At 40.0% G+C, this 144,179-nt stretch overlaps 1 protein-coding gene across 1 annotated transcript; it reads right to left on the bottom strand.

The window, feature by feature from the left end:
- Nucleotides 1-28,965: 28,965 nt before the first annotated feature.
- Nucleotides 28,966-135,675, bottom strand: LOC131037945 (uncharacterized). The gene is made up of 4 exons (XM_059211519.1): nucleotides 135,289-135,675; nucleotides 110,113-110,240; nucleotides 43,516-43,628; nucleotides 28,966-29,121 (listed from the first exon to the last, which is right to left on the bottom strand). Exons 1-4 carry the CDS (start codon nucleotides 135,600-135,602, stop codon nucleotides 28,966-28,968), a joined length of 711 nt encoding a protein of 236 aa, XP_059067502.1. The 5' UTR covers nucleotides 135,603-135,675.
- Between the last annotated feature and the right edge of the window lie 8,504 nt (nucleotides 135,676-144,179).

Raw genomic sequence — 144,179 nt, 5'->3', positions numbered from 1 at the left:
CAGTTATGAAGGTGTCCACAGAACCCTACTATTTGAGTTGTGTTAGCTCTCTAAACTTCACCTCCGGAATCCTTGGTATCAAATCTTTCTATCAACTTGTTGGTGAATTCAGCATAGGTATGGATCAAGTTGTGACCAAGGGTGATCAACCCATGGTACCACCATTCATGAGCAGCTCCATCTAGGTGCAAGGTGGCAAACTTGATGGCCTCTTCTTCGAGCATGGGTCTCAAGGACAAGTAGTTGTCCAACTTCTGCACCCAAGCTCTAGCCGTGCTCACACTGCTTCCATCGAAGTGTGCTAGAGTGACCTTCCCAAGGGCTTGTTGGAAACCTCTGGGAGTGGAGTAACGATTATCATATCTCCCTTCCCTTCTCTTCTTTTGATTCATGTATTGGTCAAGAGACATAGCATTTCAAATCTCTTGGGGAAATGCTGCATACTCCACAAAGCTGGCCCGAATCTCCTCAGCCACAGGAACTTCCACTTCAGGAGGCGGTGTTTCCCTTGGAAGGAAAACAGGTTGCAATGGTCTAGTCACCGATCCAACAGGCATTCCATTTCCATGGCTGCCATTGTTGCTGCCATTCCCATTACCACCGGAGTTGTTGGAAGTACTGCCATTATTACCACTCATATTCTAATTTGGATCATGATTATGCCCTCCTCCAACATTCTGCCTAAAGGTGGCTATCATTTGGGACATCATGTCCATCATTGTGTCAAATTTCTTTTCTATTTTCTCTACAGACATAGCTGTTTCATTGTGTCCAAAAAATCTTTCCCCCATTGAATCTGCTGAGTCTACTGAATCAACTTCCTTATCTCTGTTTCTCAAGACTTCTAAAAAAGTCTCTTCACAAGGCACTGTAGGGATATGATATTGCTGGCGTTTTTGTTCTCTATTGTAGTAGCGGACGTCTCTGTCACTCATGGAGAACTCTGTTTACCCTGACTTCACAGGTTGGCAGGAAAAACCAGCTCTGATACCACTGTAAAATTCCCTCTTAGTTTTTTTGAATTTTTCCACGATTACATTCAACACAACAATTGTTATGGTTAGGAAATGAAAACCAAATGCTGCTGAAAGGTAACCCTTCCACTTTTTGATCACCAAGAGCCCAATGTGGAAAGGTGAGAGCATACAGTGACAAGGGGTTCGTTAGCTTTCTAATCCGCTGGAAATTACAATGCAATTACAAAACTGGGTGGCAAGCCAGCCCCTTCCACTTTTCAGCGGGATGAAGAACATAAACTTGGCGGTAAACCAGCCAAGGCAACAAAGCATAATAGAACCAAATCACTCTACCGCTTATGCAGCGAGAGGACTGTTAAATGAAACTATCACTCAACTGCATATCTCAACAGGAGGACTTTTAAATGAAACTATCACTCAACCGCATATCTCAGCAGGAGGACAATATCACTCAACCACTTGCTCAGTGGGAGGAAAAAACTGAATTACAAACATACAGGCGGCTAAGCCATCCTCTTCCACTTGTTCAGCGGGTAATACAACATAGAATGAATTGGTCAGTACTACTGAAGCAATTTTTACAATGATAGAAATGTGAAAGGAGATAGAGTGAAGCACATATCTTATAAATTCCCTAACACATTCTGACCAATAATACTACTTGCTGTTCTGAAATCAAATACAAGGAAAATGCAGAACCAGCCATCTCGAAACCCACTAAATTGCTTGTAACTCACTCAAAACACCACAGAATCATGCCAAATCAGAGGCAAATGAAGCGTATGACATAAGTAAACAAAACAATACCTCGAAACTGCAAATGAAGAGCACCAACAGAAAGGCACGCATCCCAATGCAATTCTGGAAATGGCATTTTTGCTGAAAAGTTCGATGTGCAACTAAAAATTGGAGAGTTCTCCAAATGCCACGCCAATATAGGAGATTTATCGTCTCTCCGGTACGCTTCCAACGAGCCCTCACCTAGAATGATGCACTCAACACACAGGCAGCTACGAGTGAAATACACTTTCAGCCGACACACACCAGCAATACCAAAAAACCAGCAGCACACTCAAATCTTCGCCAACACACCCAAAATATCACCAAGAAGCTCACAACTATGCACCACAGCTAGGAGTGATGTCTCACACTCAAAACCGGAAGGAAGGGTCTAGGAGGTATTCACCCTCGAAGAATGTCTGGAGTCATTCCGACAGCATAACAATATATTTTCTCTGGATGCCAAATGAGGAGCCCAACTTCTGTTTATATAGCTTTTCCCATCTAAAATTCAAATGAAACTGCCTCCCAATTTCGCCTCATTCCAATTGCATTTCATTTCATGGTGGACCCAAAGAGGCGCCCACTTTCCCAAGTCAAAATCACGCCAAGGAGAGGGGACACGATTTTTTTTGTCATTATAAATTCTTTAAAATATAAAGAATGAAGTCTCCCTTTAATTCTCTAAATAAATCGCCTAGACATGATTTAGGAAAAATATTATATTTTGCACAATTTCGCATAATATCAATAAGTGATAAAATAATTAAATAATAACCTTAGGATAAGGAATAATATTTAATTAAATTGCTTATAGTTCCAGTACTGATTATTAACGGAATCCAAATGAGGCTAAACAATGAGGATCACTGAACTGTGCTGGGACAGGACCAAATCCAGGACTGCCAAAAATAGAATACCCCAAACTGCTACTTACTAAAAATAGTAAGTCATGAAATAATGCTCCAAAAATCGTTATCTTCGCAACTAGAGAAAAAGCTTGGCGAGCTTAGCAACTCTGTACCATCCTGACAACCAAACCCTAACTTACTAAAAATAGTAAGTTCACCTTCCACCCTTGACAAGTCTGGTCGGAACTCCAAGGAACATGGGAACCCTTAATTCATCTTTCCACATAGCCTACGGGTCTCCGGAATAGGCCAGTGGACCACTAAATGCGACATCACAAGGAAGGGGACATTACATGGATCTAGCAATTAATCAGGTATCATGCCCACTATGCATTTAATAGCTCATCTCCTAAAATAGCACACCCACTATCCCTCTCTCTAGTGGCAAATGCAATTAATCGGGTCATGACGGTTTGGAGACATTTGATTGGCCAAAGAAGGTGATGAGGTGCCACCTCAGTATGTTGGGCGCCATGTGGGCCTGGTGACTCATCACGAGGAATATTCCATTTTGACTGATTGTGATGGAGTATATTCACAAATTTCATCATTTTGATCAACTCTTCTAAAATTCTCCTTCCTTGATCATTTTCTTCCTTCCATGTACTTGCTTGAGAATTCACCTTCTTGGCATATCTTTCCTTGTTGACAACCGTCATTCCTTGAGTCTTTTCCTTTTAACTTTTGATTTTGGATTTCCGAAGGAAATTCTTCGTTTTACATTTGCACTCAAACTTTAATCTTTGAGGTCTTGAACCTTGAATGCCTTGAATTGGATGTTTGTAGTTTGAATGTCCTCCTCAATGTTTGGAAATAGAATTCTTCCACCTTGTTCTTTCCTAATTGGGATCCTGGGTTTCCGGAGGAAACTCAAGATAGTTGTAAATTCTTCTCATTTGTACTTGCTTGAATCTTAAGGTCTTTGAATTGGCGTTCTCTGGAATTGGAATTCCTTTATGCTTTTCAAACTTCCTTGTAATGATGCCCTTGAACTAGGGAGATGAATCTTTGATGCCCCCTTTTCCTCCTTTGACTTGCCAAATGCGATATCAAAGACATTACCTTAAGCATTAAATTCCATGCCTCATGTCATTTCTCCACCTTGGGCACATATGAGACAAGTGAAAGGAATATTCAATGCCTTAGCCAAATTTCCATGTCTTGAGTACTTGAGTGCATCCTAGAAGGATAGGAGGAAATTTTTCATACTTAGCCAAATTTTGTTCATTCCATGACTTCATGAAGCTAGGTGCACTTGAAGCTTGGAGAAGGAATTTCTCGATGGTCAAATTTTTGAGTTTCCATGCCTTGAGAATGCTTGGGTGCACTTGGAGGGGGAAGAAGGAAGTTTCCCATAGTCAATGTTTTGCCATTTCCAAGACTTGGGCGCCTTCGGAGTCTAGAGGAGGAAATTTCCAATACTTAGCCTTTTTTCACATTTTCCAAGACTCTTGGCATGCTTGGGCACATTTTGGACCTAGAGAAGGATTTTTGGAAAATTCCTCTTCTCCTTGGAATTTGTGCCTAAGGAGGTCTTCTTGGCGCATTGAAGTGGCAGAGAAGGATTTTTGGATTTTTTGAAAATTCCTCATAGAAGGATTATTGGATCTTTGGAAAATTCCTCGAAGGATTTTTGGGAAATTTCTCAAAGAAGGACTTTTGGATGTTCAGAAAATTCCTCCTCGTCATGTGATTTGCGCCCAAGGAGAGAGTTTTGTCATGCTTTGTCTTTCCAAGGAGGATTTCCAGATAGTCAGAATTTGATCACCTACTTTCTCATTTGCTTTTCCGGATTTAAAACTGGATGCTTTGGATCATTCTGCAGTCAGTGCTTCAACTGTTGCCAAGGATAGACCTTTCAAAAATAGAATTACTAAAAATAGTAAGTTCTTCTCAACACAAAATTAGGGCAAACAGGGACATAGTGAAACTTACTAAAAATAGACATTGTTAAAAATAGTGTCCAAACTCAAAATTAGGCCAATCGAGGACATAGTGAAACTTAATAAAAATAGTAAGTTCTCAAAAAACGCTCAAATTTCACTGGTAGCTTCCTTGAAAGATTTTCTTCTCAATACTTAGCTCAAATTTCATTATGCCCTAGATTACTTCTTTTCTTTTCAAAGTTTGAAGGATAAAAACCCTAAAAATAGATAATGCTTGCTTCCAAACTTAGCACAAAATCATCAACACTGAATTCCTTGATTTGGAGCGCATTTTCACCCTTGGGGAGGAATTTTTTCCAGACTATGCCAAATTTTGGCTGTGTCTCATTCATATCTTCATATCAGTTCTCAGGGTTATCTTGGCACTTAGCCAAACATCCATCATTCCATTCCTTTTCCTTTGCATTCTTTTTGTCATCATTGCAATCTCTTCCTTGGATGATGATATCATCAACTCAACAATGTCCTCTTCACAGCATCCAAAGTCTTGCTCCCCGCAATGTCACTGAAATGGACAAGGAAACGTTGTGAAGTACAAGTATCAATCAAGTTCATAGTTAGCAAAATGCAAAGTTTGAAGGATAAAGAAATAAGCACAATACATTTCTCAATACATCAAAACCTTAATTCTCGACTTGATGACAATATTAAGACTGTATCTTGTCTAGGTTGACCTTACAAAACCTTACAATTCATTCCTTAGGGTCGAGAGATGGCACAGATTGCAAAAGACTTGGTTTATTCAACAAAAAGAGGGGGGGCCCATTTGCAATGGGGCGATGTGTGAAAACGTCACAACACTACCCACACCCGTCCATATCATGCCCGATACTCTCACATACAACCTTCTTCTAGGTAGACCTTGGCTTCATGCTATGCAAGCAGTCCCTTCTACTCTTCCTCGCAATCTAAAGATCATTTATGAAAGCCACACATATACCTTGGAGGGTGATATAAAATTACAAAGTTAATCGCAAATGGAATCTCAATCTCCTTCAATTTCTTCAATTATTTCTCCAATACAAACAAATGCACCATCTACTAAAGGTACTCCTCCACCTAACGAGATACTCTTAGAGGGTGATTGGGGGTCATTAGACTTTACACCCTCCTTTATTGGAGAATATAAAGTCCCTAAATTCAAGACTGAAATCGCGAAGGAGCCTAGTGTGTCATTAGTTCAAGCTTCTTCTAAATCCCTTCCAACTTATTCTAACACATGTCTTAATGTTGATTGGGGCTCTTTAACCTTCAATCCAATTAAATCTAAGAGTGATCCCTCTCCTCCTCACATTTCAACACCCATGCTTGATTTGGAAAAACATCATGGAGTTGGTATCAAAATCCTTTCTAAACATAAATACAATGGACATTGTTTAGGATGTGTGCAACAAAGTTTTAAGGCTCAAGAGAAATCTACATCACACTTTTGGGGCTCTTTAACCTTCAATCCAATTAAATCTAAGAGTGATCCCTCTCCTCCTCACATTTCAACACCCATGCTTGATTTGGAAAAACATCATGGAGTTGGTATCAAAATCCTTTCTAAACATAAATACAATGGACATTGTTTAGGATGTGTGCAACAAAGTTTTAAGGCTCAAGAGAAATCTACATCACACTTTTGGGGCTCTTTAACCTTCAATCCAATTAAATCTAAGAGTGATCCCTCTCCTCCTCACATTTCAACACCCATGCTTGATTTGGAAAAACATTATGGAGTTGGTATCAAAATCCTTTCTAAACATAAATACAATGGACATTGTTTAGGATGTGTGCAACAAAGTTTTAAGGCTCACGAGAAATCTACATCACACTTTTCCAAAGAGAATTTAGGTTTCCAACCTCCTTTGTCGACATCCCCTCCCCCATTCTCTAAAACATCTATGTCTTCCACTTCCAACTTTTCATCAAAACAAGAGAGCATTTTGTTCAATCTTCTTCAAGCCAAGTTGATTACCCTTCTTTGGCCCAAACGAAGGAGAAAACGTAGACGAGATCTTGAGAATTCTTCTTTTTGTGTGTATTACCAACTCCATGGCCATTCCACTAATGAATGTCAAGCTTTGGAGACTAAAACTCAACGATGCATTGATACCAATATTATTCGAATGACAAGTGACAATGAATGGCATCTTTGTCATCACCATTCTAAATAACATTCATGACCTATTATGTTGCTCCTCACTATGTGACATTGGTAGCTTACCTTTTGGGGGCTCATTGTCATTCATTGTGGTACAGTTTTAGGTGAAATCATACTTGGGTAGCAATGTAATATCTTGTTTATTCTTGTCTTTGCACTGGGGGGCAAGAATAGTTTTCAATCATTTCTCCTTCATAAGGATCCACTTTCCCTTTGTTGAGTTGCATCTTTATAACTTGATATCCTTTCTTGCATAGAATGTCCTTCATGCGAAATCTCTCCTTGCTTGGACATATGTGTTCCTTAATTAGGACCTCTTCTTTGATTGAAACAATGTCTTTTATGAATAATCTCTCCTTAGTGATAGAAAGTGTGCAATCCTTCACTAAGAATCCACTTTTTTCTAGCAATAGGGAAGGTGTGTATTCTTGTTCTCCTCTCTCTCTCGTAATTTCAAAGATGTCATCTTTGTTAAAGATCAAAGATAATTTCAAAGGTAGATATCTTTAGGCAAAGATCTCTTCCTCTTAGATAGTCATGTATTCTTAAAAGGATCCCTTTACACTTGTTGCAAGATACCTCTTTTACAACTATCTATTCCTTGCTTGAAGAAACAAATCTTGTACAAGGATCTTTCTTCCTAGCTTGGAACATGTGTATGTTTGATAAGGCTATCTCCTCGGTGGTGAAGGTGTGTATCTTTAGTGTGTTCTCTTTCTACCTTAAGATATCAACATAGGGTTATGTCAACATCTTAAGGGGGGGCATATGTGTGGCCTCCTTGTTGCTTATGTTGGTGTTACTACAGCACCCCTTTTGCAATTGAGTTTCAGATTTCCTTACAAACAATGAGCTTTGTTTGGTAATCCTTCTTGTGTTTTTGGTTGCCTTTACAAACAAAAGGTTTTGTTTGGTGATCTTTGCATGTTGTAGATTATTTAGCAAGATAAGGTTTTGCTTTGTAATCTTTCTTTGTGCCAACATGACTCATAGTAAGCAAATCCTTACTAGACCAAGAAGTCATGTCTCTTCTCTTTCTCTCTCCTCATATGACTCATAGTAAGTGGCTCCTTACTAGATCTAGAAGACATTTTTTCTCCCCTCAATTGGTGTATGTCCTTGTTCTTTCTAGAAGTCCATTGGTGCTCTTGCAATAACATACCGAGAATGATATTATTGGTTGAGAAATTATGACGTCGAGGTCTCTTCAACTAGTTGACTTGGAACCTTTTGTTTTAGTACTTACATTGTTTGCTCTATGTATATTTGAAGGTTATTTGCATGGATTGATAGGATCTTGTACTTGGGAACCTAATCATCCCTCAAAATTACTGTTACCACATCCCTAACTTGTCTTTCTCTTAGATGCTCTATCTATTCGCTCCTTTATTGTATGAGCGTAAGTCGATAGTCCGCTAAAGCAAGGCCTAAATGTATTGTCATAAATTGTAATCCTTTAATTAATGTGTCCAATTTCACACTCTCCTAACACTCATTTTAATTTTCCCATTCCACTATGTATTATAGGACCTTTTATTGCATTAAATTAATATTTAATTCAATATTATGAGTCCTCTTTCACTTCAATACATCAACACTTTCCTATTTGGGCCATTATTTTAAGTCTGCCCTTTATCTTATTTCATTTTAAGCTAACATGGGCCCTATGTCATTTTAAAGTTCAATGCACCTTTTTCCCCACTTAAATGTCTTTTTTCATATAAATTACAAATTTGGTATTAGGGTCCTATTCTCTCGCAGACCTAGAAATTGGCCTATTTTGTCTGGACACTAGCAACTGGCGAATAGTGTCTGATGCTTTTTGGTCGAAATTTCGGTAGGTTAAATATGTCAATCTTGGCATTTCTAGATCAATACTCAATGCAAAAAAAATGATTATTTTAAAGTCGTCCAAAAAGTGAATTTACCTTGAGAACCCTATATAAGACTTCACTCCTATTTCATTTGATCATCTCATTATTATCTCATTCTATCCTTTCAAGAGCAATTATTATGATTGAAGAGCAAATCTAAGTCTAAAGAGTGGCACACTACAGCAAATCAACTTCTATTATGTTTTCATAACAAATTTATGATGATTTATCATGTTATTGCATCAACACATGGCGAACTTATCCTAAGAGAATTGCATCATCAATTGAAGGTATAATCATTTCAATTAAGCATTTCCATTCAAGCATTTCATTTCAGATTTCTATTTCCTATTCATCATTGTTGTAGGCTTAAGTCCAACCTAAGGTTTGACTGAGGCAAACCCCTATATAGTCGAACACCATTTTTCTCTCTTTTTGTGCAGATTTAGGCTCGAAAATAAATTTCAAGTTCAGATAGAGTACATAGGAGCACAATGCAGATAGAGATAGGAACAGTGAGACAAAATTCAACAGAAAAGAGGACTAGGGCGCCTAGTGCCATAGTCTAGGGTGGTTTGACCTAGAATTTGACCAAACAGAAGATTGGAAGCTCCTAAATTCAGTTTGACCCCTATTTTGCACTTACATATCCATCAAGACTATGGCTCCTGGCCCCATAGTCCACCCATTTTGACATCAGATTTTTGTGACAGCTTCCTCTTTGCATCCCCTTTCCAAATCTAAGTTTATTCTCTGATTATTAGTTCTACATTTGTCTATTTATGTTGTTTATTATAAATTTTGCACCTTTTAGCCTAGTTCTTGCATTCAACTTATCCAATCAATCAAATCAACAAAAGAGAACATTCAAAACCATATGTGCCCAGCTCTCCCAAAGGTTCGTAGTTGGGCATATTAATTGCTCTCCAATATAATTGATGGGATTGGGTTGTGTTGATGTGTTTTTTGGGCACATACAAACACAAAATAAAATACCTAAAGTTATCTTATCCTCTCTTAAATAAAATCTCTCAAATGCTGAAGATTAGCTTAAGGATCACTTCAGAAGACTCCAAGGTTCATGAATGTAGGATCACTACGTGTGGATAAGCTTTGTTGGTCGTTATGATTACTGTTTCATCAAGGGGCATTTTTGGTTACGAAAGATTTCATGAAATACTTTGCGAATGATATGCGGTGAAGTTCTTTCCTAGCACTACTGAATGATTGTCAAAAAATGGCAAAAGATAAGGGTTTAGAGAAGTTCTAAATTATACTAAGAATGAATGGATGGAGAATGACACAAGTGAAACTCTACTAGTCTTAGTTTCGCCATACACTAACAACTCCACTAGAACTAGTACAATCTTCTAAGGATGTTTGGAGATTTTCAAATCATTACTAATCATACACACCATTAATTGAATGCATATCAATGATTGAGCAATAATCGAACTTAAGCAATTTCAAAGGTTTCAGTTGACCACACAAGGCTCACTCAAAATCAGCAAGAGGCTAGTGGTATGGATAATGAGTTTTGCAATACATCATGTGCAACATTCCATCATTCAACCTAAACACTTAAACTAATATCAAAGATTGACTTGAGAAGATAAAGAACCACGCAATAGGCTTCAAAGATTGAATAAAAACACCATAACTTCAATGCTTTATTAATCCAATGGCCAAACAACAACAATTCTTCAAGTCCTTCTCTTATCACTCTTGACTTATAATCAAAATATCTATTCTAGCACTATTATTACTCTCTCTTCTATCCTCTATTATTATTCTATTAATCTTTACAAATGAAATGAGTGGAGTTTATATAGGACTCCCAAATACAATGAAGGGTCGAGATCAAATGGAGATCAAAGGCCAAGATTTTGCCACCTAAACCCTAATTAGGGTTTGATACAAATGAAACCCGATCTAGATAAACATCATCATGAAACAACCAACAAGAAAATAGCATATGCTAACACAAAAACCGAGGAAGCATCCTCCAATAGGAAAACGAAATGCCAAGTGGGATCATAACAAAATGTTTTCTAGAATTTGGTTCCCTTTCTCACGTTCCTTTTTGGCATATTCGATGAATCTGATCACCATATCATCTATCTCTGTCAACGGGATCTCAAGCAGGGACTTCAGCTGCTCCTCCATATGCATGGCCTCGTCGAAAGCTTTGACGATGGCATCCTCCCATTCAGGTTCGAGTTCTTGACTTTTGCTTGCTAAAACCACGAACTCAAGCATATTATTCACTCGTTCCTTGGTGATCATTCCATCAACTCCATGGAAGATAGCTCTTATTCTTTCCTCCAACTCGTTAGCCTCTATAACTGCTTCGGGATCAATCTTTCTTCCCAAAACAATCTGTGCTACTCCACTATCTTATCATGGATTCGGTGCATATCATCTTGAACTTGACTACATCCGTTTCCAATCTCCTCAAAAATGATCTTCTTCGTTCGAAGTAAGCTACTCCATCGTAGAAGGCTAGGTGTAGTTCCCTCTCTTCTTATCTTCTCTCTTGATAGGACTTCCCTCGGTGTTTTCCTTATTACTTGAAGTACTACAATGATGACATCTCTAGCATGAGCAAATACTTCGGAGGCTTCTATGAGGACATGAGTTCTCCCAAGGACTTTTATGACTTTATCAAGTGTCTGCATTATGTCCTTCATGAATTTGCTAACTCTAATATATGAATCCTCTATCCATGCATCCATCAACTATGCGGAGTTCCTCATCTTCTCCATATGATCAACTAACTCAGTGGGAGCAAGGGAAGAAGTGTAGTTGCTGGACTCTAATGTCTCAATGGTTGTTGATATTGTTGAGCATAGTTCCTCCAAGCACTTATCTCCTTTTCTAATCTTCTATTCTTTTCTACTTTAGCTCTCAACATGTCATTAACTGCTTTCAATGAATTGGTTGCATCACCTATAGCTTGCTCAAAGGTGAGTGGACCTAAATCAATAGTCTCCATATCATACTCATCAGCTGTGATCTCACCTTCATACTTCTCAACCCTCGGAGTAGCTATTTGTAACTTCCTTGATCCCGAATCATCTCTAATCACTTTTGACATCTTCGTAGCTTTCCTCTTCTTCGTGACTTCTCGAGTTTGTCTTAGAAGACTCACTATATCATATGTTTGCTCTTCCTCAACTACTATTACCTCTTGAGCTAGTCTTTCTTTTAGCCACTATGCAATAGAAAATCTTCCTTCTTGAATTTGTGCTTCCTCGTGCATTTTCTCATCTCTAGGTGGTGAGGTAGTCCCATCATTCTCCTCTTCTTCACCTCTTTCGATCACTTGAATGAGATGAGTGAGGTCTTCTTGTTCTTGCGATGCTTTTTCTTTGCCTTTATCATTGTGGACTATAGATTCCGTTGATTCATTAGCTCCTTGACTCAACTCTTTTTCTTTCCTTTGTTCTTCTTGTCTAGAGTAAGGATGACTCTTACTTGATTTATGCTTCTTCCTTGAGGGTTCCTTTTCTCCACGATCCTCTTTTCTCTTCGATCCCCTTGAATGAGATGGTTGAGCTGCGCTCCCGCTTTCACTTACATCATCTTCATCTTCTGCTCTTTCTTCTAAGTGGAATGTTGGTGTTATATTCTGCTCTTTCAACTTCTGGTGTTGTATATCTATCCATATACGAGTGTATTCCAAAACTGGTTTCATTACTTCCTTCAAGTCATCAACTTCCATATCTACCCATTTGAATTTGATCTCTTTATTTTCTTTGGCATAGGCTGCTTGGAGATATTTGCCACTATCTTGAACTTGATCGGCAACATGAAACAACTTGAATTTCCGGATGAAATCAAGAGGTAGCTTGGAATATATCTTCTTCTTCACTTCCACGTCATTTTGAACGTTCATCCAATAATCCTCAAGATGCCACTGGTGTCCATGCTTTCTTCCCAGAACTTCTTTCACATTACCATATGGATCAAAGCAATCTCTAGTTGTGAATGGCTTGAGTGAATGTAATGCTAACTCTTTCTCGACATCTTCCGTTGCATGAGTGGATGGGCATACTTCAATGGAATCTCCAAGTATGTTAGGAAAAGAGACACCAACTCCATGTTTATGCCTATATGCCTTGATATACGCCAATAACTGTCTCACCACCTCGAGTAGCACCACTCTATTCGTTGGGCAGCGAGGCAACATGTAGGGAGGAACAGGAGATCCTTGAACTTTGATATATGTGAACTTCGGGAACTGGATGAACCACGCACCATGTTGTTCTATCAATGCCTGTGCTTCTAGAGAGAGTCTTTGTTGCAAGCCACCTCGAAGTATCCTCGTGATATGCATTGTAAAAGAATCATTCACTCTCTTGTAGTGTTGTTTTAGTGGATGCTTAAGCTGCAGGTAACAATCATACACCTTAATCTCTTCGAGTCTTCTTCCAACTACGCCCATGTATATCAATCCTGAATATTCATAATTTCTTGCTATGGAGTATATGACGTAGGAGCTCATATAGAACATTCTGGTGCGCATTAGCATCTTTAACTGTTAATCAGTGTTGTTGATTTTAAAAATCAGAGCGAACTTTAATGCATTGATCAACAGTTAAGGAGGATAATGCGCACCAGAACGTTATATATGAGCTCCTACATCATATACTCCATAGCAAGAAATTATGAATATCCAGGATTGATGTACACGGGCACAGTTGGAAGAAGACCCGGAGAGATTAAGGTGTATGATTGTTACCCGCAGCTTAAACATCCACCAAAACAACACTACAGGAGAGTGAATGATGCTTTCACTATGCATATCACGAGGACACTTCGAGGCGGCTTGCAGCAAAAACTCCCTCTAGAAGCACAAGCATTGATAGAACAACATGGTGCGTGATTCATTCAGTTTCCGAAGTTCACATATATCAGAGTTCAAGGATCTCTTGTTCCTCCCTACATGTTGTCGTGCTACCCAACTAATAGAGTGGTGCTACTTGTTGATGTGTATTTTGTACACGACCAAACACAGAATAAAATACCTAAAGGTACCTTATCCTCTCTTGATTAAAGTCTCTGAATGCTGAAGATGTCGCGAAAAGGATCAATCGGGATGACTTCAAGGTTCTTTGTTGTAGGATCTCTACGTGTGGATAAGCACCAGTGGTCGTTGTATATGCTGTTTCTTCAAGGGGCCTTACGTACTTTCTGAGAAAGCTTGTCCGTGTTACTCTCTTTCCAAATGCAGGAACAGGATTCTCCTAACACTAACAGATTTTCAAAAATGTCAAAAGATAAGGGTTTTAAAGAAGGAATGCCTGAACTGATCCTAAGAATGACTCAATGAAGACTAAATTTGATGAGATTCTACCAATTTCAGTTTCGCCAAGAAATTACAACTTTACTGGAATTGATGCGATCTTCTAAGGGGATTCAATAATTTTTCAAATCATCAAGGATATAGATACTATCATAGAGATACATATCAATACTTCCAAGAATGATTGAATTCTTAATCAATCTCAAGGTTTCCAGTTGACTACACAAGGCGTCCCTACAATCAGTAAGAAGCTAGTGGTTTGGAATATGAATCTTATCAAAGATCAAGCACAACACTTCGTCTTTCAAACTTAAAAATCTAAATGCTATTTCGACTGAGAGTGTTTCAAGAAGATAAACAATCATGAAGATAACCACAAGTATTACAATAAAACACCATAACTTCAATATTTAATTGATCTCATAGCCAAATGGACAACAATTGTTCAAAATCCTTTCTTCACTACTCAATCTTGCTACAACAATAACTTTCCAACTTTCTTCCCTTTAAGCTCTCTCTCTTCTCTAACTTTTCTCTCTAACTTTTGAAATGAAATGAGTGAGGGTATATATAGCATCCTCAAATACAATGAATGGCCCGGATCAAAAGAAGATCAACGGCTGAGATTTTGACACCTAAACCCTAATTAGGGTTTGTTACAAAAAAGTCCCCATTTAGATAAACATCACTAATCCATAGCCAATAAAGAATTGGCACAAAAACCAAGGAGACATAGACCAATAGGAATTAAGCTGCCACATCATCCTATAACAACTTTTTGTCTAGAATGTTGTTCCCTTTCCTATGCTCTTTCTTAACATATTCAATTAATCTGGACACAATTCCCTCAATCTCAGCAATGGGAATCTCAAGAAGATTCTTCATTCGTTCTTCCAAGTGAAGGACTTGATCAAAAGCAGTGAGAAGAGTTGTCTCCCATCTAGGTTCAAGTTCTTTGGTCTTCTCAATCAAGAACATAGTAGTGTACATCTGATCTCGTTGCTTATCTATGATGATGTTCTCCTCTTTGCAAAAGATGACCTTGATTCTATCCTCCAACTCTTGGATGTCCACATCTGTCTCGATCTCGATCCGCCTGTCAAGAATGGTACATGACACCACAAACACCTTATCTTGAATTGGATGAATGATACCTTCAACTCGACTGCATCTGGTGTTGATGTCTTCAAAAAGGACCTCTTTCATCTGGAGCAGAGCTGACCACTGTAGGAGGTTATGGGTTCCTCCATCCATTATCTTTTCTTGTGCCAGAATCCGTCTTGGTGTTTGTCTTATCACTTGTAAGACAGGAATGATAACATCTCTAGTGTGAGCGAATGCAGCTACAGTTATCATTAGATTATGGATAATCTCAAGGACCTGGATAGCTCGATGAACTGTCTTCATCATTCTTGTTGTAAATTCAACGGCTACTGTGTGGGATTTATCAATCCAAGAACTTATAAGTTGAACCAAGCTCTTCACCCTTTCTGCGTCACCTACTGATTCAAGAGGGAGTGCTTGTAAAGGAGATACTGCTGGATCCTGACGTCTCAAGGGTTGATTAAGGTGACTAAAATAGTTCCTCCAAGCACTGACCTCCCTTTCAAGCTTTTTATTCTTTTCCATTTCTTCTTTAAGTTTGTCTTTAAGTGCTTCAAATGAATCAGTTGCTTCTTCCATTGCTTGCTCAGAGGTAAGTGGACTAAGCTCAAATGTTTCTAAGTCATACTCTTCTGCAAGAATCTCATCCTCATATTTGTCCACCACTCGTGTAGCTACCTGCACTTTCCTGGATCCTGTCTCATCTCTCATTACCTTAGACATCTTTGTGGCCTTCTTCTTCTCCATTACTTCATGAGAATTTCCTATAAGGCTTTCCAAGTCAAACACATCTTCTTCCTCTTCAACCACAACTACCTTTGTCAGTCTTTCTTTCAGCCAATCGGGAATGGCAGATCTTGTTTCCCTCACTTGTATTTCTTTAGGTAGTGGCCTATCTTCCCAGAAAGGAGATGTTGCTTCATCATCATTCTTTTCTTCGTGTTGCTCATTAGCATCAACTTGGGGAGATTGACTTGATGAATGCTGAGGTGTCTGTCCTTTCTCTTGTTTATCATTTTGTACCATGGATTCCATAGACTCATCAACTTCATATACTATCTGCCTCTGATCTTCCCCTTGACTCGCCTCCTTTTCATGCCTAGAAGATGTGCTTGGTGGGTGATCAGGGTTTGTTTTCTGCTTCTTCTTGGAAGGTTCTTTCTTTTCAGGTCCTTCTTTCCTCTTTGAGCCTTTGGAATGAGAAGTATTCTCACTCACACTTGCTTCTCCTTCTTCTAGTCTTGCCTCCAAAGTAAATGTCATTGATACATTCTACTCCTTCAACTTTTGATGTTGTACATCCACCCATCTGCGAGTGCAGGATAAAACGGGAGCCATCAAAGCTCTCAAGTCTAAAACCTCGGGCTCATTCCAATCTATCTTCACTTCTTTGTCCTCTTTCTCATAGGACGATTGGAGGTATCTACCATTATCCTGGGCTTGATCGGCTACTCTATAAACTTTGTATTTCTTGATGAGATCTAAGGGTAGCCTGGAATGCATCTTTCTTTTAACCTCTAAATCACCTGGGAGATTCATCCAAAAGTCCTCCACCTGAAACTCATGCTTGTACTTCCTACCGACTGTCTCCTCCATATAACCATGAGGATCAAAACTCTCTCGCGAGGCAAAGGATGTGAATGAGTAAAAAGATAATTCCTTCTCTGCATCTTCCGCGGCTTGAGTATTAGGACACACCTCAACTGAGTTCCCTAGTATGATGGCACGGGAATCCCATTTCCATGCTTGTGTCTGGATGCCTTTGCATAAGCTGCCAACTGTCTAGTCACCTCAAGGAGTACTATCCTGTCTGTTGGATATCTTGGCAACATGTAAGGAGGTGAAGGACACCCATGAACTCTGATGTATGTGAATTTTTGAAACTGGATGAACCATGCGCCATACTTCTTCACAAGCTCTTGTGCATCCAGAGACAATCGATTGTGAATTCCTCCTTGCAATATCCTGGTAATGTTCATCGTGAAGGTGTCATTGACTAACTTGTAGTCACTTCTAGGCGGATGATGGAGATGAACATAAGAATCACAAACTCTTATCTCTCCAGGTCCTCTTCCAATCACTCCTCTGTGAGGTAGCCCTGCATATTCGAAACTCCTGATCAAGGCATATATAACATATGAGCTCATGTGGAATGATTTGGTGGGTCTTAGCCTTCTCAACTGTACGTCCAGACAATTGCTAATGATTCTGGCCCAATGAAGCATTCCTTTTCCTTGAACTATCACTTGTATGAAGAAGAACATCCACTTTTCGAAGAAGAAGGCTTGAGAAGCACCCGTAACTCGATTGAGCAAAGTTATCAAGTCTCTGTATTCCTCCTGGAAGTCAATCCTATGTGGTGTATTGGGAATCTTGTTTAGGCGAGGCCGACTTTTGAGCAACCAATTCTTATTGATGAAGTTCAAACAAGACTCAGGATCATCTTCATAGATCGACCTTGCTCCTTCTAAGCTTTTGTAAATCATGTCTTTATGGTTCGGAAGATGAAGAGCTTCGCTTATAGCTTCCTCTGAAAGGTAGGCTAAGATGTTCCCGTCTTTAGTTACGATCGTCCTTGATTGTGAGTCATAGTGGCGGGCACACTCGATCATCAACTCATAACACTTGACTGCGGGAGGGAAACCTGCCGCCTTGATGATGCCACTCTCGATTATCCTCCTTGCAACAGGTGATGGCTTGCCAATATAGGGGACCTCTCGAAACTTCTTCACATTAAAGTTTCCTAAGTTGGTGTCTCCGACATTATTCCACTTGGACACGATCCTGGTCTCCAATTCGTCGCTCCTCTAATCTTCCTTGATGAGAGCCTGCCGACTAGTAGATCCTCCGGCCTTGGGGGTCGTCATTTGATGCCTACACAAAAATTTAAAATTAGTCTTTAAGTATCATACCTTAAAGCATAGAACTTAAGACCTTGCAAGGGAATAGTTCAAAACATTAATTTGAAAATGACATGATAACTCAAGAATTATGAATTTTCAAATTATGAATGAAAATCAGATTGCACAAGACTTAGATTTTCAAAGGATTGCTATGAAATCAAAATAAGTCTTGAATAGAAACTTCAAAAGGATTCTTCATACCTTCTCCTTGAATGCTTAATTATGAACCTTGGAAAATGGAAGAAAGAAGATCAGATTTTGCTGGACAAAAAATTGAATTTCTGGCCTTCTTTTGGATGAACTACACCTCAATTAGCCTTCAAAAGAACTTCGCCTTCACTAGCCTCCAAAGGCTTAGCAAATTCTGGAATTTAGCTTCCAATTTAGTAAGAAATTCACCTCCAATCTGCTAGATTTCGCTCCTCTAATGTGCTCCTCAAATTCGCATAAGAAGGAATGAATGAATGATTTCAATTTTGAAACAATACTCCTTCCTTATATAGGGCGCTCACCCTAATTCTTGTTGAGGCCGACTTGACAAAAAGGAAATAAAATGAAATAAAACCCCCCTTTTGAAGGATGGCCTACTTGGCAAATAAAGGCAAAATAACAAATATTGAGCGCTCAACTTAATTTTTTCATTTTTGAATTAATTTCAAAGCTTTAAGGGTGGATTTTTACATTTATTTTAAGGCTTGAAAATTAATCAATTCAATTACAAAGGCCTCAAATTATGCGAACTTAATTTAACCTCCCCAAATGTCTTAATTTTAGCAAATTTGGTGAAAATTTGGGAATATAGAGGTTTGATTGAGGCTTAATGGAGCTTCCTTTCTCCTTAGGCTTTGAAATATTCAATAGTGATGAAGGTCTAGGTTCACTTCAAGACCTGTTTGAAACCATCTAGGCTTGTTCACTTGATCGAATTGAAATTTTCTCAACCTACATTTTTGCAAATTTCCATGACTTTGTCTTCACAATTTTGCAATTTGCCTTAGACTTAATCAATCAAGGTTGAATGATAGGTTTTTTGATGATTTCGCCCTGGACCCTCTGGAAGGGTCAGGAACGATTTTTCAATTTAAGACTTGAATACCTCATTCCCTTCACTCCAAAATCTCCCGGAAGGCAAGCTTATGTTTGTTTTGGCCTAATCAAGGTCTTGCATTTCAACTTTTTATCATTTCTCATGAGTTATTAGGTGAAAATGTAAATTTCGCCCTGGACCCTCTGGAAGGGTCAGGAGCGATTTTTACATTTTAGGCCAAAATTCAGTTTAGTTTGATCATTAAACTCCTCCAAGGCAATCTCCAGAGTTCACTTATCTCCATCACTGGTTTAGCTCATCAATGTTTTGAAGGAAATGTCACCTTTTGGGAATTTCACTCTGGACCCTTTGGAAGGTTAGGAGCGAAATTCACCATTTGGCTCAATTCCTTCACTTTTTGATAATTTCTTGCAACCTCAATTCACTCCCAGGGGTAATTCTTTCCATGCTTGACCTTATCCCATACTTGGCTTAGCAAAATTTGATAGCAAAAGGTGATTTTGAGGAAATTCGCTCTGGACCCTCTGGAAGAGTCAGGAGCGATTTTTACAATCTTGACCAAAAATCTTCATTTTTTCACCTTAAAACTTCTTTGCTTAGTGGGATTTCATCTTTTATTGCCCTAGGAACAAGGTTTTCATGTCCAAGAAAGGTTAAAAATGGTTTACAAGGAATTTCGCTCTGGACCCTTTAGAAGGGTCAGGAGCGAAATTGCCTTTCTTGGCTAAAATCTCCATTCCTCAATGTCATCAAACACTTCTCAAAGCAAGATCATGTCCATTCCTCTTTTCAACATGCTTTGGGCATCACAATTTGGTCAAGTAGGGAAGGAAATGAGGTCTAGGAGGATTTTCGCTTTGGACCCTTTGGAAGGGTCAAGAGCAAATTCCTCAATTTAGGCTCAATTCAATCATCATTTCAAGTTGATTTCACCTCTCAAGAAAAAGACACTACTCCTCTTTCATCTATGCCAAGCTTGACTAGATTTTTGCAAGAAAAATAGAAGGATTTGAAAATTTTCACCCTGGACCCTCTGGAAGGGTCAAGAGTGAAATTACCCTTCTTGGCCAAAATTCTTCATTTCTCAATGCTTCCAAATCTTCAAAGGTATTAAATATCGTCCAATCTTCATTCCAAGAGACCCTGCACATCAGAACTTAGCCAAAGTTAGGAAGAAATAAGCTTTGAGAAGATTTTCGCTCTGGACCCTCTAGAAGGGTCAGGAGCGAAATCTCCATTCCAGGCCAAATTGCTCATCTTTCATCAAACTTGATCAAACCTACTCCTTTTCTTCACTGACTCTGCTCAACCGACTCAGACAGGGAAACAAGCAGGACTCTGACAAGAAAACCCTCAATCTAGACCTATCCTGACCTGAGACCTATTCTCCCTGCTCCTTGATCTAACCAACTTGACTCTCCTGAAAGGCATGCTTCATTCTTGCAATCTTGAGGCTTCGGGCAGACGACTAACAACCTCCTAAACCAGACTAGACTTAGCTTGAAAGAAACCCTAAAACGAGCTTCCAAGGTTTAGCCCTAATCTAGCCAGCCCAGGCAAACCACTCACTCACTCAAAACCCTATAAGCAAAAAGAAAAACAAGCAAAGAGAAAACAAAACCTAAGGCAAAAAGAGGGGGTCCCCATTCTAATGGGGCGATGTGTGAAATGGTCACAACACTACTCGAGGTGGTGAGATAGTTATTGGCGTATATCAAAGCATATAGGCATAAACATGGAGTTGGTGTCTCTTTTCCTATCATACTTGGAGATTCCATTGAAGTATGCCCATCCACTCATGCAGCGGAAGATGTTGAGAAAGAGTTAGCATTACATTCACTCAAGCCATTCACAACTAGAGATTGCTTCGATCCATATGGTAACGTGAAATAAGTTCCGGGAAGAAAGCATGGACACCGGTGGCATCTTTAGGATTATTGGATGAATGTTCAAAATGATGTGGAAGTGAAAAAGAAGATGTATTCCAGGCTACCTCTTGGTTTCATCCGGAAATGCAAGTCGTTTCATGTTGCCGATCAAGTTCAAGATAGTGGCAAATATCTCCAAGCAGCCTATGCCAAAGAAGATAAAGAGATCAAATTCAAATGGGCAGATATGGAAGTTGATGACTTGAAGGAAGTAATGAAACCAGTTTTGGAATACACTCGTATATGGATAGATATACAACACCAGAAATTGAAAGAGCAGAATATAACACGAACATTCCACTCAAAAGAAAGAGCAGAAGATGAAGATGAAGCAAGCGCAAGAGAAAAGGAACCCTCAAGGAAGAAGCATAAATCAAGTACAAGTCATCCTTACTCCAGACAAGAAGAACAAAGGAAAGAAAAAGAGTTGAGTCCAGGAGCCAATGAATCAGCGGAATCTACAGTCCACAATGATAAAGGCAAAGAAAAAGCATCGCAAGAACAAGAATCATTCGCAAAGTATTTCATGAAATCTTTTGTAACCAAAAATGCCCCTTGATGAAACAGTAATCATAACGACTGACAGAGCTCATCCACACGTGGTGATCCTACATTCATGAACCTTGGAGTCTTCTCAAGTGGTCCTTAAGCTAATCTTCAGCATTTGAGAGATTTTATTCAAGAGAGGATGAGATACTTTAGGTATTTTATTTTGTGTTTGTATGTGCCCAAAAAACACATCAACAGGTTGGATTCTTAATTTGCATGCTAGACCAGTAAACCCCATTTTCCCTATCTTACACTAACAGAAGTAGAAACAAAGTAAACGCAACACACATAGCCTCCTAGAATAAAAAAGGATAACTTCTGAAATCAAAATAAAAAGAAAAGATTATACATAAGCGCAACATGCTGTGCATTGATTTCTTATTTTGCTTGGAAAACATCCCATGCACACATCCACATGGCACACAGAGAGTATGACAGCATGCATCCTAGGGCACTTGACAGCTGGCCTGATTTTTTCCCATAGGCCACCATATATCCTGTGGGGATTGAACCTGAGCAACTGCTGAGACTTTAAAATTTGCCTAAGTACTGCACTCAACAAGGCTTACCACTCCAGATTGCTCATCACTTCAAAATAACCAAAAAATTACCAAGCCAAGAATAGTTGTATTGTTCTTATATATCAGGAGTTTTGTAGCTTGTGGTAAGTGCTTTATAATTTAGTGTCAAATAAAGAAACAAAAATGCAATCTTACTTGCATTGTCATCTGAACAAATTTATCAATTTCCTTCAACTTCGTTGGGTCTCTTAGGTGCAACTATAAACAAACAAACTTGCTTCCTTATAATCATAAGTGGGTTATAATTATTGTCTTTAAGATTAAATAATGCTTCGGCTTCACTAGTCGACTATAATAATCAAGCAGATTTAGTTTCACTGTTCTGATGTCACATAGCACTGTCATCCATCCAATTGCAGGACATCATTTGTTATGACTTAGCCATAGTGAACAAGCAACGTAAAGCTCATAATTTAGGCTATACAGTGCTGGTCCAAATTTTTTTCCTTATATTATCGTTCCTTGTCAAATTGAGGCAATGTATTATTAATTTATTTGTAGTAACTTGTTTAACTATATAGTATACTTCCCCTAAGCTCCCTAGTAAAGTATCCAAAACCAGGGCTGCAAATTTGTATCAGCAAACTTACAAAAACATCACAAATTGGCTGGGTTATGCAGCCTAAACATTATTAGTATGTGCTTTTCCTTCTTAGATCTTTCCAGGCTGTTCTCTTTCTGTAAAGGTGGAGATCTTATTTTCAGAAGTGATACTCTATATGATTTTGACAGGAGGTCAACCATTATTTTTCGCTAACTTGGAGGGTTGGAAAACTTTGACGAATGGGATATGTCTTTAGTTTTTTAAAGCCCTTTTGAAGTCATTTTCCCTGGGGTAAGGTTTTACTAAAACTGAAAAAAACTGAAAGTTGGTTTGGTGCCAAGATAAAGCCCACATGGACACCTTGGGTGGTGTAAAGACTGCCTTCTTGAAGTTCCTGTATCAAATTATTTTTAGTAACAGTTAACTGCATTATGGAGGTGGCTAAGTGTATTTGTCGGACCTCAGTAAGCTCACCTGGGGGTTATGAATTGCCATGTGCTGTTTATATTGCAACAGCCTTTTAATTGCTTCTTTTAGAAAATCTGTTGCAAAACTGCTCCTCATGGATGACAATACATCCTACCTTCAGCTTGGTTTAGATAATGATCAGGTACACCGTATAACTAACTCTTGTATCTCTTTGCTCTTGTTTCCAAAGCAGTGGACCATGCTCTTTCTATTACAACAGCCTTCAAATTGCTTCTTTTAGAAAGACTGTTGAAAAACTGCTTGGATGACAATAAATCATACCTTCAGCTTGTTTCAGATAATGATCGGACACAGCCAACCCTTGTCTCTATTTGCACTTGTTTTCATGACAGCAGACTTTCAAGTTGGAATGTTGGTTTTAACTTCAAATGCCTGGTTAAAACTGTTAGAATGAACCGGAGGAAAACTGAGAGGGGGGGCGGGGGGGGGTGAATCAGTTTTCCACAAGTTAAACAATTATTGCAGATTATAAACCTTCTACCTGAGCAAAATGAGAACAACACTGTGAAAGATAAAGCATGAGAGTACACAACACACAACACCAATATTTTGACGTGGAAAACCCGGTTAAGGGAAAAACCACGGTGGGAAACCCTACCCACAATCAGATAATACTTTTGCAGCAGTATGTGAAAATATTACAATGGGACCAACTGCCTAGAGGACACTTATCAACACAAAAGGGAAGTCTCACAGACTCCCATAATCATCGGACTACAATCCGGAGGAAATGAACTGTGGAAATAGCATCTCTTAATGCTTGGTTACGGTTCCAGTTAAGCACATTACTAAATCCTCATACAACTTGATCAACAAACTCTATCAACCTTGCAGACCTTATTTCGCATCTACATATATTTGTTAATCGCTCATCTATGCATCCAATCCATCCATTATTCATCCATTTATTCGTCCATGATCTACAATGAGATCTTACAATCATATTTATACGTTACATAGACCTAAACAAGTAGGTCGGCCACCCTAATATAAATTTATCATTACAATGCACAATACAATAATTGGATCACAACCCATGTCGGCCAAGGACCCAAATAACATTCTCAAATCATCAAACACTTCCGGAGAGGATTCTAGATCAACCGCAACACGTTACACCAACCAAGGAAAACCCTTACTGTCAATAACACAGAATATCCTACCGGACCCAAATAGGATCACCAAATCTTCACACTAGCCAATGCGAAGCCACCAAACAATTGGGACACGATCAAGAACACCTATAGCATGTTAAGAACCATTTCTAGAAGCCGCATCAAAACCACTTAACCATTTCATCAAATATCACCAACCGGGACCAAGAACATCAACCAGCAGTCTAGAACATAATCAATAGCTTCCGGAGCACCAGATCGCGAACCAACTGAGTATGACATACATATAATCATCATGAATATCCTTCCAAAACCGAATCCAACAATATGAACATACCGGAGCAGAATCTCTGATAACCTCTACCAAAACCATGTCCAACCAAAGCAAGTCAGCAACCAACCGGAGCAGTGTTGATATCAATGACAACACATAATCAATTCCTGCATATTGCCAACAAAAACATCCTCTGAAAATAGATGATGTGGATGACTTTGAAATGTACGCTTTCAATTGGATTATGATCAACAAAATAATCATTATTTTCTCTCCTCTCAGATTGAGTAGAAACAATGGTGACAGAAATTGGTGCCACCATCCAAATGCTTAATTGTCCTCAGTGCTGGTCTACTTATTACCATTAGTACCAAATATTATTGATTGAAATTATTCCTATCTAGTGGAAGCATGTGACTTGTGTGATATCTGTTATGCATTTTAGGCATCAGTTGAATTGTATGTTTTCATGATGTAATTGAGGGAACGAGTTAGTATTTTGATTTTATCAGTTTTACTTTTATTATAAAAAACTAATTGAGAGACGATTTCCCACTTTGATTTGAATAAATTGTAATTATCAAAAAAGAAATGGTACAAAGAAAACAAACAAATAAGAAATAGATAAGGGAATATACAATTTCTTAATGCAAATAGCATCCCCCCGTCATGACACCTACACTCACACCCTTAGGAGAAAATTGTCTTGGACACAAGACATCACAATTTTCTCAAAAACCCCCCTTTCTGACCAACAGTAGGGAGAAATGGACGAACTGGTAGATGATAATTATGAGGAACAGATTTACTATGGAATGTTCTCCATGAGAACCCGTGAGATGACAACAAGGGCAGTGATCTTACAAAAAAGATATTAATACTCAGTTAATATGTTAACTAATGTCTGACTGATTATCCATCTATTAGTGCCCAGATTGATGTATTGACTAATCCCCAATTAGGTATGAATTCACCAACGGACCCAGCAGTTATGAAAGGATGGGATACATGAGATATGGAGACGTCTTTTGAGAGGAGAGTCGTAACTTTATGAATGGGCAGAGATGACTCTTTACCAATTAAGGAAAAGATATTTACACAACAGTCCATCACTCCAAGGAGGAGGGAATCATCTGACTTGGTATTTGATAATATATTAAGCACTCAGCAGCTCGATTGAATATTACAGTTTTGGTATGAGTCTCATATGCATAATAAAGTCAATGCTGTATCAATTTACATAAAATCTCTGCATACTAACTATTAGCAACACACCACTGTTATGATTGCAAATATATATGTCACAGTAAATATTAATCTGATTTTCTGCAGTCAACCTATTATATGTAGAATGTGTTCCTATGTTCTGAATGTTTCCAGCCATGGTAGAGGAAATAAGGTTTGCAAGAGGGGTACAATGATGGGGCACTCTCCTAGGTATGCCACCTCAAGGTGGGGACCAGATAGTCCCATGAGGCCAAGGAGTTACAGAGGGTACTGCCTTTGAGCTCAGGAGAGATGGGCTTCTAGGGCACCCTGTTGTAACCTCATCCCCCTATTATAGTGAATCAACACAAAAAGTCCAATCATAGGGAGAGGAAAAAGGTTGGCAAGATGAGGGGGGAACAGATAGTGGACACCTCACTAGATAGACCACCTTATATGGATGGCTTGGGCCACATGAGGCCAAGAGGGATGGTATATCCTCTCTTGGGACTAGGGTGGAGGATCCGAGATGCCCCATCGAAGTCACTTTCTCACATGCTCTCCTATGGTTGAGCCTTCCTGTAGTGTCATAAAATTGCGACCCCTGCAATTTTAACCACATTTGGGGTCCTGTTGACGTGTCTAAAGTCGTATCGCTGCAAACTCCATCCGGCCAACACAGAATAGAATGTACTCGCTAAGTATCCTATCCTCTCTTGAGATAAGAAAATCCCTAATGCTGTTTTGTTGATCAAAGGGGACGACCTCAAGGTTTTGATTGTCAGGTCTTGACTGCAGGATTGCTCAATGGTTTGATGTGTTTTGCTGGAAACACAAAGGGGACTTACGGTGAAATGTACAATTGTTGGATGAGTTCCCTAAAATTCTAATAGTCTCGTTATCGATTGGTTTTAATGGGATTGATACTAATTCAGGTGGACTGCAGATTCTTCTTGGTAAAAAAAAGGGGAAAAAGGGGGATAGGAAAAAGAGATACAGAAAGTATAAATTATTTGACTAAGATAGCATATTCAAGAAAAGCAGACAGACACCTCCAAATAACCAGATTAAACACTATCAGCTATTTAAGCACAACGTTTGTAAGAATCTAGTGCGATCTTCAAGGAAAATAAGATTTTCATGTTATTAAACATAGATTCAAAAATTTTATATTCATTCACTAATTGTTTAATAACCGAACTAAGCATGTGAGAGGGTTCAGATTAACCATGCAGAAGGAATGACAATCAGTCAGTCCCTAATGGTATGAACAGCGAGGATTCTATCAGATGTTTATCTAGAAAATGCTATAGAGAAATGAAAGAAACATAACAGAACAATTCAAATTGGTGAAGAAGGAGACCATGCACTCACAATGAAATTGAAACAGTCTTAACTTTGCAGTAAATCCTATGTAAATTTCGCCAGAGCTTCAGCAACAATCCATGAACTTCTTACAAAATGAGGGAAAACCAGTCCCCTTTAAATAGGCTTTCAAAAACAGATGAATAGCCAAGATCTAAACTTAAACAAGTGGCCCAGATTCATCCTTACAAAAAGGTACCCATACCCATAAATGGAGGGTAAATATCAGCAACCACCCAAAAGGGGAGCAATAACTACCCAAAAAGGTAATTAAAATATAAGCTATCCATAATAATTCAAAAAGTGCACATGCACAGAGTTTTGAAGATTACAGTTGACTTGGAAGTCAAATATGAATTTTGGCCAAAAAGTGACTTTTTCAAATTTAAAAGAAAAAAGTACTTTAGGAAAGCACTTTCTCTTTTCCAACTCTAGATTCCTCGGTGATGAACTCGACCTCGTCGTGCAAGTACTCTCCCCAGATATCCTGATCGGCTGCACGCTCTACCCGAACGTAGTCCTGAAATCTCAGGCATAACTTGAATAATTCGGTCGTCGGTGGCATAGGTGGATTGAACATTTTGTAATGGATACCCTGTAGAAGGCTATCCAAATTCTCTAGCTCCTCTCTCCAGTATGACTTGTGATTTTCAAAACATGATATGACTGCTTACAGCCCAGCAGCAAAATCTAGATCCTCTACGAAGTAAGTGACCCTGGGATTAAGCTTGTCCTCCCACTGTGGTTGCACTTCACTATCCTCCATACTATTTTTCCAACCGAGAACCATGGATTTGAGGATCTTTTCACCAAGATCCTTCACATTTGATAAAGTGTCATCGCACTTATCATGTATCTTATTGATATTATCCCTCATGGCATCCTTCATGCTAAGGATCCAATACCACTCTTTGAAGGTATTGACACTATAAGGATTTAGGATAGTATCAATAGCAGGGATCTGAGAGTAGGTCCAAAATAGAGCCCTAATAAGGGGCAATGCCTTGGCAATCGCCTCATGAGTGTTGTAGCATTCTTTCTTCAGCTTACACATTTTGATAATAATGGCTTCCCTATGGAGGGCCATTTTGCGTAGATCCTTGAAGATTTGCTCTCCTCTTTCTTTAATGCCTCGCATCCACTCCTTGACGGCCTTCGCAGTATCTCGTACTCCTTCGAATTCTATGGTGGTCCTTTGCACCAATGCTGTAGGGGGAATGTGGGATTCGGAAGCATTATACAATGGTCTCAGGAGTTGATCAATGTATCCCTCGGCCTGTTCAACACGAGCTCGATACATGTTCTTTTCAGCTGTTATTTCTTCGAGTTGTCTGAGCATGTTTTGCACGGAGTCCTTGAATTCCTCCCTTTCCTGCTCCTTAGTGGCTCGTCAGATGGGGACAGTTGTGATGCTATAATTAGCCAATGTAATTTGATCTGCTAGCTTGTCGACAGGCGGGGTGGCGATATGAAGGGTACGGTTCCTTTGCTCATCATGGGTTATCCGAGAATATGCCTTAGGCTTTTTCTTTCCCTTGGCCTTGGCTTGGTCTATGCATGAGAAGATGTCCTCCAAGTCAATGGGTGGCTCGGTGGCTGCCTTACGCTGAGCTCGAGCAATTAACCATTCTTGAGGTACAGTCTGGGCTGATGCTATGGTTAAATTGGCACTCTGTTCTTTAATGTTTTCAGCCGGCTCATTGCATATTTGCAGTTGCTCGGTTAATGGAAGAGTGGAGGAAGTGTCAAGTTCCTTGCAACTGAATTCTCTCCCACTTCACTGAACAACTATCTAGTATTTTCATGTGATGGTTTCTCTTCTGGCCTTTCAAGCTCGCGAGTCTCATCAGTCCTTTGCTCTCCTTCAACAGTGGAGTCATCCTTGGTAGTATTATGCAGCTGCAATTCATGGTGGCTCTATTGGGTGGGTTCATGCATCTCCAGCCCCTGAATGGATGGAATCTCTCCTTCCTCCACTTGATTATCAGGTTCGGCGGGTTCGATGGCTCTTACCTCGGTATCTAGCATGTCGGGTGTAGGAGGATCATCAGCTCCAAATGCGTCAATATCACTCTGGGAAGGCGGAGCAGGTATATAATCTAGTTCACCTACATCATCAGACGAACTGGGGTTCTTTGATGATGAAGTGACCTCTAGCCTGCTAATAGGGATCTTTTCCCTTCTTGTTCTTTTAGATGTCCGAGTTCCTCTGTTGGCTTTAGCCTTCTTCCTTTTTTCAGGGTTTCCAACCTCTTCCTTTGGTGCACTGGATGTTCCCTCATCTTCAGAGGACTGAGAATCAAGGCTACCCATCGTTTGGTAGGTGAATTGGACTCCCTCATGAATCAGTCGCTCAATTTGCTGGTGCAACCACTGGTCAGTATATCTTCCTGGGGCTGCCATAACCGCCTCAAAATCAATGATTGGATCTTGCGACCAATCGATGCCTGGCAAAAGATGTCTTACCGCCTCAAATTCCCGGACTTGTAGGCAATTTCCTGAATCTGTTAGTTGATCTGGGACCCGACGGTATTCATAGAGTCGCATTTGCTGCACAATCAGCCTTGAATATTCGCGTCATCGGACTTCATAGTCATCAGAGCCGTTCTTCCAATAATCTTCAACTGATTCCTTTGCTCTGTATCGCCTGCCATATGCCCTCTTTGCCAGATTGTCGTGATCAAAGCATTTCCTTGGAAAATGCTCTTGTAGGCCGTAGGAGGCTAGTTCTGCAAGGGATTCCTCTACCTGAGCTAGGTTCTTCAGATGGACATCAAGGTTACCTATAATCATAGGGAAGGTGAATCCAGACTGCTTCATGTCTCTGAGTAACCTGTTCGCCGGACGTGACTGCCTTGTGACTTCCAGGAGAACTATCTTGTCGGTTGGGTATCGCGGAAGTCGGAAAGGAGCACCCTCAAAGCCAGCTATCCGGATGTAGGAGAACCATGGGAACTGGATGAACCAGGCACCATACCTCTGTACTAGAATAGTAGCCTGCTCTGAGAGCCTTATGTGTAGTCCTCCTTACATCAGCCTGACCAGGTGCATTGTGAAGGCGTCATTGAGGTGCTCATACTGACCAACTGCATAGGCAGGGTTGTTCTTTTCCCTTTGAGCTATGTCCTGATAGTGTAGCTGTGGATAACAATCATATACCTTCAACTGATTGGGTCCATTCCCTATCTCACCCTTCATGATTAAACCCGGCAGTGGTTGGTTTCTGGCGAGCATGTAGACTAAATAGGATGTCATGGTAAAGTATTTCTTTGCCTCAAGCTCGATCAATTGCATGTGGATGTTGTCACTTATGGGCCCAGTCAAACTTGGATTTCCCAGCGAAGACCTGCTCTGTGAAGTAAAACATCCACTCTTCAAAGTAGTTGGATTGGGGGAGTCCCATAATCTTGCTGAGCAATGTGACCATGTCTCCATGCTCGTTGTGAAAGTCGCTCCTAGGGGTCTTTTTCCCAATCCTAACGCTTGGAGGTCTTCTCTCCTTGTACCACTCCTCATTTATCAGTATTTTGCATTTGGCAGAGTTTATATCATACGCCACCTGCGCTTCATCTATAGTTGTTGCTATGGGGTTGTTTAGGAGAGGAATATTAAATGCGTCGCCAATGGCCTCAGGAATGAAGTCAACAAGGACCATATTCTCAAGGAGTACCAATCTGGAGTTTGGTTGGTAATGTCGAGCAGCCTCTGTTAGGATTCCCAAAGATACTAAGAGGGGGGGGTGAATCAGTATCTAACCGGTGTGGAGCTTTACTTGATTTAAAACATGAATAGCATATTAAAACTGTGTACCGGTAAACCAGAAATAATGCAGTAAACAAGAATAACAACCACATGAGAAGCACACCGTAACAGAGTATTTTAACGAGGAAACCCGGTGTGGGAAAAACCTTGGTGGGATTTGTGACCCACAGTATTCGCTTACTGGCCAATAAGGGAATATTACTCTTACAATAGGGGCCTGCATATGCAGGAAGGCCAAGTGCCTAGAGCTCACTGCTCAATTACAAAAGAAGTCACACTGACTTACAAAAATGGATTATATTAATCCAATGTCTTGTACTGCTTCAGATTAGCATCTGCTATGCCAAATCCAGTATTGGTTTAAGCTCTGCTACATACATAAACCCTTAACCTATAACTCGCACATTAGGTCTACATAATTTCGCCTATCTCCTTATTACAAAATGATCTACAATGATCTCATACATATGAGTCATATTACAACTTGCCATGTCAGCTTACAATTATTTTACAATTAATTACAAAATACATTTTAAACAAAATTCCTGTCGGCCAGGATGTCGATATCCTTCCTTTCACTGCCGGTGTAGAGTTTGGCATTGCCGGTGCCGGTATTCTGTCTTGCCGGTATCATATGATTGTAAGGTTGCCATCAATGACAAAACCTTCAATCACCTACAATTTCTCATTGGAGTGTGCATTTGCCAACAATCTCCCCCTTTGGCATTGATGGCAACACTCATGAGAAAAAAAGTGTCCAAAATGATATCCAAAAATAGTCTGCCAAAATTGCCTTTCCAAAACTGTATGCTCCCCCTGAGCAGATGATGTCCTTTTTCTGATCATTTTTCTCATCCCACTACTCCCCCTTTGACATCAATGACAAAGGTTGTCATTCGCTGTCAGTGGAGTCCTACCTGGATTTTTGTAACCGGTGGGTTACAATCTGAAAGATATCTGTCAAAACTAAATTTATGCCATTGCTGAAAGTTTTGCTATCTTTTATTGCCTCGTGTTCTCTGCACTGTACCAGTGAGTATGTGCATTTCCTCTTCCAGTGTCTTCAATCCAGGAACCAGAGCTTCAGATATTTCTTTTCTCAAGGAAATAAGATACTCTAGTCTTGGACTAAGTCTGCATTTTAATTCCTTTGCCTTATCCTTTATTCCCTGTTTGTCATTCTCCAGTTTCTTGATTTTCTCTTCCTGCTCTGCAATTTTCTTTTCTAATTCCAAAAATGAATCAGATGTGCCAATCAGATTGTCAGCAATATTATTTATTTTCTCTTGTGCTTTTCCGATCGCCTTGTCAAGATCCTCTGTTAATACATTCGTTTTACAAGTGTCCCTGTATAGCCTCTACTACTAGCTCATAGTTTTGCACTGCTGGGGGAAATCCTGCTACCTGGGCAATGCCACTTTCCATCATCCACCTAGGCCTGCCATAGGCATTAGGGGAGAAAACTCGGTCCCTAAAATCTTGAATATCAATATGCCCCAGGTCAGTATCACCTACATTTTCCCAGACACTCTGAACCTTTGATTCCCTCAATCCTCCTCTCTGATATTGATACTTCATCTTTTCGACTCTGCGAGAGATATCTGACTTAGATGCTCGTGATGTCTCGGCTGCAGCAGGTGTCTTTGATGATTCTACCGCCGATTTAGGCATTTATCCTGCATAGCCGGACGCGGATTACGAGACAATATAAAGGAAATGAAGCGGGTTAGATAAAGGGATACGCCAGCATACAAAGATTAATTCGAAAACCGAACTTAAAGAACAGCATGACACTTTAGCTAAAAAGCTTGATTGATTTAGACCTGAATATTTATGAAGCTTTTCGACTACGAATTTACTCATTCGGCTGGATCAAGGATTTAGACGATTTCAATTGCTAAATTTACACATAGGCATTCTAGGATCAATTTTCAAAATGGACGAAGCTTGAGAAATTCCTAAGTCTGAAAATGCATTTTCTACCTGACTCCTAGGAACAGACTCGGATTTTAATTGCTCCTGACGTCTTATACATAGGGAAAAGATGCGTTTTAAGATTTAATCGTTTTAATCAACTTTTGCACACAAACACATCTATCCAATTTCGCATATATTTCAAATGATTTCAAGAGAGGCGAAGCACGCTTGCCTAGCGAAAATGAATGGCGTGAATCTGCACAACCTGCCTTGCAAGAATGATTTCCTTTGGATTTGAAAAATGATGCCTCTTATGCCCTGCGTTTTGCGAAGACAAACAATTTGTAAATTTGAAATGGGAGAGTTCTTGTAATTTCAAATTTCAACGGTTAACTCCCATTCGTGATTTTCGCGCCTAAGGCTCGGAGGGAAAAAAAAATGCAGTTTTAGAAACTTAGAATTAGCAATTCTTTTACCTTAATGATTTTGCCTCCTGCGTGGTAAAAATGAATGGGGGAGTTGCAATACTTTGAAAACCTTATCTTGCGTTTTACCCAATGACGATTTTCAAAGGATGGGGCTTCTGCAAATTTTGAATCCTTAAAATCTACGCCTTATCTGGTGAATTTCGGAGAGTGGGAGGGTTTTGTTAACTCCGGCGAAAATCGCAATCTCCTTGAAATTTCTGCTATCTTACCTTGGTAACTTGGGTTAATAGCGATTTTAACTGAAACGCAGTCTTAAAAGCGTTGAGATTTTCCTGGGTTCCAAGGCATTTCGAAAGCTTTCATTTTTACACACTTTACCTCCAAAGTGCAAACTTCGGCAAATGGGTTGCTTTTGCCAACTTCAGACTTTTAGCGGCGTTTGCAAACTTCGACGTTTCGCATTATTCCTCCGAAGTGCGATTTTCGGGGTTTTGAGGGGTTTTGCTAAGTTCGGCAATTTGGGCACTTTGCAAGTTCTTTCCCTTTGCCTTTTCGCATTCACTTCCATAATGCGTACTTCAGCGATTTTGAGTGTTTTGAAAACTCATTACTTTTTCGCACTTTACCTTATGAATGCGAACTTCGGCATTTTGTGTGCTTTTGCGAGTTTTAAAACTTTGAACTTTTTATAATTTTCTTCCAAATCGCACTTTTTGGCGATTGGAGAGCCCTTTTCAAACCTTTTACATGCATCACTTACCACTTAAAATGTGAATTTCGGCAATTTGAGGGTGTTTGAAAACCTTTTTAACTTTTGGCACTTACCCTTTATATCGCGATTTTCGGCATTTAGAGGCATTTTTCAAACTTTTAACCTTTACGCACTTTACCTCCAAACTGCGAACTTCGGCGATTCGAAGAGGATTGCCAACCTCGGCGATTTGGAGAGGTTTGTGAGCTTTCATTCCTTTTCGCTTATCGCTTGGAATGCGATTTTCGGCATTTTCATGCACTTTTTAAACTTCGCACTTTACCTTATGATGCCATTCTCGGGGTTTTGACCCACTTTGCCAATTTCGGCATTTGGAGTCATTTTGCCAACTTCGACACTTTTGAGTGCTTTGCAAACTTCGCACCTTTTGGGCGTTTTTCAAACTTCGGCACTTTTGGCAATATTCTCCTCTTTCGCGATTTTCAGGTCTTGGAAGGAGTTTGAAAGTTTTAACTTTTCACATTTTGTCCTTATTACACAAATTTCGGGGTTTAGGGAGGATTTGAAAACTTTTACTCCCTCGCGCAATTACCCTCTGACTGGTGAAAATCGCTATTTTCATCCATTCTGTAAACTTTAAAACCTCATGTAATTTCCTCCTTGTGCGAATTTCAGGATTTGGAGGAGTTTTGAAACTTTAAACCTTTTGCATCCTTTTATCTCTCCTATATCCTTGACGAAAATCGACACTTTGGGTCATCATGCGACCTTCAGACATTTTACCTTTCTACTTGGCGGATTCTGCCAATTTCTATCATTCTACACCTATCTCAGGCGTTTTTACAAGTTTAAACTGTCTCTTGGAATTTCATGCCCGAAGGCTCAACTGATCTCACGGATTCACAGGCTTCTGTTCATAACATCATCATTTCATGGACTAATTACGCGCACGCTCGGAAGGACGCGATATACCCTGCGCGGAACTCAACAGGGCGAAAGCGAAAAGACCAAAAAAAGGAAAGGAGACCCTGTCGGCGACAGGGAGCGTGTGCAACGCACAACAGGTCTTCACCTTGGTGACGACATCTCCTTCCTTAACCAAGACCTATTTTTGCATTTCCACCCCTTCACTCTTCCTCCATGTCTTGTGTCTACTTTAGACCCTGTCCAGGCCCCAAAATAGGGCAAGACGGGGGCGTGGCGCCCCTATCCCCCTTAGGACAAGGGTGTGTCCCCCTAGGATAGGGGTGTGGCACCCCTGTCCCCACCTCTTAGGGTGGCCCTATGTTCGGTCTACCCGATCTCCTATGCATTTCTTGTCTTCAGGGTTTGCAACTCCTCTTTGTCGGCCTTCGGTGGTTGAAAATTAATCCTTGAGGCATGTATAAAAACGAATTCAATACCCTCATTCAGGGACGGATGAAAAACAAAAGGACAAATAGAGAGCATAAGGAGAAGATACAAGATTTCAAGGTCATCATCAAGCATTCAAGCATTCAAGTCTTCTTTATTCATCCATTGCAGCAACATTACAACATTCATTTGCAAGCATGTGTGTGTGTTAGGGTTTTGTCATGTTACATGCCATTTCATACAACATTTGTGGTTACATTCAAGAAGCAAAGCAATCATCATCAACAAGTTGCAGATCTACAAGGTATACATCTCCATTGTTTACATTCAAGCATTTGCAATTACTTTATTTTTAGGTTGATTCCTCAACCGAGGTTTGACTGAGGCAAACCCCTATCCACAACCCCCCTTTCTTCTCTTTTATGTGTGTAGGTTGCAGGTGCGCAGCTGTAATGCAGGTTTGGGCTTCATTTGCAGAGACGGAAGAACTTTTTTCATTTTGCGGATTTTGTGGCGGACCATGTACATTCCCGCCACGGTCCCAACGACTTTTCTCCAAATTTGCAGGGCAAATCCACGTCAGTTTAATTAGCTCAGATCCGAAGTTACAACACGATCCTGAACTAGTAGCACCTCATTTCACTCATTTCCTCTCTCTTTTCCACATAGTCAACAAGTCAACTTTCTCATTTACAAAAGAGGGTAAATCACACTTCAACCACTTGCAATCCACTCAGAATTCACATCCTTGTTTTCCTCAGATTTGGATCTAGCGGATTCAACCCCTCTTTTGAATGTAAAGTTCCTCCCAAGTAAAAATCATCCTAGTGGCTTCCTTTCTCTCTCCTAGGTGGGGAGTCACTAGGATCCAATTTTCAACTTTACATTTTGGTGAACCCGACGTCTTACACATTAATTCCGATTTCTCATTATTAGATCTGATTAATTGCAATTTGAATTTCAAATTTTCATTTTCAAGTTTGATCTATTTGCAAATTTTAGAGGTTAATTGCATACAAACCCTAATTTTTCATTGTGAGAAAATTAAGTTTGTGAGGTGTAAAATTTTAATTGCTTGTTTCACATCTGATTTCTATTTCAGAATTGCAATTCAAATCTGTCGCTTTATTCTGAAAATTCAGTGGTTAAATCATAAAACCCTAATTTTTAAGATCTTTTCATTTTCGACCTTTGACTGCAAGTTTGACCGATCTAGACATCTCCAAATTGGTTGTTTTTTTGGATTCCGCATTAAAATCATAATCTCTATCATCCCTGAAATTTTCGAAAAAAGTTGGTCGGACTGTGTGCGTTCCTGCTACGGTCCTCGGCTTTTTTCCCGAATTTTTGGGAGATGGAATTCACTGTATTTTTCTACTCAGATCCAGAAAATCAGCGTACTTTATCAATTTTAACACTCTCTAAGGTCAAACACAAATTCAAAATTCATCAAATACACATTTTTAAATTATTTTTCATAAAAAGGTCCTAATTTTAAACCTGCTTTTCCAACAAATACAAATTTCACTTAAGAGATTTTTAATGGCAATTAATAAATTGGATTTACTTGCTCTTTCACATCTAATTACATTAATTTTTGCATATATTTATCATGTGTCGGATAAGAGTTTGTTTCATTTCCTGTTGCTTCTTTTTCTTCATAGCACTTGGTCATATTGTGTTGTTAGGATTTCCAAATTATTTTCTTTTCAATTAGATCTAAAAGCTTTCATGTATCATTTATGTTGCATTATGGTGATGTTGTTAACAACATGCATTTCCTATGTTAATCACCTTAAAGCTTTTGTAGATCCTAAACCTAGACATCCTAATTTTTGTACCTCTCCTAGGGTATCTTGGGTGAAAGAAATGAGATCTAATGCTTTACCCAATAATCTTTCTACAAGAGAGCAAGCATTGGAAAGTAATATGGATCCATCTTCTTCTTCTTCTACACATACCCTTGAGCAAGGGGGGCAATATGACAACATCAACACTCTTACATCTTTAGATCCCCCTTATTCTCCTAAGACCTATCTTCAACATCAAAGTCTATGTAGAGAGGATGATATCATGTATTTTATTCATGACCTTTCTTCTCGCATAGAAATCACTAAAAATGAGCTTTTAGATGATGAAGATGTTCTTCCCCAATCTTCCAAAAAGGATAAGCTTGATAAAGGCAAAGAGATTCTCATTTCACATGATACTCCTCCTTCATCGACAAATCCTTTTCTACCTCCTTACACATCAGATTTCAAAGAAATTCATGATTATGTTACTCCATCTAGTCAATTGCAACATTCTTATAGTCGTGGCTTTCATATAATTAAACAAAAAGGTTTTAAAGGACAAGGAATTGGAGAATTTGAGCATGGAATTCGTGTCCCTATAAATCCTCCTACACAAACTACTACAAGAGGCCTAGGAAGTGATACCCCTCTTTCTATGGATGAATTCCTTAGACTTCAAAACTTTAAAGATTGCCTTCAAAAACAACAAATCAAGAGAGCCCGCAAGAATGCTTCTTATATAAAGCATCCTTTTTGTTCATTTCATCAAACTCATGACCATAATGTTGATGATTGCCTTGATTTTCAAAAATCTATTCAAGATGGCATAGAAAGTGGCAAAATTAGAATTGTGGATAATGAAACTCCTTCTCCTAACAAACCCTCTTCTTCATAGGAAGATGATATTTACCATCCTGACAGATTAGCTGCAAGAATCTATTGGAGGTTGAAATATGATAGGAACATTTCCTTTCCTCTTCAAAATAAAAAGAAAAATCTTAAGCAAGTGAAAGGTATTGAATATTGCATTTTTCATGATTTATATTCACATTATATTGGAAAATGTTATGCATTTAAGAAATTTGTTCAACTACAATATGATCTTGCACACATTTGTCTCACAGAAGATCTAGTTGTATTTCTTGGTAAAAACATCGTGCCTTAGCACTTCTTTTCCCTTCATGTTGCTCTTCACCCTATGGCATAATTAGCCCATTTAACGGGAGCTCTTTATCATTAGTGGTGGTATTGTTTCACTTTAACATACTTTGGGGGCAGCAACGTGAAGTCCATTTTTCTTCTTCTTTCTATACATTTATCTCTATCTTTGTGCATTATTCATTATTAGATCTATTTTCTTGCATAGGGTTATTCTTATGTGAGCATATAATTGTTCTTTGGTTTTCCTCTTTGCTTGGAGAGGGGCATCTTTAATGAGTACTGCACTTCTTCTCTTTCCTTCATTCTCTTGGAAATCTTACCTCTTCTATGGTTTCGATTATTCGCAACTATGATATGCCCCTTAGCAAGGAATGATCTCTTGAGAAGTATGTATCCCTTCCTTGAAAGGATTTGTTCCAATAGGACGGCATATCACTTGAAACTAATCACTATCAGAACATGTGTAATATTTCTCCTTGTTCTCCTCACTTGGGGGGCAAGGATTTTCATTCCTTTCCCTTTTATCATTATTTCCTTTAGGGGCTGCATTGTTCATATGTGATTATCATTTCTTACAATGGTATGTTTTTATGACTAATCCCCCTTGGGGAATATATGATGATTTTTCTTCTTTTCGAAGATAACCACTTCTTGAGACATGTATTTTACATTTACTAATGTCTTTTCTTGCATGTGTTCATGTAAGTTCATTGCACATTTGCTTATGTTTAATCTCTCTCTAGTAGATTGTGTAAGCTCTTCTCATTGTCCCATAGCTTGGGGAGCAATGATCTTTCTCTCTCTCTTTCTCTAGGGATCCACTTTGCCCTATTAAGTGGATTGTGTGAGTTCTATTACTTGATGTCATTCTTTGTGCAGAATTGTTGGTTATTGACTTAAGGATTCTCTCTTATACAAGAAGTGTTAATCCTTGACTACGACCTCTTTTACACTTGGTTATTAACATCTATGATAAATCCAACCATCCCTCTGGGGGCTAAAAGCAAGTCACCCCTCATCAAGAATCCCTTTCACATAGAAATAGGAGGAAGGATTGCATTCTTGTTCTTTCCTTTTCTTGTTCTAGAAGATGTTAAATTTGTCTAAGACAACTCCTCTTGGGGGTAGATGTCTTTTGAACAAAGATCTCTTCTCCTCCAAGGATCACCTTTACACTTACAGCAAGATATCTCTTGTCAGCTATCTTATCCTTGCTTGAAAAGTATTCCCTCTCTGGCTTGGATTTATGACATCGTTGCATAAGCGGATATCTTCTTTGTGGTGAAGGTAGGTATCCTTGTTCTACTTTCCTTAAGATATCAACATTAGCCTATGTTGACATCTTAAGAGGGGGCACCCACACTGCTCCTTTGTACTATACTTCTCTCATGCATTGAACAGTGAGACATCCTTGGAACCAGAGGGAAACCTCTTAGAGCAAGATGTCGTCACTTTTTGTACATTGGGTCATTCTCGGAACCAGAGCACAGTCTCTTAGAGCGAGATGTCATCACTTTTTCTTGTCTTGTACAATGAGACATTCTTGGAACCAGGGGGAAACCTATTAGAGAAAGATGTCGTCACTTTTCTCTTGTACAGTGGGTCATTCTCGGAACCAGAGCACGGTCTCTTAGAGCGAGATGACGCCACATTTCTCTTATGCGGGGTGATTATTCTCGGAACCAGAGCATGGTCTCTTAGAGCGAGATATCACACCTTTCTTAACGCTTGTACTATACATTCTATACAGGTTGTAGCGTACTCAGGCATAGACTCCTATGTGTTAATGTATAGATAGCTTCGGTAAGATAAATGATTGAATGAGAGATAAATGAAGTCTCTCATTCAATCATTTATCATGTCGATTATTAGAATGAATAAACTCAAGCATTCAATTGATAAGCATTCCCTTTATATTAATCATAGTATCCAAATTTGATAATCTATTCATATTCACCGATTGACAAATCGAGTTAACTCTTGCAAATAAGACTTAACAATTATCAGTTAAACTATCGTTTGATATTTAGATTAGCATATGTTCACACCGATTATATCGGGTGTTAAGGATACACCGTTTGGCATACACCGATTATATCGGGTATAAAAGATAATGTTAATATTACCATGCACTACCGATAATTATATCGGATGTTAATATAACCATGCACCACCGATAATTATATCGGGTGTTAATATATGCACCGGTTGGTAAATAAAATGCCATGCATCATTATCGTGAGGGGGCACGATCAAGTGATGTCTTGATCGGCCATGTCCAAAAGACATGGCCGGTCAAGGCATCGCTTGACCGTACCCAGCCCACTATATATACCAAATGAAATGTGTGAGAATGGACATTGAAATTTATAAATGCTCCTCCTCTCCTGCCACATAAAAGAAGACAATCAGATTTATGTAATAATTCAATAATAGAGAAAACAAAATAATAAGATAGAATATAACTTCATATTGAATGTAAATTGAATATCATTTACACTATGAGGCGCTTCGAAGCTCACTTGCACACACGCGCATGAGGTTGAGTGGAACTAATGGAGTTCTCACTCTCTCTCTCTTTACATGGATCACCTAGACAAGCTCTAGGGGCGAGATTTTCCATGTTCTTCTCTCCATGGACCACCTAGTTTTAGGGGCAAGACGTCCATGGTTTATTTCTTCTTCGCCTTTCTTCTCATGGATCACCAAAGTGTGTATTCATGTTCTCTCTCTTCTTCCTCTCATGAACTCATAGTTTTACTATTTATAGTTCATGGATGATGTCAGCTTTCCTCTTTCATGTGATCGCTATTGTTTATGTGATGGCATTGGTCTTTGTGTCTTGATTAGTTGTTGAGACATCTGAGCTTGAGATCTCTTCAGTTAGTTAGTTTGTCGTCTTGTGTCTTGTTCTTATCATGTGTCTTTTTGCGATTTAACTTTGTTTTGTGTGTCTTGTGCCTTTTTGTTTTGTGTGCTCTTGCATATGTTGGCATGAGTTAAGACCCTAAGATTAGGGGCTGTTTGCTCCTCAATATTAGTGGTGTCTTATACTCCTTGTGGTTTTGCTCCGCATCTCTCATCTTCATCTCTCTTTTCTTCTACTTTACCGGCAGTAGTGGCGTAAGCCATGCTCTCGTTAAAGTGGGGGCTAAATGTAGTGTCATAAAATTGCGACCCCTGCAATTTTAACCACATTTGGGGTCCTCACCTTGATGACGGCATCTCCTTCCTTAACCGAGACCTATTTCTGCATTTCCACCCCTTCACTCTTCCTCCTTCATGTCTTGTGTCTGTTTTAGACCCTATCCGAGCCCCAAAATAGGGCAAGACGGGGGCATGGCGCCCCTGTCCCCACCTCTTAGGGTGGCCCTATGTTCGTTCTGCCCGATCTCCTATGCATTTCTTGTCTTCGGGGTTTGCAATTCCTCTTTGTCAACCTTCGGTGGTTGAAAATTAATCCTTGAGGCATGCATAAAAAGGAATTCAATACCCTCATTCAGGGACGGATGAAAAACAAAAGGACAGATAGAGAGCATAAGGAGAAGATACAATATTTCAAGGTCATCATCAAGTATTCAAGCACTCAAGTCTTCTTCATTCATCCATTGGAGCAACATTACAACATTCATTTGCAAGCATGTCTGTGTTAGGGTTTTGTCATGTTACATGCCATTTCATACAACATTTGTGGTTACATTCAAGAAGCAAAGCAATCATCAACAAGAAGTTGCAGATCTACAAGGTATACATCTCCATTGTTTACATTCAAGCATTTGCAATTACTTTCTTTCTAGGTTGATTCCTCAACGGGGTTTGACTGAGGCAAACACTTATCCACAACCCCCCTTTCTTCTCTTTTATGTGTGTAGGTTGCAGGTGCGCAGCTGTAATTGCAGGTTTGGGCTTCATTTGCAAAGACAGAAGAACCCTTTTCGTTTTGTGGATTTTGTGGCGAACCATGTACATTCCCGCCACGGTAGCGACGACTTTTCTCCAAATTTGCAGGGTAGATCCGTGTCAGTTTAATTAGCTCAAATCCGAAGTTACAGCACAATCTCGAACTGGTAGCACCTCATTTCACTCATTTCCTCTCTCTTTTCCACATAGCCAACAAGTCAATTTTCTCATTTACAAAAGAAGATAAATCACACTTCAACCACATGCAATCCACTCAGAATTCACATCCTTGTTTCCCTCGGATTTGGATCTAGCGGATTCAACCCCTCTTTTGAATGTAAAGTTCCTCCCAAGTGAAAATCACCCTAGTGGCTTCCTTTCTCTCTCCTAGGTGGGGATTCACTCGGATCCAATTTTCCACTTTACACTTCCAAATATATTTAAATGCTTTATGATTGAAGTGATAATTCTGCCATGAATTGAATGATGCTTAATTATGATAATCTGCTTATTGAAATTATTGATGTAAATGGTTTCTAATCTGTTTGCAGGGTTTCAATCAGGTGAAAGGTATTTTATGAACCCACTTGTTTATTTGGAAATTGAGAATTAGGGCAAATTTAGGGCATTTCCAATTAGGTTATGTTAAAGCAAGATTGTGAATAGATACATGGAAAATCATGTAGCAAATATTTAAATTGTAAAAAGCCTAAAACCAAAGAAAAACAGATTCAATAAAAATATGGACATGAATTGCTATACTGATGTAAGTACCATTCTGTGACGGATGTCCTACTACTCATCTGTTTCCTTTGCTGAGCTATATTTGTTTATCTTGGTTGTAAATACCGTTACATGTGGTTGTAGTGGTTTTCTGTTTGGGCTTTTCTTTTGAGATTCACAGTTTTGGTTTTTGAGGAGGGGAGCAGGATTTGGTGTGACAGAGTGATATGGGAAATAATCCTAGTTGGATGTAAAGAAGGTAGTAGTTGATCTGTGCTGTGTGATTATCTTTGGTTGTTCAAAGCTTCCTATATTGTGTTCATTTTCTGCTGTTTGATCATGAATAAAAAGAACATTGCTGTATCTGTTTTTTGGTATAACTAGAACATGATTCTTCCTCACTAGTTTCTGCTCTTTCAGTACCGTTCTAGTCATGAGTATGAATCACAAGAACAGGGCATTCTGTTAGAGTTTACTTGTAAGGGCAGAGTCCTATCTGCATCAGTTTCAGAGTGTGTAATTTGCAGCTACAGAGGTCATCTGCATCATATAGCATGACTTCTGCTAATTTATTTTCTTTGACCTTATAACAAAAGCTCTATAAAGTCTGAAATTTATCTTCTATAGTAATCATTTAACTTCTGATCTTCATCCCTAAATTACAGCTTATTTTAGGCTCTAACCATTTAAGGATTATTTGAACTCAAGTTTTGCTTACCGGAATACCTATAGCCCAGGACTTGATTGCTATAACTGCAGCTTTTAGTGCACCACTCATTCCCAAGCCTTCAGACTCAAAGCCACCAAGAAAGTATGCACTAAGAAGCCATCCTGCAGCACATCCATAGGTTGCATTGCATTATTTAATAAATAAAACTACAAGGAGTGGTCCACATCTGAATAACCCAAGTGCTGAGCTACACTGTAAGTTGTATTTTGAATCCAATGGTAGCAAAAAGAAGCATAACATTTGCACATGAATATATTTGCCACCGGTAACCTTTATCTTAACATGAAACATCTTAAAAGGTTTTAAAAATCAGAGACTTTTAAGTTTTGATTATTCTTATTTTGTTGAAAAGAAAAGAAAAAACTCTTGATAAAAACTGCATACAAGTTGTTGACAAACACTGATGTTTCAAATTACACACCGTGGTCTATCATCAAGATAACAGATGTATTAGGATTACAAATTGGAGCTCCTAATTAAGATATCCCATTCCATACACAAGATGTCAGGTAGTCCCTACCCCAAAACTAGCCATTTATGAATTAGCTGTTTTAAAAAAAAGATGACAATGAGTTGGCCCAAAGCCAACGAAGGGAAAAATATAACAACAAAACAATTATTTCCCAGAAGCCAAGATGGGATTATTCCTCATTCAGTTGTTTTCAACTTCAGACCTATGTCCTTTTCTAAACTTATGCAAAACGGGTATCGAAGATCAGCTTAAACACATCCCATCATCTCTATTCAAATTGTCAAAATATTTTTTGATCTCCACCGCTTCTCTTATTCAGATTATTGTATAGTGATCCTCATAATCTAACAATTATGGCACAAAGTTTATCTGATAAATGTCAAAGGCCAAGTTCATAGGAATGTTTAAGCTAAAACTCCTAAACAAACCTAATATCTGAGGTATTATAGAAATGTCCTTGAAGGGGAACTTACAGAATTAGATAAATAGTTCACTATCTAAAAGTGTATATGATACAATGGATAGATAGTTAAATGTGAGTTTATTATTGCGAAAAGTAGTAATATTTGAACAGACGATCTCCTGAAATTTGTGTAGCAGTAACCTTCAGTAGTGCATGATCAAAAAGGGCAGTGAAATCTCTGAAGAAGGCAGACTCTTGCAGCCCAAGTCTTCCTTCATGAGAAAATTTTTGCATATATAAATAAGAAATTCCTACATTAGGTTATACTATAAGAGACATCAAAGACACTTGTGGTTCTTATATGAGAATTCGATTAGCTACAAAACATCAATATTTAAAGAATTAAAGTAGAATCCTATGGTACTGCTAAAATAAAGCTCTACATCACCAGGACATGCTATGGATCTATTGATGGGTGTTTTGTGACCACACCAACACAGAATAAAGTTTCCAAAGGACGCTCTATCCTCTCTTGAGCAAAATCCCATGTATGCTAAGATTGTGAAAGATCATACAAGTGATTCCAAGGTTCCTACAGCGAACGTGCAACTTTGTGTTGGAATGAGCTCGTTTGGCTTGATGTATGCTGGTAATCCAAGGGGGACTCACGTGAAGTGAAACAATCTTTAAGAAGACTTAAACAAATTTAGGCTTCAAGGAAATATAGCGAATGATTTAGCAATGACAAGTATTTTTTTTTTTTTGAAACATTTTCAATGAAATATACAAAAAGTAAATGAGAATAAGGGTTTGAGAGACTCTATTCTAATACTAAAAAACTCAAAAGACAATGATTGTTCAGGTGAAATCGACCACGCTTTGTTTTGCCAAACTAGACAACTACGCAAAGGAGGTGCAATCTTCAAAGGTTGTGCTAAGAATTTTCATACCATCAACGAACACCATCAAGAAGAACAATGCACATTTGATGATCGAAGTTAAACATCCACATAAAAGGCCCAGACCAACCTTACACTAGAAGTAGAAATCATCTATTTGCAAAAGGTATGAACAAATGATTTTACCACAAAACAACATTATCCATTTCATTCATCTGATTGCTTGAAAACAAATCTAATCTACTTAAGGGAAACCATGCAAACTCCAAAACAACACAAGTAATCACCAAAATTCAATGAGTTACTTTTATTATCTTCATTATTTCTAGCAACAATTTCATAAAATTCTCCCCCTATTGCAAATGAGGGGGCAAACCCCTTTTATAGGCCCCAAAAATGAAATGGATGGCCAAGATCAAATTGGAATCAAGGGCCAAGATTTTGCCATGCAAACACTGATTAGGGTTTGACCAAAAATGACCCATGTGGCGCCAAGTAGTGTGTCTCAGTCATCAATGAGACATCACACCTACTATATATTTAATAGCCTATCACTCAAAATAGCACACCCACTATGCCTTTAATAGCTCATCCCCCAAAATAGGGTGGCCACTATGCATTTAATAGCTCATTGCCCAAAATAGGGCATCCACTATCCCTCTCTCTGGCGGCAAATGCAATGAATTGAGCCATGACGGTTTCAAGTTCGCCCAAAAAGACACTTAGCGTAGTCTCGAGCTTATACTCCAAAATAGATATGTCCTTTTCACACTTGCTAAAAATCTTGTCCCATCCTAACATTGCCTCTTGAGTTCTATAAATGATGCCTAAGAATATGAAAACATTCTCCAGGTCATCCCCTGAGAAGGATTCCATTAAAAAAAATTCCTCCAGCTTGTTTCTCAAATTATCTACTGCCATCTCCTCATCAGTCAATCTCTTGCAAATAATGTTTCAACTGTATTGAGGATTCCAACCTGAATGTTCTTGATTGCTTTCCTCAATTGAGCTAACTCTTCATTTGACCTTTCAAAGAATTCCTTCCTGATGGTCACTACACAATACCACCGAGGGAAGTCATATGCTTCATTTTCCCTTATGACTTCACCATCAATCAATTCTTGCCTGGTAATTTCAATCAATGCTTCCAAGCATGGAATGGTCTTGTCCTAGTAGATGTGTGTGTCTTCCCATGCCTGGTCTACATTCTCAATTCTGCCAAGGATAGCTAGGACCCTCCCGTATATTTGAGCCAAGTCCTCAATGAACTTACATGCGACAGAATGGATGTTCTTCACCAATTTCTTGGTACCTTGGGGTGATTTTCCTCGTTTCTTCAAGGCCATCAATTGATTCCTTCAAAAGAGTTGTAGGAGGAACAAAAGCTTGATTGTAATGTCCCCTTGTCCCTGGTATTCAAACATCCATGGAGTTTGGCCTATTATTTGACCCTCGTAGGCCAAGGGGTTGATGAGAGGGTCGTCTTGGCAGTTACTTATGGCTTCACATATTATTTTAATGATTTTATGGTGAGATAATGAGTTCTCACGTATGATGTCACGTGTGCACTTTATATTAAAGAAATATTGAATCTTCTAGAAGGGAGGCCGATTCATGTATGAAAAAGAATAAATAGGTGAGGAGCGTCATGGATTGATTATCGGTTATTTGACATCTCTGTGTTAAGAACTTGTGGAGCCAAAGGTTTTGCAGATCATTGGTTATTGGGAACGATACCTCCCTTTGATTCGCATAATCGAGGTGGTGAAAGATCCTGCAAAGGGTTGCAATTGTGAGTGAAGGATACCTCAGTCCTTCATATTTGAGTTTATTGTGTTTTGACAGTAGCATTCATGGTGGACGAATTTGGAAAGTACTTCAACTCATGAGCGAATCGACATCTATGCTTGCATCTATAAATTAAGGAAGGGTGATTCCTTAGGAGCTGATTAGAGGTGAATTTGGAGAGAGTTGCAGTCATATTTCAGGTCTGAGATAAATTCGACCAGACCCTTCAGACCCACAACTTTGCTCATAACTCCTTGTTTGTGCATCAAACTCATCATTGGATTGGAGCGCCCTCTTGGAAGGGGTACATCGATGATGGTAGAAGCTTGAAAAGGAGAGTAGGAGCTGATATTTATTTATGACTGTTACTTACATCAGAAACAGGGGCGATTTTGGAGAAGGGTAGATTTGGCAAAAAGGAGAGCTCAAAGTGATCGATATTGCTTGCTTCTTCATCTATCCTCCAAGGCATTTCATCCACGTTCTGTTTTGGCATTGTTTCATTGAATTTCAGTCATGTATGTTTGGATTAGTGGCTGCCATTAGTACTTAGAAAATTCCAGTGTTCCACGGGGACACGTCCCCCCCCTTTTTGGGCGCGTCCCCCCGTCAGAAACGTCTCGGGGACAGGGGGACGGGGACGCGACATCCCCCGCCGTCCCGCCACCGCCACCCAAGCGCCGCCGGGACGCGGAGACGTCCCCGCGTCCCCGTGTCTCCCAGGGAGACGGGGAGATGTGGAGACGTCTCCTTGGGAGACGTCTGGACGTCTCCCAGAGAGACATGGAGATGCCTCCACGTGACGTCTCCTTGGGAGACGTCTGTCCTCCAAGGATAGGGAGACGCCCAAACGTCTCTTGTCGCCCCCACGTATATGCAATGTTTAATATTAAAATTTAAAAAAAAAGTGACTTTTTAAGTTTTTTGAGGGTTAAGGGGTAACTCTAATTGGACGTGGGCCAAAAGAAAAATAACACCCGACGCCTTTAGAAAATAATAAAAGTATTTTTGGCCTCGCGGGGCGCTGCCCCTCGACCCCGCCCTGTATCACGACAGGGAACGCGCAAGGGGCGCTGCCCCTTGACCCCAACTTGGGGGCGCTGCCCCCAAACCCCCGTTGAAAAATATAAGGGGAAACCGCGCCAATAGAAGTAGGGAAAATCTAACCTCCAAGTCTGATTAGGCTCCATATAACAACACAACTTAGAAATCTTGGTATTTAGATTTAGTATTTCAAATTTCCTATAGTCTCATTTAAAATATAATTCTTACACTGTAATACTGTCATACATCTTTTCAAAACTAGTTTTTCAAGTACTATATGTATATGTATAACTATATCAGCACCACCACCCCGCCACCCCCCCCGCCGCCGTCCCCCCGACGTCCCCAAACTTAGGCCCTTGGTCCCCCCGTCCCGGAAACGCATCCCCGCGTCCCCCCGTCCCCCTGTCCCCAACGCCCGTGGAACACTGGAAAATTCTGATAATAATTCATATAAGCCAAGAGTCTTGGACATTTCTCAAGTATTTTGTAATCAGGACTGCATTAAATAAATAAGTCAGCTGTGAGCTTTGCATTTGCTGTCATTAAGTTGTTTCATATCTGAGGTTGCATGCCAAGTGTTCAACAAAATGTCAACTAGATGATTATGATGTTTGTATGCTTTATGAGTTGATAAATCATCTCTAATTTCATTGTATTGCATTCCTATACTCCTACAAGCAAAACTGCATAACACGTAGGATTATACTAGCTATCCAAAACTGCATAACACGCAAGTTATTCAGTCTGAAACTAGAACAGGAGGTTATCAAACAATTGTTTGTTAATATCCCAACACTTTCAGACATACAACAGCAGGGGATATTACGTTGATCTTCTTGCCTAAATGGACACATTATTTGTTGCACATACCCACACAAGGCTTTGTTCTCGCTTTTCAATTTCTTGTATTTTCTTTCATCTTCGTCATTTGTTCCTTCAATGCCTGGGTGGAATCATCAAAATCCTCCATCACCTATTCCCTGGTAGCACGTCCTACATCAACTATCATTACATCATGCTCTTTTGGAGTGATTTCATTCCTGGCCTTGTCAGTCCTCGGCACTGCCACATGCAAAATTCTGGATCCTGATTCGTTCATGGTGACCTTGGAGAATTTCTTTGATGCCTTCTTCTCTGATGGCTTATTTATTTGGCTTAGAAATTCCTCCAACTCTATTATGAGATCAATTTCTTCTTCTAGATCCTTTCTCATCCTTTCCCTTAGCCATTCTAGAGCAGCTGACTACTGATCATGCACTTCTAGCTATTCCTACTCTTGTGTTATTTCCTCTTGGGATCCCAAGTCTCCAATTGCCACCGTCTTGAAACATTCTTGGGTATGCAATTTTGTATCAGGAGGAGGTTCTTGTTCTTCATTTCTTTGCTAAGCAAACTCCCTAGAAGCATTGGCACTTTGTGTATCTTGTACCTTCAAAGTTATTTGACCCTCTTCCCAAGATTCATTCCTTGTATTGAAACCAATTATTTCTCCTATGAATAGGTCAACTTCTAGCACACTTGAGGAATTGCCAAGAGATGACTGCACTTCCTCTGATCTTTGTCTCTTTGGTTGCGGTTCTTCTCTTGGGACATCCTGCCTTTGACTACGAATCTCAAGCAATGCCCTTCTCTTTGCCATGCTCTGCTTTTTCTTGAGGATTTGTTCTTTCTTTGGCTTGAGCTCCTAATGATTCCTCAATAGCTTCATCTTGTGATTCCAGGTCTCCCATCAAATCATAAGTCAGGTGGGCATTCTTCGCTTTCAGCTTGCTGATGTGACGCTCAACCCAAAGTCTTGTGAATTTTGTAACTGACCTACTTAGTGTGTCAAGATCAACTATCTCTGGTTCTAACCAATTAGGTGCTAGGATTGGCTTGTCTTTCTCTTTCTCAAAATTAGGGTGAACATTGTTCACATCCTCTTCCACCTAGTTTGGCACCGGGAGGATTTCACATATCCTTATCATTTTGAGGGGTAACCTGGAAAACATTCTTTTGTTCACCTCATAATCATCTTTGGCATTAGACCAATAATCTTCGAGCTACATCTTATGCCTATGCCTCATGCTAGCCACCATTTTTATCTTATCATATGGATCAAAATTTGATCTCGCAATGTGGAATGTGAGGTGATAGAACTGCAGTTCCTCCACTAACTTTTCCGCTACAACTAATGATGGGCACACTTCATCAAAATCTCCCATGATGATTAGGAACTTGATTCCACCTTTCTTCTTCTTTTTTAGGATCTTGTCATAAGCTGTCAATTGCTTTGTTACCTCAAGCAGTACCATCTTATCAACTGGGTACCTTGAGAACCTATAGGGATAGGAGGAGAATCCCTAAAGCCAGATGTAGGTGAATCCTGGAAACTAGATGAACCATGCTCCATACTTTTTTATTAGTTTCCTTGCTTACTGTGATAGCCTCATGTGAACACCTCCCTGTACTGACCGGACAATATGCAAGGTGAAGGTGTCGTTAGCTCTCTTGAAATAGGTAGTCTTATATAGCACTCATATACTTTGCATTGTCCTCGACCACATCCCATGGGTCCTTTGCTCAATAATCCACTGAATCTGGCCATCCTTACCAACATATAAACAATGTATGAGCCGATGTAAAAGGATCATGAATGCATTAAATTCTTCAATTGCTCATCCAAATTGTCACTGATCACCCTTGCACAATACACGACCTTTATTGCATCCTGTTGGTGTCTGTTTTATCATCTACCAAACATTAGGATAGGATACCCGAAGGTATTCTATCCTCTCCTGAAAAATCACTACTGATTCCAAGGTCTATATGTGCGAACAAGTGACTTTAGTGGAATAGCTTCTTGGGTAGTGTATGCTGAAATTTTCAAGGGGGACTTACGTTTGACAAGTATCTTGAACTACTGGACTTAGATGGATTTAGCAATTTTAGGCTCTTCTTTTTTTGGGGGGGGGGATTTTCAGGGATTTAGACTTTCAAAAGAAAGGGGAAAAGAGATAGGGTTTAGGAAGGCTAATCTAATCCTATGAATTCTGGAGACGGTATCAATTGGGTGCTCTCAAGAAACCAAACCTTGCTTCGCCACACTAGGGACAACTACACAAGGCCGGTGCAATCTTTAATGGGTTGTGCTTATGATCGAGCTGTTGGGATGCACAAGGGATGGGCTCAGACTAACTTTGCACGGTAGAATGGAAATCATCCATTTACCAAAAGTATGAGCGGAAATACACCATCAATTGATACTTATCAAATCCTTCATTCAAATTAACAACAATGAAAGCAAATCTAAATTAATTCTAACTAAGTGTTGAGGCAATTGAAACCATGCAAATCATTCAAATAATAGAGATTACAAAGCAGCGCACATGCAATATATTATCTGGAAATGACCTTAAGCAACAATACATCAAAAACCTCACACTTTTCAAATGAGAGGAGGCAACCTTATATAGTTTCCTGAAAATCAATGAATGGCCGAGATCGAACAATGATCAAGGGCCAAGATCAATAATCACAAACCCTAATTAGGGTTTCCCCAAAATACTACTTTCGACCAATTACATTTGGGACACTTGTCCTTCTTGCTAAAAATAAATCTTTTATGAAAATAGAAGGTTGTTACATTCTGACGTGTGCCCTTCTAGAAGCTTCTGGATGAGTCAGGTTCATTGAATCTGGACATGCTAACTTGGAGCGATCTGATCAGCTGGAAAAGATGACGAGACGCCATCTCAACATAAGCCACTTCTAATCTTGCTGAGGCGGTGCAGGAGGAGGTATGGGAGGTGGATTAACTTCTTGTTGTTCCCTCTGATTTTGTGCATCAATACGTGCGGCGATGTCTAACTCCTCATCAAGGATAAAACTCATGCGATACCAATCAGGAGTGTTTCTTCTCATAGACCAGGCCAAGCTATACAGCTCAGTGATAACGTGTTCTTGTTCATCGCTGAAATCCAAGTCAGGCTGAAGCACTAGCTGAGGTTCCCTGCCTGGTTGAGGAGGAATGATGGGCAGGCCCATGTTGAAATTTATCCGACTGCGATCTCTATGATGATGATCTCGCCTCTACTTCCTCCTGCGACCTGTAAAACCAAAGGAAAAAATAAGTTAGAAAATTTCCGCAAAATTTCGAAAAAAATATCGGGGCCGTGAAATGGCTGTGTTTTGGAAAATTTTCCATTTTTCACTCTCATACTTAGCCATAAAAATTGAATTTTCACCTCAAGACCCTCAGCCTTGAGGCTGGTTGAAGTCACCATCAAGTGTTAAAACTTTCGAAAATTTTCATACTTAACCAAAAAAAAAAATTTTTTTTTTTTTCAAAAAAAATTTGAAAAAATATTTCTCAACTTCTTGAAAATATTCAGAAAAATCCATTAAATCTGCATTTTGAATTGGATTTTACCTTTGAATGTGCAGAAACAGGGCTAGAAATCCTCTCAAAAATATTCAGAAAATTTTACGAAGGTTTTATAATCTTCTCTCGCTTGATTATTTTCCAAAAATCCACGAAAAATCTGGTCTAAAGCGATTATCCAGCTTCCAAAAAATGTCAAAATCCTTGTCTAGATGTTCTTCGAACTGAACTTTTACCAAGCTTTCCTTAGTAATTTCAAACTCTTTGATGTAATAATGAAGTTAAATTGAAGTATTTGTAAGCAAGGTCAAATTCTCAAGTAGAAATCTTTAAGATAATACTTCTAATTTCATCTCCAGTTCTTTCAGAAAGCTTTTTTTTTCGCCACGTTTCCAATTTTGAAAATATCTTCCAAAAGTTTCTATTTTGGTTTATAATTTTGAAATATTAATTAATCCTCCAATATTCTTCTCTGGAAACTTTCTATTTTGGTTGAGGTTGGAAAATATCTGACAATCCATGAATTTTCTTTTTAGAAACTTTCTATTCTAGCTTTGGAGTTTGAAATCCTTATTAATCTTCCAATATTCCATTTTGAAAAACTTTCTATTTTGGTCTTCGAATTCAAAATTTTAGATAAGTTTTTTATGACATCATATCGATCGTTTCTGACTTTTCAATGCCTTGGTGAAATTTTGAATTTTGAATTTCCAATTTACTTCAATTTTGGCGCACTTTTAGATATTTTCCTCCAAGGTATGGCGGACTTTGGCTAGAGCTCTTCCTTGGCCTCCATTATGGCGAAATTTTTGGCTAAGGCATTGGGGCGGACTTTGAACCTTTGCTCCCACACCTTGGTGGACTTTAGCCTTAGCACCTTCAAGGTCTCCTTCACCTTGACAGACTTTGGTGTTGACTCCTCCATGGTCTCTCTAGGTGGGGTGGACTTTGGGCCTAGCACCCACATGACCTCCTTGATGGCTCCTTTACCTTTGGCGGACTTGGGCATTGACACCTTCACGGTCTCCTTCCTCCTTGGGCGGACTTCAAGCCTTGGCACCCATGTGACCTCCTTTGATGGCCTCTTCATCCTTTGGCGGACTTTGGCTTGGTCTCTTCATGGCCCCTTCAAACTTATGGCAGACTTTGGAGTAAGGCACCCACATGTGACCTCCCTTATGCCTTGGGCGGACTTCAACCCTTGCTCCTCCTTGGTCTCCTAAGCCTTGGGCGGACTTCAACCCATGCTCTTCCATGACCTCTTTAGGTGGGGCGGACTTTAAGCAAGGCACCCACATAGGCTCCCTTAGGCATGGCGGACTTCAAGTGTTGGCCACCATGGCCTCTTCAACCTATGGCGGACTTTGGAGTTGCTCCATGCAAGGCAGACTTTAGGCAACACTCCCACCTTGAGCGGACTTTGGAGACACCTCCTAGGGCGGACTTTAGGCATCTCTCCCACCTTGAGCAGACTTTGGAGACACCTCCTAGGGCGGACTTTAGGCATCCCTCCTCTTGGGCGGACTTCAAGCATCTCTCCCATCTTGGCGGAGTTTTGGTCTACCTCCCAACATGGCGTACTTTTAGACATCTCCAACATGGGTGGATGTCTAGACCTTTGCTCTTCAAGGCGGACTTTTGGAGGCTCTCAAGAGGGCAGACTATATATTACTTTACGTTATATTTCATATATATTGTCAGGATGTTTGAGAGTGGTTTCAGGCCTCTAGGACTAATAATGCAAAATCTAGTTTTTGGAGGATTCTCCAATTTTCCAGACTTAGTCAAATTTCAGGATCAGGATGACATTCCAGACTTAGCCAAATTTCAGGACATTTGAGGATCAAGATGATTTTTCGAGCTGATTATCCTTTGAAGGTGCCATGACCCCCTAAAATATAGGAACTTAGCTTTTTGGGTCAAAACTTGAAAATTTTGGATCGCAGTCGAAGCAAGTCAGTGGTACAAGTGTAAACCCTAGGTTTGCATCCCGAAAAAGCAAAAAGCCTAAAATCTAGGGATTTAGCTTTTTTAGATCAAAACTTGGAATTTTCGAGTTCCGGTCGAAGTAGGTCAATGGTGCAAGTGTAAACCCTAGGTTTGCATCTCGAAAAAGCAAAAATCCTAAAATCTAGGGATTTAGCTTTTTTACATCAAAACTTGGAATTTTCGAGTTCCGGTCGAGGTTGGTCAGTAGTACAAATGTAAACCCTAGGTTTGCATCCCGGAAAAAGCAAAAAGCCTAAAATCTAGGGATTTAGCTTTTTTAGATCAAAACTTGGAATTTTCGAGTTTCGATCGAAGCTGGCCAGTAGTACAAGTGTAAACCCTAGGTTTGCATCCCGGAAAAAGCAAAAAGCCTAAAATCTAGGGATTTAGCTTTTTTAGATCAAAACTTGGAATTTTCGAGCTCTGGTCGGAGCTGGTCGATGGTGCAAGTGTAAACCCTAGGTTTGCATTCCAAAAAAGAAAAAAGCAGACATCCCTAAAAAATAGGGAAAACTTTCTAAAAATAGCCATACCGGGGATCGGGCTAGAAAGGCCAAAAAAAAACTTCCTAAAAAATAGGAAAAAGCAAAAAAAGCAAACTTTCTAAAAATAGAAGGTTGTCCAAATTCGTCCAAATCAATTGCGATCTTCGTCCTTTGGCCTCTCTAAGCACTCTGGTGGTGTTCGCATTTCGGAATCACATAACTTGCAAAAACTAACTTTCAATCGTCAGCCTGAAATGCTCTGAACTGGACAAGGCTTGGTGAAACTACAGCAAAAGGTCACAGGACACTAACAAAACCCTAGAAAGCAGGAAAAGAGAGGGTCCCCATTTGCAATGGGGCGATGTGTGAAAAAGGTCACAACACATCCATCACTTCCTCAATGAAGTAAAACATCCATGGCTCGAAGATGAATGCCTACGGACATCCCATGACTCGACTCACCAGCATCACGAGGTCATTGTACTCTTGCTCTAAGTCCATCTCAGTAAGCTACTTAGGCATTTTGGAATGATGGGGCTTTGGCTTTTGCATCCATGTATGGTTGATGATACCTACGCATCCATCCACTCCAGAATCATAGAGCCTTACTGCCCTCTCCTTCATCTTGCATACCATTGAATGATACGTGGGAATTCCAAAGGCTTTTGCAATTGCTTCAATTGTAAGATTCGTCAGAAGTTTGCCATTAGGAGCTACAATTGATCTTCACTCGAGATTGTAATACTTTGCGCATTCAATGATCAACTCCAGGCACTGTATGGCAGGAGGAAAACCAGCCGCTGCCACAATTCCACTCCAAGCTATCTTCTTGGTTACAGCTGACGAAGGATGTCCCTCATGACCAGACATTCTCATCTTGAATTCCTCCAATTGAATTTTCCCAAGTTAGTGTCACTAACTTCCTTCCACTTTAAAATGATCCGTGATTCCAAGAGAAATCCTTTGAGTTCATTCTTGATCTGGCACGCTACCCGAGGCAAAATTTTGACTAATCATTGGACTGGCTTAATCCTCAGTCCATTCTCGAACTACGTTTCGAATTTCGTCCAATTCTAGGTTCGTTTGCTATGTCTTTCCTTCAATTTCGGGTTTTAAAACCCAGACTACAGGTGGAGAATTTTCTTCAAACTGCAAGTTTTAATGATATTCATTGTTATGGTCTTTGTAGGGGAATTTTTGATCAATTACATATGCACTTTTATTTTAAATATGTCACTTGTAATTTATTTTAAGTTTCCCCTTTGATGTTTTTATTTTTTTATTGTTTTTTGGTCATTAAACCATTAAAATAGGGATTCTTTGGCTCAACTGCAAGTAAACTTGCAGTTTGGTCAAAAAACCCCTACTTTAATGGTTTTTGCATGTAATAGGGATTTTAAATCCCCATTACATATGTGCAAGTGTTTCTAACTTGTTGTAGGGATTTTATTTCCCTTTTACAAGTATTTTAAACTTGCAGTTTGCTCCAAAAAACCCGATTTTGCCTTGCAAATGCATTTTTGACAATTTTAAACTTGTCATTTGTCCAAAAAAACCCGATTTTGGCTTGATAAGTGAAAAAGTGAAAAATTAAACTTGCTATTTGTCTTAAAAAACCCGATTTTAGCATGTAAATGAAAAAAGTGAAAATAAAACTTGTTATTTTCTCTCTAAAACCCGATTTGCTTCATGTTGGGCAATTCGAACTTGTCATGTGTCTCCCAAAACCCAATTTGCATGAAAAATCGATTTGTTGAAGATTTCAAAGCAATTTTTTGTGGAGATTTTTTAGGGAGGAAAGGCGTTTTTGCTTCTACCCTATTTTTATGCAATCATCAACATCTTTCATGCCAAATGGAGGTTATATTGACTGGTTTTTGGAGCTAAATCAGCAAAAACGTGGTTCTTTTAACCCACATTTTGGGCGCTTTTTACTTCATAAATCTGCAGTCTCCTTAAGCGTTTTGCCTTTCTCTACCTAGGCGTGGAGGGTGAGAGGATTTTCGCACCATTTGATGATGTCGTTGGAGTTTATAATGGTGGCCACGTGATTCCCTTTGGCCACGTTTTCAACCTTTGGCAGCGTTTTCAATCATTTGGCATCATTGTTTCTTCTTCTACCTTAGGCGTTTTGCTCTAATAAACTTGGATGCACACTCTCATTGGCATTTTGGTCCTCCAAGTTTAAGATTGCTGCTATATTTGAGGCATTTTTTTACAAAAAACGTGATAAGGGTTTGACATTCCGGATTGCTCCTTTTCACCGGTTTTGCTTCTTCATTTCAAGAATTGTTGCATTATTGGAGAAGCATTTTGCATTTTTAAGAAAGGTATGTTCTCTTTCCTTTCTTCCCTTCATTTTATTATTTTCTTGTTTTCTTTATTTTTTGTTATTAGTTGCATTTTTGGCATGTGATGTTCTTCCCCAAAAAATTTGGTTTTTGTGAAAGAAATCTTTCCCTTGAAATGCAATTGTTGAATTGCATTGTTCTTCTCAAAATTCCCTCTTAACTTGTATTCGGGATTTTTAATCTCGATTACAAGTTCGCTGGAAATTCTTGTTCTTCCCCTACGGTTAAGGAATTTAATCATTTTTGGTTAAAATTCCAAGTTTGAAAAGTGTGAAATACCCCTCCCTTGCAAATTCGGGTTTTAAAAACCGGATTATATGTTGAAAAGTTCTTCCCATTTTCATGAAAATGCCTTTCCCGGATATTCCCATTTCTATCCATTCATGTTCCCCATATCCGTACTTTCCATTTCCATTATTTCCCGCAAGTCAAAATCTCATTTTTCGTCCATTTCTCCATTTTCGAATTTACAAGTGTACTTGTATTCGGGTTTTAAAACCCCGATTGCATGTATGTTCTTTCCAACTTGTATACTTGCGAAAATTCTCCCAAGATCCGAAATTGGTCAAAGTCAAGATTTTCCCATATCTCCCCTCTTCCTCTCACAAAACCATGAAATTCAGAAATCAAAGTTTTACCCATTTTAAGAAGGAAGAATGATATTTGCAGCTGACTATGATGTTGCCTTGACTCTTTTAAGTCTTCATCACAGCATTCCAGGTTCACAATCAATGTCAGATTTGTCGGCATCTCCAACTCCAAAGAAAATGAAATACAAATATGACAAATACCAGAATGAGGTTGCACCTTCCCAGGTTTCTTCTCCTTTGGATCGCATCAGGGACACGAAAATAGGGCACGTTGATATGGCAGAATTCATCAACAGGGTAGAAGATCCACAGGATAACAACTTGCAGCCGCTGTTGGACGGCCATATCCATCATGAATCTTCTTTCCCAGTGGCTGCCCTAGAACCTGAGTTTGTTCTTGCATGCGCCCATCATTTTGACAAAGAGTCAAGAGTCATCAAAAATGATGATGGTGAAGCTATAATTCGTCTTGATGCGGATACAATCGAGAAGGTCTTCAAAATACCTCCTGCACCTGTTTATATGGAAATCACCAAAGAAAGTGCAGCAGAGTATTATATGAAAAGGGAAAAAGATTGCAAGCGACACATCAATAGGTGGATCCAAGAGCCACGTCCTTCCTTCTCAAGATTAGCAAAGTTGTACCGTTGTGATTTCAAGTGGGAGATAGGAGACACCATCACTCTTCTCAGCAGGATGTTGGGCCTTGAGCACTCCAATGTCTTTGAGCCATGGATGTATCAATTCATTATGTTCATACGGCAGTCGCATCACATTTCATGGGGTGAAATCATCAGCGATGCTTTGTGCGAACAACTTGCAGCAGTTCCTACCACTATGACCTTCTTCATGAATTCTTATTTGGTATATTTAGCAGCGTCACTTAGACACTTTCCAGGGCTTTCTACCAAGGGTGATCGCTCGCTTATACCAGTTTGGGAATATTATGACCAGTTGCCATTGAAACCTAGCAGACTACATTTCAGAAGAGTCCAAGATGCATTCTTTGGATATTTCATCTGTCAGTTTGATGTGGATCTTAGAAACAAAAGAGTATCAGATGAGGCATGGGTCAAGGTGTTTGAGTATGGGTGTTTGTTCCTGCAATTTCCCACCTTCACATATATGAGGATTGGATGCTATGATGGTCAGCCATACATGCTTCCAAGATACCCAACCGATAAGATAATTCTTATGGAGTTGGGAAGACAGATCATGGCTGATCATACTTTTCAGTCTGCTAGACACAAGGTTGGAATGGGGATCTCTAGCACAAACCCATTGAAAATTGGTCGATACTCCCTTGTCACATCTGTGAAGGCTAAGGCCATGGAGGCTGAATTGCAGGAAATCAAGCTTAAGAGGTTCAAACCTAGAGCTGATTTTGATTATAGAGGTATGAAGGAGAAGATCAAGAAATCCTTTGTGCATGTTCATCGCATTGAAGACATCTGGGTAGATCTCCGCACAGAAGCCGAAGTTCTGAAGATGGATTACTGCAGGCTCACTGTTGAGCAAATTGTTGACTTGAACTTGGCGGATATCCCACAAGGGATGATCGATGACAGGCATATACTTGATCCTGAATACACTTCACGAAGGGTTGAAGAAGCTCCACTTCCTTTGATCCAATGGTCACACAAGGAGTGCATCTCCATCCTTGACAGATTTCAGCCTATCTTGGCCAACACTAATGCATGGCTGAAAAGTAATGCTGTTAGACTTATCAAAATCAAGGTTGGTAAAGAAGATGATTCTACAGGGCCTCTTGGATGGAAGTTAGAGATTCAGATTGATAACAAGGAGGGTGTTTCATCTTCAGGCACAAGGATCAAGTTACGAGTTAGTCGTGCAGTAGTGCTTCCTCCTGAGGAGACGACTACTCGTGGGAAGGAGAAATCACGGTTCCATGTTCGGGTGATCGATCTGAATAATCCAGAAGAGGGGCAGCAATCTGACGATGCGCCTAAGTCTCCAATTTCAGACTCGCCTCACGAGGTCATTCCTCCAATTTCCATTGAGACGCCTCTTTCTCCTCCTGATTTGCTCGTAGATGAGTCTCCTCAGAATGCAATTCCCATTTCAGCATACGAGCCTTCTACTGATCGACAACGAGAAAGTGTGTTGAAAGTTCCTGAAGATAATCCCACTTGCATTCAGTTATCAGAAATTGATACTTCCACTTCTGGTTTTGAAGAATTCATGAGGCAATCTTCATGTCCATTGGTAACTGAGCAAACCGTGGTCGCTATTCAAACAGATATTCCTCCCAGGGTGACCGCGATAATTCAAACAGAAACTGCTTCTCCTTTGCCTACGGCTACTACTGGAAGTGAATTGATGATTTTGCCTCCATGGCTTAGTTCTTTCACCCCAAAAAGGAAGAAGCAAGAGATCTCACCTGATGCCTTTGACTACCAGCAACTCAAACAGTCTAGATCCAAAGTTGCTAAGAAGGCAAAGACTATCTCTAGGGTAACTGTTGATAGCAACAAGATGAAAGTAGCTGAAATTGTGGAACCTATTGCAGATAAACCACTTGATGAAATGTCAGCTGCTGATTATAAGGTTACAAGGGTAGAATTGGGCAAGCAAACACATGAGGTCATTAAACATGATGCTCAGGTTTTTGTTGCTTCACTAGTGCAAAGGTGTGACGATCTTCTTGCAAAGAAAGACAAGCTAGAAGAAGAAAACCGACAGCTCATGGCAGCCATTCATAAAATCACAAAACCTGCTGCTGAAGGGAGTAACTCTATAGGTTCTTCTGGTTCCCAAGAATCGATTCGTGGAGTAGAAAGGGCTGCTCAGAAAGTACAAGCACTAGATTCCTGGGTTGATCAGCTTCATGATCAATGTGTACAAGTGGTAAAAGACATTTTTCAAATAATGTCTAAGTTGGAAACCATTGAGGAGAAACTGGATCAGACTTCTGACACTTTCAAAAAGAATCTGGAAAGTGTTGAGAAAAGTCTGGCAATCTGGCGTACCATGCCCCAACAACAGCTGAGTATTTTGCAGGAGCACGCCATCATCTCTTCCAGGGTCATGTACTTGCAATTTGAAAAACTCATGGAAAACAAGACCCTTGTTCTTAAATCCCTCATTGAGGAGATCAGTGATGCAAGGAGATTCCGAGATGAAGTCTATCGAGGTATTGTCTCACATTGTGAAAGGGCCTCTTGCAATATAGTAAGTCAGGATGGAGAGCTGATTCCAGAAGAAGAAGTTCTTGCTGATTTACAGATGAGGATTCATAATGAATGGAGGAGCGAACAATTCTCGGCAGCTTCAATTCAAGCATTGATGAAACACCAAGCCTTTTTGCATGAGATCCAATCTATCCTGGATAAAGACAATTCCGCGCTCCTCCGCTGTCACGACACTATTGTGAAGACTATGGTAGTTGCTAAGAACACCCATAAACCGAATCCCGAGGAACTACAAGCGAGCATCCGGAAATTTCAAGGATTCGTGTCTTCACAAAATACAACTTAAGTGTTTTTCAACACTTAGTTGAATTTTCCCTCTTTTGTAATCTTTAGTTGTAAATTTGTTTTGACAAGTTACATGTAAAAGTAATTTTTGTAAAATGCAAGTTACACATTACTTGCACTTTTGTAATTACATGTAAGGCAACTACAAGTTGTGTCCGATTAGGACTGTAGTTGGAATAAGTATTAGTTAGTTAGAGTAACTCTTAGTTAGTTAATGAAGTCTCAGTTATTTATTGAATGAGTCTTGGTGGTTGAGAGAATCTCTCAAGTTAGTTAGGATCCTCCCACCTTTTTCTCAAGGCTCCTCTTCTATAAATACTTGAAAGGTCCATTGTAAAGATATCTTTTGGGAAAGCAAGCAAAAACTCTGCCAAATTTACAGCAAGAAGTCTTTGAGCTTATGTATGTGAATTGAAGGTTTTGAAGAATAAGAAAGAAGGATTACTCAAGTTTTGAGTCTTTGAGCTACATGTTTGAGTTTGAATTTTTTTTATTTCTTCTATGCAAAGTGTTTCTAAAGGAGCTTAGTCCAATCTGATTTGAAGTCTTTGAGCTGCAAGTAGAGAAGATTAATTAAAATAGGAAACTCTCTTGAAGGAGCAGCAAGTCTTTGAGCTTGCGTCTATTCCTGAGGAAAAATTACTGTTTGATAAGAAATAGCAGCAAGTCTTTGAGCTTGCATTAGTTCTTGTCTTTGTGTTAAAAGAATAGATTATTTCAGTCTTTGAGCTGTTATCTTTTATTCGTTGTAAAATTTAGTATAGCAAAGGGTAGATAGGACTTCCAATAGTCAAGTCTTTGAGTTTGATATTGCTGTCCCGTCCCGAAGGAAGTGACGGAAGTCTTTGCGCTTTCAAGAAACTTCATTTCCTTTCTCTTATTTCACTTGAAAGTGGTTACTGTTGTTATTCAATCGCTATCCTTTTCTGTGAAGAGAAAAGGATATTGTCTTTCTTGAAAAAAGAAGAAAGATTGTTGTTCCATCCCATTTTATTTTCCAAGTTGTAGTTAGATAGGGGGAGTCTTCCCTTAATTAGGAGAGTTTTTACTCGTGTGTTGTGGTTGAAACCACAATTTTGTATATTTCCCCAAGTGTACAAAATTTTCAACCAACACTTAGTTGAATTTTGTCAGAATTTCCATGTCCTGAGAGTGCTTGGGCACATATGAGGCCTGGAGGAGGAATTTTTAGTAAAGGATGAATCCTCCCTACCTAATGTTTTGCACCCAAGGACGCCTTCCTGGTGCACCTAGGGGTTGGAGGAGGATTTTTTGAGTTGACGATGATTCTTCCTCTTGGGATTTGTGCCCATGGATAGTTCTTTGATGTGCTTAGTCCTTGAAGGAGGATTTCCAAACTTAGCCAAAATTTGATCATCTACCTACTTTATTCATCTTTCCAAATTTGGAACTGGATGCCTTGGTTCTTCCTGCAATTAATGCTCACCTATTACCAAGGATAGACTTTCCAATAAAAAGAGTTACTAAAAAGAGTTTGTCCAAACACAAAATTAAGGCAAACGGAGACACAATGAAACTTACTAAAAACATGGACACTGCTAAAAATAGTAAGTTTCTTCAAAATCAAAATTAGGCCAATCGGGGCCATAGTGAAACTTACTAAAAATAGTAAGTTCACGAAAAGCACTCAAACTTCACCTGTAGGCCCTTTGAAAGATTTATTTTCTACACTTAGCCAAATTTCACTATGCACTTGATCACAAACTTCCTTTCTAAGTCCGTAGGATAGAAACCTTGAAAATAGACAATACTCCTACAGCATCCTGAAAATAAACTCACTAAAAATAGTAAGTTCATGAAAAGCAATCAAACTTCACTGGTAGGCCCTTTGAAAGATTTTCTTTTCTACACATCCAAATTTCACTATGCACTTGATCACAAACTTCCTTTATGAGTCTGCACAATAGAAACCCCAAAAATAAACAATACTTGCTTCCAAACTTTAGCACAAATCATCAAAATTCATCCAAATACTTAGGAATTTGAGGAAATCATCGCCAAACTACGCAAAAACTCAAAAGCAAAAAACCAAGTGGACAAAAATGTAGGGTGTACCCATTTGGAATGGGGTGATGTGTGAAAAGGTCACAACAGGATCTCCCATGCATGTTGAACATTATTGAATCATGTGTCATGCTGAATAAATTGTTTAATTGGATATAATTATTACCATTGGATCTCTAAATCTGTAAATGTATTATCAAATCTTCCCATATTTAGTATTTACCATTTTTGTCATTAAAGAAAGAATAACTTATAGATACTCATTCATACAGAAATAAACAGGGCTAAGAAATCTGATAATAACTAAAAAAGGTGCAAGCCAATGTCTAAGGAAATCCTATGTCCTTTCAAACCAGAAAGTGGAGACACAACAGAAGGTGAAGTAGAAAATCGGAGGAAACATATGGCAAGCATTTAAATGAATATAACAACTTGAAGAACCTATGAAAAATCAAGGGAAGGTGTAATGTTTTTTTAATATAAGCGCTGTATGCAATTTCTGTCACATGTAGCTAGGAAAAAAGGTCCTGTCAGCAGTTAAGTCAGATCAGGACTAAGTCTTTAGTCTTAAACTAAAATAATAAAAGTCCTGTCAGTAGTTAAGTCAGATTAAGACTAAGCCTTCAGTCTTAAGAGTTCTGCCCGAATAAGGCAAGTTAGTTCCAGATAGTTGTCAGTTACCTCAGCCAATTAAGGCAGGGAGTTAGTTAATCTTCTGATGGAATGAAGTGAGTTACTTTCAGTTATTTGTCAGTTATCTCAATTAAGGGGACTTGGTTTCAATTACAGCCACCCATCATGGAATTGATTTCTATGCAGTTTGGGATTTAAAGGAGCGCTCAGTGCAGAAACAGGACATCTTTTAAAATTGAAAACCAAAACAAACTTTGCCTTCAGCTACAGGATAGAGGAAGACTCCTGCAGCATCCTGAAAATTGAGGACATACCCTCTCAAGTTTAGATCTGTTACAGAGGATGAAAACCGTAACAAGCTGGACCAAAGGATACTGTGCAGGACATCCAGAGCGATTTGTTATTGTTTGTAGGGTGTCAAAAGGCATTCTAGAACTCAGATCTGTGTGTTGGGTAATCCAGGTCATATTATATTTGTATTTCTATTTGTAATTGTATAATGTCAAGAAATAAATAAAAATATTCAGGATGTTAGAATTCTCTGGGTTGATTTCTGTATACTTTTAGTTAGAACATTTCAGTGGTATAAGAGCTATGATCTAAACAGCCTGTGGGAAAACTATATATTTATAACATTTTTTATTTATTTTTTAAGTTTCAGACTTTATAGCATGTCAGAAAGTTACAGTGAAACAATATAGGGAAGTAATTAAGTCCTTGAGGGATATTAAAATGGTCTTAAAGGATGGGCAGCAACAACTCAATGAGTTGTTCACTCAAAGCAAGCAGAGTAAGAAAACCAATCAGGCCACTGTACCACTAGGAAGTGATGCACGAGAGGCATCTTCATCTATAGCCATGAATCCAAACATCCCAGCAAAGTTAGCTATAGGTAAAAGTCTACCTTGTTGTTTTTTTAATATCAGAATTAAATTAAGCAGAAATCAAACAATTATTGAACAATTGACACAGCAATATACCATGAGAAAACCCTCCCACTTGAAGGGAAAAACCCAGCAACAATATTTCTTATATATATTGAAACAATTTGATTACAATGTGGCCAAACACAAGGCCAATAATGAGATCAGTTACCAGATCAATCTATAACTAATATAAGAGCACCTTTTTATTAACAAGAGAAAGTATTAATCTCCTTGAACAGGTATTTGAACTGCTGTGTATGAGTGTATGAAGCAAACTTAAAATGTATGTGTATTCCATGCAAGTGAATGAGCCAGCCTTATGTATAAATATGTGGATTGTACCCCTTCTTGAATAGCCGGCCTCCAATAGAGGTGACTATTCAAAGGTGAAGAGAGATATCTCTTTAATAGAGGTGACTCCTCCTTGAGTCAACCTTAAGAGACACATCCTCTTAGTAATTAAATAAACATTATTTAAAGTGGGAAGCGATTCTTAATGAGCATCGGCCTCTCAAGGAATATATTTCTTGTCGCTACATACTTCAACACTCCCTCTTAGCTAGGGAGATATCTTCTCAGATACTCATGTCATGGAGTCTCTCAACATGAAAATCACAATGGCCAATATTAAGAGAACACTTGGCCAATATTAAGTCAACACTTTTGTTCGCCCCTGATAAAGGAGACCTGTGCAGCAATAATGGTATCAGCAGCCTAAAAAAAAAAAAACTCTCAGCATAATAACCTCGAACTCCAATATTCTGAAACTTGATTCTTCATTGCTCTGTTCACAAACAATGTTCAAAGATATATTCAAATCCAATGATTGAGGTTTTGTTCTTCCATGAATGACGCCAAAGAAAATTTGACCTAGATGAAGAGTTGTCTTGACTGCTTTAACAAATCTGATAGGATCTTTTCTTTAAACCCGCTCTGATACCATGGGAAAATCCTCCCACTTGAAGGGAATAATCCAGCAACAATATTTCTTATATATATTGAAACAATTTGATTACAATGTGGCCAAACACAAGGCCAATAATGAGATCAGTTACCAGATCGATCTATAACTAATATAAGAGCACCTTTTTATTAACAAGACCAAGTATTAATCTCCTTGAACAGGTATTCGAACTGCTATGTATGAGTGTATGAAGCGAACTGAAAATGTATGTGTATTCCATGCAAGTGAATGAGCCAGCCTTATGTATAAATATATGGATCGTACCCCTTCTTGAATAGCCGGACTCCAATAGAGGCGACTATTCAAAGGTGAAGAGAGACGTTTCTTTAATAGAGGTGACTCCTCCTTGAGTCAACCTTAAGAGACATGTCCTCTTAATAATTAAATAAACATTATTTAAAGTGGGAAGCAATTCTTAATGAGCATTGGCCTCTCAAGGAATATATCTCCTGTCGCTACATACTTCAACATACCTAAGGTCATATTTTTGCAGAAAGCAGCAGAGACACAAGACAAAGACGTGGAGAAAAAACAGGAAGAGGATTTGGATACACTACATGCAAAATATGGGGCAGAGAGTTCAGAATTTCAAGTAGACATTACTTTCATGGATTTCTGTAAATTGAAAACAAAAATCAGAACTAAAAATGTAATAACACACCTCCAAATAGGACACATAAAAACTTACTAAGTAGGTTGGGAAAGCTCAGTATCCCCTTGTTTGATAGATCCAATAAAACCTCAACTAGAGCATGGACCTAGAAGTCAAACGCATGTTTTTCATTGAGCCTGAGGTATGAGGAAGAAGCAATCAAATTTGCAATCCTCCACCTTCAAGGGGTTGCACACAAATGGTGGTATCATAGCCTAGTGACTCAAGAGAATTTGGAAAGAAATTGGCAAATAGATTTGAGAGGCAAGAACCTGAAGAGCGCATCAGGGAGTTCACACAACTATGCCACAAAGGCTCAATGGACAATTACATGGCTGAATTTCAGAGGATAGCAATGATGGTAATTGATGTATCAGAGAGGCACCTCATGTACCTTTTCATGTAAGAGTTGCAAGCCCTCAAAGATCTAGTTAAGACCCTTGGCCCAGATTCATTGCAGCAAAAATCAAAGGGCCCTGTGTTGGCATTGAGTTGAAAGATTGTTGGCATTAGATTGCCATTGATGTCAACAATTGTGAAGATCAGATTGGACAAAGATGTTGGATGATGAGTGTCCCAGATGAAGGTCAGATTGATAGAGATGTTGTCTTGGGCTGGCAAAGTTGAGCAAAGAAAGTCAGAAAAAGTGTTGTTTTGCAGTACAGTATATCACATTGAGTTATTCACAAAGATAGCATAGCACACTGTGTTATCAGCGCACATAACACACAATGTTATTGTCACAGTAAAGACAAAGAAGAAAGAGTTTTCGCTGTTTCATAGGTCAACAGAATGCATTGACCAAAGTTGTTGCGAAACCATGACAAGAGGAAATGGCTATTGCCATTTCGCAAGCATACACTCAACTACTACTTGGACACTTGCGAAATAGCGACAAAATAGTTCACATGGAGAAGAGAAAGGGTTTTCGTTGTTTCACTCAACACACCGTGTTGACCAAGCCCTTGCGATATAGCGATGAAAAAGGGAAGCTTTCGCAATTTCACGAGTCATCTCAATTGACCGCCAAGTCTTATGTGAAGTTGCGATAAGATCGGGAGAGCTAACAAAAATGTTTTAGCACAGAATCGCAACGGTTAGGACAGACCGCTAGGTGAAGACTACGATATAGCGATAAAAGGTGAATGTCATCGCGGTTTCGCATGTTTGATCACGAAGACCACTGTGCCCTCTGTGATGTTGCAATAAAGAAGAAACGGTGAATTGTTGGTGTGTTTGGTGATGTGGCACGTTGAACCGCCATGGTGGCAGCATTGACCAAGTCTTTTTGGTCAAATCAAGCAGATCGACGGTCTAGATTTAAAGACATTGAAGATTTTAGTTTGGCGCGTTAACAGAGTTTCTGGGAACTTGGATTGCCAACTATTGAATGTATTTTTAATAGTTACAGATTGGGAGATGATAAGAACAAAGTGCAAACCAACTGAATGGACAATCCTAACGTAGCATAGAAAATTGTGTAGATCATGTTTTGCAAAATCAATGCAAACAGTCTTTCATTTGATCTGTGATGAACTATGTGTTGGTCGACCTTATGGAGGTGAATGTAGAATATATAAAGAGAATGCACGTCAGCTAAGAGTGTGTGTAGTGAGTGTGTGGATCAATGCTCGACCGAGAAGAGAGAGTTGCAGAGTTGAGAGTGTGTAATGTCCCTTACTAGGACTAGGCACGTTGTAGCCATAATTAATCTATTTCAATATACTCATGACTTAAACTACATTGACTAGGAGACAAAACCATCTTAACCTGAATTCAATCAGTGATAACATAATCTTCTTCCTGATATTGAATCGATAATTCAATCAGATTTATAATTTCACGTTTACTAGTTTATTCAAATCACTGTTTTTGTATATATATATAGATAAGTTTAAACAGTATTACACTATATGTTTTTCTCAAAGTAGTTCTTTATGAAATATTATTTGATTAATCAACCCTTTAATATATATTTATATAAGTTTAAACAGTATTACGCTATATGTTTTTCTCAAAATAGTTCTTTATGAAATATTATTTGATTAATCAACCCCTTAATATAGAATAAATTCTATAGTATAAATTACTAACACTACCCATTTACTAAAACACTAATCATTATCCCACTTAGTAACTTTAGTGGCAGATAGATCTTACAATGCATCAGATCTGGTCTGCCATAGTATGTGAAATTAAGTATGAATAACTTTATATTAATATTACTATTAAACATATTGTAGTTTTTGTTATTATTATTATGAATTATATTCTTCATACAAACTTTATCAAGCTACAAATATCAAGCGTCATATTAACACATCCCCATGCATACCAGCAAAAGCAAAGATGTTACATTTTCAGATTTGTTACATTAACTCTATTGGTGTTTTACCAGTTTATACCTTCCATCTTACTTGTGGGTCATTTATTATTATAATTACAATGACAGCATAGAGAACTTACAATACTGAAAATTTCATTGTCAATTCACCTGGATGTTATCGTATTTAACCATTAATGCATCACAAATTATTAACATGTTTATTATCAGTATGTTGACTGGTTTATACCCGTGACACACTATGGCTGCATGATTTGATTTCTCTTTCTTATACAATAATTATCTTGTACCTTTGGCAGTAGAGACATACCTGGGGCTGTTCCCTCAGCCAAATCTCGTTGTCAATGTTGGCGTTAACCTTTGTCTTTCCCATAATCTTCCTTTGCGGGTCTACGTCTTTTTTTTTTTTTTCAAAGTCCATATCCTTATTCCTTAATTCCTTAAGTCCCTCCCCGTAGGTCAGTATAATATATCCCCATCGGTTTGAACAGGTATGTCTTCTGTACTCCTTTGGATTGGTGTCCATAAAAGTATAGGGGATTGATGTCTCCTGAAGGTTGGTACCTTCAAAATAATTGTAATCATTTGATACATTTGTGAGGCTAGATTTGGACAATAGCTCCTAGCAGCATTTTCTCACAGTGGTTTTTCCCATCTTGGGTTTTCCACGTATCCCGGTGTTGTGTGATGTGTTATTGATCTTTTCATTCTTCTGCATTATATGTTTAATTTCTTGTGAGATCAAAAAAGTGGTTTTAGTATACACTGATTCAACCCCCCCTTCTCAGTTTATTTGTGTGTTCAACACCCTGACATTGGAACCATCTAATTGTCTTATCTCTCCTTCCTCTGCATCATTGACATGAGAGATTACTACACCTAGTTGATCCTTTCAAGAGTCCACCATTGGAGTTGTAGGTACAAGAGCACCACAATGGCAAAGGACCCAACACAAATCGTTTCCATAGAAATTGAAGGTTGGACTCTCTCCACCCACAGTTCATCACGAGGAAGGACACACCTTGAAGAGTCTGCAGCCAAGTAACATGACCTGTAATGAGATGTAGAGGAAATAGTTATGCTTTAGTTGCAAAGAGCCTTGATACCCAACACACAAGTGCATGGGAAATGTGCATGTGCATTTAATTAGGTATGAGTGCAAGAGCCATGCACAGTGGTACAAATTGTGGAGAGGCATGAGGTATCACCAGTAGGCATGGTAATAGAAGGTCTTCCATCACCAAAGAAGGATACCACTTGGGAGTGGACTGATATCCTCAATTACCCAGCCTTGTCTTGCTCAAGGAAAAGCAATCTCGGAAGTGGAGGACTTCTAATGTCCTTTTTTTAAATCTGAGTGTTGTATGGAATCTGTCAGCATGTAGTTAGAAAAGAAAGGTCATGTCGGTAGTGAGGTCAGATCAGAACTAAGTCTTCAATCTTCAATGAGAATAGAAAAGGTCTTGTCAGCAATCAAGTTGGATCAAGACTAGGTCTAGTCTTGAGTCTTCTGCCAGAATAAGGAGAGTTAGTGTTGTCATTTTATGACACCCTTGGTCCATCAGTGAGAACCGATCAGAGATATGTTCCATGGACCAGCACTGCCCAGTTGATCAAGGAAAAAAGCAGTGAAATCATAGTTGAAGTGTTGTCTTGTCAGAAGGTTCCCAAGTTCCTTTTCCTTCAACTCCAAAACTCCGGAACCCCCAGGTTCCCAAGTTCCTTTTCCTTCAACCCCGGAACCCCCAGGTTCCCAAGTTCCTTGTTCTCAACCCCAGAACTCCAAAACACCCAGGTTCCGAAGTTCCTTGTCCTCAACCCCGGAACTCCGGAACCCCCAAGTTCCAAAGTTACTTGTCCTCAACCCCGGAACTCCGGAACCCCCAGGTTCCGAAGTTCCTTGTCCTTCTACCCCCGGAACTCCGGAACCCCCAGGTTCCCAAGTTCCTTGTCCTCAACCCCGGAACTCCGGAACCCCCAAGTTCCAAAGTTCCTTGTCCTCACCCCGGAACCCCCAGGTTCCCAAGTTCCTTGTCCAACTACGATGACTCCGGTCCCCGAAGTTCCCCAACTACGATGACTTCGATCTTCGAAGTTCCCCTTCTCTCTTTAAACCTTTTCCCTCTATATCCCGGAACTCCAGAACCCTGAGGTTCCAAAGTTCCTTCTCCTCTTGCGTTCTATCCCTAGTTCCTTCGGAACTCCGGAACCCCGAGGTTTCGAAGTCCCCTGCTCCTTCCCTTGTCTTCCTCACTTCGAGAGTCCAGTCTCCGAAGTCTTCCACGCCTACTTCCGACTTGCAACGCTTCCGGATGGCGTGATCAACACTCAAGGCTTTAAATGCTCTGACAATTTTGGTGACTTACGCACTTTTTTTGTGGAGCCACAAGGGTGCATTTAATGTTTTTAGCAGGATTTCCATCAAGGGAGGTACGGGGCCATGCTGGGTGACTTGTGTCATGTCTGACTTTGGAAGGTCAATCAATCTATCTTCCTCAGAATTGCCTTTGGAGGTATGGTTAGGTTGCTTGCGTGTACAAGTCAAGTGCATGCACTTCCCTGCACTTCCAGACTAACATGCAGGGGTCATGATCACCATTGTAACCCATTTTTCTATATAAGGCTGTTAAGCCTCATTGTAAGGGGTTCTCTCCCTGTTGCTTTGAGCTTTCTTATGCTCTTCTCTTCTCTTGAAGACTTGTAATTATTTTTGCATTTCTGCAACTGTAAGATTGGCTTTTGGCCTTATGATTAATTGAAAATCTCCATTCTTGCCTCCCTTCAACTTATGTATGATGTGTATGTGTTCTTACCTCCATTATAAGTGCATGTTTGTGGTTTCCCTTCACATGTATGCTGTGTTAACTTGTTTTCTGAGTGTGACTTTGTGGGAATCCTTCTCCCCTCTTGACACTTAGAAAATTCTAACCTCCACACGTGCGTTTGGGTCACTCATGCAATTGAAGTTTGTGTATCTCTTAGGCTTTTCAGTTGATTCCTTGTGCCATTTTGGGTGGGGAGAGGAACTATCTCTTCTTGGTGCATCACCTCCTTTCATTTTAAGCAATTCTCACTTCCTTTTCCTCTACAAGTTGTTAGGATAGGTTTAGTAGTAAGTTTTGAAGTGTTGAGTTGGTTCAACACCTACAGCTTTTTGAGGAAGGAAGTCAGCCTTCTCCGAAGATTCAACCCCCATGCACAAGGTCCCACACTTCAGGGTTGTTTACATGTTTCACAAGGTTGTTGAGTCGATAGCTTAGCAAGGGTGCAAGCTTTTGTGATAACAGTTTTTGGCACGCCCAGTGGGACTTATTCAATTCACATGCTAAGGATTTAGTGCTATTCTTAGTGTTTTGGCCTTTAGAGGCAGTCATCTCTCAAGCACTTGGCGACTCTACTCAAGGACCAGTTCGTGCTCGCATAAAGTTCATAACTCTAGGACCCCGGAACCCCCAGGTTCCGAAGTGCTTAGACCCGGAAACTCGGAACCCCCATGTTCCAAACTCCCAAGCTTCCTCACTCTAGCCATCCGAGCTCCCGAAGTGCCGAAGTGGTCACACTCCGCAACTCCAGACCTCCAAGCTCCCGAGGGCGGTTGTAGATTTCATGCCCAGAATTCATACAAGGGCATCTTCTAGGGGCAGTTTTCAATTCATAGAGCTTCCATCTGCAGGTTCTAGAAGGAGGAGAGGTAGACCATCATTATCACCAGTCAGGGGTGACGAGGTTGTAAACACTCCATCTCCCAAGTCTCGTTCTACTCCTCCATTTACAAGACCTTTTTTATCAAGGGCTCCCACCACTCATATCAATAGACCATTGTTTCACATGGCAAGAAATCAAGTCTTTGTTACCTTCAATGGGGGGAGTCCCCTTGTTTTGACTCAATGGAATGACATACCAGTGGTTGCATTGAAGAGTATACCATACTTCACTGGTGAAACAACTACTACACCCATTGAGCACATTCAAGACATTGCAAACATTTGCTACGTCCATAACATCACTTAGGACGATGTTGCTATCAGACTCTTAGCCACATCCTTGAAAGGCAAAGCTTTGCAGTGGTATAGAGGGTTGCCCTCTAGCTCCATTCACAATTGGGACGAATTGGGGGAGAAATTGTGCAACCATTTTGAAGACAAAAGTGATCACCTATCACTTGTGGAGCAGTTAACTACGATCAAGAGGGCACCCCATGAGTTCATGGGAGACTTCAACTTCAGATTCCATAAGACATGGAATAGGATTCCTGCTCTAGTGAAGCCATCCCCAAATCATGCCTTCTTGTATTATCCTAGAGCTCTCAACAGCGATATAGCTGTCATGGTACAATCGATGGGTGGAGCCTCTCTACCAGGTGCATATGAAATAGCCATAAGAGCAGAAAATTGTTTGATTCAGGTTGGGAAGATAGCTCCAAGGCCTCCAATACCTCTCTTCCCAGAAGCTCCTACTCAACAACCAACCTTGGCTCCTATTCCCATGGCACCTGCAAGTCAACCATCCACACCATCTACGTCCTATAATGAGCTCCATGAGGTTAAGGCTCTACTGCAAAACTTTGGCAATGAATTGGTGGCACTAAAACGACAACAAGCTCAGTATAACAAACCTTACCAAGCACAAGGTCAGAATTATCAGCAAAACAGGCCACCCTTTCAAGGGCAAAACCAATGGAGCAATGCCAGGCCTTTGAATAGTGTGAATCCCACAACCGCAAGCAACTCAAAGGCGATAGTTAAAATGCAAAATAACCTTGCCCAAGAGCAAGATTGGTGTCAACCATGTAATCAACCACACAACCAAGGTGTATGCCAAAGTGGAGGGTTTGTCCAAACTTTAGTAGTGCAAGATGAGCTGACCACTTCTGGCCAGCAATATGACCCAAATCAGCCTAGTGTGGGTCCCCAGGCTCACTTACAAGGGGATTCTACCTTTGTCAATTGGCAAGAAGCGGAATTTTGTGGTTTGAACCACACAAATGGTGAGTCCATTTTGCAGTATACGAGGTCAAAGAAGAGAGCCATGGAGGCTACCTCACCTTCGACATCAGTCCAAGCTCCAACACCCAATGTAGCTGTCCATGATACAAGCCAAAGTACCATGCAAGGGAACAAGAGGCAGCAAGAGGCCCAAGTCGTCCAAAGAGCAAAAATAGACCTTGTAGCCTCAAAGGGGCCTCTAAAGTCAGTCGGTGTTCCTTTCAACATAGTTGATCAGATGAAGAAGGCCAACCTCAACGTCACTATGTGGGAGGCCCTTTCAATCCCATCTCAAAGGGATTTGCTTAAAGAGGCATTAAAGGATGTCAATCAGTCAGGTAATGAGGCAGCAGTCAACAGAAAGACAGTCTCCGCCAGTTTGGTGCAACCCAAGGAGGAGGAAGATTCAAGCAAGATCAGCAAGCCTCCCCCTTTCTATCTCTCCTTAATCATAGGAGACAACTTGGTTCACAACTGCATGATAGACTCAGGAGCTAGTAGCTCAGTCATGCCTAAGAAGGTAGCTGATCTTCTTGGCATTGAATATGAACCCATGACCAAAGGGGTGGTCCAATTAGATGGCACTTCTATTAAGACAGTAGGGGTGGTAAAAAATCTGAAGTTAACCTTGCATGCATGCCCTGGTTGCACTGTCTTGCAAGACGTATCCATCATCGACCTCCCTGCCTTCTTCGCCATCTGCCTGTCTAGAGACTTCACAGCCAAGATAGGTGGGTACCTGTCTTCCGACTGGTCCCATATGCTGTTTCGAACAAGGTATGGTACCAAAGTCACCATAAGGGCAGAGCCCATTGCCCAAAACCACATTGAGCCCTACACCCCTAGCCCTATAAACATGAATTGCACTTTGCATGAAGAGGGGGAGGAGTGTGCTGTCCGTGAGCCTGCTACTCTCTTGCAAGAGGTTCCTGATTGCTTGTTGGACGAATGGGCCAATGCTTTTCAGTTTGATCCATTAGCTAGGACTGAAGAGACTGGGCTTGGCACTGTAATGTCCCCTTCTCATTGATGCTCTTTCAGTGGTCCATTAGCCTATTCCTGAGACCCGTAGGCTAGGTGGAATGAGCAATCAGGGTCTAGCATAGATGAAATGAGGACTTACTATTTTTAGTAAGTCAGGGAATGACCATTCTGGTGCCACTGTCCTACTGAGTCCTCATTGCTTTGCCTCTGGACGCCATGATCATATTTTTCTGAGCATTAATTCTTGACTTACTATTTTTAGTAATTGGCTGTGTGGCACAATTCTATTTTTGGCAGTAGACAGGGTTCTGAATTCTGCAGCAGTCTGTGGTCGTACAGGCTCAGTTTCATCTTGGTGGTGATAATAATCAGTACGGGAGACAATTGCAACATAATTAAATATTATTTTCTTATCCTAAGGTTAATATTTAATTAATCTATTTATTGGCTACTGGTTTATTAATTTGGGATTAATGCCTATTTAATCCTAAGTTTGGCCAAATTCAGTTGTTTTATGGAATGAGAAATATTTTTAGAAGGATATTATTTCACTTTGCATCGCCATTATGTGCCTAATTGTCTAACGTGGGTCCTCCCCCTTCTTGGGCGTGAGTTTTGACTTAGGCGAATGGGCGCTACACTTGGGTCCACATGTAAGTGGAAATGAAATTCAAATGCAAGCGTGGAATTTGGAGGGATGTCATTTGAATTTGATGAATGAAGTTATAAATATGAGGCTTGGGTTCCCATTTACATCATCTTGAAAATCTGTAATGTTATGCTGCCGGATTGGCGACAGAACTTGAGGCTTCGGAGTGCGTCTCCCTAGTGCTACCTGGTTTCGTACATGAAATACAGTACCTAGTTGTGCCTTGTATTCCTCTACCGTTTTCAGAGCTTTGCCATTGACATCTTGGTGTTGCAACGATTCTGTACTTGCTGGTTTTGCCTGTGGCTGAAACATATTTTTGCTCACATCTCTCTGTTGGAGCGTCTGACAGTTATGGGTATCAATCCTATCTTCCTTCCCAGCACTGGCGAATAAGTTTGTAAGTTTTTAGCACGTTTGTTTGAGCTTTGAATTAATTATGCAAAATCAAAATTCCTAGTCTAGGCATGGGTTTTTTGCCTTGCATTGGGATGCATGCAAAATAAATAAGGGTCTTTTTGGGGTGTTGTTTTGATTGGTTAGCATTGCATATGTTGTACGGTGGGTTTGGGACTGGTTTGAGGTAAATCGGATGTAAAATGAGGGAGATATGAATATTTTGGCATTTATCTAGGCTGCTGGTCTGTGTTTCCAACCTGCAGATTTGGTTGTAACAGAAATTTATATCTTTACTATAGAAATCTGCATTACTCTCCTTCTATCATTTCTATTATTGTAAGGTTAGGTAGTACTACTACTAACCAGTTCTCTCTTTGTAATTCTCATCCCGCTGAATAAGTGGAAGAGGTTGGCTTGCCGCCTGATATGCAATAATTTGTAATTTTCAGTCCTCTCGCTGAATAAGTGGTCGAGTGATAAGTTCAATGTTTTTGGTCCTCCCGCTGAAATATGCGGTAGAGTGATTGTTAATGTAATGTCCTCCCGCTGAAATACGCGGTAGAATGATTGAACTTCTGTTTCTTGTAATCTTTCCCCTGGTCGGTTCACTGCCAAGAAGTTTAGTTTCTATCCTGCTGGATAAGCAGAAGGGAATGGCTTGCCGCCCATGCAATTGTAATTTTCAGTTTGTTTATTGATGCTGACGATCCCCGGAACACCGTATGCTCTCACCCTCCCAGTCTGGGCTCTCGGTGAACAAAAGGTGGAAGGGTTCCCTTTCAGTTGTTTTGCTTATTACTCTAACCTTAACGGGTTAATTGTTGTGGATGAATTGCTATTGGCCTGAAAAAAAAGAAAAAAATTAGTGGGATATTACAGTGGTATCAGAGCTGGTTTTCCTGCCAGCCTATGAGAGTCAGTGGGTTCAAAAGTCTCCATGAGTGACAGAGACGTCAGACACTACAACAGAGAACAGAAGAGACAGCAATTTCAGATTCCTATAGTGCCCGAAGAGGACACATTTTCAAAAGTACTGAGAAACAGAGGGAAGAATTTAAATACCTCAGATTCAGTGGATTCAATGGCAGATAAGACTACAAAAACAAATGAGGCACCCAACAAGAAGGCAGAGAGGCAATTCAATGCCATGATGGACATGATGTCTTTACTGCTGTCAAAGCTCAACCAGAACGTTGTTGGGACCCCTAATCAGCCCAACAATGGACCGGAAGCCAGCACTTTTGACACTCCTGTAGGCAATAGAAATGGGAGCAATAACGGGAGTAACAATGGAGGTTCAGCCCCAAGGCCTTTACAACCTGTCTTTTTGCCCAAAGAAGTACAACAAGCTAAAACAGAGATACCCACAGCTGATGAGATAAGAAATAGCTACATGGAGTATGCTTCCCTTCCTGGTGAGATCCGAGATATCCTAACTCTGGATCAATTCATGAATCAGAAAATGAAAAGAGGACGGAGGAATGACTACAAGTCTGCTGCCCCAAGAGATTTCCAGCAAGCTCTTGGAAGAGTGACCTTAGCACACTTTGATGGGAGAGCTAATGGTACTGCCAGAGCATGGGTACAGAAGTTGGACAATTACTTGTCCTTGAGACCGATGCCGGAGGAGGATGCCATCAAGTTTGTTACCTTGCACTTGGATGGAGTGGCCCACGAATGGTGGTACCATGGGTTGGTCACCCTTGGTCACAACTTAGTCACCACCTACGCTGATTTCACCAACAAGCTAATTGAGAGATTTGACACCAGGGATCCAGAGGTGAAGTTTAGAGAACTTACACAACTGAGGCAGCAAGGTTCCTTGGACACTTACGTGACTGAATTCCAAAACTTGTCAGTCATGGTGAGTAGCATCTCAGAGAAGCGACTGGTTGTCCTTTTCACTGAAGGACTTGAAGAACCATTGAGAGGATGGGTCAAAGCTTTTGATCCGCCCACATTGGCAGAAGCTATTAAAAAATCTAGAAGTATGGAGTTGGCTGCCCCTAAGAGTAAAATTCAGTCCAAGCCTTTCCCTTTCAGAAAGGATAAGAGGAAATTCACTAATCAAACCAAAAGGTTCCCTCCACGAATGGATGATGGGCTCCGTCAAGAGCTCCGAAGAAAGAATCTATGTTATTCTTGCAGAGAACCTTGGGTTCCCGGGCATAGGTGCCATGGAAAGGGGAATTTACATCAAATGGAAGGCTATTCCGAAGATGGATCAGATTCTGAAATTTCAGAACAGCAGACTGAAGTTGAGGACAGCGAGTATGAAGAGGCTCCTAAAGGGCCTGAATTTGGGTCAGAAGATAGAGGAGTGGTTGCTCAACTCTCAAGCATTCACAAAAATGAGTCTTTCAGAGTTCGGGGTGTGATTGGAGAGCATCGTGCCATAGCTCTCATTGACACAGGTGCAACACACAACTTCATTGATGAAAGGATTGTTGCAAAAAGGGGACTAGTGGCAAAAGAAGTTGAGGGCTTCAAAGTCATGGTAGCAGATGGTTCCACTATATCCTGTAATAGAATGATTTCCAACATGTCTCTGAAGTTGGGAAATCATGAAATCAGAGATGATTTCTTTGTGGTAAGCATTGGAGGGACTGATGATGCAGTCCTCGGGATTCAATGGCTGAGATCTCTTGGTGAGATCACACTAAACCTACAAACCATGGAGCTGAAATTCATGTCTGAAGGGTAAAAGGTAGTTTTGAGAGGAATGTCGCATGGGGGACTTAAGGTTGTATCCTTGAAAAGAATGGAAAGGCTGATCCGCCATAATCAAGTGGAGTGGGCAGCGGAGTGTTTGATAATGCCTTCCAATCCTTTGGTGGATAAGGACAACTATTCCTCAAACATTTCAGCAATGGTCAAGGATAAGAGCAATATTGTGGTGATACCCTCAAAACCACAACAAGAGCACAGAAAGTATCTTGAAGACATTCAAGCTTTGATAACTAAGAGAAGCAAGGTGTTCGAAAAGCCACCTCCTGGCAAACCTCCTGAAAGAGGTGCTGAACACATTATTGAGCTTGAGGAAGGAGCTAAGCCAATCATGACTACTCCTTACCGATACCCCAAAAAGCAGAAAGATGAGATCGAGAAAGCAATTCAGGAATTGCTTGACATGGGTTACATCCGGCCTAGCAAAAGCCCCTTTGCTTCGGCGGTTGTTTTGGTGAGAAAGAAGGATGGGACCATGCGCATGTGTGTAGATTATAGAGCGCTGAATCCGAAAACCATCAAGAATCGGTATCCTATTCCGAGGATTGATGAGCTCATTGACGAGCTACATGGGGCAGTGTTCTTTTCCAAAATTGACCTCAGATCTGGGTACCATCAGATTAGAATGAGAGCTTCAGATGTGGAGAAGACTGCTTTCAGGTGCCACTTTGGGCACTTTGAGCTCTTAGTCATGCCCTTTGGTTTGACTAATGCTCCTGCTACATTCCAGTCATGCATGAACAGAATCTTCCAAGAACAGTTGAGGAAGTTTGTGTTGATATTTTTTGATGACATCCTGATTTTCAGCAAATCTTGGAAAGAGCATCTTCAGCAGTTGGATGAAGTGTTGGGCATACTAGAATCTAAATCCATGTTCGCCAAGGAATCCAAGTGCGAATTTGGGATGGAAGAGTTGCTCTACCTGGGTCACATCATCAGTGCAGGTGGTGTGAAGGTAGACCCTGAAAAGATTTGGGCTATCATCGATTGGCCTACTCCAGAAAACATAACACATCTGAGAGGATTTTTGGGATTGTGTGGATTCTATCGGAGATTTGTAAAGGGATACTCTCAGTTGGCTGCCCCCCTGACAGATCTTACCAAGAAAGGGGCCTTTGAGTGGTCCGAGAAGGCACAGACAACATTTGAGCAATTTAAGAGGATCATGAGCTCCTGCCCAGTTTTAGCATTGCCCGATTTTACTAGGCCATTTGAACTACAATGTGATGCATTTGTAGAAGGTATTGGTGCGGTCCTCATGCAGGATAAGCACCCTATAGTTTTTGAGAGCAGAAAGTTGAGAGGTCCTGAGAGACTATATTCCATTTATGACAAGGAAATGTTTGCCATAATGCATGCACTTGCAAAATTCAGACAATATTTGGTGGGAAGTAAGTTCATTGTCAAGACTGACCACAACAGTCTTAAGCACTTCATGCACCAGAAGGATCTGAATGAGAGACAGCAGAAATGGGTGAGTAAGCTACAAGCTCACGACTTCGATATTGAGTATGTAAAAGGGAAAAACAATGTGGTAGCAGATGCCTTATCCCGGAGGCCCCATTTGAGCTCACTCTACGAGCTTACTACTGGTTGGAAAGAGTTATTGCTTGCTGATTATGCCAAAAATCAGTTTGCAATCAGTCTTGTAGAAGGTACTTTTCATGATGAAAGGTACAAATTGGTTGAAGGATTGATACTGTACAAGGGAAGAATCTTCATAGTACCTGAATCTAAGTTAAAAGAGAAGATTTTGCAGACCTTCCATGACATTCCCCTTGCTGGTCACCAAGGTTATTTCAAGACATACAGGCAGATCCGGGAGAGATTCTCTTGGAAGGGGCTTAAAAATGATGTTTTGAAGTACATTAAAGAGTGTCATACATGTCAGAAGAACAAGGATGAGCACACTCTACCTGCTGGTTTGTTACAACCCTTGCCTATTCCCGGTCAAAAATGGGAAAGTATTTCCATGGATTTCATCACGGGGTTGCCTCGGGCTCAAGGAAAGGATAGTATTTATGTGGTGGTGGACAGACTTACAAAGTTTGCCCATTTCTTCGCCATCACCAGCTCTTTTACAGCAGCACAAGTTGCTGAAGTGTTCTTCCGGGAGGTATTCAGATTGCATGGTTTACCGAAGAACATTGTGAGTGATAGGGACAGCAAGTTCCTAAAAGCTTTTTGGTAGGAAATTTTCAGATTGTGTGGTACTGTGCTCATTCCAAGCACCAGTTATCACCCTCAAACTGATGGACAGACCAAGATAGTGAATAAGTGGGTGGAAGGTTATCTTAGAAACTATGTCTCGGAGCAGCAGAATACTTGGGTGAGGTGGCTTCACCTAGGGGAGTATTGTTACAATTCTTCCTATCACATGTCCATCCGGATGTCACCATTCATGGCACTATATGGTTATGAAGCTCCTAGCTTCGCAGACTTGGTATTTGGTGATAGCAGAACCCCTCAAGCAAAAGATATGATGCAGCAAAGTTAGGATATTCTGAGAATCTTGAGGGACAATCTCCAACATGCGCAGAATCAGCAGAAGTTGTATGCTGATCAGCAACGTATTGAGCGCACCTTTGAGGTGGGCGACATGGTTTATTTGAGGCTCCAGCCTTACAGACAGTCTACTCTCAAGAAGAGTGGGATTGAGAAATTGAAGCCTCGATTCTATGGGCCTTTCAGAGTCAGCAGAAGGGTTGGAGAAGTGGCTTATGAGTTGGAATTACCAGCAAGCAGCAGGATCCATAATGTATTTCATGTGTCTCGCCTTAAGAAGGCTTTGGGACATAATGTTGTTGCTTCAGCTGAGTTCCCTCCACTTGATAAGGAGGGAGAGTTGGTTTTGGTTCCAGAAGCTGTCCTTGAATTCAAGGAACGAACTCTGGGGAGAAGAGTGATCAGGGAATACTTGATCAAATGGAAGAATCTACCAGCTGAGGATGCTACGTGGGAGAATGAGGAGATTTTATTGCATCCATCCTTACAGTTGCTTGAGGACAAGCAATTTTGGGGAGGGCGGACTGTAATGTCCCCTTCTCATTGATGCTCTTTCAGTGGTCCATTAGCCTATTCCTGAGACCCGTAGGCTAGGTGGAATGAGCAATCAGGGTCTAGAATCGATGAAACGAGGACTTACTATTTTTAGTAAGTCAGGGAATGACCATTCTGGTGCCACTGTCCTACTGAGTCCTCCTTGCTTTGCCTCTGGATGCGATGATCATATTTTTTTGAGCATTAATTCTTGACTTACTATTTTTAGTAAGTGGATGTGTGGCACAATTCTATTTTTGGCAGTAGACAGGGTTCTGAATTCTGCAGCAATCTGTGGTCGTACGGGCTCAGTTTCATCTTGGTGGTGATAATAATCAGTACGGGAGACAATTGCAACATAATTAAATATTATTTCCTTCTCCTAAGGTTAATATTTAATTAATCTATTTATTGGCTACTGGTTTATTAATTTGGGATTAATGCCTATTTAATCCTAAGTTTGGCGAAATTCAGTTGTTTTATGGAATGAGAAATATTTTTAGAAGGATATTATTTCACTTTGCATCGCCATTATGTGCCTAAGTGTCTAACGTGGGTCCTCCCCCTTCTTGGGCGTGAGTTTTGACTTAGGAGAATGGGCGCTACACTTGGGTCCACATGTAAGTGGAAATGAAACTCAAATGCAAGCGTGGAATTTGGAGGAATGTCATTTGAATTTGATGAATGAAGTTATAAATATGAGGCTTGGGTTCCCATTTGCATCATCTTGAAAATCTATAATGTTATGCTGCCGGATTGGCGACAGAACTTGAGGCTTCGGAATGCGTCTCCCTAGTGCTACCCGGTTTCGTACTTGAAATACAGTACCTAGCTGTGCCTTGTATTCCTCTACCATTTTCAGAGCTTTGCCATTGACATCTTGGTGTTGCAACGATTCTGTACTTGCTGGTTTTGCCTGTGGCTGAAGCATATTTTTGCTCACATCTCTCTGTTGGAGCGTCTGACAGTTATGGGTATCAATCCTATCTTCCTTCCCAGCACTGGCGAATAAGTTTGTAAGTTTTTAGCACGTTTGTTTGAGCTTTGAATTAATTATGCAAAATCGAAATTCCTAGTCTAGGCGTGGGTTTTCTGCCTTGCATTGGGATGCGTGCAAAATAAATAAGGGTCTTTTTGGGGTGTTGTTTTGATTGGTTAGCATTGCATATGTTGTACGGTGGGTTTGGGACTGGTTTGAGGTAAATCGGATGTAAAATGAGGGAGATATGAATATTTTGGCATTTATCTAAGCTATTGGTCTATGTTTCCAGCCTGCAGATTTGGTTGTAACAGAAATTTATATCTTTACTATAGAAATCTGCGTTAGTCTCCTTCTATCATTTCTATTATTGTAAGGTTAGGTAGTACTACTACTAACCAGTTCTCTCTTTGTAATTCTCATCCCGCTGAATAAACGGAAGAGGTTGGCTTGCCGCCTGATATGCAATAATTTGTAATTTTCAGTCCTCCCGCTGAATAAGTGGTCGAGTGATAAGTTCAACGTTTTTGGTCCTCCCGCTGAAATATGCGGTAGAGTGATTGTTAATGTAATGTCCTCCCGCTGAAATACGCGGTAGAGTGATTGAACTTCTGTTTCTTGTAATCTTTCCCCTGGTCGGTTCACCGCCAAGAAGTTTAGTTTCTATCCTGCTGGATAAGCAGAAGGGGATGGCTTGCCGCCCATGCAATTGTAATTTTCGGTTTGTTTATTGATGCTGACGATCCCCGGAACACCGTATGCTCTCACCCTCCTAGCCTGGGCTCTCGGTGAACAAAAGGTGGAAGGGTTCCCTTTCAGTTGTTTTGCTTATTAATCTAACCTTAACGGGTTAATTGTTGTGGATGAATTGCTATTGGCCTGAAAAAAAAAAAAAAATTAGTGGGATATTACAGGCACCTATTGTATCCATGAAGAGGATACTCCTATCCCTAACCTCATCAAGACGCAAGGAGATTCAGAGGGGTTATGGAACATGTTTTTTGATGGCTCAAGAAACAAGAATGGTGTAGGCGTCGGGGTAATGCTTGTTTCTCCTAAGCAAGAGAAATATTTCTTCTCTTTTAGGCTTCAATTTGGTTGCACTAACAATGTCGCCGAGTATGAAGCCTTGATCCAAGGTCTCCAACTTGCACAAAGCAGAAAGATCAGATCTCTGCAAGTATTTGGAGATAGTGAGTTGGTTGTTAATCACATCCGATCCCAAAGCGTAGCAAAGAACAACCTACTCAAATCATACAAACACAGGGTTTAGGATTTAATTGAAGGATTTGAGGCCTTCAATATCCAAAGCATTCCTAGGGGTCAGAACAAACATGTTGATAGGCTTGCAGCAGTTGCGTTTAGATCATTTGGGATAGGATGTGTCCTTACAAACATAGTAGTGAGATGATCTAAAGCCCCATAGTAGATTTCCCTTGGGTCTGCAATGAGATAAGGATGCCGTAACATTGTGTATGCGCGGTGAAACCTGTTGTTGAAAGAAGTGATTGGTTCATGTTCTCTCCTTCGGACCTCAACAAATTGTCTATACAATTCAGCTGGCGTGGTTGGTATACCAAACTTGGCAATAAATGCATCTTTCATTGCGTCCCAAGTCCTAATTGACCCTATAGGCAAATGAATGAACCAAAAGTACGCCTCTTCTCCTAATGAGTAGGGAAAAAGCCTACATGCTACATCTCCATATTCGATTTGTCTGTTACGAAGATGATCTTCGAACATCTTGATATGATCCTCCGCTGTACGATTGAAATCACTGACATTGAATTTGGAACAAAAGTGTTTTGGATTCTTTGGCATATCATGATAGACCGCAAATTCCAATGGTGAGGGATTGTTGATTAGCCACGTTGCGCCATTAAGTGCATGAGCAGGAGGAGGAGGAGGAGGAGCATGGTGTGCCATTGTACTCTTCGAGGCTTGGAAGTTCGTCGAGGGACTTGATGAACTAGCCTGGCCTTTTGTCTGAGAAATTGCTTGGATACTTGCTTGAATCGCCTCTTGTACTTGTTCTTGAAGAGACAGAGCTTGTGATGACTCAGGGGATTCCTCCAATCTTAGTTCAAATTCCTTGGGAGGATCTTCCCTCTTGACTCGCTTCGCCTTTGAAGTAAACTGAAGCTCACTTAGATTCTTGATACCTGGTGTTGACCTTAAATAGTCTTTGATGTTTCTCGGGTGAGAAAGAACCAATGCGATCCAGCGTGAAGTCTTGCGAAGATTATTGTAGGTTCCTTTGATTGCGAAGCTCTCTAGCTGCGACTCTTCGGTGTTCTTCAGCCCTATCTTCTTCTTGTTCCAAGATGATTCTCACTCTGTTATACTCAGCTTCACGTCTCCTTACGTTCCACGCTAAGTGATTCAATCCCGAAACAATATCTTCTTGGATGTCGCCTATCTGCAAATTAGGTTGCACTACTTGATTCAACCCTTCGTGTGGCAACACCATCGTGATTCATGATCATGCTTGAAATGTATTCTTCTTTTTTTTTTGGTAAATTTTCCGGATAGTACTGTTCCTTCGGATTATTTGGTTCAAAGAGAGCAAGCCCTCCTTCTAGCGCCAATTCTGTTGACGTGTATTTTATACACAATCATACACAGAATAAAATACCCAAGGGTACCTTATCCTCTCTTGAATAAAATCTCTAACTGCTGAAGATATCGCAAGAAGGATCAGTTAGGGTGACTTCAATGTTCTTTTAGGTAGGGTCTCTACGTGTGGATAAGCACCAGTGGTCGTTGTGATTGCTGTTTCATCAAGGGGTCTTACGCCAAATCCGAACTGCAGGAACAGGGTTTCCTAATACTAACAAGCTCTCAAAAAAGATCAAAAGAGTGGGGCTTGCAAGAGATAAAGTATAATCTAATCCTAGGAATGACTCAATGTGGACGAGACTTGGCAAGATTCTACCAACTTTAATATTGCCATAAAGTAACAACTCAATTGAAATTGATGTGATCTTCTAAGGTAACAAATGATTTTTTCAATTCATCAAGGATCATAGACACTACCACGAAGGCACATATCCAAGATACGACAATGATTGAAAGTTTAAGTGATTCAAGTTGATCCAATTGACCACACAAGGCGTTCCTACAATCAGCAAGAAGCTAGTGGTTTGGAAAGTGAATCTCACCGACGATCAAGTCCAACACTTTGTCCTTCAAATTAAAACACTACTTTGATTGAGAATGATTCAAGAAAACGAAAAACCATGAAGATAACCACAAGAATTGCAATAAAACACCATAACTTCAATATTCTATTGATCTCAAAGCCATCATGAACAACAATTGTTTGAAATTCCTTCCTCAAAGCTCAATCTTGCTACAAAATACTTGCTTCTATCAAATTGCTAATCTCTAATCACTAATGCTGATATATAATCTCTAGTTTCTAGTTACAAAATGAAAAGAAATGAGGGTATATATAGCATCCTCAATTACAATGAACGGTCCAGATCAAAAAGAAGATCAATGGCCAAGATTATGACACCTAAACCCTAATTAGGGTTTATTACAAATAGCCCCCTTTTACTGAACAATATTAAATGCATAGCCAAATATTAAATTTGGCACGAAAATCTAGAAGATGTAGACCAATGACAATTAAGGTGCCACATCATCTATAACAACCTCTCATCTAGAATCTTATTCCCTTTCCAATGCTCCTTTTTAGCATATGCAATGACTCTAGACACGATTCCTTCGATTTCAGCAATTGGAATCTCGGGAAGATTCTTCATCCGTTCTTCTAAGTGGATGACCTGATCAAATGCCTTGAGAAGAGCAGCGTCCCATTCAGGTTCAAGTTCCTTGGTCTTCTCAATCAGGAGCATGGTGGCAAACATCTGATCTCGTTGCTCATTTGTAATAACATTCTCATCTTTGCAAAAGATGACCTTGACTCTATCCTCTAATTCTTGCAAATCCACATCTGTCTCAACTTCGATCCTCCTGCCAAGAATAGTACGTAGTACCTCAAACACTCTCTCTTGGATCGGGTGGATAACCTCCTCAACATGATTGCATCTAGTACTGATGTCCTCGAAGAGAACTTCCTTCATCTGGAGTAAAGTCAACCACTGAAGTAAACTATGAGGTCCTCCATCCATTATCTTTTCTTGCACTAGAACCTTCCTTGATGTTTGTCTGATTACTTGCAGGACAGGAATGATAACATCCTTAGTATGAGCAAAAGCAGCTACAGTTATCATCAAGTTGTGGATGACCTCAAGAACTTGAATAGCTCGGTGAATGGTCTGCATCATCCTTGTTGCAAATTCAATAGCAACTGTATGGGATTTGTCAATCCATGAGCTCATAAGCTGAACCAAACTCCTGACTCTCTCTGCCTCGCCAACTGATTCAAGGGGAAGTGCCTATGTAGGAGATACTGCTGGATCCTGACGTCTCAAAGGCTGATTGAGATGGCTAAAGTAGCCTCTCCAAGCACTGACCTCTCGCTCAAGCTTCCTATTCTTTTCCATTTCCTCCCTAAGCTTGTCTTTAAGTGCCTCAAATGAATCAGTGGCATCATCTAACGTCTACTCGGCTGTGGTTGGACCAAGCTCAAATGTCTCTACATCATATTCCTCTGGGAGGATCTCACCTTCATACTTGTCCACTGCCGGTGTAGCTATCTGCAATTTCCTGGATTCTGTCTCATCTCTGATCATCTTGGACATCTTAGTAGCCTTTCTCTTCTCTGTCATCTTTTGAGAATTTCCAACAAGGCTCTCTAAATCAATCACACTGTCCTCGTCTTCGATCACAATCACCCTTGTTAGTCTCTCTTTTAACCAATCTGGAATGGCAGATCTTGTTTCTCTAACCTGTATCTCATTGGGCAATGTTTCTTCTTCTCTGAGAGGAGACGTTACTTCATTATCTTCCTTATCTTCATGTAGCTCATTAGCTTGGAGAGACCCACTTGGTGACCTTCGAGGTGCCTGTCCTTCTTTATCGTTCTGTACCATTGATTCCATAGACTCCTCTATCTCAAGTGTCCTCTTCTCAGGCCGAGAAGATGTGTCGGATGAACGATCTCGGTTGGCCTCTTGCTTCTTCTTGGAAGATTCTCTTTTCTCAGGTCTCTCTTTCCTCTTCGAGCCTCTTGGATGGGGATTGCCCTCACTTACACTTCGAAGGTTGCCTTCGCTTGCATTTCTGGGATTAGGATTACCCTCACTTACACTTGCTCCTCCTTCAACTGGTTTCTCTTCCAAAGTGAAAGTCATAGATATGCCTTGCTCTCTCAACTTCTGATGCTGCACATCAACCCATCTGCGAGTACAAGACAAGACTGGAGCCATCAAAGCATCTAGATCCACAACCTCGGGTTTGTTCCAATCTAGCCTCACTGATTTGCTTTCTCGATCATAAGATGATTGGAGATGTCTACCACTGTCCTGAGCTTGGTCGGCCACTCTGTAAATCTTGCATTTCCTGATGAAGTCTAAAGGCAATCTAGAATGCATCTTTCTTTTCACTTCAAGGTCATCCAAGAGATTCATCACAAAGTCTTCAATCTGAAACTCATGCTTATATTTTCTTCCGACTGTCTCCTCTATATACCCATATGGATCAAAGCTCTCTCTCAAGGCAAAGAATGAAAATGAATATAAAGCTAACTCCTTCTCTGCATCATCCATGGCTAGAGCATTAGGACATACCTCAACTGAATTCCCTAATATGATAGGCACAGGAACTCCATTTCCATGTCTGTGTCTGAATGCTTTCACATAAGCTGCCAACTGTCTTGTTACCTCAAGTAACACTATTCTGTCTGTCGGATATCTTGGCAACATGTAGGGGGGTGAAGGACATCCATGAACTCTAATATATGTAAACTTCTGGAATTGGATAAACCATGCACCGTACCTCTTCACAAGCTCTTGTGCGTCCTGAGATAACCGGTTGTGAATCCTGCCTTGCAATATCCTGGTGATGTTCATCGTGAATGTATCATTGACTAACTTGTAGTTACTTCCTGGCGGATGATGCAAGTGAACATAGGAATCACAAACTCTGACCTCGCCAGGTCCTCTTCCAATCACTCCTCTGTGAGGTAGTCCTGCATACTCAAAGCTCCCGATCAAGGCATATATGATGTATGAACTCATGTGGAAAGACTTGGTAGCCTTCAATCTCCTTAACTGTACGTCCAAGCAATGGCTAATCATTCTAGCCCAATGGATTGTTCCTTTTCCTTGAACTATCACTTGGATGAAGTAGAACATCCACTTCTCAAAATAGAAGGCTTGAGGAGCCCCTGTAACTCGGTTGAGTAGTGTTATCAAATCTCTGTACTCCTCCTGGAAATCGATCCTATGTGGTGTGTTCGGAATCTTGCTCAAGCGAGGACGACTCTTGAGTAACCAATTCTTGTTGATGACGCTTAGGCAAGTGTCTGGATCATCTTCGTACAAGTACCTGGCTCCTTCTATGCTTTTATAAATCATATCTTTATGTTCTGGCAAGTGAAGAGCTTCACTGATAGCTTCCTCCGAAAGATAAGCAAAAGTGTCCCCTTCCTTGGACACTATCGATCTGGACTGTGGATCATAATGGCGAGCACACTCGATCATCAACTCATGGCACTGGATTGCTGGAGGGAAGCCGGCCGCCTTGATAATGCCACTTTCAATTATTCTCCTGGCGACAGGTGATGGCTTGCCAATGTAAGGGACCTCTCGAAACTTCTTCACACTGAAGTTTCCCAAGTTGGTATCTCCAATGTTGCTCCACTTCGACACGATCTTTGTCTCCAATTCTTCGTTCTTCTGATCTTCCTTCATGAGAGCTGGACGACTGGTGGATGCTCCCGCCTTTGGGGTCGCCATTGCAACACCTACACAACATTTCATAATAAGAAATAGATTTTGCAATGTATAAACATAGATTAGATTAGAGATTGAATTTAGGAAACTTCATGATAAGTCCTTGAGTTATCATTTCCTAAATAGGATTGAGCTACTGGAAATTCAAAATTTCAAAATTCGAAATTTAAGATATGACGATCAAGATTCAAAAAAAAAAAAATAGACAAAAGAAGACTTCGCCATACCTCACTTGAGAGCTAACTCTAAAAAGGCAAAATAAGGAAATCGCTTAGGCAAAAAAAATCGAAATTTGAAGTATCAATGCGATCCTCCTCTAGCAAAGGCGCCTTCCTTGTCAACTTCGCCAACTTTTGGGGTCTTCAACGTCTTGATGGCAAATTCGCTCCACTTGAACACAAATCAAGTTCGCACTCCCCTTCGAATGGAAATTTCGCACCTCTCCTTGATGAAATTCGCACCTTGTAATTGTCTTCTCCAAATCGCATGCAAAGGATGATTGAATGATGTTTTAAAATGCCATATCACATCCCCTTTATATAAGCGCTTACCTCCTTAATTACCTCAAGGCCAACTTTTGGAAATAAGGCAAAAATAAAAACAAAATTTTAAATAAAAATCAAGGCCGACTTTTTTAAAATATGGAAAATAAAACCCAAGCGCCCCAATTTATTTATTTAAAATAATAATTAATTAATTTAATGCCTTCGTATTTAATAGTTTCGATTTTTAAAGGCGAAATTAATTAATTAAATGTCTTGTGCGCACTTATTAAATGCCAATTTTAATTAAAAATATCAAGGTTTATCGAAATTTAGCATTTAATGCAATTTGAAAATGATTGGCGCCAAACACGTGAGAGATGAAAAGGAAACAAACCATATCGCTCTGGTCCCTGGGAGAGGGACAGGAGCGATCTAGCATTTTGCTCTTGAATTTCTCGCCTTTTACGTTCAAAACCACTTCCTCTACGTTGAAACTGGCATCTTCATTGGGAATCTTGAATTTGATTGATTCAATGTTGTAGATGAATGCCTCTTAAGATCATTATCGCCCTGGTCCTTGACTGGAGGACAGGAGCGATCTTGCGTTTACTCCTTGGTCTTCGCCTCCTTAATCACTAATTTATATCACAAGGCAAGTAACAACTTTATTCTTTCATTCCACGCAAACTTACTTGTCCTTTACAAGGCAAATTTGATGTTCAAGTGAATATCGCCCTGGTCCCTTGGTGAGGGACAAGAGCGAACTTTGAATTCTAGCTCAAATTTGTCATCTTTTAACCTTAACTCCTTGTTCATCACCTTTCAAATGACATTTCGGATCTTGGGTAACCTCGCTTTGATGTGATCTAGGAGGAAAAATGATTGATTTTATGAATATCGCCCTCGTCCTTGACTGAAGGAAAAGAGCGATTTTGCTTCTTTGCTCAAGTTAGTCACCTTTTGACGTTTGGTTCCTTGCTTATCATCTTCCCAAAGACATTTTGACCTTGTGCGATCTTGCCTTGACGTGGTTTCTGAAAGAAATGACCGGTCTAGTGAATATCGCCCTGGTCCTTGACTGGAGGACAGGAGCGAATTTTAGTTTATGGTGCAAATCCTTCATCATATTGATATCAAATTGTCTTCAAGGCGTAAAATGATGTTCTTTATTCCTTCTTGAACGTTTGAAACGAAAGTGGCCTTCAAAGTTTAAGCATATTTGACTATTTCGCTCTGGTCCCTAGGAGAGGGACAGGAGCGAACTTTCACTTGTAGGCTTGTTCGTGCTTTGCCAACCTTCAAACTTGTTTTCAACGGACTCACTATGCTCCCCTTCATTCATCTTCGATATGAAACTCACTTTAACTTCGTGGGAAATTTGCCTAAGGAAGAAATCGCTCTGGTCCCCTGGAGAGGGACAGGAGCGAACTTGGGCATTTCCATCACTTTTGCGGTCTTTGATACTTTACTTTCTCTTCGAGGCGTTCCAAACATCATTGCCTCCTTGTACCTTGGTCTGGATTCATCAAAAATCGGAAGGGAAGGCAAAATAACTAAGATTTCGCCCTGGTCCTTGACTGAAGGACAGGAGCGAACTTGCATTTGTAGGCTCAATCATTCTTTGCCCATACTTAAACTATCTTCAACGGATCCGCCATGCTCCCCTTCACTCATCCTTGACATGGAATTTGCTCCATCTTGGCAAGAAACTTGTCTAAGGAAGAAATCGCTCTGGTCCCTGGGAGAGGGACAGGAGCGCCTAGGACAAAATAGGCTTCACTGGCATCTTGCACTCTTCAAAATTATATTCAATGGATTCGTTACGCTTCCTTTGCTTGCCTCAAACTTAACACTCACTTGATCTTTGCCCAAAACTTGTTTTATAAGGAAAATCGCTCTAGTCCCTGGGAGAGGGACAGGAGCTATCACTAAAATTCGCCCTGGTCCCTGGCAGAGGGACAGGAGCGATTTTGCTTCTAGGGCCAATTTTCCTCATTATGGTACTTTCAAGTTATATTCAACTAATAAGATGTACTTCCTTTGTTCTTCTCAAATCGCGAAATCATTCAAATCTTTCAAGGACAAGGCAATTTTGGATTTCAAGCTCCGGTCCTTCAGTGAGGGACAGGAGCAATTTTTGTCCTTGAGGGCAAATGTTCAACTTTTTATTGCAAACGACTCAATCCTGGTGCTCTATCATGTTGATTTCACCTTCCATTACGTCCTTGACGCTTCAATTTGATCAAAATGAGGTCAAAATGGTCTAAGTGAGTCATTTCGCCCTAGTCCTTGACTGAAGGACAGGAGCGATTTGGCCTAAAACTCCAAAAATTTGCCATTTTCGAATCTCAAAATCTTTCAAAACCTCCAATTTGCATTCAACTGCATCTCCTGGCGACCCTGCACAAGACAAATGAAATAAATTAATAACCAGGATGCATAAAATATCATTTTCGCCCTGGTCCCTGGCTGAGGGACAGGAGTGAACTTGCTTCCACAGGCCAAAATATCAAGTTTTTAGGACCTCAGTCACTTCACAAGGTAAAATTAGGTTATTTCCAATGCATGGGATCAATTATCAAAATTTCCAAAATTTGGCCAAAATCACTCAAACAAAATTTCAAAATTCCATCATCAACACTTAGGCAAAAATTTGGACTTGCATTCAAAATTCCGACTGAACCTAGACAGACTTACTTGACCCCTTGACAATTCACCTTACTTCAAAATTGCATCCTACGAGAGGAAGCTCAACAATCTTCAAAATTTGGACTAGATTCTGGCTTGAAAACATCAAAACGGAAACCCTAAGGCTTAACCCTAACCCAGACGACTCACTCACCTACTCAAAACCCTAAAAGCAGGGAGAGAAACAAGCAAAACCGAGCAAAAAGAGGGGGTCCCCATTTTAATGGGGCGATGTGTGAAATGGTCACAACAATACCTTGATGACATAACTGTTTATTCGAAGCATGTAGCTGACCATCTTGGTCATCTTGAGCAAGTGTTCATGAAATGCAGGGAGTATGGTGTGTCCTTGAACCCTAGCAAGTGTGTATTTGCTACTGATCAAGGAAGATTGCTCAGACACATCGTATCCAAGGAGGGTTTGGCCATTGATCCAGAGCGAGTGGAGGCTATTCTTTCTCTTCCACTCCCCAGTCACAAGAAGGGATTGCAAAGTTTCCTTGGTAGGATCAACTTTGTGAGGAGTTTCATTCCCAACCTTGCCACCATGGTAAAACCCCTCACTTCCATGTTGAAGAAAAACTTGGCTTTTAGTTGGACCAAGGAAGGAAGGGCTGGTTTCGAAGAGATCAACAAGCAATTGCTCAAGCCCCTACCCTCGTCAATCCTAATTATGAAAGGGATTTTATCCTCTATACCTTTGGAGGAGAATCTAGCATTTCAGCTATCCTAACACAGCTAAACGATGACAAGTTGGAGCAACCTATTGCTTTCTTTAGTGAGGGGCTGAAGGACTATGAACTTAGATATATCTATGTAGAGAAGCAAGTCCTCTCTGTTGTAAGGGCATTAAAAAAGTTCAAGCACATGTTGTCCAACAATAGGATCCAGCTCTTAGTTTCGCATGCAAGTGTCAAGGATTTCCTTCTAAACAAGGATATCAGTGAGAAGAGGGCTGGGTGGATAACCAGGGTCATGGAGTATGACATCAACATCAAGATCACCAAGCTTGTACGAGGCAGGGGCCTATGTGAACAACTTGTCTCATCTTCTGAGACTACTTCAGATGTCGCCCTTGTGTTACAAGGAGATCAACCAACTGACAACAACACTCAATTCAGTTGGGTAAGTGGCATGACCACCTTCTTAATGGAAGGTAGATACCCCCAAGGTCTGGACCGGACCAAAAGAAGACATTTTAGGTTGCATTCCATTCCCTATGTCTTAGTGAATGGCACTCTTTTTCGAAAAGACTCCAATGAGGTCTTACTAAGATGCATCAAGCAAAACCAAGTCAGCAGATTGTTAGAGGACTTTCATGATGGCTCTTCAGGGGGCCACTTCCCTGCAAGGATTACGGCTATCAAAATAATGAGGGCTGGTTATTATTGGCCATCCTTATTCAATGACTCACATAGATGGGTGAGGAATTGCAAGAAATGTGCTCTCTTCTCTAGGAAGCAAAGACTAGCTGCCCTACCCCTTCATCCCATCCAAGCAGATCAACCATTCGCCCAATGGGGTTTAGACTTCATTGGCATGATAAACCCACCTTCTAGTGCTGGCCATAAGTGGATCTTAGCCGCAATAGATTACTTCACTAGGTGGACAGAGGTAGTTGCATTGAGGGATGCTACTGAGGCCTCAATGTTAGAATTCCTTGAGGGAATTGTGACAAGATTCGGTATCCCCTCCACCATCATATCGGACAATGCCAGGGCATTTGTTGGAACCCAAATCAGTTCTTGGGCAGTTAAGCATGGTGTATACTTGAAGACATCATCCAACTATTACCCTCAGGATAACGGCTTAGCTGAATCTTCCAACAAGAACCTCATCAGGATAATTAAAAGGACAATTGAAGACAATCAGAGGGCATGGCACACTAAGTTGAGGACAGCCTTATGGGCTGACAGGATCACACCCAAGAGGGCAATTGGTAACTCCCCTTTCATGCTAGTATATGGGAAGGAAGCAAGACTCCCAACTTCCCTAGAGTTACCCTCTCTTGAACTAGCGCATCAGCTGGAATTAATAGAGAATGATGCCATGACAGTAAGACTAGCTGAGCTGATGGAGCTGGAGGAGGTTAGAAGTCAGGCTATGCATACACTTAAGACTCATCAAGAGCAGGTTAAGAAGGTTTTTGACAAAAAGGCTACTAATAGGGTCTTCAAAGAGGAAGACCTAGTTCTCAAGTGGGATGCAGACAGAGCCAAAGCTGGGCGACACTCCAAATTTGATGCTATCTGGAGTGGTCCATATGTCATCACTAGTTGCAAGGAGGCCAATGCATTTCATCTCTCCAAGCTTGATGGCGAAGTTCTTCCAATTCCAGTGTATGGGATTCATCTCAAGCCTTGCTTCTAAAGAGGGTGTTGATGACCATGTAAATATTAGACTAGAGGTTGTTTTGCTTTCATAAGTACTTATGCACATGCCGCATTCTCCTTAAGAGGGTGTGTGCTCAAGTTTTCAGTTTTCCTCGAAGTGATGGCACACACATGTTTGGGTCTTCCATGACTCAGTGCCCAATGGATGCTTAAGGCTTCTGGACTTCATGCTTAGCAAGCAAGCATTCCGCAGAAATCGCCAAAATGTTGTCATTTTATGACACCCTTGGTCCATCAATGAGAACCGATCAGAGAATGTTCCATGGACCAGCGCCGCCCAGTGGAGAAAAGCAGTGAAATCATGGTTGAAGTGTTGTCTTGTCAGAAGGTTCCCAAGTTCCTTTTCATTCAACCCCGGAACTCCGGAACCCCCAAGTTCCCAAGTTCCTTTTCCTTCAACCCCGGAAAACTCCGGAACCCCCAGGTTCCCAAGTTCCTTTTCCTTCAACCCCAGAACTCTGGAACCCCCAAGTTCCGAAGTTCCTTGTCCTCAACCTCGGAACTCCAGAACCCCCAGGTTCCAAAGTTCCTTGTCCTCAACCCCGAAACCTTGGAACCCCCAGGTTCCGAAGTTCCTTGTCCTTCTACCCCCGGAACTCCGGAACCCCTAGGTTCCCAGGTTCCTTGTCCAACTACGGTGATTCCGGTCCCCGAAGTTTCCCAACTACGGTGACTCCGGTCTCCGAAGTTCCCCTTCTCTCTTTAAACCTTTTCCCTCTATATCCCGGAACTCCGGAACCCCGAGGTTCTGAAGTTCCTTCTCCTCTTGCCTTCTCTCCCTAGTTCCTCCGGAGCTCTGGAACCCCGATGTTCTAAAGTTCCTTCTCCTCTTGCCTTCTCTCCCTAGTTCCTCCGGAGCTCCGGAACCTCGAGGTTCCGAAGTTCCTTTCCTAGCCCTCCTTTCTCTTATCTCGAGACTCCGGAACCTCGAGGTTCCGAAGTTCCCTGCTCCTTCCCTTGTCTTCCTCACTTCGAGAGTCCGGTCTCCGAAGTCGTCCAAGCCTACTTCTGACTTGCAACACTTCCGAATGGCGTGATCGACACTCAAGGCTTTAAATGCTCCGACAGTTTTGGTGACTTATGCACTTTTTTTTGTGGAGCCACAGGGGTGCATTTAATGTTTTTGGTAGGATTTCCATCAAGGGAGGTACGGGGCCATGCTGGGTGACTTGTGTCATGTCTGACTTTGGAAGGTCAGTCAATCTATCTTCCTCAGAATTGCCTTTGGAGGTATGGCTAGGTTGCTTGCATGTACACGTCAAGTGCATGCACTTCCTTGCACTTCCAGACTGACATGCAGGGGTCATGATCACCATTGTAACCCATTTTTCTATATAAGGCTGTTAAGCCTCATTGTAAGGGGTTCTCTCCCTGCTGCCTTAAGCTTTCTTATGCTATTCTCTTCTCTTGAAGACTTGTAATTATTTTTGCATTTCTGCAACTGTAAGATTGGCTTTTGGCCTTATGATTAATTGAAAATCTCCATTCTTGCCTCCCTTCAACTTATGTATGATGTGTATGTGTTCTTACCTCCATTATAAGTGTATGTTTGTGGTTTCCTTTCACGTGTATGCTGTGTTAACTTGTTTTCTGAGTGTAACTTTGTGGGAATCCTTCTCCCCTCTTGACACTTAGAAAATTCTAACCTCCACACATGCGTTTGGGTCACTCATGCAATTGAAGTTTGTGTATCTCTTGGGCTTTTCAGTTGATTCCTTGTGCCATTTCGGATGGGGAGAGGAACTATTTCTTCTTGGTGCATCACCTCCTTTCATTTTAAGCAATTCTCTCTTCCTTTTCCTCTGCAAGTTGTTAGGATAGGTTTAGTAGTAAGTTTTGAAGTGTTGAATTGGTTCAACACCTGCAGCTTTTTGAGGAAGGAAGTCGGCCTTCTCCGGAGATTCAACCCCCATGCGCAAGGTCCCACACTTCGGGGTTGTTTCCATGTTTCACAAGGTTGTTGAGTCGATAGCTTAGCAAGGGTGCAAGCTTTTGTGATAACAGTTAGTTCCAGTTATTAATTATCTCAAAAATTAAAGGGGAGTTAATTAGTCTTCTACGGAAATAAGGCAAGTTAGTTTCAAGAAGTAGTCAGTTATCTCAGCAAATTAAGGGTGAGTTAGTTTCAGTTACAACCACCCATCATGGAATTGATTTCTATGCAGTTTGGGATTTAAAGGAGTGCTCAGGGCATAAAGAGGGCATCTTTTGAAATTGAAAACAAAAACAAACTTTATCTTCAGCTACAGGAAAAAGGAATACTGCTGCAACAACCTGAAAATCAAGGACATACCCCTCAAGTTTAGACTAGTGGTAGAGGCTGCCCAACATTATCAGCCAAATTCCAGACTGGTGCTCCTTGAGAACATGACCATCGCCAACTTCATTCCTGAGGCCATTGGCAATGCATTTGACATTCCCTTTCCAAACAATCCTACAACCACAACTATAGATGAAGCACAAGGGGCATATGATATGAATCCGGCCCGATGCAAAGCACTGATCAACGAAGAGTGGTACAAAGAGAAAAGGCCTCCACGCACCAGAATTGTGAAAAAGACCCCCAGAAGTGATTTTCATAATGAACATGGGGATATGGTCACATTACTCAGCCGAATTATGGGACTCCCTAAATCCAACTACTTTGAAGAGTGGATATTCTATTTCACAGAGCAAGTCTTTGCTGGGAAGTCTAAATTCGACTGGGCCCAGATCATAAGCGACAACATTCACACCCAGCTGATAGAGCTTGAAACAAAGAAATACTTCACCATGACCTCTTATTTGGTCTATATGTTCGCCAAGAACCAGCCGCTGCCAGGTTTGATAATGAAAGGTGAAATCGGGAATGGGCCTGATCAGGTAAAGGTCTATGATTGTTACCCACAGCTGCATTACCAAGATATAGCTCAGAGGGAAAAGAACAGCCCAACTTATGCAGTTGGCCAATATGAGCGCGTCAACAACGCCTTCACAATGCGCCTGGTCAGGCTAATGCAAGGAGGATTACACATAAGGCTCTCAGAGCAAGCTACTATCCTAGTACAGAGGTATGGAGCCCGATTCATTCAGTTCCCGAGGTTCTCCTATATCCGAATAGCGGGCTTTGATGGTGCCCCTCTCCGACTTCCACAGTACCCAACCGACAAAATAATTCTTATGGAGGTCGCAAGGCAGTCACGTCCGGCCGGAATCTTACTCAGAGAAAGCAAGCAGGCTGGATTCGCATTCCCTATGATCATAGGCAACCATGATGTCCACCTAAAGACCCCTACCCTAGCAAAGGAATCCCTTGCAAAGCTGGCCTCTTATGGCCTACAGGACCATTTTCCAAGAAAATATTTCAATCATGATAATCTGGTGAAGAGAGCCTATGGTAGGCGGTACAGAGTAAAGGAATCAGTTGAAGACTATTGGAAGAATTGCTCTGATGACTACGAGGTCAAGAGGCGGGAATATTCTAGACTAAGTGTGCAGCAAATGCGACTCTTTGAATACCATCGAGTCCCAGATCAGCTCACAGATTCAAGGAATCGCCTCCAGGTCCGAGAATTTGAAGCAGTAAGGCATCTCTTGCCAGGCGTTGATTGGTCCCAGGACCCAATCACTGATTTCGAGGCAGTCATGGCAGCCCCAGCAAGGTACACAGATCAATGGTTACATCAGCAGATTGAGAGGCTAATACATGAAGGAGTCCAATTCACCTACCACCTAATGGGTAGCCTTGATTCTTAGTCCTCCGAAGATGAGGGAACGTCTAGTGCACCTCGGGAAGAAACTGAGAAACCAAAGAAAAGAAAGAAGACTAAGGCTTGCAGAGGGACTCGGACGTCCAAAAGAACAAGAAGGGAGAAGATTCCTATAAAGAGACCAAAGGTCACGTCATTGTCAAAGGACCCCAATTCGTCCGACGATGTAGTGGAATTAGATTATATACCTGCTCGGCCTTCTCAAAGTGACATTGATGCGTTTGGAACTGATGATCCTCCCGTGCCTGACATGCTGGAAGCTGAGCTAAGAGCCCTCGAATCGACCGAACTGGGCAACCAAATAGAGGAAGGAGAGATTCCATCCACCCAGGGGGTCAAAGCGCATGAACCTACTCAACAGAGCCGCCACGAGTTGCTGCTCCACAATACAGCCAAAGATGACTCCACCGTCGAAGGAGAGCAAAGGATAGATGAGACTCATGAGCTCGAAAGGACTGAGGAACAACCATCACATGAAGATGTCAGACAGTTGTTCAGTGAAATAGGGGAAAATTCAGCTGCAGGCAAAGAGCTTCGCACCTCTTTCACTCCTCCGATAGCTGAGCCGCTATGAATCTGTGGTGAGTCGGCTGGGAACATCAAAGAACAGAATGCAGACTTAACCTTATTATCAACCCAGACAGTGCCTCAAGAATGGTTGATTGTCAGAGCCCAACGCAAGGCCGCCACCAAACCACCTATTGATCTAGAGGATATCTTCTCGCGCATGGACCAAGCAAAAGCTAAGGGGAAGAAAAAGCCCAAGGCATATTCCAGAGTGACCAAAGATGAGCAAAGGAACCACACTCTCCACATTGCCACCCCGCCTGTAGACAAGCCAGCAGATCAGATTACACTAGCAGATTATAGCATCACAACTTTCCCCATCGGACGAGCCACTAAAGAGCAAGAAAAATAAGAATTTAAGGATTCAGTGCAGAATATACTCAGGCAACTCAAAGAGATAATGGCTGAAAAGGACATGTATCGGGCTCGTGTCGAGCAAGCCGAGGGATACATCGATCAGCTCCTAAGGCCACTACACAATGCCTCCGAATCCCATATTCCCCCGACGGCATTGGCGCAAAGGACCACAACAGAATTTGAAGGAGTACGGGACACCACAAGGGCCGTCAAGGAATGGATACAAGACATCAAGAAAAGGGGAGAACGAATCCTTAAGGATGTAAAAGAGATGGCCCGCCATCGAGAGCTCACTCTAGTCAAGTTATTAGAGGTAAAGAGGGAATCCCTCCACATGCACGAAGTGGCTGCCACTACCCTTCCCCTCATGAGAGCTCTTTTCTGGACACACGCAGATTCCTACATTGTCCGCCATCCTAGATCCTCATAACATCAGTGTTCTTAAGGAATGGTACTGGACTATCACCATGAAAAATGACACCAAAGAAATTATTGACAAAGAAAGTGATGCATGTGAAGTGATTCTGGGAAACATGCAAGAACTAGGTAAGACCATCCTTCGATCAATGGTTTCGGGACGGATAAACGACTTGTCCGATGATGCAATCTAAGCGGACTGGGAAGAAAGATTGGGAACGGATAGGATTACCTATTCCACTAAGGACTTGAGTTTTGTTGGTCAGTTCCATTCAGACATATTATGCTTTGAGCATAATCGCTCCAGCTGGAAGGACGGTTTAAAGCACGTGGACTAGTATCTCGAAGGCATGCAATACAAAATTCGCCATCCTCCCATGCCTCCGTTCAGTTTGCTTTTCCAGTTATGCATCAGGTTCCAAGAATACGTTCGTGAGGAACGACCGGCAGGTCGCGATTTATGGCGGGAATATTTGCATGCTGAAGATCAATTTCTAGAAAAGGAGTGTGAGACTGAAAAAGAGAAAGTAATTTCTCAAAAGTGCTTTTTTCCCTCTAAATCTTAAAAGTGCACTTTTGCACCAAAAGGTGACATTTGACTTCTAGTCAACAAAATGTAAAACTTTATTGATACACCTTTTTGGATTATTTCAAATTGATTTAATTATCCCTTTTTGGGTAGTTATTACCCATTTTGGGGTGGTTGTTGATATTTGCATCCCATTTATGGGTATGGGCAACCATGCTTTATGGATGAATTTGGGCCACTTGTTTAGATTAAATCTAGGCCGTTCATCCTTTTTTGAAGTCTATTTAAGGGATTGGTTTTCCCTCATTTTGTAAGAAGTTCTTGGATTGTTGCAAAAGCTCTGGCGAAATTTTATAGGAATTAATGCAAAGATTAAGACTATTTTCAAGTTTCCTTGTGAGTGCATGGTCTCCTTCTTCACTTAATTTAGAAATCTTTCAGTTAATTTAGAAATCTTTCAGTTATGTTTATTTCTTTTACATGGCATTTTCAAGCAAGCATTTGATAAAATCCTCGCAGTTCATACCATTGGGGAACGGCTGATTGCCTTTCTCTTTGCATGGTTAATCTGAACCCCTTATGCTTAGTTCGGTTATTGAGTACTCACTATGAATGTAAAAGTTCTGATGTCGTGGTTGATAACATGAAAATCTTGTTTTCCTTTGAAGATTGCACTAGATTTATGCAAACATTGTGCTTAAGTAGCTGGTGACGTTTAATCTAGTTTCTTGGAGGTGTCTGTCTGCTTGACTGAATTTGCTATCTTAGTTAGAATTTACATTTCTTGTCTCTCTCTCTCTCTATCCTTCCCTCCTTTTTCCCCTTTTTTATCCAGAAAATCTGCAGTCCCATTAAAACAGTATCAACTTAACCGAAATCATTTGATAGAAAGATTATAAAAGTTCCAGGGAACTTATCTATAAATTACCCATTCAATGTAAGTCCCCCTTGTGTTTCCGGCATAAACACATCAGACCACTGAGAGATCCCGCAGTCAAGACCTGACAAAAGAAACCTTGAGGTTGTCCCCTTTGATCAAATATAAAAAAAAATAGCATTAGGGACTTCCTTATCTCAAGAGAGGATAGGATACTCAGCTGGTTATTCTATTCTGCGTTGGCCGTATGGAGTTTGCAGCAATGCGATTTCAGACCCGTCAACAGGTACTCTGGTGAGTAATATTATATTTCTATTTTTGTCAAGAAATAAATAAAATAGCCATGTTGTTAGCATTTTCTGGGTTGATTTCTGCATACTTTAAGGTACAACATTTCAGGAGTCGTCTAAAAGCTTGAGAATCGCTTGATTCCTTACACATCAGAGTGAATAATGTATCTTTAATCCTCAAGCAGGTACTTAATTAGCAGTTGTCCACAATTAACTGTGTATCACGGAATATTAGGGAAGTTTTGGGGTTAGGTATGTAGGGTTTAATTTCCTACTTCTATGCAAATGTGCTCAAGCAGCAAAGATTGCAGACTAGCGGTTGCAAACATGTATGATTTTATCAATAGCAGTTGGCCTTCTGATAAGTCATGGAGGCCATACTGGGGTAGTACCCCTGGTGGTTAACTTTAAGAAAGTGTACCCAATGGCAAATTGTTGATGGATAGAAAACATTCTTGCAAAAAATATATGACGCTTTTCCTATATTTATGATCTGAATAATCCAGTTGGGAGGAAAGCAATTATAGAAGTGGAGGACCATTATATGATTGTTAAATACATTTTAAAAGGAGAATTTAACATTGCTGAATCGGATAGTAACAAAGTGGGGATAACATGCCCCCATTCTGTGTCACCTAAGTTGACAAATTAAATTACCCCTTTCATATAGCATGTCTGATTATGATCTGGGTATGGATATGACAGGTATTCATATAACTATAAGATAATTTGAAAATTTTGTGTCATATCAAGATAGGTAACGGATAGACTATACCATATGTGAGCCATATCAGGAATATATAAAAGCTACCTCTCCCTTCCTCTGTGCTCGAGTATACATGTGAGTGTGTGCATGTGTGTAGAATTAGGTTCAACTATCATATTGGGAAATATATTTCGTATATCTTTCTATGTTTGATAGCTATGATAATAACAAGCAAGACCCTTATAGCAATTGTAATGTCCCCATTTTGCGAGCATCAGAGTTTGTAAGAATTAGCCTATCATTTGACCCTCGTAGGCTAATAATTATTGATAGAGGGCCTCGTGTGGCAGTTACTTGGTGATTAGAGACATTACTCTTCAGCTGGATTCAAGTTTTGGCCTTTGCACAGGTTTTTTGACTCAGATTGGCACACTTACTATTTATAGTAAGTTACTATTTTGGGAGAGTCAGGGTTCCTATTAATAGAAAGACACCTGAGCAGAGCTTATTGGCAGTGTCGACCTTGATTGGGCCTTTGCAGCTATTTCTAGACTCAGTTCCACATATTTACTATTTATAGTAAGTCACTATTCAGGGTTTCTATTTTTAGACAGGCATCCAATCACATGGAGAACAGGGAGAGTCGACTCCTGGCTCAGACGGTTTAGCAATCAGACAAGTACATCAAGAGATATTAAAGTTTAAGTGACTTAAGTGATTTATTTAATATTTTAATATTATTATAAAGTTCTAAAGTAACTTTATAATAATAAAGTCACTTTAATATAATAAAGTGCGTTAAATGAATAATTTAATGTGGGAATAAATCTTTTATCCCACATTGGCCAGGAAGGTGTTTGAGCTCTCTTAAGGAAAGAATAAAAGGAAAGGCAAGAGTTCATTCTCGGCATCCAGTTGATGAATGGTATTTTGATTGATTTTTATTGTGGAGCCTAGGGCTTTCTCAATTTTCTTCTTTGATCATAGGAAACGAAAACTTCCTATTGATAGCAATTTTGAAGGTGTGAAATAACACCTGAATTATTGCAGTTGTGGGAAAGAATACTTCAGTTCTTTCATTTGTGCAAATTGGTGAAGTTTTCTACAAGGGTTTGAAGTTTATTGTTGGAGAACATTTATAATTGGTTGTGAATCATCCTTATTTGGCACATGGAGTTATATCATTCTTGTTGGGAGAGATTATCAACAAATTATTCAAGGTTTTAAGAGCAGATTGCAAGTTTGTTCTTGCTGCTACAGTGCGCATGAATAGTGCCGCGCTACAGTATTTGTGCTTGATTCCGATTGCAACTTTCATCTCCATCATCGAGCATCACTATTATCAGGTTCCTCTTGCAACTATTAGTAGCTAGTATTGAAATCGTAGGCATATAATTTTGCTGTTGTAAGTGATAACTTTGAATCAGTTTTGGCATTGTTGTAGTCTTTTTGTAAGCCAATTAGTCTTGGCAAATCCATAGCAGCATTGTACTTAGGAATGAATTCAATAAAGAAGATATATGTTGCATACCATTTGTTTGACGAAATGTCCTTTTAATAGCATATATGATAAGCTTAATAGTTGCATGCCAGTTGTTTGGCGAAATGTCAGTTGGCTGTAGGTATGCATTCCATATCTAGTTTTCATGTATATGCATTGAAAATACCAAAAAGAACTGCACTCGCATACTAGTTCATTGTAAGAGGTATTGTCAACATCATTGATGAACTTCCTAAATTTCTTGGCAACTTTCAAAGTGTATCAAACAATCCGAAATACAAAAATCAGAATAGAGAAGACTGCATACAAAGTGTTTGACAATATTCCTTGAGCCAAAATCAGTCAGTTTAGCCAAGGGATATTACAGTGGTATCAAAGCGGTTCCCTGCCAACCTGTTGGGTGATGGTTGCATTCAATTGGTGGGAAAATCATCCATGTACAAATCAGTTTTGATTTGATTTTCAGTTGGGTAGTGAAAATGGGCTACATGACAACATTGTTCAGCGATAAACAGGCACTGAAAGAACTTGAACAATCACAATACAAGCTCAGCCGAGAGTTGTTGCGTTTAGAGCAAACGCTTTCAAAGTTTGGGTTGCCTAAAAGATTCAATTCACTTCCTACCAGCAAAGGTCGAACACCACAAAACAAAGAAGAAGAAGTGATTAGCATGTTCAAGGAGTATAGCACTCTTCCCCAAAAAATTAAGAAGGAACTTCCTTTCATGAGTTACATGGATTTGCACCCGAGTCTTTGCCATAAGACAGAGTTTGCAAGGAAGAAATATCACACTATAGCTCATGAATTGTTTACACATGAAATGGATAGAGAATCTACACATAAGGATGATACAACTCTTCATCAAAATGATTTGGTATCTTCAAATTCCAATGAAGTATGCAGAAATTTATATGATGAATTTGATAGACATGCTGATTTGATTCAAGAAGACACTAGCACAGCTTTGGGTAATGATTTATCTACATCATCCTTGCAAGAGGTGACTCAAGAAGTTTTTAATATAGAGGCTACTTCTGATTTTCATGACAGCGATGATGAAACTTTGCATGAGCATGAGACAGCAGTGTTTTCACATGTGCAAAATGATCCTATTGAATTGTCACATGAAAGTACTCAGAAATTGGGTACTACTGATGCATTGTATGTGGAGGATTCATGTCATGGTGAGTCTGATTTTCCAGATCAGACCTTTGAAAACAAGCTAAAAGATTCATATGTTGATACGGAATCTCAAGATCGTGCTTTGGATGGGCATGCAGTTACTTTGAGAGTGGAGGTGTGTGAAGATACTGTCATACCAGCAACTTCTACCTTATCAGTTGAGCCATCCTTTGAGGTACAAAGCAGCAGTACCTTAGATGTTGAGGTGTGCATGGATGAAAGCACACATGATGCTGCTTATCATGTAGTGAGTGATGACGAATCAGCCTCATATCATAGTGCATATTGTGAACCGGAAAACTTGTATGGGGGTCATAAGCTACAGAATCCTCATCATTTGGTTGGGCAACTAAAAGTGAATGACAATATGATTGCCACAACCATTGAGCATTTTGATGTTGCTCGTCAGATGTTGGCTACCTATGGTTGGAGTACTCCTTTGACAGATGAGCATGGTGATAGTGGTTTTTCCCTTGCAGAGATACATGCACTTCGAGAAGCAATTGGAATGATGAAACAAAATTACCTAAAACTACTTGCGGATAGGGATTTTCTTCTCGAGTGGGATTGCATTTGTTATGATGCATTGAAGGGAAAGGAGGAGCAGGTCGATGAGCTCACTCATGAGCTTGAGGTGACTATGGACTTATTGCAGAGTGCCGAGTTGGCTCTTCAAGAGTCACAGTTACAGATTGAGAAGCTTACCGAGGAGTTGAGTTTGGCATAGTCTTCACCAAATGCAGATATAGTAAGGTTATATACAGAGGCAGTTGATGAGGATTTTATATCCACTGGTTGTAGTGAGGATGTGGTTACATCTATCACAGATATAGGTACGAAAGTTTCAGCTGGGATGAGTACCTTGGTTGAGAGCAATAAAGAACCACTAGTTGCATCAAGTTCTCCTGAGGTCAGTACTGTGAGAGTTGATGCAGGACAGTTTACTGGTAGCTCTTGTGTCACAATGGTGGATTCTCTTGAGAGTTGTGTGGTAGTACACAACGCTACTCCGTCCTCACAGGGCATTTGCAGAGTATCATCTAGTTGAGAGTATGGCTCCCATGTTGATTTGTTTCCATCTCCTAGAAGCAAATCTGTCACTTCATCCCATGCAGCTGATTTTGGATGCCAGCTTGTTGTTTTTCAGAATCAAAGGGATCAGTTGCTCGATTCAAGTGTTGTTAGTGATGAGCCATTGACAGAGGTTGGAGCATTTTACCGCGACTACACAGTGAGGAGTGCTCATCATTTTTCTTTTGATCCACACATAGAGAACTTCATGATGCATCCGTGTGGATTGGCTCCGAGATACCATCCTTTGTGGGATGGGTATTCATCATCTTCAGAAGATGGGATTAGCAGTTGCGAGCGCCCGACTCAGCAATTTATGGGGGATTACTTGCAAGGACAGCTGTCAGTTATGCATCATGCTGATATGTATCCAACAGGGTTTGCTGCTTCTATGTCACAAAGTTTTCTTATGGGTACATGGTTACAGGATGACTATGGTGTCAGTGGGCATGATGGTTTGGTTAGTTATCACATCCATGGGAGTTTACCGAGAGCTGTAGAGAGATATTATGTTATAGACGCTTCCAGATATTTTTATCTCTATATGGCGAATGGATGTGGGGTTCAGTTGTTTTGGGATCCAGGAGGCGATAGGTTTGGCACAGTGTATTGGATGGGTCCCATTGGTTTGCTTCACCACTTCTGGCATGGTGAAGTTGAGGTCAGAGTAGCACAGAGGAAGTCAAAGGGTATTAGGCTTGGCAGACTTCCATTCCGGGTTTGGGATCCAGGGATATTGTGTGCAACTATGTTTATGTTGGTGCTACAGGAGTCGGTTAAGGATGTGTGGGACATTTCACAATTCTCCTTTTGGGCCTCCCGAGGATTGGAGTTTCTTTGCAGTGGAGATTGTTTGGGGACAAGCAATTTCAGGGAGGGCGGACTGTAATGTCCCCATTTTGCGAGCATCAGAGTTTGTAAGAATTAGCCTATCATTTGACCCTCGTAGGCTAATAATTATTGATAGAGGGCCTCGTGTGGCAGTTACTTGGTGATTAGAGACATTACTCTTCAGCTGGATTCAGGTTTTGGCCTTTGCATAGGTTTTTTGACTCAGATTGGCACACTTACTATTTATAGTAAGTTACTATTTTGGGAGAGTCAGGGTTCCTATTAATAGAAAGACACCTGAGCAGAGCTTATTGGCAGTGTCGACCTTGATTGGGCCTTTGCAGCTATTTCTAGACTCAGTTCCACATATTTACTATTTATAGTAAGTCACTATTCAGGGTTTCTATTTTTAGACAGGCATCCAATCACATGGAGAACAGGGAGAGTCGACTCTTGGCTCAGACGGTTTAGCAATCAGACAAGTACATCAAGAGATATTAAAGTTTAAGTGACTTAAGTGATTTATTTAATATTTTAATATTATTATAAAGTTCTAAAGTAACTTTATAATAATAAAGTCACTTTAATATAATAAAGTGCGTTAAGTGAATAATTTAATGTGGGAATAAATCTTTTATCCCACATTGGCCAGGAAGGTGTTTGAGCTCTCTTAAGGAAAGAATAAAAGGAAAGGCAAGAGTTCATTCTCGGCATCCAGTTGATGAATGGTATTTTGATTGATTTTTATTGTGGAGCCTAGGGCTTTCGCAATTTTCTTCTTTGATCATAGGAAACGAAAACTTCCTATTGATAGCAATTTTGAAGGTGTGAAATAACACCTAAATTATTGCAGTTGTGGGAAAGAATACTTCAGTTCTTTCATTTGTGCAAATTGGTGAAGTTTTCTACAAGGATTTGAAGTTTATTGTTGGAGAACATTTATAATTGGTTGTGAATCATCCTTATTTGGCACATGGAGTTATATCATTCTTGTTGGGAGAGATTATCAACAAATTATTCAAGGTTTTAAGAGCAGATTGCAAGTTTGTTCTTGCTGCTACAGTGCGCGCGAACAGTGCGCGTGATCAGTGCGCGCGAACAGTGCGCGTGATCAGTGCTGCTACAGTGCGCGCGAACAGTGCGCGTGATCAGTGCGCGCGAACAGTGCGCGTGATCAGTGCGCGCGAACAGTGCGCATGAACAATGCGCATGAATAGTGCCGCGCTACAGTATTTGTGCTTGATTCCGATTGCAACTTTCATCTCCATCATCGAGCATCACTATTATCAGGTTCCTCTTGCAACTATTAGTAGCTAGTATTGAAATCGTAGGCATATAATTTTGCTGTTGTAAGTGATAACTTTGAATCAGTTTTGGCATTGCTGTAGTCTTTTTGTAAGCCAATTAGTCTTGGCAAATCCATAGCAGCATTGTACTTAGGAATGAATTCAATAAAGAAGATATATGTTGCATACCATTTGTTTGACGAAATGTCCTTTTAATAGCATATATGATCAGCTTAATAGTTGCATGCCAGTTGTTTGGCGAAATGTCAGTTGGCTGTAGGTATGCATTCCATATCTAGTTTTCATGTATATGCATTGAAAATACCAAAAAGAACTGCACTCGCATACTAGTTCATTGTAAGAGGTATTGTCAACATCATTGATGAACTTCCTAAATTTCTTGGCAACTTTCAAAGTGTATCAAACAATCCGAAATACAAAAATCAGAATAGAGAAGACAGCATACAAAGTGTTTGACAATATTCCTTGAGCCAAAATCAGTCAGTTTAGCCAAGGGATATTACAGCAATGGTTATAAAGTGATTGAATAAATGAGAGCTAGCCAAGGAACAAGAAGACCTATTTCATTTCATTAACCGTCAATATACTTGCCATTGGTTAATGTAATATGACATTTAGCATTCAAATCCAATTTTGTATGCTACAATGTGTCTATATGAATTGTGCTCCAAAAGTGATGAATGGATATGTCAATTTTGTGTCAATATACATATATGCCTATTAAAATCAATAGCAATGGCATGACTTCCCTAGGTTCAGATATTGACTATAACTGCAATAAGGAGACAAGTAGCAGTTGACTATCCTTTGTTTATGCACCTACACTGTGATATTAAGGCCCACTTTGGATCTTGATTGTTGTTTTTTCTCTGGCTATGTCAGTATTTCTAATGGCACAGTGTAAAATTCACAGATTAGGTAACAGATACAAAATTGAAAATCAACCTATACCAGTTTACACTAACCCTTGGTGGTTTTTATTCAACCTTCTTTGCACATCTAGCAAACTAATCAAATGATTTGTGTGAACAGAAGCTCTGTAAATGTTGGTGCACCAAGTGCTATATAGTGAAAGGGCAAACTCATGAATGCCAATGTCATTTCCAGTTGTGCCAAAGCAAAATGTCCCGTGATCTCATGTACTGATCATTAAAAAGCTACCCTACAAGAAGTGTTAGATGGCCATCTAGCGTATCCCTCAAGACAAATGATTCTTAGATACCAATGCTGAACAAATAATCGATGCTCTATATGGTTGTGTGTGCTTTCACATCATATGATATTTTTGTCATCAAGATTTGTGAGGAAGGACAACTCTGTAACAATAGCAGCCGAGCTTTTTATAAACATTATTGGATAAAAGTTTTCCAGCAGTTGTTGGACATGAATTATTGTCACTAATGGTTGCAAAAAAAAATTCCAAAATAAATCTCTTCCATACCCTATATGACCCACAAAATTGTTACATATTGATTTTCCAACAGTTTTTGGAAAATTAACAAAACATTAGAAAACGTGGTTAAAACAATTATGCTTAAGATAAAAGGCTGTTGTTTCAGACTGGATAAAAGCAATTACCTGCAACAAAAGGGTCAGCTGTGTGAAGTGTTTCCCAGTCTAAAACGGGCATACCATGATTCATCCTTCCAATCGCAGAAAATATCAGTAGTCCCAATATATCACCCCCTGCTAAAACAGCAACACGTCTGCAGAAAACAAAAAACCACATTCAAATGTGACAGAATGACACAATACAGTTCAACTTATCATATTGTCCATGACTGAATTATCATTACTGCAATTATGCTTTATAATAATGCATCCAACCACGAGATTTCTTGCATCAGACCCATTTTTGATGATGAACATAAATAGTCAAGTATGGGCAGGCTCAAAGAAAACGAACCACTATACATGATACCAACCATAAGACCATATTTCATCTCCTACAACTTCATGGTCAACATTTCTAGATTAGCCCTGTTGACTCCAAAGAGGCCCTCCCAACTATCGGGCAGGTGGGCAGGCTTACAGCAAATGAAATAGTATTGGAAAAAATGACCTCCATAAAAGTCTTGCAACCATCGTCAAGACTCAATACACTTAAGTTGAAATAGTATAGGAATAAATGAACTCCATAGAAGTCTCAGATACAGGCAGTTCTAATTGATATCATGCAATGACTCATCTTCCTAGTTTTGATCCACCAATTCCCCAAGCATAGGTTGAGATTACCTTCAAACTTGGCCCTAAAGTCAAAAATCAACGATACAAAATTCTAACAATATCTAAGGTAAATGCAAGTATATCTAGTGTCCACATGGAGGATCTTCTTATGTGCCAACTCAGCTTTTGAGTTGGTAAGAACTTTAAATTACCTTTTCTTCTTTTCACTTCTTGTCGTTTATCCCTGTAAACTGCCAAGCAGACCAGGCCATTCAAGCTGGTGTGAAATAAGCCCAATGAAAAAATGTCTGCTAATGGAATGACAAGCATTAAAATAGCATAGATTTCTTAAAAAAACATACCTATAAATCTTATCGCTGCTTTGCCCAAAAGGATTGTGGTGTAATGGTGATTGCATATATTGTTAAACAAAATGATTTGAGTTTCTGCTACTAAGTCTATATTATTAGGTTGGCAGGATTCCCCACCGGGTTGGTTTAGCAAATACAATTTTCAGTGGGGAGAACCCAACAAACAAGTCAGATATCTTGGCATCCCTTAAGACGTGGCTGTGGAGTAAAGGCAAGATAGAACATAAACTGGGTAAGTGGAACAAAGTTACAAACAATATCTCTGTATGGCTGGCAGGATACAAGTATGTCAGAAAATCCTCTCTTCCTCCATTGTAAACTACACGTCTGTATGGCTATTTAGTGACTACCAGATAAATGATATCCAAAAACAGATTAGAAAATTTCTTTGGTCTGACGGCAAAGGTAATAGAAAATGGCACTCAGTTAACTGGAAGTGGTGTTGCCTGAGGAAGAATTTGGTAGGATTAGATCTTAAAGACCTCAAATTACAAGGAGCTTCCCTTGCTGCAAAATGGATCTTTCATGCACTAGATGGTAATGAACCATGGAAGGTTCTCATCAGAAATAACATCAGTTTATCTACGCCCAGGAAAGCTAAATCGTGGAAATCCCTCCCCTTTAAAAATATGATCTCTGGAAAATTTCTTGTGTCTCCTGTCGGCTCCAATGTATTCAAGGCCATATGGAAGGCCTGGGAAGCCATCCGGAATCTAGTCTCCCACAATGGGACCTGCACTGGCAATAACACCTTGTATGGAGAAAAATCCATCTGATGGAACCTTCTGCACAAAGGCAAACCACTTGCCCTCCTACAAGGCATGAGCTGTTTTAATAACATTATCCATGATGGCCAATTGATACCTTGGCCACCCTATTGATGTGTTTTTATGCACAAAATATTTCAGAATAAAGTACCAAGGTAATTTACCCCCTCTCGAATAAAATCACCTCAGATGCTAAGAATGAGATCAACTAAAATGATTCCAAGGTTTCTACATGTCAGGTCTTGACGAGTGGGTAAGTTCAATGGTTGATGTGAATTGCTGTGTTTCACTTGGGGGCTTACACAAATGTTTGGATTATCATGAATGATGCGGAATAGGTGTGCTGACAACTTAAGATTTATCAATAAGGCTCTAGATTTACTTCTTACTAAAAAAGGGGGAAAACGAATAGGGTTCAGGAAATCTATTCTAAAACTAGGAATGTAGGAAATGATGAATGGATCTAGTGGAATCAAACCAGGCAAGGTCTCACAATCAGGTATTGACACAAGCTTAGTGCAATCATCTAAGGTATACTTAATGATTTTCAGACTATTACCATCAAACGTAGACACCATCCAAGTTGATGCTTGTCAACGGACGCATAATAGTTGAAGTTATGCTTACTCAAATTCCAGTTGACCACACAAGGCGCACTTACCAGCGGCAAGAGGCTAGTGGTATGGATTAAGGATTCCACACAAATAAATTCAACAAATCTTCCACTCAATCTAACATACATGAAAATAAATTCTAATCTAAATTCTAATCTAACTTGGAGGAATTGAGAACCATGAATGCAAATACAACACTTGAAGAGCAAAATCACCAACAATTGAACAATGATTAGGATTCAAATAGCTGTAGCATATACCAACAATTCTACAAAAACTCTCTCTTACAAATGAGAGACAAAGGGGCATATATAGAGAATCTCACAAAAATGGATGGCTGAGATTGATCTAAGATCAACAACCGAGATCATGCCAACAAAACCCTAGAATTGCCCTAATTAGGGTTACATCAAAAATGGCGCCACCAACAAGGCCCAATGAAAAGATACCTAGTCATCATATAGGGAATCTTCTAGAAGATTCCTCCCTGCATCTCTCTCTCTTAGCATACTCCAAGAATCTAGCCAATACTGAATCTAACTCCTCCATGGAAATGCTAGGCAAGGTATCCTATTGTAAATCAATCACATCCAATGAATCCGAGCAAGCATTCAAAGTGTTCTCCCATTCTGGCATGAGCTTCTGCGAATTATGAACATGAATCAACAAAGAGACCAAATCCTCTATCTGACTCTTCTTCAAAGAGTCCAACTGGCAAAAATACATAAATTTTATTTTGTCTCTTAATTCGGCTAAGTGTAAACCACTAGCATCACTAACATCAACACCCAATAATTCCTCAATCGAGGCAAGGATCTTCATTTGAATGTCCTGAATTAATCCTTCCATCTCCATACAACTCGATTGGGCATTCTCATAAGCTGATTTCTTCAAGGCTAATATACAATACCAGCCATGGAAAATATATATGTCTCCACTGTGCACAGTGTTCTCGCTAACTAAGGTGGAATTAGGAACCTTCTTCAATGCCAGGAGGCGTGGAATAGTCTTCTCTTGGATAGGCCGGAATTCTTCCCAAACTCCCTCCAAATACTAGATTATGAATGCAAGTGTTGTTGTCTTATCATATGCTTGGACAAACTGAGTAAGGAAATCATCTGCCTGCTTCCTTGTGCTTTCAATCCACTTTTCCACCTCTGAGTGTGTACCTCTCGCTACCTCGCAGTGTGAATGTATTCCATGGTCAACTACAATAGGGGAAATAAGGGTGGGATCTCCACGCCTTGTCCCTGCAATATACTCTCTGAGTCTAATATTTTCTTCTTTGTACCTTTCATTCTCCGCAATCGTTGTGCCTAACTTTGCATTGATTGCTTGGAGGTTGTCACCAATTTCTCGGAATTCCTGCCCTGCGGATGGATGACCTGTTGATGTGTTTTTTATGCACATGCAAACACAGAATAAAATACCGAAGTATCTTATCCTCTCTTGAACAAAGTTCCCGACTGCTGAAGATCTCGCCGAAGGATCAGTCGAGGCAACTCCAAGGTTCTTGTATGTAGGTTCTCTACTCGTGGATAAGCTCTCTGTGGTATGATGTGATTTTGTTGGAATCACAAGCGGGCTCACACTTGACGACCTAAACGTCTGATTTGCTTTGAATATTGCTGGAACACAGGATTTCACTAGCCTAGATTTTTTGAAAAAAGGAAAAAAGGATGAGGGCGAGGAAATGATCTAATTCTGACACTAAGAATGTAGGAGCAATGATTGATCTTTGATGAAATTCTAACTAAGTCTTGTTTTGACATCCCAGGACCATCTCCACAAGATTAGTGCGATCTTCAGAGGAAAGCTTTGTGATGTTCAAATCATTGCTACAGGCATAGACACCATCAGGCTGATGCATGTCAATGAAGAAGCGACAATTGAAGTTAAGCTCAAGCTGAATGATTCCAGTTGACTACACAAGGCAAGTCTGCAATCAACAAACTGCTAGTAGTATGGATATACAAATTTCACCATCAATCAAGCACATTTCTTCCACTCATCTAATAACATGAAATCAAATCTGAGAAGTATAAAGACCATGCAAATTGTTGAATCGACCCATAGATGTCACCATTTATTCAATGAAGTTTTACAAGTCTTTTACAACAACATCTTGGCAACAATCTTTGCCTTCTCTTTCTATTCTACTCTAATTGCTATTCTATCAATTGACTATTCACTATTAGCTAACTATTCACCTACTATCAACTATTGACTAACTATTATCCTTTACAAATGAGGAGCCAGGGCTTATATAGCGCCCTCAACACAATTCAATGGCTCAAATCACTTTGAGATCAATGGCCAAGATTTTACAAAGAAACCCTAATTAGGGTTTGTTACAAGAAACTTAATTCTGACCAATGAAATAATTGCATTATTTGGACACATGTCTTCTCTGGAATATTCGACCAATGGATAGTCGGGGTAGGTACGTCGAAGTTAGTGCCATCTTTGATGAGTCAGGTACATTGAATCTGGACATGCTGAAGTGGACCAACCCGACTGGAGGAGTGATGACTGGGATACCACCTTGTCTTTCCTTCAAATGTTGGACTGGAAGAGGTCGTCCTTGATGAGGCTAAGCTAGAGAAGGTCGTCCTTGTTGATGTTGGGCTGGAGAAGGTCGTCCTTGTCCTGACCTAGTCTTCTTTCATCTGCCAAAACAAACCAAAAGATGATTAAGGACACATGATAAATTCATTTCAACATAGCATTTTCAACTTAAATCATCAACAAAAAAGATATTAAAATGAAGTTAGTTCAAGACTCTTTCCAAGGACAGGCCCTATAAGAATTTCGCCCTGGACCCTCTGGAACGGTCAGGAGCGAATTTTGCATTCCTGGCTCATTTAGACCTCCTTTCAACGTTACCTCACAATTAGCTCCTCGCCTGGCCCCAACAAAGTGAAAAATAGCAGTTTCAAAGGATTTCGCCCTAGACCCTTTGGAAGGGTCAAGAGCAATTTTCTTGATTAGGCCTCAATTACCCCATTTTTTCACTCCAAAATCCTCCGGAAGGTGAGCATATGCTTGTTTTAGTCCAACAAAGTCTAGGGATCCATCCTTTTAGCTTCTCATATGGGCAAATTAGGTGATAATGAGAATTTCGCTCTAGACCCTTTGGAAGGGTCAGAAGCGAAATTACTTCTTTAGGCTTTATTTTACACTTCCTTTACTTCACTTCACCCTACAAGGCAAGAATATCTCACCCCAGCCTCAACCATGCCAGAGGTATCAACATTTTAGCTTCACTCAAGGGGAAAATGGTTGATTTGGAGAATTTCGCCCTGGACCCTTTGGAAGGGTCAGGAGCGAATTTCTCTCTTTGCTTGTTTTCCTTCACTTCAACTCATCTTGCAAGGCTTAAACAACCTCTCTCCAGTCTTTTCATGCCTTAGGAATCAAAATCTTGTCTTGACACAAAGAGGAAATAGTGACTTTGATGAATTTCGCTTGCCTATTCACACTAAATTTCACTTTCTTCACTTCACTTCATCTGGAATCCCCCATATTGAACCCACTTCTCAACTTGGCAACATTGGTTAGATCTTCACAAGGCCCAAAAGGAGAATTCGCTCAAGAAACTAGCCAGGGACAGGACCTATCCAAAATTTCGCTTTGGACCCTTTGGAAGAGTCAAGAGCGAAATTCTCTCTTGAGCTCAAAATTCACATTTTTTGAAGATCCAAATCTTTTCAAGGCATTCCAAATGGCTTCTTTTACTGTAATCCAGGCTTAGTTTTACTCAAACCTTGAAGGAAAAGGTGACTTTAGTGTTTTTCGCCCTGGACCCTTTGGAAGGATCAGGAGCGATTTTCTCCTTTTGTAGCTCATTTTTTATCATTCCAACTTCAATCCACCTCACAATGCTAGGAAATATCTTTCTTCTTTCACCCAATCCAAGTTTGATTTCGTTTTGCAAGGCAGAATAGGAGATTTTAGGATTTTCGCCCTAGACCCTCTAGAAGGGTCAGGAGCGAAAATCCTCCTTTGGCCTAAAATCATCACTTTTGGAAACCAACATCAAGTCAAAGGTAGTCTCAAGGGCATTTCTTACCTTGATCAAGCCTTGTCTTAGCACAAACTTAAAAGGAACATGTTGGTTTTAGGATTTTCGCTCTGGACCCTTTGGAAGGGTCAGGAGCGAAAATTAGGTTTTAGGGCAATTTTCCAATCCTTTCATCTTCAAATCACTTCCAAGGCACAAAACATCTTGCCTCACTCCTCTCCAAGTCATGAAAAGCAAATTCTTGTCTTAAATTTGCAAGGAAAAAGGAGAATTTAGAAATTTCGCTCTGGACCCTTTGGAAGGGTCAAGAGCGAATTTCTCTCTTGGCTTCAAAACTGGCATTTTAGCAACCCAATTCCACTCTAAGGCAATCCCAATTCTCTTCTCACACCCTTGTCCAAGCTTAGTTTTGTCCAAAATTTGGAATAAAGGATAGTTTTAAGGATTTTCGCTCTGGACCCTTTAGAAGGGTCAAGAGCGAAAATCATGTTCTAGGCTCAATTGCTTCCTCTTTTCAACCTCAATCATCTTCGAAAGGCAAAAACACACTTCCTCACACCCATTCAAGCCATAAAAACCAAAAGTTGTCTTGATTTTGCAAGAAAAATAGGTGATTGAAGAATTTTTGCCCTGGACCGTTTGGAAGGGTCAAGAGCGAAATTCTCCTTTTGGGCAAAATCCCTCATTTTTCCAAGTTAAAACATCTTCAAGAGGCAAAAGCAAGTTGTTCTTGTTTCATTCATGCCAAAAACTTAACCTTCTTCACTGCACAATAAGAGCTTTTGGGAATTTCTCTCTAGACCCTTTGGAAGGGTCAGGAGTGAAATTCACTATTTTTTCCAAAGTTCTTCATTTTTACATGCTTCCAAATCTTCAAAGGTATCAAATAATGTCCAATCTTCATTCCAAGGGACCCTGCACATCAAAACTTAGCCAAAGTTAGGAAGAAATAAGCTCTAATAAGATTTTCGCTCTGGACCCTCTGGAAGGGTCAGGAGCGAAATCTCCATTCCAGGCCAAATTGCTCAGTTTTCAAGTTTCAAACTACCTCACAAGGCAAATTTAGGTCATTTTCCAAGCTAAGAACAAGGTTGCAAGTCTGTTCAAGGCAAGAAATAGGGTTTAGGATGAAATTCGCTCTGGACCCTTTGGAAGGGTCAGGAGCGAAATTCTCCTTCAGGCATCATCTTGCTCTTCAAAAATCAATCAAGTCCCTCTCCAGGCAAAAACATACCCATTCATCTCCCATCAAGCCAACGCCTAGCCAAAATAAGGAGGAAAAAAAGAGTTATAAAGATTTTCGCTCTGGACCCTTTGGAAGGGTCAAGAGCGAAATTCCTAATCTTGGCCAAGATCCTAACTTCATTTTCACATTTCTTCATTCAAACAAGCGTTTTACCTTCATTCAAGCCTAGGAATGCATTAGTTCTAGGTTTTGGTCAAAGTAGAATGTCTTATGGAGAATTTCGCTCTGGACCCTTTGGACTCTCCGTCAGGATCATTTTATGGAATATAACATTTAAGTATTCTTATACTTTAAGTTATATTCCATATATAATTTCAGGATGTTTGAGAGTAGTTTCAGACCTCCAGGAGTTATATTGCAAAATCTAGTTTTTGGAGAATTCTTCAGTTTTCCATACAGTCAAATTTCAGGATCAGGACATTCCAGACTTGGATAGATTTCAGGATCAGGGCATTCCAAACTTAGCCAAATTTCAGGGCATTTGAAGATCAGGATGACATTCCAGACTTCATCACTCACCAACTCGACCTAACTCAGACCTTCAAGGATGATACTCACTCACCAAGTAAGACACAATTAGCAACAAGAGCAAAACCAGGCCCTAAGGAAGACTCTCAAAGAAACCCTAACCTGGAGCATCTGCTGACTCCCCTGGCTCAAGCAAAGCCTACCATCCTATTGATCCCCTGGCGACACTCAAAATGCAAAGGCTAACAGACAAACCCTAAATAGCTAGAAAGCAAACCCCAGAAAGCAAAAAAAGTAGGGGTCCCCATTTGTAATGGGGCGATGTGTGAATACGTCACAACACGACCAAGGGCGACTGAAGTGATCTGGAAATCCATGGGAGTAGCAGTGTCCGTTGTCACACCGGCTCTAGGAACAGCAATCTGCGCAATCCGCATTCCTGTCTCATCTCTAGCTTTGTGCGACAAAATCTCCTCTCTCTTGGGCTCCTTCTTCTTAGCACTCCTAGCTAGGTAGTCATCAATATCATCAATAGGTTGTACCTCTATCATTTGTTTACTTTTCTCCATGCTTCTCCTCAGCCATTCAAGAATAGCGGTCATTTCCATACCATCATCGAGACATATTTCTCGATCAAGTCCTTTCAATGCCGAGATAACATCCTCATTATCATCAAGATTGTCCTTAGTCCAATCATATACTTCATTTCCCAAGCTAACTTCCAAAAGGACAGTAGGGGATTCCGGCTGATCATTATTCTCATTAGGAGGTGCAGACGTTGCTGTGGCATGGAACTCCTGAATATTCTCTAGTAATATCACTGTGTTGGAACACTGTTGAGTCTCCTTATTTTGTTCTGTTACTTCAATCACTTCGATTGATGAGACACTGAGAGGGGGTGAAGGAATGACAAGTGGAGGAATGATAGTCTTCTGTTTTTTCTTCACATCCTCAATCTTCTTCCCTCTGGCCTTGACTTCTCCATGCATGTTCTTCCTTCTCTTGGGAGCTTGACTCTCTTCATCTGCATGAATCCTGACATCACTGACAGTCCTCTGATCATCCTCGGAAGTAGACTCTTCTGACTTCATCCTTTCATAAGTGAAGGGAACACCCATGTCAACTAATCTGTTCTTCTGCATATCTACCCATGTGCGGGAGAAATTCAAGACCTTTCTCATCAATACATTCAGGTCAGTCTCTTCTGACTCTGACCAATTAGGCAATAGGATTGCCTTCTTCATTTCACTCTCATACCGCGGGTGTGTATGATCTCTATCATCTAATACCTGATCAGGAATGAGGAAAAGTCCACACTTCCTCATGAAATCCACTGACATTCTGGACCACATTCTTCTCTTCACTGCTTGCTCGTCCATCAAGTTAGCCCAATAATCTTCTATGTCAATCTTATGAGTGAACTTCTCTCCTCTGATCCTTCCAACCTTCTTGTCTGGATTGAATCTTTCTCTTTTCTTGTAGGTAGCAAATCTGTAGAATGCAATCTCCTCACCTGCAGTGCTGGCAGCTATGGCGGATTGGCAAACCTCTGACGTCTTCCCAACTGAAATAGGGAACGTCATTCCTGTCCTGTGCTTCTCTCTCTGGATAACATCGAACTCTAGAAGTTGTCTTACCACTTCCAACAATATCATTCTGTCGGTAGGATACCTAGGAAGTCTGTAGGGTTCAGATTGAAACCCATGAATCCTGAGGTATGTGAAAGTGGGGAACTATATATACCTGTTGATGCGTATTTTGTACATGACCAAACACAGAATAAAATACCCAGAGGTATCTTATCCTCTCTTGAGCAAAGTTTCCTGACTACTGAAGATCTCGCCGAAGGATCAGTCGAGGCAACTCCAAGGTTCTTGTATGTAGGTTCTCTACTCGTGGATAAGCTCTTTGTGGTATGATGTGATTTTGCTGGAATCACAAGGGGACTTACACTTGATGACTAAACGTCTGATTTGCTTTGAACATTGCTGGAACACAGGATTTCACTAGTCTAGATTTTTTTGAAAAAAAGGAAAAAAGGATGAGGGCGAGGGAAGGATCTAATTCTGACACTAAGAATGTAGGAGCAATGAATGATCTTTGATGAAATTCTAACTAAGTCTTGTTTTGACATCCCAGGACCATCTCCACAAGATCAGTGCGATCTTCGGAGGAAAGCTTTATGCTGTTCAGATCATCACTACATACATAGACACCATCAGGCTGATGCATATTAGTGAAGAAGCGACAATTGAAGTTAAGCTTAAGCTGAATGATTCCAGTTGACTACACAAGGCAAGTCTGCAATCAACAAACTGCTAGTAGTATGGATAAACAAATTTCACCATCAATCAAACACATTTCTTCCATTCATCTAATAACATGAAATCAAATCTGAGAAGTATAGAGACCATGCAAATTGTTGAATCGACCCATAGATTTCACCATTTCTTCAATGAAGTTTACAAGTCTTTTACAACAACATCTTGGCAACAATCTTTGCCTTCTCTTCCTATTCTACTCTAACTGCTATTATATTTGCTATTAATCATTAGCTATTCTAACCTCTATGAACTAACTATTAACCTTCTAGCTATTAATGACTAACTATTAGCCTTTACAAATGAGGAGCCAGGGCTTATATAGTGCCCTCAATACAATTCAATGGCTCTGATCAACTTGAGATCAAAGGCCGAGATTTTACAATGAAAACCCTAATTAGGGTTCGTTACAACAAACTCAATTCTGGCCAATGAAATATTTGCATTATTTGGACACATGTCTTCTCTGGAACCAATGGATAACCGGGGTAGGTACATCGAAGTTTGTGCCATCTTTGATGAGTCAGGTACATTGAATCTAGACATGCTGAGGTGGACCAATCCGACTGGAGGAGTGATGATTGGGATGCCACCTTGTCTGACACTTGTGACTTGGTAGATATTCAATTTGATGTTGCTGAGAAGCTAGCTTTAATTAACTCTTTTGAAACTGTCTGCTTCTTCAACGAACCCTTGCTTTAACTTCCTTTGTCTTCGATGTGCAGGATGGATGGTGTACCTTCCCTTCGAATACTGGACTGGAAGAGGTCGTCCCTGATGATGCTAGACTGGAGAAGGTCGTCCTTGTTGATGCTAGACTGGAGAAGGTCATCCTTGTTGATGTTGGACTGGAAGAGGTCGTCCTTGATGATGTTAGACTGGAGAAGGTTGTCCTTGCCCTGGCATGGTCTTCTTTCATCTGCAAGACAAACCAAAAGATGATTAAGGACACATAATAAATTTATTTCAACATAGCATTTTCTACCTTAAATCATCAACAAAAGATATTAAAATGAAGTTAGTTCAAGACTCTTTCCAGGAACAGGCCCTATAAGAATTTCGCCTTGGACCCTCTGGAAGGGTCAGGAGCGAAATTAGCATTCCTGGCCAACTTGGACCTCTTTTCAACATTACCTCACAATTAGCTCCTCGACTGGCCCTAACAAGGTGAAAAATAGCAATTTCAAAGGATTTCGCCCTGGACCCTCTGGCAGGGTCAGGAGTGAATTTTGAATTTTTGGACAAATTCCACCATGTCTCTACTCCAAAATGCCTTCCAAGGCAAGCATACACTATCCTTCTCCTCACCAAAGGCTAGGAATCCACAACTTGACCTTCCTCATGGGCAAACTAGGTGATTTGGGGAATTTCGCTCTAGACCCTTTGGAAGGATCAGGAGCGAAATCCACTCTTTAGCTCAAAATCCTTACCTCTTGGACTCAAAACCTATTAAAACACATGCCTATGGCCATCTTCAGGTCCAATTTGCCTTGATCACCGTCTTGGCTTAGCTCAATCTTGAAGGAAAAAGGACATTTTGTGAATTTCGCCTTGGACCCTTTGGAAGGGTCAGGAGCGAAATTCAAGTTTTAAGCTTGATCCTTCATCTTCTTCATTCCAATCTAGCTTGTAAGGCTAAATAACATCCTTCCATCCTCAACCACACCCTAAGAATCAAAGTCTTGGCCTCATACAAGGGAAAAAATAGTTGATTTGAAGAATTTCGCTCTGGACCCTTTGGAAGGGTCAGGAGTGAAATTCATGCTTGTAGTTCACTTCTTCATCATTTCAACTTCAATCCACCTCACAAGGCAAGGAAATACTTCTCTTCTTTCATCCAGCCTAAGTTTAACTTGATTTTGCAAGGCAAAATAGGTGATTGAAGGATTTTCACCCTGGACCCTTTGGAAGGGTCAGGAGAGATTTTCCTCCTCTGACCTAAAATCATCATTTCTGGAGACAACCATCAACTCAAGGGCAATCACAAGGGCATCTTTTACCTTGGTCTAGGCATAGCTTAGCATAAATTTGAAAGGAATAGGTAGATTTTAGGATTTTCGCTCTGGACCCTTTGGAAGGGTCAGGAGCGAAAATCTTGTTTTAGGGCTATTTCGCCATCCTTTCAACTTCAAATCACCTCCAAGACTTAGAACACCTTGCCTCACTCCTCCCTAGGTCATAAAATCAAAATCTTGACTTGATTTGCAAGGAAAAAGGGGTGATCTTAAGAATTTCGCTCTGGACCCTTTGGAAGGGACAGGAGCGAAATTCTCATTTGGCTTCAAAATTTGCATTCTTGGCGACCAAAATCCACTCTAAGGCAATCAAAATGACTTCTCGCACCCTTGTCCAAGCTTGGCTTTGCTCAAATTTTGGAAGAAAAGATGGTTTTTAGGATTTTCGCTCTAGACCCTCTGGAAGGGTCAGGAGCGAAAATCACTTTTAGGCTCAATTCCTTCATCTTTCATGGTTTCTAGCAACTTAAAGTCACTCTCAGGGGCAACTTCTCCTTGATTTTACCTTAGCCCACACTTGATCTAGCACAAAATTGATAGCAAATAGAAGTTTTGAGAGAATTTGCTCTGGACCCTTTGGAAGGGTCAATAGCGAAATTCTCATTCTTGACCAAAAATCATCATTTTTTCAACATGAAACTTCTTTGCAAGGTAGAATTTCATCTTTCATTGCCCTAGGAACAAGGTTTCATGTCCAAGAAAGGTCAAAAAGTAGGCTTATAAGGAATTTCGCTCTGGACCCTTTGGGAGGGTCAGGAGCGAAATTTCCTTTCCTAGCTAAAATCCTTCATTTTCATAACTTCCAAGCATCCCCAAGGATTCCAACATGTCAATTCTCTCCTTCAACATGCCTTGGTCATCAAGATTTGGCCAAACAAGGAAAGAAATGCCTCTTAGAGAGATTTTCACTCTGGATCCTTTGGAAGGGTCAGGAGCGAAAATCTTGACTTGGGCTAGATTCTTCATTTTTTCAATTCAAAACATCTTCAAGAGGCAAAGACAAGCTATCTCCCTTCCATTCAATTCATAAAAGACCAAGAACTTGACCTTCTTCAATGCAAAAATAAGAGTTTTTAGGAATTTCACTCTGGACCCTTTGGAAGGGTCAAGAGCGAAATTCTCCTTTAGGCCAACATCTTTCATCTTTCAATCTTGACAAGGCTAGAACATTCAAAAATACCTTCAAACATGCCTTAGGAACTAGAAATTTGGCTTTGATAAGTGAGAATTTGAGGTCTTCAAGGATTTTCGCTCTGGACCCTTTGGAAGGGTCAGGAGCGAAATCCCTATTCTTGGCCAAGATCCTGACTTCATTTTCACATTTCTTCATTCAAACAAGCGTTTTTACCTTCATTCAAGCCTGGGAATGCATTAGTTCTAGGTTTTGGTCAAAGTAGAATGTCTTATGGAGAATTTCGCTCCGGACCCTTTGGAAGGGTTAGGAGCGAAATTCGCTTTGGACCCTTTAAAAGGGTCAGGAGCGAAATTTGACATTTTGGACTCTCCGTTAGGATTATTTTATGGAATATACTTCCAAGATGTTTGAGAGTGGTTTTGGACCTCCAGGAGTTATATTGCAAAATCTAGTTTTTGGAGGATTCTTCAGTTTTCCAAACTTAGTCAAATTTCAGGATCGGGGCATTCCAGACTTAGCCAAATTTCAGGGCATTTGAAGATCAAGATGACATTCCAGACTTCATCACTCACCAACTTGACCTAGCTCGGACCTTCAAGAATGATACCCACTCACAAAGCAAGACACAATTAGCAACAAGAGCAAAACCAGACCCTAAGGAAGACTCTCAAAGAAACCCTAATTCTAGGGCCCTGTGGAGTCACCCTGGCTCAAGCAAAGCCTACAATCCAACGATCCCCTCGACAGCACTCATCCTGCAAAGGCTAATAGACAAAACCCTAAAAGACCTAGAAAACAAACCTCACAAAGCGAAAAAAGTAGGGGTCCCCATTTGCAATGGGGCGATGTGTGAATACGTCACAACAATACCACGATCCATATTTTTCTATTAACTCTGTTGCCTCCTTGGACAATCTTCTGTGGGTTCCGCCCTGCAGCATCCGTGTGATGTACATAGTGAATGCATCATTCACTCTCTTATAGTCTTCAATTTTGTGCATACTCAGCTGGGGGTAGCATTCATAACTCTTAAATTGTCCTTGCCCATTCCCGACTTCACCCTTGCATATTAATCCTCTGTATGAAACAAATCGTGCAAGCAGGTACACCAGGTAGGAAGTCATGGCGAATGACTTGGATCGCTCTACATTCCTTAGCTGGAAATCCAGATTGTCGCTTATGATCTTGGACCAATTCGCCAGTGTTCCTTTAAGACAATCCTGGATGAAGTAGAACATCCATCCATGAAATATTGCTCCTTGCGGCATTCCCATCACTCTATTGAGTAGGAATATCAAATCACTATATTCCTCCTTAAAATTTATGCACATAAGTGTCTTGGGAGCCTTGGAATGATAATTCCTAGGTTCAATCATCCACTCTTTATTAATTAAACTCTTGCATACACCCATCTTCTTCGTGTATCTGTCTGCATAATCCTCCTTGGTCACATCCTTCATGTCTGTTCCGCGTGGAATTCCGAAAACCTCAGCAATGGAATCCTCAGCAAGGTAGGCAATAACAACGCCCTTAGGACTCTTGATCATTCTTGTGAGTGGATCGTAACATCGTGCACACTCCAAGATCAACTCACTGCACTGTATGGATTGTGGAAACCCAGCGGCATGGAAAATGCCACTCTTCATAATATTCGCATATGCTGGAGAAGGAACCTGATCTCTGGATCCGAACATCGGACGCTGCATCTAGTCGAAGTCCAAGAAATGCATGTTGATATCAGTGATCTCCTTCCATCTGGATGAAATCTTAAACTCTGGATAAAATCCAGTCTTCAGCAGCTCTTTCCTTTCCTTGTATCCTGATTTTGACATCGCACCTGTATGAAGCTGGAAGTTAGTCCTAGGATAAAAATAAATACTTGTAATAAAATTCCTGACTTTCTAAAGGTTTAGCTAGTTTAGAGCATGGAGTCAGGAAAATAATCCATACACTTGGTAAATTTTAGCAATTATGTTCAGAGTGTGACAACACTAAGGCATGGAAGCCTTCCATAAAATTCATTTATACCTCCTTATGCTTAGAAAATATGCAAGCAAAAACTGCAAAGGAGTATACCGGATAAGTGGTGACTAAGGAAAAGTGTGAAAGGTTGTGTTTTCACACAATGAATGTCTGAAGACACCTTCCGCAGTCAACAATGGAGGTCAAAATTCTGAAGACAACCTGAAAAATCAGACTTTCAAGAACATGTTGTAGTCTTCAAAATGTGCATAAAATCAATAAAAATCAGTTTTATTGATGAAAACAATCATTTTCTGGAATGTAAGTATGGCTGGTAAAAATTAGTTTTCTGAAGACAAGTCTGAAAATCAAACACTTCAAACTTACCAGCACCTTGCAAAGTGGTTTAAATCCTTGAAAATGATGAAAAATTGCTAAGGAAACAGCCCTAAGTAAATTCGCCAAAATTGGTTAGGTGGCTGGAAATGAAAATTTCTGAGAACAACCGCCTAACAATGGAGTTTCAAACCTGCAACAGCGATAAAATGGTCTAAAAAATGCACAGAAAACTCCATAGAACACCTCTGAATGCTAAATGTTTAAGTTGGAATTGGCTGGGCAATAAAAACTTAAGTCTGAAAATTAATGGCAGCCATTAATGGAGGTCAAAATCTGAAGCAAACCTCAAATCTGAAGCGAATCAGCAGGCTGAAAATGATGACAGCCAACAAACATGCATGGAAAATCCACCAAAATGTGGCCTCCAAGCAAAATCAAAATTTTCCCAAGTCTAGCGCCAAAATGGAATTCTGAAAATTTGATGTCAATGGCAGCCTTGATCTACAACAATGAAGGATGGCAGCAATCTGGAAAAATTGCCCAAGTTGGGGTTGGATACCCCAAAAACAAAAAATCGCCTTCCTCAGTAAAAATCGAAATTTTCAAAATTTTGAAAATTGTTGTTAATGGCAGCAATCTGCAACAATGAAGGTCTGAACAACAGCAAAAATGGTGGAGGAAAAATCACCCAAGTTTCCAATCATGAATTTGCCAACTTTTACCAAAAATTGCTAAATTTGGAAAAAATCGCCAAACTTAGCAAAATCGAAAATCTGAAACTGGTCTTTAATGGCAGCCAAGGAGGATAGATCAACAAGCTGGAAAAAATGGGGGAAAACAAATCCTCAATCCCACACTTCACAAAAACGCCTTGCTAAAAAAATTCGCCCAACTTGGAGAAAAATCGCTTTCATGGAGACACCTGGCAGAAATAATAATAAAATAATGCTAAAGTTCCTCTCATATACTTGCTTTCACCTCCAACTTTCACCACACAAGCAATGTGGGATAAAAAACACTTGTATAAATACTCGCTTGGTGAAACCCTAACTTGCTTCTAGAAGGTTCAAACATTTAATAATTATTGCAAGTTATTAAATTTCCTTTTAAATTTTAAATAATCATTTAATAATTATTTAAAAGCAATCAAAATGGGGCTTATTTATTAAAATATTTCAATTTAAATCCAAAATAAAGCCTCCAGGGGAAAATCGCTATCAGTTGGGATTGAAAAATCCCTTCAAAAATCACTTAAGTGTCAAAATTTGCCCCATAAGGGAAATTCAACCCATGCTTGGATAAAAATCCATGCTCAACTTCATCAAAATGCACATAAAAACCCTCCCAGGGGAAAATCGATGTGAGTTTGGACAAAAATCCAGACAAAAATGCACTCATTTTACAAAAATCACCCCCCAAGGGAAATTCAATGTGTGTCTGGACAAAAATCCACACTCAAAACTCACTTAACTTGAAAAAATACCTCCCTGGTGGAAATTCGACTCAGTCTGGATAAAAATCCAGACTCAAAACTCTTCATAATGTTCCCAGTGGAAAATCGATCCCTGTCTGGATAAAATCCGGACAAAAATCCTTACAAAAATGCTCAGGAGAAAATTGATCCCTATCTGGATAAAAATCTGGACAAAAATCCTCACTTAGTTGTCACAAAAATCCTGGTGGAAAATCGACCCAGGCATGGAATTATCCTTGCATTCCAGTCCATACTCCCAGGGGAAATTCGATAGCAGTCTGGATAAATCCTGACACTCAGCCAAATTTTAGCATCTCCAGAAGAAATTCGACCCAGGTGTGGATAAACAGTGGGGGAAATTAGTGGCCAGTATGGATTCTAGGGGAAACCCATGTGTAGTATGGATTTTGAGTGGGGGAATGGGTTGGGTAGTCTGGAATGTGAGGGGGAAAACACCTCTAGCATGGATTTTGACCCTTTAACCCTTGGAATATGGATTTCCCTTAGGATTTTATCATTTTAACCACTCAAAATCACTCAGCGACTTTAAATTTGACTGGACTTATACTAATTTTCCAAAAATATCAGCGAAACGCTAGGAAAATATTGGAATAAAGTGCAAAACCAACTTAAATATTACCTTTGGAGCGAGAAAACAACTCCAAAAGGTTTGTGAATACCTTGGCACTTTTAAAATCATTTGATGCGCGTGTTTAAAAACACGTTAACGTTCAATAGGTCTAACACTTAGCAAAACTTAGGATCATTAAAAATATCATCTTTTGCAACTTGATCCTAACACTTCAAAAACCCTAGACGGCACTAGGCATGATCAAAATTCCGAGACTCGGGCATGGGAAACGCAAAATTGCCCACTAAGCAGCCAAAACCCTAACCTAACAACGTAGGAAGCTGGCAAAGAGGGGGTCCCCGTTAGCAATGGGGCGATGTGTGAAAAGGTCACAACACACCCTCAATCAGAAATTTCACCTCCCTCCCTCCAATTGGAGGACCTATTCCATCATGAGAGAGGCCTGCTCCTCTCTTTTACTCCCCAAAAATTGCATTGCGGATTTTGATAGATTTAAATCTTTTACTTGGAATGAAGGATCCTCTCTCTTGAATGTTAATGCTAAAATTGGGTATGGTTCTCTCTGTTGCAATCTTGATCTACTTAATTATCTTAATAATGTTTGGAATGTTAATCTTTCTAATGATGTGTGGATTAAAGTTTTTGGTACTATTTGGGGAAGCTATATTATACCCAAAAGGAAATGCTTCAGGTGGCTGTTATTACTGCAAAGATTACCCATTAAGAATAATAAGCATTGCACAGATGTCTGTAACATTTGCAAGGTTCCTGAAACAGTTACTCACATTTTCTTTGAATGCATAGTGGCCAAGGAGATTTTTATTTGATCTCAAGCTGTGCAGCAATATTACTATTCATGATATTATATATGGTTATATAAAGGGTCTCAAAAAGGATTGTAATCTTTGTGGTTTATTCTATCTAGTGAAATACTATGGCAAATTTGGATTCTTAGGAATGAGGATAAATATCAGGGGAATGGTAGGTTGCTTACTGAGTCTTTTAGAAGACTCACTTTTCTTAAAGTTGCCTCGTAGGTTACCTTAGTGGTGAAATTAGACAAGAAGAAGTTTGAAAGGTTCTTGGAAGATGACAACATCAGGATTTACATTTCAGACCTCTCACATGGCTATACCTGGTCGCGGTACAAAGGAGAAAGAACTCCATTCATAAACACATTAGAGACCTTCATGCAAGAGCTCAATGAAGGCTGCAGAATTGGCAGGCTCCAACAGAGGCAAGTAGAGGAGAACATGAAAAGATCAAGGGCACCTCCATGTTCTGCATACCATCTGGATGGATGGTCTAAGAGGCTAGATCTCCTGCACTGAAAAATTTCAAACCCCACTGTAGGGCAGTACTACTTGGGTGTTTTTGTGTTTAGAGAGATGTATTTTGTCTCAAAGTAAATATTGTATCAAAATATGTTAATGTCTCATGATAGTGGATATAGCATGTATACTGTCAAATTGTTCGTAGCTCAAATTGCAATTTTTTGATAGACTGCCTTGATAAGGCCATGGATATGCTGTAACAGTTTTATCCTTATATCTAATATAAAAAAAATGATTTGAGTTCAATTCCTCTTGATTGGAGACCTGTTGACATGTTTTTATGATAGTGTCGAACACAGAATAAAGTTGCCTAACGGTCACTTCACTCTCTCTTGATCAAAGTGTGATTGCATGCTAAGATTGCAAGAAGTTCAAACAATCGACTCCAAGGTTCCTTTATGCTACAGATGTGACTCAGTTGGCTGATGTGATTGCTGGTAATCCAAGGGGCTTTACATTTGCATCATTCTTTCACTTCTTTGTTGTGGCTAGAACTCCATCATCAGATATAGCGAATTTGTGATGCTTCTGCTTCGAACGAACTAAAATGAACTAAAAGTAAAAGGGAAAGGGTTTAGAAGGATCTAAATCTACTCCTAAGGGCAGTGATAACAATGAATAGTGCTTTGGTGGACAAATTCCAAATAAACCAAGCTCGGCTTCACCAAGATCAACTACAATTCCGCAAGAACCGGTGCAATCTTCTGGGGATGCTATAGGATTTTCAAATCGAGAAAGTACATTTGAATACCCAAAAAATGGCGCAATCCAAATGACCATCCACAATCGAACTTAGCACAAATTAGGGGGTTCAGGCTAACTTTACACTACAACTTACAATCAACAAGATGCAAAAAGTATGAACCATGGAAATTTATCAAACGACATTACATTCTCCATTGAAATCAAAGCACTATACTACTTCTACTCTAAGTGAGGAAGGTGAAACCATGCAAGCTTTAAAAAAATAACATAAGTGGACACCATCAAAGAACAATGTTTCGCTGTTATTATCTCAAAACTTATCACAACAATTTCATACAAAGCTCCCTCCTTTACAAATGAGGGGGGTCACCCCTTTATATAGGCCTCAGGCCATGATTACATGCAAACCCTAATTAGGGTTTTCCCTAAAAGATTCTCCACTCAAGATGCAACAAGGTGGGAATCTCTAATTAATAACCCATCATGCTCATATACAATTAATTCAAAAGTACCCAAAATAGCATCCATTGCACATTAAATGCACCACCTCTTTCAAATTCGGCCAACATGCGTTGAGTATTCATCCATGCAAAAATCACCCCATTATGTCATAAATGCTCCATCATTTCCACATGCGGCGACTGCATGCAAAAGGAATCTGCCATAAATTCAACATGCAATGACCAAGTCGCCATTTGGTCAAATATTCCGGTAATGAATGTGCCACTCTACTGCCACGTGTTCAATAGATCCTCGCCATGCAAGTGGACCCTATCGTCGTATATCCGCTCTTGCATATCTGGAATTGTTGGAGAGGGAAAATTTGATTTAGGAAGAATTTTCTTGAAGTCTCCTCAACTTTCCTTGCTTGAAGAAGGTTTTCCATCAATTTTCACCATCTCCTATTTTTTAGGAAAATTTCCAAATTAGGGTTCCACGTCCAAGAGGGAGAGAATTCTCCTATGAATCCAAATCTGTAAAAAGTTTTGAAATTTGGATGTGATTTGATGCCCGGGAATGGATTTTTAAAAACTTTTCCTGGGGGAAATTTCTTGTTCAGTTCATCCCTGATTCCTTCCTTACCAAGAAATTGTTTTTCCACCTTTAATTCATCCCGGCGTGGAATTCATGTTGTGAAGGAAATTCTCCTTTGGAAAGAAATTTGTTCCTTACCCTGAGGAAGGAAATTCTTCATGCCTTAGCCAATTTTCATGATTTCCAAGAACTATGTCTTGAAGGAAGAAATTTCAAACACTTCGTCAAATTTTCACCTTTCCTGGAATTTCTTCTTGTTGGGCGCAATTCTTCCCTAAGGAAGGAATTTTTGTGGTCTTTGAATTCATCATGTTTGCAGGGAGCTTTTTGACCAATTTGCCACATTTCTTAATTTTTAGGAATTTTCCTATTTTTTAGGACCCGGGTCCCGGAGATAGAGAATTATCTCACGAGTCCAAATCTGCAAAACTTTCCGGATTCTAATAAAGTTTGGTGTCTAAAAATAGATTTTCCAAAATTTTCACTAAGGAGATTTCCTGCTTGTGTTCATTCCTCCTTGACACTTGGATTGTCATGCCTTAGACAATTTTTTCAGTTTTCCAACTTAGGCGTGGAATTCACTCTTCATGGTGAAATTCATCATTTCCAAGCCTTATAAAAATTTTCAACTTCCTGACTTGGCATAGAATTTTGACTTTGATGGAGAATATTTATTCTTTCCTGCTCTCCATGGATACCTTTGCTATAATCACTATGCAATGGATTTCTTCATTTTTTATGAATTCCTTGAGGACCTCATTTCAGCACCTTATTCATGCCTTGGGCGCTAATCTCCTTTAGGCGTGGAATTCTAAACTTTCTCCATTCTCCTTGAGCACTCCACTTTGGCGCCCTCCCCTGGAGCAAGGGCGGAATTTTCACTATGTGGAGGAATTCACAACTTTTTGTGAATCCTTGAGACCTTCCTTTTAGCGCCCAAGTCCACAATTGGGCGGAATTTCACCACTATGGAGGATTCATGAATTTCTAAACATTTCCTGACTTGCCTCATCTAGCGCCCAATCATTTCCTTGGGCGGAATTCTTCATGCATGGAGGATTTTGATGCTTTTCACAAGTCCCAGGCTCTTCGTCAAGATATATATATGAAATATAACATTTAAGTATAAGTGGCATCTTCTGGATTTTGGAAGATCTTTCACATTTTTAGACTTAGTGAAATTTCAAGCCATTTTCGGATCAAGATGACATTGGTGGATTGATGTGAATTTCCAGACTTAGATGATTTTTCAAGCTTTCCATTCCTGAACAGATTCCCATACTTAGCCAAATTTTGACCACTGTCTGTGCTGAGATGCCACTTTGGGACTTTGAAGGTGGATTTTCCAAACTTAGAACAATTTTGTGCCTTCCACTTCAGGGATGATTCTCACACTTAGCCATTTTAGACCCCTGCCTGCTTTCTGACTTTCCGGAATTAGAAGTAGTTGCAAATGCCTAATCTTTGTCACCTTGCCCGAATGGTCCTATCGGAACAAACTTTCCAAAAATAGAAACCTTTAAAGTGTCAGCGTTAGATCCCTAGACATGACACAAGAATGACTTACTATAAATAGAAACTTACTAAAAATAGAAATTACTAAAAATAGTAAGTTTGATTTTTGGCCAAATGACGACATTCCGGGACTCAGTAAAATCCCTAAAAAATAGGAACTTTCTAAAAATAGAAAGTTGCTCCATTTTGGCTCAAATTTTATTGGGAAGGGTCTTGATTCCAGTTGTATGTTTAGTTTTTCCAAAACCCTAACAAAAATCCCTAAAATCTAGGACTAAAGGTACAAACCCTAAAATTGACAAAACGAGCCCTAGACTTCACCAAATTTACTCAAACGAAAAGAAGACTTGATCAATATGAACCCCAAACACTTGCAAAGCGGAGAGACTGACGAGACTGTTGTGAAAAAGACCCAAAAAAGCAAAGCCAAAAGACCGGAAGGGCCTAAAAAGTAGGGGGTCTCCATTTGCAATGGCAATGTGTGAAAACGTCACAACAAGACCTATGCTTAAATTGTGAGAGATATGAAAATAGTAATATTATGATTACTAAACAAAGCAATTTGAGATCAATTCCTCTTGCTTAGAGACCCATGTCTGAATCTTAAGAGATAAAAATGAATTGAGTAAAATAATGCATCCACCTAAAATTTGGTAGTTATTAACCGATAGGCTTTTATAGGTGGTGAACACCCCGCTGGAATAGTTTTCTCCGTTGTAAAGTTGCACTAGTCATTTTCCTCCATTGCCATAAAGTTGCAGTTGCCCTGGCTCGTGGATGCGTGTGTGGTTAATTTACCCCACATGTAACCATCTTGAACCTCATGCTTTCCAGGCCCTATGATCCGCAATGCCATATTGTGTCACTGCAACTGCATAACAAATAGAGATTAGAATATGTAATATTATTACAATCTTACTCTACTGCAAGAAACTTGGCGCCCAAAGTGGCAGCACGTTATCCTCCTGAGTCGATAGTTACGAGCCCATTAGTGAAAATGTCACAGAGAGTGAAGTTTTTTAGTCCTTTACAGTAGTCTGTAAGAGGATAAGGGTCTGCTCCATAAACACCTGCATTCATAATACTAAGAAGAACAACTGCAATAAGGAGCAACTTCATTGTGAGCATTATAACACCAAACTCTGCAAGCTCATTCACCTTTTCTTTTGAATGAGAACTGATGTTCATTTTTTTGCTTGCCATTGAGTTTAAATTTGATTTGTGTTGTAGTTTACTGACAATGTATCAAGACTATACTATTGTATTTTTATTTTTTATATTACACAATATCTGAGTTGTACATTTAATGACATCATTGAACAAAATTTTCACAGTTGTTCATATATTGTAGATAGTTAGTGGGGAAGTTCATTGCCTTGTTGAATCTGTTTCAATGATGTGTTTGAAAGATGTTGCTTAGTCAGAGGAGCATGCTGAGCAAAAACAAAGAGACTCAAATGATGTTCGACTGTCAACGGTCATCCGCTGAACTTGTATAGTTGCCCTAAAGCATTGCTAGGGCAATGAGATAAAGAAAACTAAGATCTTTACTCAATTCTTTTTTTATTGTTTTATTAAAATGAAGAGAAGTAGGATTTCTATGCAATGTGTTTTGTTTTTAATACTTTCCTTATCAGTACTTATTTTAGAAACTGTAAGTAGGATTCTTTTATGTACTAATCATAAATTAAGAAATGAGGTGTAATTGATTCTCTTTACTTCTGAGTTCTTAACAATTCGTTTTGACCCATTTTGCCAATAGTTGTGTTGTCTTTTCTTTGTACTCGAATCCATAGTTTCCCCTACAAGCTATTCAAATTGTGACCAAAACTCTAATTTAGAGGCACACTACAAAGATGATTGACTGTCTTTGTGCAAGGAAACAAATTTGTAACTTTAAGACAAAATCTTAAATATTATGCCTCAGTTTAGCAACACTGGGTGACATCTTATAAAATTCAAAACCAGTGAGTTCTTTTTCATGTCTTCTAAAATTTGTTTTATCAAGAGTAGCCATGTTTTTTTTGCAGAGTTTTAATTCATCCCTGCCTCTGATCTCTAGATCATTGACTATGTAGGAAACACAACAACAACCACTTCAACTACAATGTACAGAGAAGGATTCTACGGGACTTATGAAGAGGTACCCAACTATTGATTTATATTTTTTGTAGCATACTATAATTGATTATCACTATTAAATTTAATATTCACACTTTTTGATTTGTAACCTTTAATATACCATCCGCATAACCATTGAACCTTCTTCTTTCAGTGCAAGTGTTAGTATATTATTAAACAAAATAATTTGAATTCAATTCCATTTGATTGGAGATCCATGTCCAAACCCTGATCGATAGGGAAAAGAATTTAAAATTGAATCACGCATACATCTTAGGTGGAATTTATTTTAATAAAGAAAACCTGAAGCAAGACCTGCATTTGATGGTATTTATTAACTAATTGAAAATAAAAATTGTATTATCTTCTAAATTTCCATTAATTAAGAAATATGATTAAATGTGCATTCAGGATGTTGGACAGACAATACGCACATAAAGACCGGCATATCCATCGTGCATCTAAACTGAAGAATGTCCTTAAAATGGAAAATTCGCCAAATAGAATAACTACAATTCCTTCAGAAAACGAAAAATAACAGATAAATTACCTCCATTTTCTCCAAGGAGGTTGTTGTTGTTTATCAAATTGGATAACGCCCTCTACCGATATACCATCCTTCTCCACAGCCACTGTCTGCAAAGTATTTTCTTTGACCGGGGAGGGCCTCTGTGCAGATATATCGCCATCCGCTGCTGCCCTTATTGTTCCGCTAATTCTAGCGACATTTCTATTTGTCGTGGTAAACTTAGCAGAGGATGCTTTCAATTTGTTGCAACATACTCTCTGGTGGCTCAGGGAACACAGTGAAGGGTAAAAATGTCTCGCTGCAGCAGAAACACAGCCATCAGTTGCCACCAACATCTTTGTTGAACTATACTTATCCAGTTCACAATGAGATGTTGTAGAATTCTTAAGCCATCACTTGCCATCATCATCTTTGTTAAACTAAACTTATCCAGCTCAGAACTAGAATTTTTAAATTTCCTTTCCCATTTAAGGTATAATATCAAATTAAAATCTAATATCAAAGAGATTTTACTGATTACATCAATTTTTGTGGGTTTATTATTGGAAAGGGAATATAATTGTAATGGTTGGAATTTGTATATCTATATTATTATTATTTTATATTGAATTCAATGTGTATTTTGAGATATATTGGAAATGGTTTAATGATATATAAAGTTAGGATTATTTTTTCAGTATTTTTATTTTCATGCATACATATTTTTTTACATTCATCTACACATTATCCATTCACAAACATCTCAACATATTCATGCATATTAGCTTATATTACTAGTTTTTTTATTCTCTTATATACATATTATCTTATTCATTCACACACATCTTAATATATTCACTCATATTAAATATATATTACCTATCTCTATACATTATATTATCCACTTGTTTTGATTGTTTTACATGCTTTGGATCATTTTTATAAATATAAGGTCAATTGTACGGCCATAGATTTGACACCTGACTTTTCAAAAGCTTAATTCAAATGTAATCAACTCTAGTAGTTATTATGAGACAACTAAATACATCTTTGTGCAATGTGATGCCAAGCACTTGTATTTGGAGGCATTTAATCATAGCAATTTCACATCCTTTCACACTCAATCATCCTCTCAAATCCTAAGAAGCATCCTTTCACATTTAAAATTAGTGCATTGAAAGGAATCTATACTAGAATATTCATCATAGGAGAATTTTACACAATCATGACATTGTCTTCAATCTTTTGCCTAAGTATTTGGGGTTGACCTAAGAGAACATGTACCCTATTGATATAATCGCAATCCTCTGTGTATTTTTAAATATTAGTAGTATTATATAACAGAAGAAGTAGAGCAAACAAAGACCATTTAAATGAGCTATATAGGTACACATTGAGCAAGATCAAATATGAATGCAAAAGACATCAATGAGCATGGAAAGGACTCTATTATGTAAACTCAACCCTCAATAGAGCACATATTCAACACAAATTTCAAGCATTACTTTAATTGAGAAATACATTTCCAAGGCAGAGACAATCCAATATTTAGGACCACATTAGAATTATTCATTCATTTGTAATAAAGCTAAGTACCTTCCCCCTTCACACTCACTTTCCATGCTTTAAAATTTTATTCAAAATTACATTAGCCCACAATTCATCAGATATTTAATCTAAATTAATTTGATTGACTTGTAAAAATGTCATTTGATTAGCCTGGATTAACCTTAAGGAAAGGTTATTTTCCTTTACATTTTTAGTGAACCCAATTGATCCTACACAACCTAGTTTCTTCTTGGATTTTTCATAATCAAAGGGTTTTTGTATCTACAATTTTCTAGTTTTACCTTATTTTCAAATTTGATTTACCTTTTCATCCTTGTGCTTCTTTCAAGGTTTTGTATGCTTATTCACATACCTTATCTTTTAACCACCCTACCCACCCTTATATTGGCTTTAGGATCTATGTTTTTTCACATATTTTAAAATTTGTTACAAATTTTATTTTCTAGTTTTCTAATTTTAGATTGACTCCCTTTTGTCATATTGTTATTTATGTTCTCATATACTTGAGATATGAACATTTCATTGAAGAATGCTTGCTTAAACCCTAGTATGGCCTCATTCCAACAATACTCATATCTTTAATGGTGGATATGTTGAGACCAACTTGGGTGACCAAGGAGATTATGACTATGATCTTATAATGTATGTTATGTTTATGACTATGATCTTGTAATGTGTTGGGTGAAAATTTTGTACACCTGGGGAATCTACAAAATTGTGGTTTCAGCCACAATGTGTGAGTATGATACTCTCCTAATTTAGGGAAGGTTCCCCCTATCTATAAACTAAGCTAATCTAATATGGGTGGGACATCGGTCTTTCTTCTTCTTTCAAGAAAAACTATACTCTTTTCTCTTCACAAAAAAGTAATAGCAATTGGAAATAAATAACAGCAAATACATAAATGAGACTTTTTTGTAGGATTTTTGGAACATAAAGGGAAGCAAAGTTTCTATGAAAGCACAAAGACCTCTGTCACTTCCCCGGGATGGGAAAATAGAAAGAAAGTTGAAAGTCTTCAACTATCAATTCTCCTATTGATGCAGAGTGGGCAACTAGAAGGTAAGAAGACCCAAAACCACACCTCCATGCCTTGTCTAAGGTCTATTACAACCTCACAACTAGGGTTCTACACACACAAATGCAACCAGTCACCTAGTGTACTTCCTAAGGAGGGTTTGGACTATTTGACAACCAAGTTCACTCACCCTATCCTTCCAACCAAGTTTGGAAGTCTCCTTTTTGCACCCGGGTCAAGAAACCCCTATTTAGGCCTAATCCTAGTTGCCCTGTTAGACCAATATTTTCCAAATCATACAAAATTCTCCCAAAACACTCTAGGAATAAATTACAGATTTGAATACCCTTTTGGGCTTTACATTCAATCCCAAGAGATTGAAGTTTGACTCTGCTCCAACACCCCTAAGCACCTACTGAGTTTGCAAACCTAATAGGCCTAATTAGGCCTTTTTCCAAAGCAACTACTTGAAGATGGGGTTGCAGAACCAAACTCACCACTTGTACATATTCCTTAGGCTTATAATAGATCAAATCCACCGTTAGACTGGTCACCAAAAATGTTAGAGTAATTGGGTCTTTACTTGATTAATTAAACATTATTTGTTTAATTCTTTAAGTTCCCAATTATCTTTTTACACTTAAGCTAACATTAGGTACATATAATTAATTATTTTAATTAATTATTATGTGCAAGCCTAGGATTTTCCCTTTTTAGGGTTTCTTGACCTATTAGAGGTTATTTTTTTCTTTTCATTGTATTATCTTTCACAATACATTCTTGGTGAATTGGAGCTCTCATATTTTGAGAATATTTTTCTTGTGTTTTGTATGTTCTTCAGATTTTGCTTCATTGCTTCTCCTTGTAATAGGTTATTCGGCTTGCAGAAGATCTTCAGGCTACTGTGGGGTTGTATTTATCAACTCCTATATGGTATCAGAGCTCATATCTGCAGCTACCTGTTCCTGTTTTTTGAGAATTTTGCATTTGAAGCAGATCTGGGGTTTCAGGCATTTTTTGTGTGCTTAGGGTTAAGGTTTTTTTTTTTTGAGAACTTTGGGCCTAAAGGGACCTCACCATCATGCTCAGAAGACCCAAAAACCCCTATAGTCATATAAAATTTGTCCTTTTTTGACCCCTAAGCATCTGGGTGATTTTTTTTCTCCCAGCTAGGTCGTACGGCCCTTGCACGCAAATCGAGAAAAAATTGAAAAAAAAAAAGATTTTTCCTTTTTACGGCATGCAAGCTGGATTGTTTTTGATTTAAAAAAAAAAAAATCAAAAAAAGCTCAAAAGGGAGGGCGAAAAAAGTTTTTTCAAATTTTTTTTTTTGTTTTTGGGCACCGGACCTGACAGTCCAACGCAGTACGACCCTACGGACCTGTCAGGCCGGCCCCACCCAACGCCGCCAGCTGTCCCCAACTCCGGCTCCGACAACCCGGCCACCCGCCGGCCAATGCCACCCCGGCCCTCCGGCATCCTCAGTGCCGCTCCGGCCCCACGCTGCACCGCCCCCGCTCCGCTCAGCCGAGTCGCGCCACCTACTCCCGGCCCCTGCTCCACTCTGCCACAGCTCTGCTCCACTCGGCAAGCGCTCCGCTCAACCCGGGCTGCACCACCTCTGCCCGGCCCGAGCCCCACCTCCGCCCGGAACACCACCAGCTCCTCCTCTCTAGTCTTTTTGAGAGGGGGTTGGTTTTTTTGGCCTAGATTGTGCATCCAGAGTCGGATTTTGGCAAACGAATAGGCGTTGGAAATTTGATTCCGAGACGGACCTTGTGGTGGTAGAATGTTTTCATGAATCTATTGTTTGACTATGTTTTTTACCAGTCAAAGTCGGGCTTCTTTTTTGCACTTTCGGGGTCGTAGAATGGAAAAACAAACTCCATTTTTCGAAAATGAATAGGCATTGGAAAGCTCTCAGCATGCTCTATTCAGATTTATGATCTTTTTTCTTAGAATTTTCACTAAGTACACGAGATATCAGTTTGAATTTTTTTTGCTTATGCACTACTTCCTTCTCATTACTATGTACAAGGGTTTGGGTTTCTCTATTGTGGGGGGTTGTTTTTTTCTCGTTTTCTGTCATTTATATCAGAAATAAAGAACACCTAAACTCTCAAAACAAACAAACCCTTCTACATCTTCTGTCTATTCTGAAAGATCACATAATAAAAACAACCAACAAGCAAGTGCAGGGTTTTTCTTTGTTCTCATGGCAGATCCTTCAGTTGAGTTGTTGACTTCACACAACTATCACACCTGGAAGCCCCGCATCACGAGGCTTCTCAGGTCACAAGGGTTGTGGGCTTCTTTGGATGAGGTTCAACCAGACCTACAATATCCTTATGAGATTCTTATGTACCAGAACAAGCTGGATGAGGCCATGGGTTTGATCTCTTTGCATGTCTCCGACAGTCTTCTATTTCACCTTGATGAGTTGCTTACTCCTCTGGATATGTGGTTGAAGTTTGATTCTCTCTTCAGGAGGGTCAATGAGGTTCAGGCATTACAGATTGAGGTAGAGTTGACTTCTTTGTTACCTGATTCCTTTCCCACTATTGAGGATTTTTTGAACAAATTCAAGACTACTAGATCTGTTCTTTAGGGATGTGGAAAGAGCAAGACTAATACAAAGTGCATTCATTTGATTCTTTCGAAGCCTCGAGGTCACTTTCAATTTTTTGCCTCTTCTTTCTACTCCACCATGGATGGCTTGGGTACTAATTTCACCATGCCTAGCTTTGATGTCTTTTGTGAGCGATTGTCTCGTGAGCAGTCTCATCTTTCTCAGCTGGATACGCTCTTAGGCTCCAAGAACAAAGCATTGGTTGCTCAGTCCTCTAAGGAGAAGGAGAAATAGAAGCAGAAACCGAAGCTGAAAAAACCTTCTATAGGTAGTGAGAATTCCTCCAAGCCTGCTTCTAAGTCTGATTAAAAACTATTTCCTCCCAAACAAGGGAAATCTTCACAGTCCGGTGAGTCTTCCTCCAAGACTAAGAAGAAATCATCAGACACTTGCAGTTTTTATGGCAAGGACGGACATCCAGTTTCCAAGTGTTGGAAACGATTAAAGGCTTTAGAGGAAGCCATGCAGCAGCATCACATTTCCTCACCTCAGGCGTCTTCTCCTTCCACAAGGAAAGGTCATGCTCTCACTGCTAGAGCTCCGACCTATGGGTCCACATGGATTCTAGATTCTGGTGCTTCTCACCATATGACACACACTCAGCAGTTGGCTACTTCTCTTGCCTCTTGTGGTATTTCACAGATTGTAGTGGGTGACTCAGTTCAACTTTCCGTCTTGGGTTCAGGTTCTATCTCTTTGGATGGGGGTACTCTACAGGATGTTCTGGTTGTCCCTGACATCTCGACAAACCTCCTGTCCATTTATCAGATTTGCCACTCTGGCTCTGGTAAGACAGTTAAATTCTCACCACATGATGTGGTTATTCAGGACCTCCATGACCCTAATTTGGTTGTGGCTTCTGGTAGTGTGGATTCTGCATCTCGTCTCTACAGATTTGATGAATTTGAGCCCTCTTCGGGTACAGGTTCATCTCTCATAGCACATGCAGATTCAGTGAGTAAGCTTTGGCATGAGCGATTGGGCCATGTCAATTACAAATATCTTCAGCAGATGAGTACACAACCACTTGTTCTTGGGCTCCCACAGATTTCCTGCACTGATGGTGTTTGTCATGGTTGTGTGCTTGGCAAGCATCACAAAGATCCCTTTCTGAAGGGGAGAGCCTCTCGTGCTTTGGCACCCTTGGAGTTGATTCACAGTGACCTCATGTCATTTCCCACTCCTTCTTTTTCAGGGGCCAAGTATGTACTCACTTTTATTGATGACTTCTCAAGGCACACATGGGTGTACTTTCTTAAGTACAAGTCTGATGTCTTTGATTCCTTTCGAATCTTGAAGACATATGTAGAGAAGCAATCTGCCTATTCTATTCAGCAGATACGTACAAATAATGGGGGGGAGTATGTGAATCAGGCTTTCAGAGATTTTTGCACTGAGCATCGTTTGCAGCATCAGTTTACTGTTCCCTACACCCCACAACAAAATGGTGTCATTGAACGCAAGAATAGAACTTTACGGGAGATGGTGAATTGTATGATTCAGTCCAGGTCCATGGATTCATCTTTTTGGGCTAAGGCAATCAATTGTGCCAACTATATTCAAAATCGGATGCCTCACAAGGCTATTCGACATATGACTCCTGAGGAGGCTTGGTCTCATGACAAGCCTGATGCTTCCTTTTTTCAAGTATTTGGTAGTGAGGAATGGGCCTTTATTCCTGATGCTCAGAGGAAAGCCATGGAGCGGAAGAGTCGACCACTCATTTTTGTTGGCTACTATGAGGATGTTAAGGCATGCAGGTTGTTTGATCCTGATTCCAGAGAGGTCCTGTTTCGACGGGATGTTCAGTTTGATGAGCGTCTTCCCACAGTGGATACCCCGACTCTAGTGTCTACTCCTCTGCCTACTCCGGCCACTGCACCTCTTCAGGATATTTTTGAGGATGATTATGATGATGGTGCTGATGATCCACCATCCCCACCTCCACCTGCTCCACCTCAGATGCCCAAGTGGGCTCGCCTTACTATTGCTGCGGTAGGTCCTATGGCTCGTGATCCTTCAGATACTCGTCGCACTCATTCTCATACTGTGGGTTCTAGTCTTTTGATTCATTCTATTTCAAATGATCCTCAGAAGTTTTCAGAGGCGACAAGTCACCCTGAGTGGGATTGTGCTATGGAGGAGGAGTATTCTTCTTTGATGAGGAATCATTCATGGGATCTCTGTCCTCTTCCTAAGGGTAGAAAGATGGTTAGGTGTCACTGGTTGTATCGCACTAAATATGTTGTTGATGGTTCCATTGATAAGTACAAAACACGTCTTGTTGCAAAGGGTTTTTCACAGGTTGAGGGTATTGATTACTCCGAGACATTTGCCCCTGTTGCCAAGATGAATTTCATTCGCTTTGTACTATCTCTTGTAGCTTCTTGGCGTTGGCCTGTTTTTCAGATTGATGTGAAGAGTGCCTTCTTACACGGGGATCTACAGGAGAAAATCTACATGGAACAACCTCAGGGATTTGTGCAGGATAGTTCTTTGGTTTGTAGACTTCGACGTTCATTGTATGGTCTCAAACAGGCCCCTCGGGCTTGGTATGAGAAGATGGACTCTTTCTTGCTCTCCATTGGGTTCTCCCGCAGTCATTCTGATCACACCATCTACATTCAGCTTCTTGAGGGTGACATCTTGATTCTTGTGCTATATGTTGATGATCTTCTCATCACAAGTACCTCATCATCTATGATTCAGCATATTCAGTGTGACTTGATGGAACAGTTTGAGATGACAGATCTCGGTCTATTGCACTATTTCCTTGGTCTTCAAGTGATTCAGTCTTATGATGGGATCTCTCTCTACTAGCAGAAGTATGCTCTTGACATGCTTTAGCGCTTCGGCATGCTTGATTGCAAGCCTGCTCCCACTCCATTTCAGTCAGGGGTTGCTTTGACTACAGCTTGTCCCACTCCTTCAGTCGATTCTACACTTTACAGACAGTTGGTTGGCAGTTTGTTGTACCTTACTCACACCCATCCTGATATTTCCTTTGTAGTTGGTCTTGTCTCTCGATTCTCCCATGATCCTCATGAGAGTCATTGGCAAGCTGCCAAATGTATTTTGAGGTACATTCAGGGCACTAGTTCTCATGGCATTCATTACACATCAGGGGAACCTCACATTGTTGGCTACACCGACTCAAATTGGGCTGGTGATGTCACTGATCAGAAGTCTACTTCTGGCTTTGTTTTTTGTCTTAGCTCTGGTCCTATCACATGGTCTTGCAAGAAGAAAACTGCACATGCATTATCATCTACAAAGGCTGAGTACCGAGTTGTTGTGCTTACTAGTCAGGAGATCTTATGGCTTCGACAGTTGATGACTGAGTTTGGTTTTCCTCCTAATAGTCCCACTGTTCTTTGGTGTGACAATCAGAGTGCTATTCATATTTCCCACAACCTGGTAGAGCATCAACGGACGAAGCACATTGAGCTTCACATGCATTTCATCCGTCAGTTGATTGAGGATGGTGTTCTCATTCTGGAGTACATTCCCACTTCTGAGCAGGTTGCAAACATCTTCACGAAACCTTTTGCATCGCCACGCTATCTTCAGTTGCACTCTATGCTTGGGGTGAAGGAAGTTGTCCTTGGGGGGTCTTTATGAGGCCTTCCTTCCTTCTTCTTCTTTCAGCATGTTCTTTTATCTCTTTTTGGAGAGGAGTTTTTTCCCACTGGGTTTTCTCCTTTGTCTCCGTTTCAT

Source organism: Cryptomeria japonica, chromosome 9 (assembly GCF_030272615.1).
Source record: "Cryptomeria japonica chromosome 9, Sugi_1.0, whole genome shotgun sequence".
NCBI lineage: Eukaryota > Viridiplantae > Streptophyta > Pinopsida > Cupressales > Cupressaceae > Cryptomeria > Cryptomeria japonica.
The sequence above is the reverse complement of the archived record's forward strand: the minus strand, read 5'-3'. Positions and strand labels throughout refer to the sequence as shown.

Excerpts from the sequence above, each read along its gene's own strand:
- LOC131037945 (XM_059211519.1), bottom strand. The coding sequence starts at position 135,602 with ATGTTGGTGGCAACTGATGGCTGTGTTTCTGCTGCAGCGAGACATTTT. Across the intron at positions 43,629-110,112 it reads AGCTGACCCTTTTGTTGCAG|GATGGCTTCTTAGTGCATAC; the intron begins GTAATTGCTTTT and ends GATGTGCTGCAG. Across the intron at positions 29,122-43,515 it reads CCTGGGCTATAGGTATTCCG|AGTGATATTGACGCATTTGG; the intron begins GTAAGCAAAACT and ends CCGCCTTCCCAG.